The 115153-nt window shown below is 50.8% G+C and overlaps 2 protein-coding genes and 1 non-coding gene across 5 annotated transcripts; 2 read left to right on the top strand and 1 right to left on the bottom strand.

Annotated features, from left to right (window-relative positions):
* Positions 1-2408: 2408 nt before the first annotated feature.
* STARD5 (StAR related lipid transfer domain containing 5) lies at positions 2409-13947 on the top strand. Of its 3 annotated transcripts, none has more exons than XR_003607027.2 (7): positions 2409-2590; positions 3148-3197; positions 3555-3687; positions 8170-8287; positions 8869-8962; positions 9148-9659; positions 9793-13947. XR_003607027.2 is itself a non-coding variant. In XM_028089414.2 (6 exons), the coding sequence occupies exons 1-6, from the start codon at positions 2492-2494 to the stop codon at positions 9293-9295; spliced, it is 642 nt and encodes a 213-aa protein (XP_027945215.1). In that variant the 5' UTR covers positions 2409-2491; the 3' UTR covers positions 9296-13947. The 3 variants fall into 3 exon arrangements, 1 of the variants encoding a protein (XP_027945215.1); XR_015768592.1 differs by having other exon boundaries at positions 9148-10876; positions 11033-13947; XM_028089414.2 differs by having other exon boundaries at positions 9148-13947.
* TRNAK-CUU (transfer RNA lysine (anticodon CUU)) lies at positions 6029-6101 on the top strand. Its single transcript has one exon. It is a non-coding gene; the product is annotated as a tRNA-Lys (tRNA).
* Positions 12917-82109, bottom strand: IL16 (interleukin 16). Its single transcript, XM_028089412.2, has 18 exons — positions 81783-82109; positions 51316-51424; positions 48116-48258; positions 46206-46316; positions 43102-43216; positions 37486-37559; positions 36708-36924; positions 36176-36293; positions 34062-34194; positions 30420-30507; positions 27714-28189; positions 24034-24187; positions 21249-22341; positions 19569-19737; positions 17882-17983; positions 15371-15629; positions 15016-15138; positions 12917-13376 (listed from the first exon to the last, which is right to left on the bottom strand). Exons 1-18 carry the CDS (start codon positions 82092-82094, stop codon positions 13183-13185), a joined length of 3990 nt encoding a protein of 1329 aa, XP_027945213.2. The 5' UTR covers positions 82095-82109; the 3' UTR covers positions 12917-13182.
* Positions 82110-115153: the final 33044 nt, after the last annotated feature.

Raw genomic sequence — 115153 nt, 5'->3', positions numbered from 1 at the left:
ATCAACTGCACTTGGTTAGAATAGTCTATTCATATCAAAACTCCTGTTTCTAGACAGCTGCGTGAGCTCTAGAGATCATTTCCTGTTCCAGTCCCTCCTTCCTTCATCTGTGTCACATTGCTTTAATGGCTACATAATATTCCACCAAATGAATAGCCTGTCACTTTCTTTACTCTTTGGACAAATAGATCGTTTCCTGTTGTAAAATGCATCTTATGCATGCCTGTGCAGGAGGCGCTGGGTCAAAACACAAGTAAACTAAAATTTTAAAATAGGTTGTTTTCCTCCCAGAAGATTACATAAACTTACACTCTTGCCCACAGTGTATAAAAAAATTTTCTCTATACACTTACCAACACAGGGAATTAACAAACCTCTGCCTAGCTACCCATCAGATAGCTGTGAACCTGTTCCCTTGTTTTAATTACAAATTCCCTAGATAGGAAGGAGGTTCTGCATCTTTTCATATCTTTATTAGCCCTGTTAATTTGGGTTTCTGCAGAGTATCTGTTCACATCTGATGCATTAGTTTTGTCTGTTAGGTTGTTTGAAAATTTCCTAGTAATTTATAAGAGCACTTTGTACATGAAAAAATTTACTTTCAGTCAAAATATGCTCCATTTTTTCCTTCAGACTATTGCCTAACTTTTTGTGGTATTTTTGATGTGCTTAATTGTTTTAAAATATTTTATTTATTTATTTGTCAGAGAGCACAAGCCGGGCGGAGCGGCAGGCAGAGGGAGAAGCAGGCTCCCCGCTGAGCAGGGAGCCCCATGCAGGACTCGATCCCAGGACCCTGGGATTATGACCTGACCTGAAGGCAGACACTTAACTGACTGAGCCACCCAGGCCTAATTTTTTTTTAATGTGGTTACCTTATCGGTCTTTTGTTTATGGCTCCCAGGAATACGCACTTGTGTCACTTCACTTGCCCATCACAACGACACACAGAGACACGTATTAGTGTCCCATTTCCCCTTGGAGCAAACTGAGGCACTAAGACGTTAAGTGACTAGCCCAAAACCACACAGCCACTACTGGCTGAAGCTGGGTCCAGAGTCTGGAACTCCCTCGTTCCCCATGCACGGCTTCTTTACAACCCCACAGCCTATCACATCCTCCGAAAAGGGTTTTCAAGTAGTCATTGTGTTTACAACCATTTTTTCAAACCTGTAAATGACATGATAAACAGACAAATAGAAGCACAAATAGGCCTCTGTGCTGACCTTTTCAAATATTTAGTTGGTTATATAAGAGGAGGAAAACGAGACTGCCCTTGCCATTCACACGCGGGGGATGTGACCCCACTCGCTCGCCAGGACCTGGGCCACCTGCTCGCGGAGAAGCCTGTACCTCTTAGCCAGAGCCCAGCTCTCCCCCAGATATCTGCCCGGGCATCTCAGCCTCCTGGACACCTCCACTTAGCTCTTTCAGGCCCTATGGCCAAAAACTAAAGAGAACAAACTGAGGGTTGATGGAGGGAGGTGGGGGAGGGATGGGCTAGATGGGGGATGGGTATGAAAGAGGGCACTCGTGAGGAGCACTGGGTGTTGTATGTAAGTGATGAACCACTGAGTTCTACTCCTGAAACCAAAAGTGCGCTGTATGCTAACTAACTAGAATGTCAATAAAAATTAAAACAAAAACCCGTGCCCAGAACTGAACGCGCCAGGTCTCCACTCAGCTGGGCCAGCAGGGGCTCCGGCCGCAGGGCGGGGCCCCCGAGCTCCCCGCTTCAGTGGCACAGACCTCCAGATTCCACCCGGGGGCCCTGCCCCAGGAGCCCGCTCCTGCGCGGCCCGCCCCCGCCCCGCCCCGCGCACTCCCCCCGCAGCAGCCGCCCCACGTCATCTCTGAAGCGAACTGCACCGCCGCCCCGCCCCGCCCCGCCCCGCCCCGCGCACTCCCCCCGCAGCAGCCGCCCCACGTCACCTCCGAAGCGAACTGCACCGCCGCCCCGCCCCGCCCCGCCCCGCCCCGCGCACTCCCCCCGCAGCAGCCGCCCCACGTCACCTCTGAAGCGAACTGCACCGCCGCCCCGCCCCCGCCCCGCCCCCGCCCCGCCCCGCGCACTCCCCCCGCAGCAGCCGCCCCACGTCATCTCTGAAGCGAACTGCACCGCCGCCCCGCCCCGCCGCAGGCCTCTGGGCGCTCGGAGCGGAAGTCCACGCTCCCGGCCGCCAGTGGCCCCGCGGGGCCGCCCCCCCAGCTCGAGGCGCAAGGCCCCTCCCAGGCCGGAGGCGGAGCCGCGGGTCTACACCGCCCGCCCAGGACCGCCCAGCCTGGCCCGGCAGTCTCCGGCCCTGCCAATCTCGGGGCGGGGCGGGGCGGGGCCTGTCTGCCCGCCTGGGCCAATCCGGGGGCGTGGGGCGGGGCCTGGGCTGAGGCTCCGTCCCCCGGCCCGGGCGCGGCGGCCTCGCAGACCCAGAGCCGGCCTCCGCCACCGCGCACCCGGGCCTTGACCCCGCAGCCACGCGCAACCCTTGGCGCTATGGACCCTGCGCTGGCCGCGCAGATGAGCGAGGAGGTGGCGGAGAAGGTGCTGCAGTACCGGCGGGACGAGTCAGGATGGAAGATTTGCCGGGAAGGCGTGAGTGAGGAGCTGGGCAGGAAGGGGTCGCGTGCGCCCTGGGGCTGGGGTCTCCGAAGACCCTAGGCTCCTCTTCCTGCTCCTTTCTGCTCTCTAATACCCTGGAGCTGGATTGGGTAGGGGTAGATTCCGTTGAGGGTTGTTTCTTTAAAAAATCCTGGGCCTGTTGTGTGCACTAGGACCCCGGGAGATGTATCTGTCCCTTTCATTGAGTGACTTGCCCAAGGTCAGCTGGCTAGCAAATGGTGGTGAGGCTCCAGAGCCTATCCTCATCTTAGCATGAGCCTTTCCCCGTTCCCAGGAGGGTGGCACGGGAATAGTTTTTGCCTATGCGAGGCTTCTAATTTTTAAGGAATAGGTGGAAATTGCTTGAGGAGACAAATGGCATGGTGGCTTTTAGGAAGTTTGAAAAACCCCCAGGGCTCTTCGAATCAGCCAGGTCAGATCACATCTCTTGAGGCTCCAGACTTCTCTTCTGTATAGCACAGGGGATTGGGTCAGGTGATCTCCCAGAGCCTTTCTAGCTCTAAATTCTACGATTCTGTGCCTTTTGACAGAATGGAGTTTCAGTTTCCTGGAGGCCATCTATGGAGTTTCCAGGGAACCTGTAAGTGCATGCCTTGTCAAAGTTTGTCAGAGGTGCTACTCCTTCTTGATGTCTCTGTGGGTTTGCTTCCTAAAATAATTCCAGTCTACCCTAGCACCCTGGAATCCACTTGCCAATTATATTCCGGAAAAGCTTCTGTTATTATTATCTAAATCATTTCCAGCAAACTGTATCTCGTGAAAACGCACGGTCTGTTTCTGCAGGTCTGAGGGGAGGTGGGCTGGTTAACTCTCAGCCCCTGATCTGCAAGGGTGCCGGAAAGAGCAATGACAGATGTGGCGGTTAGTCCTCCTGTATGATCCCAGGATCAAAAGCTTTGGTGGGGTTCCTGGGCTCACATTCCTTCTTGCGCTCCAGGTACCGGGGAGAAGGAATCGTGAACACGACACCAGAGAAGGTGTGGGGCTGCATCAAGCCGCTTGCTGGGACCCTTCGGGACAAGTGGGATGAGAATGTGAGCAGCTTTGAAATTATCGAAAGCCTCACTGATGTAAGTCTCTCTGAGCGCTGTTACCCTAGCAAGTAACCTGACCCTGTCCCTCTGGAGGGGGTCAGGGACACCTTTTGGCAAGGGCAGGACCCCGCACAGCCCCAGTCTGCTGCAGGTGGGAAACCCTGTGACCAGATGGGTGGAGAAGTCCTAAGCGGAGCTCAGAGAAATCGCAGGTGCTATGAAGGCGGGCAGCGCGAATGTGGGCTCTGAGGTTGCTAAAAGCTGCGGCTGGATTTGATTCATCAGCCTGGGTGTGAAATAGTGCCCCTTGATGGGGCCGTGATGATGAATCCAGAGTCGTGGCCAGAGCCAGCGTTCTCTGCCCAGCTGTAGGGATTACAGTTTCTCCGTTGGTACAATGTATGTCGTCCAAGCTAGCGCTGCCCAGTAGAACTTTCCAGAATGATGGAAATGTTCTGTAACAACCTTGTCCACTACAGTAGCCCCTAGCCCCCGTGGGGCCACAGAGCACTTGAAAGGTGTCTAGTTGGAGGAAACGAATTGTTCACTTTATTTATTTTTCATTACTCTCAGGGTAAATTTAAATAACCACATGACGCTAGTGGCGTAATTCTAGGTGCTTCTGTCCTGAGAATATTGAGCGTTAGGAATTTGTAGCATTAAGAACACACCTCGTTTTGATTACAGAAGTTAAGAAGGAAAAAAAAACTCGTAGCCAAAACTAATAATGAAGTTGCCTTGGGGAGATGTTGCCAACCTGTTTGATTCTGACATCCATAGACGTGACACCCTCTTGCGTGTTTACACGGATGGTGTTGTGAAACCTCAGGCCATAGCTCTGTGCTGGCCCATCTGGAGGACCCAGGTGTTCTTGGCCCGGACCAAAATTCACATTTCAGTTCATTGTCAAGAGTTTATGTGGGTATTTCCTGAAGGGTGGGGCACACACCCCCGAGATACAAAGGATATTAGGCAAACACTGAAATTGAATCAGACATGATGATGTCACCGGGACTCGGTTCTTTTTTAATTCCTCTCCTAGCTTGAAGGGGAGAGTTTCAGTTAGGTGCTAATGTGCCTGTGACTCCCATTTAACTCTTGGCTAATCTCCTTTATAACAAAACTGGACAGCTGGCCTCAACCTCAGAATCAGAATTAGAGCCCAGCAATTCTTTGTGTGTATATTTTGCAGATAGTTAAGTAGCATCCTTTTAAAATAAATTTGTCCAAGTTTATAAAAGTGAGCACATTTAGATAAAAATATTAAGTGAACAGCAACATAAGGGCTACCAGAGAGAGTAAAAAAATTGGGAAGACAATATACAAATAATTATACACACATGCTTCGAGTTGAGAAACCATGGGCTAAGGCCCTTTACAACCTAACACAAATGTGACAGAATGACATATATGGAGTTTCCTTACTGAAGGTAACCATGGCTGCATTTCTGTAGGGTGTTTAGACTTGGGAGTCGGGGAAGGTAAGGAGAAAGGACTTTCATATATGCTAAAGAAGACCCTGGGATACTGTAGGCTTGGCGATTAGCAAGCTAAGGTTGCTTTAGCCTCTAGGAAAGCCTGAACAGTAAGATAATTGAAAGTTTCCCGGAGGAATGTCACACATACCCACTCAGGAATCGGGGGTGGGGGTAGGTTGCAGGTTGTCTGCCGGTGCTTTGTCCTCAGCTAGCCTTCTGCTCCCTCCTCAATGCTACACGGTCTCTCTCTGAGCGCTCTGGTTCTTTCCAGGAAGGCATGCCTGCTTCCCTGCCTGGGGCCACAGGGGACCCTCAGTCCTTGGCCTAGGGCTGAGCCAGTGTGGGCCCAAAGCAGCCCCCCACTCCCTCCCCCCTCCCCTGTACCCTGCCTGACCCTGTCAGTTCTGTCCTGCAAGTTTTCAAATGTTTTGCATGCCTATCTCCAACAGACTTCTGGGAAGTCTTACTTCATCCCCACACATGTGCTTGACACCTAACATTTAGTTAACGTCTAAAATTTTCATCATAAATTGCAAAGAATGACTTTTTTTAAAAAACATTTTATTTATTTATTTGAGAGAGAGTGAAAACGATCACAGAGGGAGAGGGAGAAGCAGACTCGCGGCGGAGCGGGGCGCCCGACGCGGGGCTCGATCCCAGGACCCTGGGACCATGACCTGAGCCGAAGGCAGACGCTTAACCCACTGGGCCACCCAGGCTGCCCCTAAAAGCATGCCATTTTTAACATGTGATAAATCAGGCAATTTTGAGCAAAACGATGACTTCATTCTTTTAGATGTATCTGCATGACACGAAGTTTTATTTACTATCATTTATTTTAAAAATACATTGATGTGATGTGGGCCAGGAGCGAATGGCGAAGAAAGAATTCTTGAGTCGCCCGGCTAGCTCAGTCGGTAGAGCATGAGACTCTTAATCTCAGGGTCGTGGGTTCGAGCCCCACGTGGGGCGGGCTCTACATTTGGGGCGCCCGGGTGGCTCCGATGGTTAAGCGTCTGCCTTCGGCTCGGGTCATGATCCCGGGGTCCTGGGATCGAGTCCCGCGTCGGGCTCCCTGCTCCTTGGGAGCCTGTTTCTCCCTCTGCTTCTCTCTCTCTGTCTCTCATGAATAAATAAATAAAATCTTAAAAAAAAAAAAGAATTCTTGAGACGTGTTAGGTGCAGAAAGGTGCTTTTATTAAGGCACAGGGACAGGACCCGGGGCAGAGAGCTCTGCACTGGGGCTGTGAGGGGCTATTGATTATATACAGTGTTAAGTTGGGGGGTAGAGATAGAGGACGTTTCCAAAAGGATTTCCGTATGCTGAAGAAGACTTCCAGGATCCCGGAGGCCTGGCTGTGATCGAAAGCTAAGGTTGCCTTTTGCCTCTAGCAAAGCTTTGACAAGAAGGCAGTCCTGGGTTCCTGGAGGAATATCGTACTCCGCCTGACTCAAGGATTTGTCCTTTGGCTGCAAGTTTGTAAGGAAATTTAATTTTATCCACTTTCTTTTACCTTAGTTCTCATCATTTCTTGAACTTATTTTTCCATTGCAAGTAGGCTACTGAATTTTCATCCTAGTACATTTATTCTTCAAAGACATCATCCTTCATCATAAATATGTACATGAATCCTATGTATATATATTTATGTATATAATATATCTCCTGTGACCTTAAGATACATTACAAATGTGGATGCAGGACTGTTATACGTAAAAAGTAATCTATTTTACATCTCTCGGTGAGGGGAATGGGAGGTCCTTTCTCAAGTTAATTCATGTGCCCATGAAAAGATAGGACTTACTGCTAGAAGGAGAGGGGCGCCTGGCTGGCTCGGTCAGTGGAGTAGGTGACTGTGGACCTCGGGGCTGTGGGTTCGAGCCCCACATCGTCGGATGCAGAGATGACTTAGAAATGAAATCTTTAAGGAAAAAAAAAAAAGACAGAAAGGTGGAGCCTTCGGTGGACAGTAACTGGGAATAGAGGAAGACACGGGCTGCTGGTGAGCTGAGGTCCTGGAGAAGGGGAGAAGAAGCTGACCTGCGGTTCCTCCTTGCCATTCAGGGGAATGGCGAGAACGCAGAGAAGGAGCCCTCCCATGCAGACTGGTATTTATCAGCTTGATTTTGAGAAATCCCAAGTACTCGAATTCTGAGTTGGACAGATAGGTGACAGATGGGCAGCAGGATGGACACAGAGCCGGGTGCGAGTTTATGGATTTATCACGTGTTGCTGCCTTTGGCATTTCTTATCAATACTGTAAGTGCTCCTTCGGGAATGATGCATCCCACAGCAGGAATCGGGTCGAGAAGAATTCCGAAGTGCCAAACTGCCTTGTTTCTTACAGCAAGCTCTGGTCTTAAGAAGAGGGGAGAACGTGGGATTCTAACTCCAGCATGCCATGCCTTGCTCAACTATTGGAATCAGCATCCTGACGTGTCCCCCTGGTGCCCTGGGAGACTTGGCACCCAGGGACCGGGCCTGCTAGGGAGATTCCAGATGGGTAGGGTGTGCCGTGCGTTTGTCTCAAGTGGAAAGGGAGAGGCTGTGTGAAGGTGAGCCTGCGCTCAGGCTGGTGTTTTTAGGAAGAACGCAGGGAGGCTGAGTCATCTGGACATGGATTCCCAGTGCCCCCCGGGATTGCATGCCCACCTGAAGACTCAGACCCTGTGGGCAGAGGTGTCTCTGCCAAGACGCTCCGCGCCCCAGTCTTAAAACCCAGTCCCTTCAAGTGCGGTCCCTTCTTGCCCATGCCACACCCCAGAGAGCTCCGTCCCATCCTACACCTGACCCGTTCTTCTCCCCTGTGACCCTGGGGGGGTTGCTGCTGGAGGCGGAGAGGGGTAGGATAAAGCCTGGGTGGGTTGGGGCGACCTTGCCTTCGAGGTGGGAGAGTGGACCGGTGGGGTGTTCTGAGACTGGGTGAGGCTCAAGGGGTGCTCCCTCCAGGACCTTGCTCTGAGGGCCAGACTCCTCATTTCCCAGACGCTGGGTGTGGGGTGGGGCCCAGGGCAGCTGGACTCCTCCGTGCTTTGACAGATGCTCTGCGTGAGCAGAACCGCCAGCCCCTCAGCCGCCATGAAGCTCATTTCCCCCAGAGACTTCGTGGACTTGGTGCTCGTCAAGAAGTATGAGGATGGGACCCTCAGTTCCAATGGTGAGTGACAGCCGGGGTGTCACCAGGTGCAGGGGGAGCGCATGCCATGGGGGGCCAAGGTGAGAGGGTGCACAGGCCAGTCATCCGACAGTGACCTCACAGATGTGGCCAGCACCCTTTGTCGCTGCTGAGGCTCAAGGTCTCCACTGTCGGTGTGCGGGGTTGTCGCTCTGTCCCCTCCCTCCTGCCACGGCGCACGTCCCACTGCCTCCCAAAAGCTGCAGCCCCTGCCATATCTGCGGATCTTCCACGTGGGCACAGAGAGCGGATCAGAGGGGGTGCCTCCCCCCTGCCGCCAAGCCTTCCACTGTGGAATGTTCTTTTCTGTAAGATGCTGGCAGGCGTGGGAAGCCGTGAACATGGGTGGGTGCGTGTGTGGGTTTGTATGTGTACGTATGTGAGTGTGTGTGTGTGTGTGTGTGTGTGTGTGTGTGTGTGTGTGTGAGGGTAAGGGATGGTGGGGGTGCTCAGGGGCAGGTCCCGGGGCACCATGCTGACTCCTCAGGCTCCAGATGGGGGGGGGGGTTGCATGCACTAGGGGTGAGGGCGTAGCTCACCTCCCGTTTTGCTCTGTCTTCCAGCTGTCAACGTGGAGCACCCATTGTGTCCCCTGAAGCCAGGTTACGTGAGAGGCTTTAACCACCCTTGTGGCTGCTTCTGCGAGCCTCTGCCAGGGTAAGGACAATCTCCCGGCCTGAGTGACATGCCCAGACCTACCCATAGCTTACTGCGGACCTTCTGTTCAATGGGCGCGTGAATTACAATTTGCAGTAGTAAACCTGCCTTACGGCCCCGCGGGCTTTGACATTACGGAGCACTGTTCTGAACACGTCAGTGACGCAGCGTGCCCGTTTCCCTAGGGAGCCCGAGAAGACCAACCTGGTCACATTCTTCCAGACCGACCTCAGCGGCTACCTCCCACGGAGTGTGGTAGACTCCTTCTTCCCCCGCAGCATGGCGGGGTTCTACGCCAACCTGGAGAAAGCCGTGAAGACCTTGTACAACTGACGTTCTCACCTACTGGCCGAGGGCTCCCGTGACTCACGCAGAGCTCCCAATGGCGGGGTACCGGAGAGCCCCGAGGGCCGGTTTTCAGCCTTTGGGACCCGCTTTGGGGACAGCTCGTCTCCGAGAAGCTGGCTGGAGGGGCCCCCGCCGCCCCGCTCCCCCTGCCCCCTCGGGGCCGGCTTGGGGGAGTCGCTCCTGTGCCCTCTCTGCTGGTTGTCCACACACCTGCAGGCAGTGGACCCCAGGGCATGCGCTCTGGTCTGAAGCCTGTGTGTGCCAGTCTCCGCCAGAGACCGCCTGCGCCCCCCACCCCGTCTGTCAGAAAGAACCCCCATCGACACCAAAAGCCAGGCTCTGCTGCCTTGTGAGTATCCGGTGCCCTCCAGCCTGATAACACCGCACCAGATTTCCCCCCTTAAAAAGATAACGGCTTGGAAAATACTGTTTTAACAAATGAGATAAGCGCTGAGGAAAAATACATTCACTATTTCTTTTAGAATCGGTCGTTCCCACTCTTTCCTGCTGTGCTAACTCCCGTGTCCCCAGCAAACCCAGGCAGCCTGCATCTGCCGCAAGCCAACTGCAGCCTTGGGTCGGGTAGTGTCTGGAATGATGGTGAGTGGAGCAGGCCTCTCCTGCCTCTGAGGAGCGCCTTCTCTCTCTCGGCGTTCGCCTTCTCCTCCCCTCTGTCTGGAGGCCGGGCTGGAGTCCTTGCTGGTCGGGCCACACTGCTGTCAGCATGAAGGACGGGAGGGCGGGTCCCCTCCGGCAGCCCTGGCTGGAGTCCCCGCTCCGGGCTCTGCTCTGAGGCCGCACGGGCCCTCACCAGCCTGGCCCAGAGTGTGCGTCGTCGGAACCGGGGAGCACGGCCTTGCCACCTGGAAGGGGCCTCAGCAGCCACACGAGGTCCCTTCCCTGTCTCCGGTCGGGACCACACAGCCTGCGGGTGAGGAACATCCCTGTGTCTGGCCACAGTGACCTTGTGATGGCAGTGACAAGCGGAAGACAGTCCCCTTGTGCGTAGTAGCTTATTCCCCACCCTCGAGTCCTGGGGTGTCTGTCTCCGGATGTGCCGAAGTGCGAGCAAGCTTTGATACAGGAAAGCTCTGTGTCAAGGGGTTAGAGAGAGCCCCCTTCTTATGGATTGTGATGTGGCTACAGATCCCACAGTCATGCCATTGGGATGATCCAGCTAACTTATCAAGAAAGCTTCATCAGACTCTTGGATTTGTTTAGATTTCATTCCCGCAGTAAGTACGTAGCAGGTCCTTACTCTGCTGGGCACCAGCTCAGGAGACCCCGGAAGCTGCCCGTGCCGCCCTGTCTAGTAGGGTGGAAAGCCAGCCCCCCGAGGACCTGGGCCACGGGGTCCATCGGGTGAAACTGTGCACTGGACTAGGAGTCCGAAAACGTGCACCTGGCCCGGTGCCTACCACTCACTCGGAATTTCTGTTCCTGAACAGTGCTTTCACCTGCTCCTGCTTCGACGTCCTGTCTTTATAGGACAATGTAGGGACGTGAATAGCAATCCGGACGTAGCCTGCTGCTTGAGTCCGTGCAGCTGAAATGACGTATGGCCTGGTAAGACACGGCTCAAAGCAAAGCACCGGGGCAGCCTGAGAGAGGCCCTGGGGAGGGTGCACGTCCATGGGGTGGAAGTGGGTCCCTGGCGGTGTTTGGGGATGACCGGAAGCCGCTTGCCGAGGCGCTGTTCTCTGCCTCTCCTCCGCTCTGAAGACGTTGGCCAGGGACAGCCGATTCTCCCGTGTAAATCCCAGCACCACGAAGTGCTAATGGATGAGCTCTTGTGTTAAGACCCTGCTGGCTCCTGGACGGAGGACCCTCCACCCCACTCCACCCCGAGCCTGGAGACTGGAAACTTGACCCCTGGTGGCGTCCTGAGTCGGGGAGAGGGCGATGTTCTGAAGCAGGAGGAGGGACTGGAGGACTGTGGGCTCACCCCCAGCCGTGTCCTAGTTCTGAGACAAACCTGCCCAGACGCGCGGACGCCTTCTCTGTGTCCCTGGCCGTGTGCTTGTGCGTGTCGCTGGCTCCCACTGCTGACGGAAGGCCACTCCTCCTTCTCTGGGCTGGACCACATGCCCGACCTGGCTGCTTGCCCAGCAGTTGCCCAGTTGGCTCTGCGAGATGGGCTGGGTGTACCTCCGAGTCTGCGTGTCCTCATCGGCCAGCCCAGGGCAGGACAGGTAGGGTCCTGTGGCGTGCCTGTGGAACTCCGTCAGCCTTCCAGGGCTGGATCGCGGTGATCGTCAGTGTTCGTTAAACCCGAAGAACCGGTCCACACGGTGTCTCCGAGTCCTTGTCTCTGTGTAGGGCTTGACAAAGTTCAGAAGGGTTATGCACAAGGCAGGAAGCAGGACGCGACTACTGTAAGCCCGCTGCTTCCCGCGATGAATGAGTCAGCGAGCTGATGCCCACTGCAGTGATGTCACACACAGCATTTGCGTGAAGAGGGGCCCCCGGCAGGTTTTCTATGAGTTCACTGCCAGGAAACAGTCTTTGCTTCCTGTGGACCCTGGAGAAGCCACCAGACTCCACTGACATGGCCCCAGCACTCCTGGCCTGGGAATAACTCGTTGGCATGTTGCCTCCAGTCTCCACCGTGATCACAGGGCTGGGGCAGGGCTGGGACGCTGCCCGGGGTCTGGTCAGGGAGCGCTGGTTGCTGCTAATACGCCCCTTTGTCCTGAGTGTGGCCGTCAGGCATTAAGAGATGAACAAACCAAATACCCCTTTGGTCAGGCACTGTTCCGTCCGTACCAGATCACAGAAAAGAAGGACGTAATCTCTGCCCCAACATCCACCAGCTTGGGTGGGTCACCTGCGTTCTCCGGGTCTTGGTGCCCTCATCAGTACAATGGCACAAAAAAACCACACTGTGTAGATAGCACTGTGATTATTAAAGACCGTGTCCACTGACCACCAGCCCGGTGCTCAGCGCGGGGTAGGTGAATGGTAGCAATATTTCATTTACGCTCTTGTACGCGTGCTGGTCCATGCTGTTGGCACACCTGCCCACGTTTTGAGTCTCACCTCTCCTGGAGTCCTTTCCCCACCACCCGGTACCACCCTAGGCCTAGGATCATGTCTCCAACCCGACCAAAACCAGCTTTGCACCTGTTTTGTGTGGTAGATTGTGTTTTCCCAAAATAGCCCCGCAGCGTCTCCCCTCGCCTTGCACCTGGGCCAGCACCCCCGATAAGGTCCAGCAGAAGATGCCTTGGGGCTCCGAGGCTGGCTCATAAGAAGGACACACCTTCTACCTGGCTCTCACCCTTGCACCCAGCCGCCATGTTGTGAGGAGGCCCAGGCCCAGGGCGAGGCCCCCTGGGAGTGTCTGGGCTGACGGCCCCAGCTCAGTTCCCAGCCGACAGCCAACATCAGCTGCCAGAGGTGTGAGAGAATGACCCTCTGGGTGCTTGCAGCGCCCAGCCTCTGAGTTGCTCGGGCGGATGCCCAGGAAAGCAGCATGGCCTGTCCCCTCCGAGCCTGCCCACATGGCAGAATCGTGAGAAAAGCGAATGCTGTCTGGGGTGGAATCATTACACCGTTAGAGGACTTGGAAAATCCGCAAAGCAGGACATGGATCTCATACCAAACTATAACATATCTGTTTTATTTACAGCACCACAGTATTATCATTACGCTCTCTAGACATAGTCTGTATTGGCCACCCTGGTGTGACTCTCTCTTCCTTTGGGGACAACCCTCTTGGCTGGGTGGCATCCCAGAAGGTCTGGACCAGGGCAGCGGCCACCAGGAAGCACATCTCTGCTTTTCCCCATCCGGGCGGGGATTAGCAGCGACCCTGAGAATTCGAGGCTGTGAGGAGCTAGGTGTTACTGGCTTTGGCACCGGTGCTTCGCCTAGGGGTCTCCGGCTGCCATGGTCCCCTTGGCCTGCAGGCTTTTCCTCCTGATGACAATCGTGACAGGTCCGTCAGGCAACGTCTTGATGATGTTCCAGGCTTCAAACCGCGTGAGGCCCTGCATGGCCGTGCCCGCCAAGTGTAAGATTTCATCTCCTGGCTCGATTGTCTCGCTCTGCTCCGAGGCTGCCCCTGAGTGGGGGAGGAAAATAACGGGTTGCATGGGTGACCAGGGAACAAGGAGGGTTACCTCCGACCCTCAGTGTCCGAGGAGCCAGGACAGCTCGGGAGGGAACAGGGTGCCCATCCCTCGGGAGCTTGGCAGTGGGTCTGAAACGAGGCATCCTCCTCAGACGGTGACCTCGAGGTGGGCACGTCACGTCACGCTCCAGCTCTGTGGCCCTTGGGAAAGATGTAGACTGTGTGTCCCCAGGGAAGGGAGGTTCTGGGCAGCCCCGAGCCCAGAGTCGGGTTGAGGAGACTTCATAGATCATAGAGGCCTCTGGGGAGCTGCTCCCCCTCTGAGCCTCCATGGACACCAGCCCCACACCCTGGTCCACGTGTGGTCTCTCCCCTTCTAATGAGCTCCCCAGGCACTGGGCAATGTGGGAAGGGGACTGTTGAACCTTCATGGCGCACTGTCTCTGAACGGTCTGGAGGGGACCCCTGCGTCCATGTAAGAGGACATCGTGTATGGCTTTCATCTTTCATCTTTCAAAAAGAGTGTTACTTTATTGTTTATATTAAAAGAGGATTTCCCATCCGTTTGATACAATGATATTCAGAAACAGTGACTAAAAGCCAATAGTAATGAGAATAAAAACCTGCTGAAATATTTCAGGCCCTTGTACCTATCAGGTGTCCTGCTAACACTGCGTGCGGGACAATCGTCCCTTTGCACCTGCCAAGAGCCCAAGGACTTGGGTAGCCAGCCGAGCTTCAGAGCTGCTAGTCCACCTTCAAAAGTCAAAAACGTCTTTCCCAGAGTTAGCGTAAACATGGATTCCTGCGGAACGCCCCCAGCGAGCCTCCGTGCCCCCAGGTCCAAACACATCCCACAGCTCTGTGTGGACGAGGAGCCCCCAGCCCCAGGGGCCGTGGTCTCTCAGCAAGTGAGAGGCTGAGCTGGGGCCGGAACCCGGGTCCCTTGACTCCTGCCCAGTGCTCTCTGCCCACAGCTCCCCACTCTGCGGTGCTGGGGTCCAGCTTGAGGAGCAGCGAAGAGTCGGTGGGAGCTGCAGGCCATTCACGATGTTCACGGGAAAACCCGAGTGATCCCCACTTTCAGCCGGCTTGCGCCTCAAGCCATGATGAACAAAATGTCAATGTTTTGAATAAAAACAGGAGCTGTTTTTATTCAAATGGGTCCAGGATTAAGGGGAGGCGAGTGAGGCTGAGTGTGTACAAGTGGAAAGACTCTGTCCTTATTTTAAACTTTGATATTTTGTTCATTATGGATTTCATTTAATGAATTTTTAGAAATAGCGTGTTGAGATTGGCTACTGCGGGTTTGAAGACCCCCTTCTGTGCTGCGCCTCGGGCCGTGCCTCCCCGGCGTCGCCCTGGTCCCAGCCCTGCCCAGCTGAACCAAGCCCAGGGCTCAGTCACTTACGAGGACCCAGCGAGCAAGAAGGAGTCAGGGGGTGTCCCGAGCCCAGGAGAAAAGCTAGAAAAAGCAGAATCGAGTCCCTACGTGGCCTGCCTGCCTGCCTCCAGGAGGGCACGGGGTTGTGGGAACCTGATGTGGCCCCGAGGGTGCCCAGAAGCCTTGAGGGGGCCTGGCCCCGACACACAGCTGGAGAGGGCGCAAAGACGCAGACGCACACCACACCTTTGAAAATCCTGTTCACGGTGAGAGGCTTGTCCCCGAGCAGGGAGCCCTTCCCGCCTTCCAGGCTGAAGCCCAGCCCCGCAGAGGTCTTCTGCAGCGTCACCGTGTGCACCATGGCCTCTGCTGTGGGGGGAACACAGGGATTGTCAGGGACACTCTCCTCCAGGGCAGCACGCGAGCCAGGGAAGCCCCCCTGCTGGACTGGGACCGGTGCCCACGCACGTATAAACGGACACGCGTCCCCAGCAGCCTGCCGGGCAGGCTCCGCGTGACCGAGCGGCCCCAGCAGCACCCACCCCACGTGGCCAAAGGCGATGTGGTCCACAGGGCCTCCCCCAAGCTCGGGGGCACTTACTGGAATCTACAGAAACCTCGCTGGCCACAGAGGCTGAGGCTGAGGAATCCGTGGAGGAGTTCAGTTCAGGTGTGGCCTCCAGAGCCGGCTTCCGGGTGACAATCACGGCTTGCCTGGGGTCCCGAGCTTGGCGGAGAATGGCCAGGGCGTCATTGTGTGTGGCCCCTTTGAGGGACTTGCCGTTGATGGATAGAACCTCATTGCCCTTCTGAATAGTTCCCTCCTGGGAGGCCAACCCGTTGGGGAACACTCTGTGGACCTGAGCAAACCAAAGGAAGTCAAGACCCAGGAATCACCTGGCGTCAGATCCAGATTCTTGCTGGAGGAGGATCCGGACCAGTTAGTGAAACCTAGCCACCCAGAGCAGAGATCGCCAGCAATAATGGCCAGACTGGTCCTCAGAACCCTTCCTAACACAATGCCCTAGCCACCCCTTGTGGTCTCCTTTCAGCAGAATATGTGGGATTTTTAAACATCTCATGTCTTTGCCTCTGCCTCTCTAATGAGGTCAATTCTAACGCACATAATTAAGAGGATGGCATGACAGCGTGCACAGGCGGTCACTGAGATGAGCTACATCGTCATGGAAACCAGGCTGGCTGTTTCTCTAAGTTATTTTGGTGTCCGAAAAATTCTGTGATGCCGTCAGGTGTGGCGAGGATCCCCAGGCTCCGTACGAGTCCCAAGTATGAGGCAGAAGCTCTGCTGGGCATCTGAGTCCCTCCGCCATAGTCCCTCCATGTCCAGCAAACCCTCCCCGAGTCATGGGGAAGATGGGTTTAGACAAGCCAGTGAGTGCCCAGCACGGCCCTCGGTCATGGATGGGGCTCAACATTAGTTCTCTTGCAATGACTCGGGAAAGGAACAGAAGTGTTCACGCACGGAGGAAGAAAGAGGAAGTCTGGCGCATATGCCTGGCCGATGTGCGTTGCTTCCTCCTGGTGTTTGAGTGGCTGCCGTGTCTCGGGGTGGCTGGCCAAATGGGGTGGAGAGAAATCACCACTTGGGGCAGACCCAAAGATCCCAAGTACTACTCTCACAGGCCAGTTCTCACTTCTCCAATAGAAAGTCAACTACACAGTCAGGAGCCCCTTTATAGGCCGCTGCTGCTTAGTGACAGAAATAGGGCCCGGGTGGTTTTATGTGCTTTTTTTGTGGTAGAGAGTCTGCTTGCAAAGACGGAAGTCGCTGCTCACACACGGGAGGCTCTGAACTGACCAATAGGAATGGGCCAGGTCACCTGCCGGGAGGTGTGGTGTGTTTCATGCTGGCTGATGATGAGCTGGAGGGTTTGTTTTCAGCTGGGCAAGGGGATGCGTGTGAGCCCGCATATAGAATACACTGAGACAACACAGCCATCGACGAGGACAGTGCACCCCGCTTTGGAGACAGGGAGCGGCCATGTCACAGCTCGGTCCATGAGGATGGGACGGCCAGAAACCATCTGGGTCAGAAAGACACGGTGGGCAGACAGGTGGACTACTCCCACTGCAGCTCAGACGGTGTGGGCCAGAGTCATGGGGTCCACAGGAAGAGGTGCAGGTGATGGGGGACAGCTGCCTCCCCACTCTCCCCCCAGGCTCCAGCAGATCCCCAGAGAACAGGGGCTGGACCACGCGATCCAAAGCCTCAGGGTGCAGCCTGCCTTGTGCTTTGTGAACCCTCACAGGAGCTGCTGCTTTTTCTTTCCAGCATGGCCCTAGTGCCCCAACCAACCATCAGTAGCCTCTCCAGTATCCAAGCCAACTCCCCGCCCCCATCCCAGTGGGCAAATCCAGGAAAGCAGCCTCCTTTACAGGACCCGCCTTCCCCAGGTGTCCTCCTATCCAGGTGAGGCCCCTCTGCACCCAGGTGTGCTGTGCTATGTTATGAGGGCCACGTCTTCAATCCCGGCTGTACAGCCTTTCATGAAGGCCCCTGTGACCATAAACCATTCCTGTCTAAATGTTCAGTCGCGAACAGGTTACTGGTCTCTGTCCAAAACAAGAGACATTGAATAAAATTTGCTTCTAATTTTTGTTGTTGATTTGAAATTCACGTAACATACAATGAGCCACTTTAAAGTGTACTCTTCAGTGACATTCGGTGGGTTTGAGTTTTTTAAAATGTCCCTCCAGACAGAGTTTTTTTTTTAAAATGTCCCCCTTTAACCCCGAGAAATTCTGATCTAGCAGTCCTGGTGTGAGGCTGAGACACCTGTAACTTTTTTTTTTTTTTAAGGTTCCACAAGTGATTCAGATTTCGTTTGGCATATTCAAGTTGTTTGGGGCCCACAGAGACCTTCCTTGTTTGGTGAAGGATCATGATGAGGGTAGAATATGGAGTCACGTAGGTGACGTGACTAGGCTTCTTATAAAGGATGGGGTGCCAACAGCTCCCCTTCAAAATCCTGCCCGGTGGCCTGGTGCCAGCCACTTGTCTGACCCCCAGAGAGGCCCTTCCTAGCAGGTGTTCTCTCTGCTGGGGCCATTGTCTCTGGCTCTCACGTACCCCCAGCGCTGGGCCACTCACCGTGATCACTTTGTTCTCTAGATCCGCTCCTCCTGCCAGGCTGAACCCAAGGCCAGCCCCTTCCTCCTTATGCAAGATGGTGACGTGGATGCTGTCTAATTGCTGTGGAAGGAAACACATATATTAAAAACATGTGCCACGCCAGCCTGAACAATCTAAGAGGCAACGTCAGGCTGATTGGATCGCCAGGCCCAGCGTGGCCACATGCCAAGTTCTGTCCCTTCCTCAACCCTGTTCCATCATCCGGACCCAGAGTGCTGTGCTTTCTGGAGTCACGGGAAGTTCAGGAGAGAAAAGGTGTGTGTAAAGTAACAGGTGTCACTCTTTTCCCCTCCTGGCCGCCCCGCCGGCACCCACACTGGTTCGGACAGGGCTGGGTGCCACTAAGTCAGCTGGAAACCCAGCCCATTGGGGAACATGGCTCTGCCATGTTCTGCAGAGAACCAGGGAGCCCATCTCCTGTGCAGAAGGACCTGGTGCTCCATAGCAATGCAGACCCAGTGCTACCCGACGGTTCCCTTTCAACAAAGAGAGAAGCCAGATGCCCAGGTATCAATTCAGGTTTTACCATCTCTAGAATATAATAATTGTACCAGTCACCACGCAGACCAAATAAAATACACCTACAGGTCCACGTGGCTCTCGGGCCACCAATTTGTACCTTGGTGCTAGGGCATAACCTTACCTCAAAGGATTCCCTTGCTCTGACACCGCGAGAGCTCCTGGAGTGCAGCTGTGACTCTGTGATCCCTTGACTGGGAGTCCCCAAGACCCAGGGGTATGAGGGGACCGCTCCACCCACCTCTACCCCAGCATCGGCCCAGATCTCCCCACTTTGACCCAAGTATCAGGTTACCTGCTCTTGCCCAGCAGAAAAACAAATGGCCTCCCAGTGACACCCTAGACAAGACAGCTCTTTGTTTTTGACACAACACTTTTGACCCTGTTATTCTGTGTGAATGAAGAGCTGGGGGATGATGGTCCCAGGGTCCGGGTGATGAGTGAATCGCAGCCCAGAGCATCAGCCTGAGCCAACACCTGGACCTTGGGAATTTCAGCTATGATGCCTCCTTTATGCTTTCACCCCAGTCTGGATGCTTCTGGTGCAAAAAGCCATTGCAGATCTGGGACGACCCAGGAGGGGCAAGCCCTTGAGCTGGTGCTCATCTGAGCTGAGCTGACCTCAGCTCTGCCTGGCCACTTCCTCTCCTCACATCTTTGGGGTGTGCTCAGGAGCATATGGGAAGTGGGACTTTCACAATGACTTGAGTGAAACGGTGCGGCCCGGCGGGGGGGGGGGTTGCGAGCCCTGGGATCGATCACTTCTCCCTGTGCAGGGGAAGTTTCCACGGTGAGAGCTCGTAACACGTGGCTGCTTATAACAGGACGCTCCCGTGAAGCAAGCATCTCCCTGGACACGCACGTCTGGCCAGCAACCCGTGGGATGGAGACGTGGCACAGAACTTAGAGAAAGAAAACTCTTGAGCCCTACCTTTCTCACCTACAAAATGGTTGAAAAGATGCAATAAGCCAATGATTAAAAGCACTTTATAAGCTACAAAGCTTCCTTTGAGTGGCGGGTCTTCCTGTGGTCCAGTGACACAATGTCCCTCTCCCAGGGGCAGGACCGTGGGGGCCGCTTCTGCATCCCCTCTGGCCACTGTAAGTGCTTACAAAGGAAGCCTACCTTTAACGTCGCTTCATCTAGAACCTTCACTTCCTCGATGAGCTTCTTTAATTCCTCGGAGCTCAGCAGGGAGATGACCGATTGGCCAGACTGAGGGGAGCTGTGGTCCCAGCTGTCAGCTTCTGTGGGCTCCCCGAGCCCCTCTGTGTACTCTCTCAGCTCTGAAAGGCTTTCATAGAGAAACAGCACATGGTACGAATCAGAATATTAATAGGAGCTCACGATCATTGTGTAATCACTCTGTTCCAGGCATGGGGCTAGGCACCGACGTGCATTCTGTAATCTGATGTAACAAATCTGAGTAGATGCCAGCATCCCTCCACCGAAGCCATCAGGACATTGAGGCTTATGGAGGGCGAACCTTGTCTGCGCTCACACAGCTGTGAAATGCCCAGATCCGGGATTCACGATCACAGATCATGGTGTCTCGGACTCCCGGTCAGGGTTTCCCAATGTCAGCACCTCACCCCAGAGTACAGCGGATGCTTTGGACAGTTGGGCCCCAACACTGCAGTCAGATCATGGCCATGGTACCTCGCACACTCACCCCTGCGCTCCTTCCCGCCTGCCCTCAGCACCTCCATACCCCCCCCCATTATTAGCACCTAATAACCACAAGTGGTGCCCACGCACCCAGCAACTGGCCTTCCTTTTCCTTTGGAACGTACTTTGATATCTCTGTAGCCAGCTTTTTTTCAGCTACGCCTCCTACTTTGCAGGAAACTGTGGTTTCAATGAGAAGACATTTTTCTTCCCTCTGATGGGCAGACCTTTACTACCAGCAGGTGAAGAGATCCCGCGGCAGAGTACATTCTGATGGTGAGCCTCGCAGTTCCGACTGGAGAATCGCTTCTCAGCCAGAGAGAGCCAGCTCCTGGAAAACCTCAACTTTACGGGGCGCCTCTACATCTGACCGGCTCCCAGGAGCTACCCATGGGTCGGTCTGGCTCTTGAGACCCTGCTCTAGATGTGTGTTCCAGGCTCACTCCTGTTCCCTCCCAGGCTGTCTGCTGGGGCTGGAACATGAAACATCAGGGTCAATGGGTCTCAAACCTTTCTCAGCAGTCTAAGAATAAGAAGTAAAGCTGGTAAACAATTCTCAGAGTTGTTCTAATTCAAGGCAGGACCTCATCCCACAGTGGGAGCCCCGGGGAACTGGAGCCCCACTCACCCAGTTTTTTGGAGCAGGTCCTGCGCACCTCCTAATCTCAGCTGAAGGGCAAACTGAGCATGAGGAACCTGCTCGTGGTCAGGGAGTCAGCGCCGGAGCTGGGACTGGGTCCTAGACATCCTAACGCCCAGTCCAGGGGCCAGAAGCCACGTAGAGAGTATGTGTGGATCCCTTCGGGGAGTGAGGCGGGGAGAGGGTCATCCTCTCCCGGCTCCAGTCTGAACTTCCTGAGCAGGAGCGGGACACGTGTGATGTGCATTCGCTTTCCAAACCTCCATGGGCCACCCACCGGGGACCACCAGCGCCTCCCCACCCCCGGACCAGGGGTTGTGAAACTCCTCCTTCATACGGAGGGTGTAATGCACATGCACATGCCCAGGAAAGAACAGGTAGAACAATCCCTTAGAGTACCCGAGACATTGTTTTAAATAAAGTTATGCGTGGTTATGAAAGAAAGACGAGAAAGAACAGGAAGACAGGAAGCTGCAGAAGATCCTGGGCACACTCACTTGAGCGAGAAGCCTGTGTCCGAGGCAGGAGCTTCTGCAGAACTGTTCACAGCTGGGGCGTCCCCAGCCAACAACGTGGGAGAACCCCCTTCCTTGGGGCTGCAGGGAGCCTGGCCCCAGGAGATGGAAGATGGAAGGCACAGCAGGGACTTCATGACCGCCGATGACACTTGGCTGCTGATGGAGTAGAGCCTGCTGGTCTTCTCATCCAGCGGCTTCATCTCCCAGGACTGGGTCCTGGACAGGGGGAAGCTCCGCGCCCGCTGACCCGGCATCTTGACAACGGGGCCTTGGGGCTCCTCAGTCTGTGTGGACAACAGCCTCGAGAGAGGGTCGGGGTCAGGGAGGGGGCTTTTCTGACTGGACTGCCGTCCTGGCACAGGGTACCCCGACACACCGGGCTCACGGGTCTTGGAGGAGGTGGGCGAGCCCCGCGGCAGGTGCTCTTGCTCTGGTGGTGGCGACTGGACGGTGGGGGCGGCCCCTCGGCCCGAGAGGCCAGCGACCTGTCCTCCTGCTTGTTCCCCAGGAGCCTGTGCCGCTTCCCCCCAGGAGGCCTGGAGGCTCAGTCTCTGCGTTCCTCTGTTGGGCAGCTGCGAGGAGCCAAAGGTTTCAAAGGAGCTGATCCTCTGTTGGATGGAGGAGGAGAAGGTCCGAGTGGGTGGCCCCGGGCGCTCCCGGGACGCGGGGGTCGGCTGGGCCGGGGAGGCCGCATCAGGCAGCCGCCTCGGCTCCGGGGCACGCGTCCTCAAACTTTTCAAGCTTTGGCGAAACCAGGCTGGCTTGGGGGCCACGGGGGGACCCTTCTTCACGGTGCCGCTGTCCACCGACTTGTAAGCTTTGGGAGCACCGCCCGTGGCATCCGGCTTGGGCGGCGTCCCGTCTGGGTGGCCCCGCACCCCGTCTTCTTCACCCAGACCGACGCTGGGTGGCAGAGGCATGTGGCCGTGGTTCTCGCTCATGATGGGACTAAATAGGTTTTTGATGCAGTCAGAAATTCTAACCCAGGGGTCTTCAGTGGTGATATCAAGGCTATAGTCCATTCGAGCCTGCCTCTTAAGGAGTGGATGTTTGACTGGGGATGTTTGAATCCCTGGGGAGCAGAAACAAGGCCAAAGCTGAGCATGACACCCCTGTCCTCGTTTCAGAGCTAGATAGCAAGGAGCGTTCTGGGGGAGGAGACCAGCCCATGTGCTGCGCCCTGGTTGGGGGAGCAGCTACCCCCCCCAACCCCTGGTACCATTCTCTGCACCACAGAACCAAGACTTAGCTTCTCTGCATTTTAGAGCTGGAAGGGTCTGCAGAGAATATCTGGGCCAATCTCTGGTATTTCACACCTGAGAAATCCAACATTCACCCGGGTAAGGGATCACCTGTTGGCACAGCCAGGGCGAGACCCCGCGTCTCCTGATTCTTAGTGTCCTTTCCACTGCACTAAAGCAACCTGCTCATAAGCCATTGCAAATTTAAAAGCCAAAGTAATTTTTGTACCTTTTAAAACTTGTAAGCCAAAGGTCCCAGATTGGTGGCCATTTTTGCTTTCAACCACCCATCTCATTAAAAAGCACTGTCCAAGTGCATGCCTTCAGACGGGGCGCACCCCAGCTCACCTCGGTTCTTAACCCCCCTCTCGTTGCTCAGCCTCTTACATATCTGTGCGTCCCCTCTAGAAAGGTGGGGAGACTCTCTTACCCGGAGACAGAGCGAGGCCGGCCCCCGAGCCCCACGCAGCCAAGACGCCAAGTGGACGTGGACCCTCCCGTGGCCCCCTGGTCTGATCTTGCCCTGGTGAAGAGTATGCTGCTCTGGATTTGTGCTCTGGGGGATGCTTAATACCCGGAAGCAGCCCAGCGTGAGGAGGACTGACCTCTGCTGTCCCCCGTCTCGGGGCGGGGCCTCCAGGGAAGCAAACCGTGACAGCATTAAGCCTCCAAGGTATTGGAGATGCTCTGCACAATCCGGAAGAACTGTGTGGTTACTATGCATTCCGGGGCTTTGCCGGGGGCCCCAGGCCTCTCAGCCCAGTTCTGCATTTATCTGTTGCTCTGTTGCAAGGGGCTGTCCTAAAGCTCCGTAGTCAGAGGTCCTGCCAGCAAGCCCTTGGCACACGGGGGTGAGGCACTCTTGCGAGCAGAGCACCGGGCTATTCTCTGCTGTGTTCCTCAATTGGGGTGACTAAGGGAAGGGAGAGTGGAGGAAGGGAGCCCACCACTATGGGGTACCTGCTCAGGGCTAGATGGGCCAGATGTTTCCACTCACAACGCCCCCCCCCGACCCTCCGGGAGCCACACATGCACGTTTCATGGAGCGTTTCTCCAACAGGCATATGGTGGGTAGCCACGGCTGCTGGGGAGCTCCTTCATGGCCCGACCTGGTTTGCCCCTCTCTCTGTTCCTCTGTGCCTCCTTCCCTCCAGTACCTAGCACGGCGCCTCAGGAAGCTAGCATTCGCCAGCCTCACGGACACAGCGCCCACCCAAGAACGCGATGCTGCATCCTCAGCCTGGGACACGCTGGATGCCGCCTGCTGGAATGCCGTCCCCCTCCGTCCTCACGCCAACTGCCCGGACCGAGCCTCTCCACGGCATCACCGGTCCGACCACGGGGTCCCCAGTCTGGCAGCGCCCCCCCCATCCTGCCACCCGGGCACTTCGGGGCTCCTGCCTGCTTACCAACCTGCACGGCCCTCTGTCCTCAGCGCAAACCCACATCCTTACCTGATTCCTGGACCTTAACCCAGAAGGTCCTTCCTTCCTGCCTTCGGGAAGCCCGAGCTGAAAGCCTACCTGGGCTGCCTCCTCTCCTCCCGGGCTCGGGCTCCGAGCAGGGTGGCGTCGGCAGGCCCGCCGCAGGCCCTGGGGAACAGGCAAGGGCGCGGGGGGCTCTCCCCGCCGAGTCTTCCTGTGGCAATGGTGGCGGTGGCAGCTGCTCTCCGGCTTCCTGTGGTGTAAACAGGAAGCGAGGCCACGTGAAAACGGTGGCCTCCAGCCGTGAGAGGCCAGGCGCACGCGGGCTGGCACCGGAGAGCCCGTGCCCAGCTGCTCCCATGACGGGCTCCCCGGTGGCTCTGCACACGGGGGCCCCTTCCTCCCCGGCGCTGCCTGCTCGCCGGACACCCGAGGGCCCCCGCGGCTTCCAGGGAGCCCGCGTCCTGCACACACCTCCTCCTTGCCGAGCATCAAGGCCCTGGGTCCCGTGTGACAGGGACACGAAGCTTGGGGTGTGGAGGGTGGCTGCCTCCAGGTGAAGCCCTGCCCCGGGGAGGGGGAGAGCCGGCACCTGGCCTTCGCAAACATAAGGTGAGAACACTCGGAGGCGAGTGCGAATCAGTCCCTTCCCGCACGGCTCTCCATCACAAGCACAGCGCAAGGATGCCAGGCCCTCGGGACCTGCGCCCCGGCTGCCCTCTGCCGCACCTGCCATGGCCTGGTCAGTCCCTGGCAGGCGTGTTCTCCCACGGAACCCGGATGCGGTCTCAAGCTCCTTCATGACACAGCCTTGGAAGGAGCCGGACCGACCCCCAAGCACCCGTCTCCTACTGGCCTGGAGTTTGCATCCGGCAGCACCAAGAGGCCGCCAGGGCCCCAAGGAAGCAGAGGGGTGAATGAGGCTTCCTAGAGAGATGCTTTTTGTCTGGGTCTTGAGCAAAGAGTATGAATTTCCCAGGCAGAGAAGCAGAAGGGAGTGCTCCAGAGAGCAGGACATGGTGAGAGGGACAAGCATGACGCCGGGCCAGGCAAGAAGGAGAAGTGTCATCACAGGGACGCTTCCATGTTGGCCCATCTGCAGGAGCAATGCCTGGTGACTCTGTGGTGGCCTCCGTGTTTGTTCTTTCATTCCAGAAGCAGGTGGAATGACAGGCTGCCTGTTTCACAAGGCTGCAGGCTTCCTCCCCAGAGGAAGGAAAGAAGGGGGAATAAATGCATCGCTTGGGACTAAAACAGAAATGGCAGACGTCTGTGGCCCGAGACGAACATCTACGTTGGCAATAAACGTTCCCTGACAGACAGCTACAGGAGCTAGAAATGGGCTCACAGAGCCTTGTCCCCCACCCCAAGGTCCCCGTTGGAGACCTGAGCTCGGGGAGAGCCTTGGGAAATATAGGGAGACCAAGCAACTCAGGAACCACTGGGCTCCTTGAACTAGTCCTTTGAAGAAGCAAGGCTTGGCCATGGCATTTGGAGCTTGAAATACTAGGCCGGTGGCACCTGAGACCCTAATCACACAGGAAAGATGATACGTGGCTGGAATTCAGCTTTGCTCACTTGGGAGCTCCGTAGGGTGACATTTGTCTACACCCGTGAATTGCTGACACTCTTACAGGCTGACACTCTGGTACCAACCACGGTAATCAAAGCCACTTTGCCTCTTGGAACAGACACGAATGCGTTTTGTTGTTTCGTTAACAAACTGGTATTATACCCTCTTTGTGGGAGGGTTGTTTTTTTTTTTTTCTTAATTAGCCCCCGAAATAAATCCAAGTTTACTCAAATTTCTCTGAAAGCTACTTTGAGCTGCTTCCCCAGCACAGTGCTCCGTGAGTGAGGGAGAGGGAGGGGAAAGGAGAAAAGACAGACGTGTGGGCTTACAGGGCAGTCAGGGGTTCCAGCCCAGGGATGGTCTGAGCTGATTTCCTCGAAGGGAGAGAACTGGTCTTTTGTTGAAGGAAATATCCCGAGGGTCATTTTGGTTGTGCAGGTGACATCCCCAGGAGTCACAGGATGGGAAAGATTTGGGGGTTGTCCCGGAGAGAAAAGGCTGCCGCAGGGGAGGGCAAGAGGGAGGGACGGGCCAAGGAGAGACACATCCAGTGAGAAATCCCCAGAAATGGTCGAGGAGCCTTGAGCAGTGAGGTCCAGCCTTGCTTCCTGGTTTTGTCCTTTCTCTGGGACTCCGAGTCCCAGGAGAAGTAGGTCTTGCAGCTCGTGCTGCTGAGACGGGCCTGCTGGCCCCCTGGGATCGGGCGGAGGGACAGAGAAGGGGCCGCGGGGGAGGCCGCACAGCAGACCTCAGCCCGGGGAAAGCTGCTCAGAGGAAGTGCCCATGCCCAAGCCCCCTGCCAGCCCTTCCTGCAGAAACCCCGCTTCTCCCTCCAGCCAGGCGCCCGTCTATGGCCCGGCCTAGCCAGGGACCCCCAGGGTATCACCAGGAAGCCCTGCAGCCAGTAGACCTCCCCTGGCAAAGCCCCTGCTCCTTTCCTGAGTGTCCGGGAGCAAAGCGAAAAGCCTGGCTTCTCCGCCTGCCTGTTCCTTGCTTGTCCTTCCGGACCCACAGGGGAAGGCAGCATTGGCTTAAAGCAGGAGGCGGGGGAAGGGACCCACAGCGAGGAGCTCATCAGGCCAGCAGCGAAGCAGCCACATCCGCGCTCTGGGCAGGACCCGCTTCCTTGTCACCAGCTGCCTCCCCTCCCACCACTTGCCCCTCCCACTCACCGCCTTCCTCCCCCCACCTCCCCCTCCCACCACTCCGGCCTTCTTCCCCTCCTGCTTGGTCAAGCCCCATGCCAGGCCGTTGGGGGAAGGTCCCGGGGACCCTGCTGCCCCCTGCGTGGCCACGGCAGCTGCTGGGGTCTGGGCTGACAAAGGCGGTGGAGCCTGGCGGTCAAGCCACTGGTGGAGGGAGCTGGAGCTCGGGGACCCTTCGTGACCGCGCGCCTCGCCCCCGGGGGTAGGGAGGAGGGTAGGACTGAACTGGGGCAGCGGCCGCGTGGTGCTCCGCACAGGGCCTGGGCATAAAGATGCCCAAGCTGCAGCTGCTGCCTGGCCGTTGGTGGACCTTCTTCTAAGGGGGTGGCACAGGCGGCAGGGGAAGGAAGCCGAGGTCTTTCATGGATGTGCTGGAAGACTAATCACAGCTACGATTATTGGCGTAGGTGGTTCCACGCAATGAGCAGGGAGCCTCCAAACAGCCCCAGCGAGCAGGACGGGAAACTGAGGCTCAGAGAACCTGGGATTCCCCCCAAGCTCCACCTAGAAAGAAGTGGGAGTTGGGCAAGAGGAGTTGGGAAAGACACAGAAGCCAATGTCTCACCACCCCATGGACTAACTCACTTCCGAAAGCGGGTAACCAGCCCCTCGCAGAAGCCCCCCTGCCTGCCCCTCGCGGAATGGCCTTCTGGGAGCTCTGCTGGGGCTCCATCAGGGCCAGCCTGGAGAATGACCCCCGTGAAAGCAGCTGAAAAGCCCAGTGTATTTTAGGAGGGAGCCCAGAAGCCACTCAGCGGGAATGGGGCTTCGGTTTGGGACCCGCCAAGCCTCCAGTCTTGGCACGGTCGGCCCTAAGCTCGAGCTGAGCCTTTTCCCTCTGAAGGAGCAGGAGACCCCTTCCTTCCCCGTGGCTAAGGCTCCCGCTCGTGCTCAAGAACAACAGTGCACACGGTAAAGACAAATTAACAAATAACTACAGAAGCACGATTCCTGGCTCTGGAGCTCAGGAGAACATTGAACCTGTCAGACTCCTCTCTTACCTGGCCACATGTGGGTGAGGCGTGCCCAGAAGGGCATAGGCGGTCCTCTCTCTCTTCCAGACTCTTCTGAGGGTCACTGTCACTTTTAAAGTATTTTCTGGGCGGAGGCTTGGGCTTGGAGGCTGTGGGCTTTCTCACCAAAATCTCGAAGGATTTCTTCAGCTTCAGGGGCGGGTGGCTGTCCTGCGTCCCAGGGAGGGGTGGGCTCTCCTGGGGCGGCCCGGAAGGAGCCGTGGGAAGTGTCTGCTCCTGCCCTAGGGACAGGCTGGGGCTGTGGGTGGGGACTTCCAGGTCAGAAGACTGCTGCCTGCAGCCGCTACCAGGACTCCCCCCGGGGGACGCGGACATGTAGCTGCTGTCACTGCTGGAGCGGATCATGACCTTCTGAGCCCTGCGATGCGGGGGTGCTGAGTTCTTCTCTCTGTCCTTCTCCAAGGTTGGCCGCCCATGCCAGCTACTCTCCAACCTTTTGACACCTGTCATGGAAGCACAGGGCCCCCCCCCCCCACGGCTGAGCTTGGAGGGCACACACACCCTTGGCCACCGTGCTCCTGACCGCTCGTGGCTGCACGCTGCACCCCCAGGCTGTCTGCTTCTTATCTGAGGTCCCTTTGGATTTGTAGCCCGGCAGTCTTGGGTTTGTCCCGGGCTAGCTGTACGACTTTCACTTGGGAAAATCACTCAGCCTTTCTGAGTCTCCATGTGATGGAGACGCGGATGCTTCCCCAACTTGCTCATCAAGGAAGGGCTTGCTGTCCCACCCGTGGGGAGCACTGGTGGCGGGTGCCTGCCACTGTCAGCCTCCCCGGGGGCTGCCTACAGGGAGCTGCCTCACACACGGGGCAGCTCATTTTTAATTCCTGATGGAGATGAGGGGCCTGTAAAGGAGGGGCCATTCCTGCCAACCAGACAATTCTAATGTGCTGCTTAGCTGCCCAACTCCAGGGGCGAGGGCTGAAGCTGTGCATCAGCTCACCTCTCCCTCTACCCAGCCTCTGGTCCCCTCCCCTCCACAGGCTCCAATCTCTGGGACTCTTCCGTGGTAACATCCTGCCAAACACTGTCTCAGAGTTGACTTCCAGGGGAATCCAGCCAGCAACACCCCATTTTCTCATGTTAAATGGGGATAATAATTCCAGGGCTACTGGGCTTGTTTCAGGGCTCAGTATGAAAGACAGAAAACACCTGTGAATGTGTGTAGAGCCCTGTACCAAGAGGCTACCATTTCTTCCAGCTGAGGATGAATCGAGACCCCCCCAAACCACAGTTTCTTAGCCAGAGCCCCCTTTCTCTTCCCTCCCATCCAGCCTTTCTTCCTGGGTCACCCCCCAACACACCCACTCTCAGCACCAGGGGCCGGCCACACAACCCTGAGAGGCCCTTTCCTCTAGTGGAAACAGTTCCAGGTGTCGCTTTCCTAGAATCAGTGGTTATAGGAATGGGAACAGGCTGAGTCCCAGCCTCTTGCTCAAATTCCAGCTCATTCTGGAAGGCCAGGAGAGCAAGGAGAGCCCCATGGAAGAGAATCGTTAACCTTAGGAGAAAACCAAGATCAGCCAAGCTCACAGTTCAAATCCTCTTTAAAGAAAAAAAAAATGCTTTTGCTTCATCCTGGCCATAAAATAATGCATCCTAATTAGAAAAAAACTCAGCCACAAAAAGGAAGAAATGAAAGTGAAAATTCACCTGCAGGCCTATCAGCTGGAGATAACCACTGTCGAAATTTTTGTGAGTTTCTCCGTTATATTTTCCTGAGCATAAATGCATGTTGAGTGGGTAGAGATGATAGAACACGGTTGAAATAAAATTTTGTGGCCATTCCTTTCTTTGAACATTTGCAGGCAGTTTAGCCTCCTTGTCAATATTTGCACGTTGTTCTATCATATGCTCCATGATGATGTGGCCAATGCCCAGCAGGAGCAAATAATGCCCAGGCACTGGAGTCAGCTAACCCGGTTCCCGTGCAAATGCTCTGTGCACTACATAGAGTGATTATGGGTAAGAGAGCCTCTCAGGGCCCCACCTTTTGGGGGCCTAAGTGTGCATAAAGGGCCTCCTGCGTGGCTCACTCAGTTGAGCATCCAACTCTTGATTTTTGGCTCAGGTCATGATCTCAGAGTGGTGAGAGCAGCCCTACTCGGGGGTCTGAGCCCAGGGAGGAGTCTGCCTGTTCCCTTCTCTCCCCCTCTGCCCCTCCTCCTCTCTAAAATAAATAATTTAATTTTTAAAAAAGAAATGTGCGTCAGAATTATATGTGAAGATCTGGTAAAATAATGCATGAATTAGCCCATGTGTCTGACATTAGAAGACCTTAATAAAAGTTAGATATGATATTATTAAATATTAGTTCTAAAGGGTCTATTATAATTATCTTGGGGTTGAAACCTCAAACACGTACGGAGGCACCTGTGCAAATGGCAACCTGGTCTAACAGGACGGCGAGGACTCCTGGCACATGGCTAGCCGGGAGAGTGCCTGCCCACTGAAAAAAATTCAAAATCAGATGCTTCTGTCATCCTGTGCCTCCCAAACAAAGCGAAAATGTGAGCCAAGCTTAGCTGGTGGGCTGCTAGCTTTCAACTTGTGTCCACGTTTATCATGCTTGTCCATGATCACTCGTGTCCCTGAGGTCGAAGGCGAGTTAATGGCTAAACCTTAAGCTAAGAAGGCAAAGATATCCAAGTCGGAGCTCACTGTCTCCCCTACCTTCCAGACTCCACTGATGCTTCTCCTTTCCAAACTTGACGTTCTCCACAGCCTGAGCCACAGCTTCTTTGAGTTGCAGTTCAGACACCTAGGAAATATGAGTCACCTGCTCATGTAAAACAGCAGAAATGTCTTGCATTGGGCTTTGTCATCATTATGATCATCATCGACATCATTGTCCTCACCATCATCACCAGCATCACCATCCCCAAAATCATCACCACCCCCATCATCGTCATCACCATCATCACCATCATCACCGACATCACCATCCCCATCATCATTTCACTGTCACAGGTCACTAATCACCTTAGATTAATAGTTAAGAGTATAACTCTTGGAACCAAACAGACTTATGTTCAAGTCCTAGTTCCTCTGCTTTCTAGTTGTGTACCCTTAGAAGTTACTTGACCTCCTAAGCCTCAATTTCTTCTTCTGTACAATAACAATAATATAACCGATTTCCCAGTGAGGTCAGAGGGTTTTTAAAAAATAAGCCATTTGACACCAAAAGTACAGGCAACAACAATAAAAATAGATGAATTTGACTATGTCAAAATTAAGATCTGTTCATCAAAAGACACAATCAACCAAGTGAAAGGCAACTCATGGAATGGGAGAAAATACTCGTATATCTTATAAAAGATTATGATCCAGAATATATAAAGAACACCTATAATTCAACAACAACAAATCCAAACAGCCCATTTAAAAAATGGGCAAAGGACTTGAATAGACTTTTCTCCAAAGAAGGCGTACAAATGGCTGGTGAGTTCGATATCACTCCTCACTGGGGAAATGCAAATCAAAACCACAGTGAGGTATCGCCTCACACCCATAACATGACTGCTATCAAAAAAAAACAGGAAACAATAGGTGTTGATAAGGATGTGAGTGCCGCTGCTATGGAAACCATATGGCAGTTCCTCAAAAAATTGAAAATAGAATCATCATATGGTCCAGCAATTTCACTTCTGGACACATACCCAAAGACGATGAAAGCAGGGACTCAAGTAGATATGTGCACACCCACGTTCACAGCAGCATTATCCACAATAGCCAGAAGGGTCCACTGGCAGGATAAGCAGATAAACAGACTATGGTACATCCACACAATGAGATATCATGCAGCCTTAACGAGGAAGGAAAGGCTGACACCTGCAACCACGTGGATGAAACCTGAAGACATTTTGCTAAGTGAAACAATTCAGTCACAAAAGGACAAGTACCGTATGATTCCACTTATGTGAAGTACATAGGGTCGTCAGAACCACAGAGGCAGAAAGTAGAATGCTGGTGTCCAGGGGCTGGAAGGACGGGGAAACGGCAAGCTGTTTAGTGGACACAGAGTTTCAGCTTAACAAGACGAAAAGCCATCTGGAGATGGACGCCTAGCTGGGGCACAAGGAGAATTTCCTTCACGCCACCGAACTGTACACTTAAGACGGTGAAGATGGTGAATGATGTTGGATGTATCTTACCACAATAAAAATAATAATAATAACAATAAATCATTTAAAGCGCTGGGCACAATATCTAGCAAACGGTCAACTCTCAGTGCAGGGAGTTAGTATCAGCAGCAGTCCTGCCAGGTCAAGACCACTCCCCCATCCCAGGGCTGAGGAACGAGAGGCTCTCAGAGGTTAGATGGATGTCCCAGGTGTCACTGAGAGGGAGGAGCAGAGCTGGACAGAACCAGGCATTCCACTGCGTCTGCGCACTGGACTCCCCTGTCTGTAGTGCCCCTGCTTCCTGCCCTGGCTGTCCTTTCAAGACCTGGCTCTGTCTTCTGGGCCATGGGGACCCTGACTCCCTCACCCCCACGGCTCTCAACCCTCATGGCCTCTCTGTGTTGCGTGCCCCACCCCTGCAGCCAGAACCAAGGGCCACAAGGCCAGGGGCCCCAGCCTTGACCCCACACCCAACTCTTACTCCCCTGCCCTCTCCCCACGGTGCCCAGGGCAGCAAGAGACACTGAGGCCGCTTTCTTTTCTTCTATCTCCAGAGGTTTAGACAAATTACTTGTCTGCCTTCGTAGAAAGTTTGCTTTTCTCTAGAGTGCTCATCCTCAGTGCTCCACAGCGGAAGAGAGCTGGGTCTGAATCCCACTACACAAGGTGCATGTGGATCTGGCCTGTGAGTCCATCTCTGTCCTGTTTCCGTGGGGGAGTTTGGAGTCTGTTAGTGAAGAGCATAGGCTTTAAAGCCTAGCTTCTTCACATACCAGCTCCACCATGAGCCAGGTTCCTCTTTCCCTTCTAAGCCTTGGTTTCCTACTCTGTGACTTGGAAGGGAGAATCACACTGACCTCAGATGGCTTTTCAACAACTAAACGCAATTGTGTATGTCACGTCTTTCAGCAAAGATGCCTGGCACGTGCAAGGATTCCACAAATAGTGATGGTGAGTATCACCAGGTTCCCCAAAGGAACCTCACCGACGCCCACGGCCCCAGCTCCCGAGACTCACTCCAAACTGGACCCCATGCACCAGCCATTATCAGCCCTGAATCTAACTGCCTACGGACACCCCACAGGCACCTCAATCTCCTTATGCCCCACATGAGACCCTTTCTTCCCTCGCAAGCACCCCCCTTCTCTTCTCTATGTTGCTGGTGCTGCTTCCAACCCGAAAACACCCCAGTCATCTGAGACCACACGTGCCCCGGGCTCATCGGCCGACAGCACGACCAGTTCTCCCCGAGTTGCCCCCGTGCCCCCTTCTCCACCCTCTCTTCACATCCACTGTGCAGTTTAGGTCCTCGTCATCGGTTTCCTTCCTCTCCCAGACTCCAGGCTGCACCCACCCCGCCCCGTCCTCCACCCTGTCCTCCACTGCACCATCAGTGGTTAAAAAATAAAAGCTGAACATACTCCATCTACAGCCACAGTAGATGGCTCCCCTAGCTCCTCACCTCCCAGAATACGATGTGAGCTCTGAGCACCCCGTGGGAAGCCCACTGTAGTGTCGCTCCAATGTCATGCCCACCTGGATCCTTGGCCTCTCCCAGTACCCACATCCCAGCCCCCCGAGAACCCGCCCCTCTCCTTCTATGACAGGTCCCTTTGTGACTCTACAAATGAAGTTTGTGTCCCCACCTCATGGAATGTCCTTCCTCAAATTCTTTGCCTGGAACAAGCTAACTTCTGGTATTTCTTGCTTGAGCCAACCTTCCTTTCTGTATCTCTCTATTCGCAGAATACTTATCACTCCGTATTGCAATTATTTCTATGTCAGTGTCTCTAGCAAGACCGTGAGCTTCCGAGGGCAGGACTGTGTGCAAGGGCTTGCTCAGCTCTATCTGCTCAGGGCTGGACAATGACATAATGGGTCCCCATTAGATGCACGAATGAGTTGACTGATTCCTGGCATCACTAGCAGGGGCGCTGGGTCTATATTTTCCTGCCCTCGAGCTTGTAACCCAGCTGCAAGAGCTCCCCTAAGCTCATGCCAATTGCCTCTGGTGTCTAGGAGTTTGCCAGTGGACCCCTGCTGCAGACACGTGTTATTACACTCGGAACAGGGTCTTGGAAATTCAAGTCCAAACCCAGCCAGCATCACCTGCCTTCATCTATGTCTTGTTCAAAGCTGAGTCCTGAAAGAGTGAGCCTGGGCGCAAGAAGATGCCCCGGTGGCGTGTTACCTGTGGGTCTGGATGACGGCTGACGATGATGGGGACCGGCCCGGGACTGCAGTGACTCAGGATCGCGTAGACTTCATTGAGAGTCATGCAGCGCACGGGGGAGTCATTGATTTCCACGATCTCGTCACCGAACCTGTGAAAGCATACACAGGAAGCCGTCAGCAAGCTAACCAATGTGGCTTTCGGACGCTCCCCTCCCGGAAGTCCCACTCCTGGCAGGGCTGTTCGATGAGACCTAAAAATTACACCAATAAGTAGAGTTCTTTTGCCACCTGACTGACCCTCAGAGGAGGACAGACCAAAGCAGTGCCCTGCTCACCCCCTCACTGCGCGGCCACAGTGTGGGGGATGTTTCATACCCAGGGTGGGGCAACGTGAACAAAGTTTTGTCTGTAATCTTCCTCCTCCTTTTCTCCCATTAAAACTACGCCTAATCGAGATTGACAGTGTAGGTGAACCAATTTAAGCGATTAATCAATTAACCATGATTTAACCTATCACAACTGTCAGGCTTCAGCGTTCCCATCTGTAGAATGGTTAGGAGGAAAGATGGACGCTTTGTGTGCTAAGAGGTAAAGAAGAAATAACCATACTGGGGAGCAGCTGAAGTCCTTGCAAAAAGAAGTAAGGAGAGAAGGTATGGAGCACATTCTTATTGTAGGACGGGAAGTGAGTTATGGAAAATTCAGATTTGTTCTGTTACATAACCAGAAAAAAAAAAGTGAGGTAGAAAAGAGGGATGCTTCCATACACAGAGGATGGTGCTATCCAACCCCCTTGTCTCACAGATGGGGAAACTGAGGCACAGAGGGTGAAATCATCTCCTCCATAAGACCTAGCTTAGAGTTAAAAAAGCTTTTTCAGAAAGAGGCCAAACAGTAAGTATTTTAGGCTTGGCAGGCCACACTCTCTCTGTCACAACCACCCAACTCTGATGCTGTAGCATGAAAACAGCGGCCACAATGTGTCAACAAATGAGTGTGGCTGTGTTTCAATAAAACTTTATTAAAAAAAAAAAAAACCAAGCAGATGGTGGGCCGCGGTTTGCTGAGCACCAGCCTGGCTGATCATCGGCATGGCAGGGATTGGAACACAGGGGTCCTGGGACTGATGTCACTGTCCCCCACGCTGCGGTCTAGACCACAGCCATATAGCCCCACATGCCAAGGAAAGCAGAGGCTTGCAGAACAATCCCAACCCAGCTGCAGGTCTGGGAGGGAGGACTCTCTGTCTGAAGGGATTGGGGCTAAGGCAGTTGCTGGAACTCTTATTGTGTCCCAAGCGAGAACACAGCAGCTCAGCAAATCAGCCATCACTGCCCTGCTCGTGACAACGGCAAATCCATCCCTAACTCGAAGCACCATCAAGACGCTGCCCTGAGCATGGCTTGTCCTTGCATACACTGCAATTGTAGGAAGGAAAACCTTGAAAAATATGGCAAAACTCTCCTGATGTAGCAAAACCCAAACCCAGGGAGAGAAGATACATGAGCTGGAAGTATTACAACAAGTTAGACCGGATAAATGTTCCCGGACCCCAGTCACTTACTGGAAAGAAAATTTAGATTCGGGGCTCCTCTTGGAAGTTCTTTGTACCAAAATAAGTCTGCAGTGCCTGCCAATATTTTGTTTCTGCCATCAAGAAGCTGAGTGAATACTACTGATTGGCTTGGTAAGCTTCTTTTCCCATACAGGGTACACAGGCAAACCTCACCGGAGCTCCTACGGATGTCACTATAAATTCCGTATTAGTTAAATCAGAATTAAAGTGTGGTCACTTCGTGTTTTCTGTTTCGGACTGGAATTCCCTGAGATGCTGCCTCTTGCACTGCAACGTGCACACAGATCCCTGAGGATCTTATTAAGTTGCGGATTCCACTCCAGGAGGTTTGCTGAGAAGCCCTAGATTATGCATTTCTAACAAACTCCCAAGTGATTTCAATGCCAGTGGTCCAGGGACCACAGTCTGAAGAACAAGGCTCTGAGGCACCCTTGGGTCATTCTAAATATCTCGTCTCCAGATGAATCTCCTGGCCTTCCAAGGAATTCCTTCCCTCTGCTGTAAATCAGGGTGTTTTTGTTTTTTTTTCCCTGACAACAGAAATAAGGACATACCGGAGCCGTCCATCCAAATGTGCCACAGATCCGGGAGAGAGCGTGTGGACGAAAATGCCGGAGATGCACTGGAAGTAGGGCACACTGCACAGACCGATCCCCAGACCCACGCCAGCCTCTGCCAGGGAGAGCGGGAGAGAGCACAGGGGGCTTGTGACCGGGCTTCAGAGGACCTCAGTTCTCCTGCCACAGGTAAGAGCTCAGGTGCCCGAGGGGGAGCGCCCGCCCCAGATCTCACAGTGTACGAGCTGCTGCAGTGAACCCAGCCCTGCTCCTCAGTGCGCAGTGTTATGTGTGAGACTGGTGCTTGCCTTGCTTGGTCCTATTGTACCCACTGCACCACAACACCTAGACTGAAGGTGCGTGGAGTGTCCTGGGCTTCTGCCGACAAAGAGAGGAGCGGCCACAACTTCTCGCAGACAGCACCCTGCCCTGTCCTTGGACTGACTCCAGATGAGAAAAGTCTCGGGGACCCCTCAGTGGTGGGAGGCCCCGGCAGGAGGGCGGCGGAGGAGGGGCGCTGCCACCCTACCTTTCTGCAGAGAGACCTCCACCATGACCCTGTAGTTGGGCTTGGCCGTGCTGGAGGGGGGCGCGGGGCTGTCCAAGCCGAAGGAGCCGCTGTCCTTGGTGGTACAGGTGCTGGAGCTCAGGGAGCGGCACAGCGGGGCAGACAGGTGGCTGCTCAGGGAGTGGGGGGCCGTCAGGCGGGTTCTCACCGTGAGCGTCAGGAGCCCTTTTTTGGCTTGCTGCAAGGAAGAGATCATGTGCTGGAGTGCTCAGCAGCTGTGTGTGCCAACGTGTGTGCCCACACGTGTGCATGTGCCTGTATGTGAATACATGCATGCATGCCCACACATGTGCATGCATGTGCAGTATAATCAACATGCATCTGCATGTCTCTGTACAGATATGACACATCACGTATATTAACACATATGCATGTGTGCACACATGTGCTGGATGGATAGAGTCTCGAACTGATTACATGGAGACTTAAAAACATCTTTTCGTGGTTGCCTTACAAACCTCAAACAGATCTGGAAATACGTCAACATAAAGACATCGAGCGTTTTAAAACAGTTCTACAAATCTAAAATAGTGGAAACACCCCTACCACAATCCTGATTACACTTGTATTTTCTGAGCCAGGTCTTTTTTTTAACACTGTGCCCAGACCCGCTCCAGCGGGGCGCCCCACGTCAAGGATCCCACAGTTTGAATTTGCAGATTTGAGTGAAGGAGGGTCATGCTTGGTTCCTTTGCCCGAAGCCCTGGAGTCTGGCAATGTACTGATAACAAGCGGTCACCTTGAACTTCTGCAAAGCATCCTGATGTGTGAGTCCGGCCATCGATTCACCGTTGAGTTCCAGAATTTCATCCCCTGTCGGGAGAGCAGAGACGAGTGTGGCCCGGTGAGGGGCGTCCACGCACACAGCCCGGGAGAAAACCTTCCCAGCCCGGGGCTCTCCCCCTGCGGGGCAGGTGGGCAGCAGTGACCGGCCTTCTGTGGCCCTTCCTCTCTTTGGGGGGCAGATCCAGCATCCTCAGCTGGCACACAAGGCCCGGCCTGACCTGTCCTGCCCACCTTGGGTTCAGCCTCTGCCCTCCTGCCTCCCTGACCCTCAGGCCACGTGTTCCCAGGACTCATTCCCAGATGCCTTTCCCACAGCGTGTCTGCGTGCAGAGCTTGCTGCCCCGTGTTTCGTCACCACAGTGCTCTGCTCCCACCTCCTTGGCCCGCCTCTCTCGCAGCCCCTGATGCCTTTATTTCCCGTGTCCTCCACTAACTGTCACAGCAAGGCCCGTGGGTGCTGACCCGTGACTCCGGCCTTTTTACTGCAAGCCATTCCCTCCCAGAGATGCCTAATAGACTCATTTTTTCTGTATCCGGAAATCCACTTTTACGGGGATGGAAAACCCATGTCTCCCCTGCACTAAATGTATTCAACACACAAAGAAGGAGCACTCGCTCTGCATCCAGCGCTGCGCTGGGCATTTCAGATGCGAGGACGGTTCCCCACGCAGACTCTGGCCTGGTTGTTCGCAGGTGAGTCTGCTGCCACCTCACTCTGGGCCCCGTGCAGATCAACCCGCCCCTTCTCTCTGGTTGTTTGCTTTTGCCTTTGTCTTTGGCGGTCTGAAGTCCCACCGTGATGTCCCAGGGTGCTTCCTCACACGGAAGTTTCATGCCTTAAAATGATTCTGGAAAACGCTTAGCCACTATCCTGTCTCCCTTCTTCCACGCTGCCCTTCCTTTCTAGAACTCGTCTTCCTTCTGGTCCTGCTCAGCCTCCATGTTTCTCTGACGCTCACCCTGTTCTCCATCGCTCCGTGCGGCCTGCTGGACAATGTCCAGCTCCCCGACTCTCCTTCCAGCGGTGTTTCATCTGCGGTTTGAGCTGGACACTGAGCTTCTTATTTCGATGACTTGCCTTTTGCTCCCTACAAGATTTTGTTCACCGTGTTCTGTTCTTTTTTTGTTGTTCCTGTTCCCTCTTTTACCTTTTCAAAGATCTCTTTAAACATAGCAATTCTAAGGAATACAAAGATACTAATGCAAAAGGGATACATGCACCTCTATGTTTATTCACATCACTATCTACAACAGCCAAATTATGGAAGGAGCCCAGATGTCCACGGACTGATGGATGGATAAAGAAGAGGTGGTGTATATACACACAATGGAATATTACTCAGCTATAAGAAGAATGAAATCCTGCCATTTGCAACAACACGAATGGAGCTAGAGAGTATGATGCTAAATGAGATAAGTCAGTCCGAGAACGAAAATACAATATGATTTCACTCATATGTGAAATTTAGGAAACAAAATAAATAAGGAGAAAAAGAGACGAACCAAGAAACGGACTCTTAACTGTAGAGAGTACACTGCTGGTCACGAGCAGGGAGGCGGGTGGGGGGGATGAAGGCACGATGAAGGAGTGAGGAGCACCCGGTGAAGCATGGAAGTGTTGAATCACTCTATCATATGCCTGAAACTAATGCAACACTTTGTGTTAACTGGAATTAAAATTTAAAAAGAAATTAGAAATGCATAACAAAAAACAGTAATTCTACAGTGTCTTTTAGATTGTTCTGTGATCTTGGGTTTTCGCGGGCTAATCCTCCCGTCTGTCATTCCCACTGATGCTCACTAATAAGGGATGTTTCCCCACTTCCTGTGGGGTCTTTGTGTCGAACTCCTTTTTCTGGGGCCGGTTTTTCTCGGGGATTCCCGAAAACCCCAAGCTGCTGGGCAGGAGCATTTCCTTTATCGCCAGGGGCCAGCCCAAGGCTTTCACTGCTTCAGGACTAGCGTTGAGGTTAGGGTCTCAGCTTGGGGCATCCTGTAGTCAGTAGGGCTATGAATGTGCCCAGGACACACCTACATGATACAGGCTTGGGTCTTCCTTTGCCTGTGGGGAGACGTCTTTTACCTCACACCCAAGAACCATGGGCAAAGTGAGGTTTCCTCACTGTTTCCCTGGGGCCCGATGGCTTCTCACAGGGCAGCTCTGTAGTATCAAGGCTTCATGCGGGTTCTCAGAGGTTCCCAGGGACCCAAAGCCACGTCTCCTGACCTGTGTGGGCAGCTAAATCCTGGTCCTATGGGCACCAGCTCCACGGACCCCTACATCATCAACTCCTAAGTCTGCCATACTTCAATTCAAAGTTTAGGGGAGCTGCTTTATCCAACACATCTATGTGTTGAAAATAAAGGGTGCAAGTGGGCTGGACAGAGGATTCAAATCAGCGTCATCTGTGAAGCTGCCAGAATTAGACCCAAACTGAAAGAACCCATCCTTATACTTAGGAGAGTCCAAGCAGAGTAGAAACAGACAAATTTAAAAAATAATCAATATATAACTAATATGTCTGAAGGAAGAACAGACAAAGAACATATTTCAGAAATGAGCATTCTTTTTTTTTTTTCTGTCATGGACAAGAGATTGATTGATTGATTGATTGATTAAAAGAGGTGAGCCTCAATGAAGCTCTGGGTGCACCATCAGTTAAATGCCTTCCTCTACTTATGTTTTTAAATTGAAGCACAGTTGAGAGATCCGTTTTAGGTGTGCATCATAAGGACTGGACAATTATATACATTACAAACTGCTCACCAAGATAAGTGGGGTCGCCATCTGTCACGGCCCAAAGTCACGACAATATCATTGACTGTGTTCCCTATGCTGTATTTTCGTCCCCATGACTTCTTTATTTTACAACTGGAAGTTTGTATCTCTTGATCCCCATCACCTACTTCACTCCCCCTTCTCCTCTGGCAACCCCAGTTTGCTCTCTGAGGTCGAGTCAGTTTCTGTTTTTGTTGTTGACGTTTGTGTGCTTGCTCATTTGTTTTGTTGTTTAGATTCCACATATGCGTGAAATCCTATGGTATTTGCCTTTCTCTGTCTGACTTATTTCACTTAGAACAATACCCTCTAGGTCCATCTGTATTGTCACAAATGGCAAGATTTCATTATTTTTTATGGCTGAGTAATCGTCCATTATATATATGTGTGCCATATTTTTATCCATCTATCCATCGATTGACACTTGGGTTGCTTCCCTATCTTGGCTATTGTAAATAATGCTGCAGTGAACATAGGGGTTTATTTCTGGAGAAATGACCATGCTTAATGACATGATGGGCTGGACTCTCTTGTCAACCCTAACAGAACTACATAGCCCAACTCTGGGCTCTTTGGAGAGTCCTGGCCCTTCTTTGGCCATATCTGGTGGAAAGTGATTAGCCTCAGTTTTGCCAAATAAATCTTACACAATCATTTTTTGGGGGAAGGGTTATGCAAATAAAACATCGTCAGCCTTGATCTGTGAGCCAAAATTTTGTTGCAACCGGATGTACCTCATGAACTCAAGGGCAGATTCTAAAACTTGACTTTGAAAGCGATACAACAGGTGATACGGTCAATCATTTGAGGCTAGAATCAGGGACTTTAGGTAGACTAGCTGAATGTCTTTCCCGCTGAATTTTTATGATCGCTATTAACGAAGGAAGACAAATACTCAGGAGGGATAAAGAAGCTTGGCTCAAGGAGGCTTGCATTCTGTAAAGAATACAGAACACAGTACCCTTTTCCTTGCCATCTCAACTCCTCCCCCACCTTTTATTTAAACACAGAAAAGCACAAAAAGATCATCAAACACTGGCACATTCACCAGATTCTGATTTCACTTTTCTCCCTTTGTCTCATTGATCCCTCTTCTTTACCTGCCTCTTGATTTAGCGATTCCCCTAGAACCGTGCCTCCGCCCTCCCCTCCCTCCCTTATTCCCTCCCTCTTTCACCTGCTCTATAACTCAAGTATTTTCCGGGGGTCCAGACCCCCAGATCTACACTCAGCCCAGCTCCCTCCGGGGCGGGGCGCCGCGTTCCCCCGCCTGCAGTACAGCTCCACCTAGTGGCCGCCTGCATGCCTTGCCCTGCACGCTGCAGCTGAAACCAAAGCGTCTTCCTTCGCCTTCCTTGTCCTCCTCTGTCACCTGGTCCTACTGCGAGTAAGTTTCCTAGGCCAGGAGCATTTTCTCTGGCCTCCCTTCACGCCCGCCTCCAGGGAGGCTGTCTCCTCTGCACCTTCCTCCTCCTAGAGAGAGCGCAGACCCTAGAGAGCTAGAGCCTTGCCTGCCTCTGGTCTCCTGCTAGCCCACTTCATCCGACACCCTGCTTCCCGAATCACCTAAGAACCTGGCCATAGCTGGTCCCTCCCAAATTATAAAAACCTTCAAAGGCTCCCCACTGCCCCCTCCGTAAAATCCGTACGCCTTATCTTGCATAACGCTGGTGTCAGCAAACTTGTCCTATGAAGGGCCAGAGAGAGTAAATACGGTAAGCTCCGCAGGTCACGGGCCCTCTGTCACACTACACAAGACAGCCGTCACAAGCACAAAAGCAGCTTCAGGCCACGGGTAAGTGAGGGAGCCATGCACGTGGCTACATCCTCCCAAAGCTTTTCTGCGGGTCCTGAAATTTGAATTTTATGCAGTTTTCACTTGCAACAAAAGATTCATAAATTCCTTTGACTTTTTTCCAGCCATTTAGAAGCATGAAAACTACTCTTTATTTGTGAGCAGCACGAAGATAGTTGGCGGGCCGAATTTGGCTGGAGCTTACCAACCCTGCCCTAAACAAGTTAGGTTCTTAAAGGGGGTCAGGCTCCCAGCACAGCATACAGAAACTGGCGGAGAAGGGTGGGGACACTGTGAAATCACCTCTCTCAAGCATCCCGTGTGGAACCCAGTGTCTAGCCTGCAGGGGCTGCCCTCGGCTCGAGGGCTGCCTGCCCCTGAATTTCTCCCCCTGGTTGAAATTTGGGAATGCCCTCGGGCCAAGCCTGTTGTCCAACACTCCAAAAGTGACTTTGGGGGGCCGTCGGGGTGGGGAGAAAACCCCAGCCCTCCAGGATAGGAAGACAGGAAGGGCTCTCAGGAGGCAGCTCTGCTCCCCAGGCCCCTTAACCCTCAGGATGCAGGGGCTTCTCCTGGCCCCAGGAGCTGGTGGACTGTGAGCTCTTCAAAAGAGAGATCATACCTGATCATCCTCTCTATTCCTAGAGCCGAGAGCACAGCGGCCTCACCGAGAATGTTGCTCAGACGCATTAGAAGTACAGGGCCTGGTTTCCCTGTGGTTGCGGGTCAGGGAGGGCAGGAGGGAAGGGATGGGGTGGCAGGGGCATCAGCAACAGGGAGGGGCCCTTGGAAAAGAAGGGAAGGGACGCAGACAGCTCAGGCCTCCATCCCGGGCCGGCTACAGGACCTGGACTGAGTGGAAACACCCCCAGCAAAGTGCCTGTCACCACGGTGCTGGCGGGGCTGGGGGATGCATTTTGCTGTCCACTCTCTTCTACGGCCTAGCGATTCTGTCCGAATCCTCAAACCTCAGCCAGTGAGACACGGAGATCTACCTTCCTGCAGCCTTCCGTCGGCTGCCGCTGCTCCCCCCGCAAAGATAGTTTTGACGTAAATTCCGATGGGGCCATAAATGCTGTCCTTTCCCCCAACGATGCTGAAGCCCAGGCCCTGGGGGGAGAAGAGGAGAGAGGCAGCGTTAGGCGTGGTCCATGCTCTTCCCTGGGCTGAAGTTTGCCAAGGGCCTGCCCCAGCCCTGAGCCAAGGCCCCGGGGAGGAGACAGGGGCCCTTGGTCTCACACGCCTCTGGACTTCACAAAAGAATGGGGAAAACCAGGTCTTCAGGGCCAGACTGGGCTGCATGGGGTCGGGAGCTCTCCCGTGGGTCTGATGTCCTGACACAGAACCAGGGATGTGGCCCGAGAACCCCGGATGACGCTGAGCCCTGGCTCAGCCCCTCTTGCTGGCAATTCTGTCTCCGAGCCCCGGGTTAGCCCCTTGTAAAATGACGCTCAGAAGCTAACTCATAGGGTTGTGTTTGAAAATTCAGGGAGATCCCAAACAACAAAAGCCTGCGGGAATAATTACGGCAGCTTGCACTGGAGGAAGCACCGCTTCTCCTGCCAAGGGCCGTTCATTTCCCTTCTGTTTTGCATCCCACCCTCCCCTTCTTAAAGACTGTGACCCTGAGCCCCCTCTACTGGGTCATGAGCTGACAAATGCCCTAGGAGCTTGCAGCACCGGCCCGTGGTCTGGTCGGAGCTCAGGGACAGGAGACAGTCCCAATGGCAGCAGAGACAAAGGCAGAGGCAGATGAGCAAGCGAAAGGTGTGAGTGACGTCTGCACCGGAAGAAGAAATTCACACATGCTGGTTTGGTTTCTTGGTGACCGAGGAGCTCCCCACTTCCCAGGAAGGCTTAGCTGGGGTCTCGATGGGCTTCCTTCTAGACTCTCACCTCCCTGAAGGCAGTGAACAAATCCGGTGTGCCAGTGCTCAGGTGACGTGCGTCATGGAGCCAAGACACGTGCCAGGTGGCAGCTGGGTCTTTGGGTCCAGCTTGCAGGCGTGCCGGGCAGGGGTTCACAGCTTGGCTTCCGGACGGACCCCGCGGGCATGGCTACCATTGTAAGAGCCTCGCTGCTCGGGGGCATCACCCCCGTGCCAGAGCCATGGCCGGCCCGGCACCCATCCGCAGATGCCGTAGGGAACCAGGCAGGGAAGCCCCGCGGACGGGGTACTGTTCTAGGCTTCTGGTGAGGGTGCGTGTCCCAGGGTAGGAGAGACAAATGGTATCTGAGGGTGGCACAGGGCTAGGAAGAATGAGAGGGAGGCGTGGCTTCTGGGCTCCTCCGTGGACCCCGGCTTCACCGGGCTGAGGTAACTCCTGCAGACTCCAAGTCCGCCCACCCTGGTGAAGCGGCACAGCGCCCCGGTTAGAACGAGGCCTGGGAGTCGGGAAGTCTTGGGTCATTGTCTTAGTTTGGCTGCTAACTAACCAAGTGACCCTGAGCAAGTCCTGCGTCCTGCCAGACCCTCAGTGTCCTGGGCGGGAAAAGGGGGGTGACCCCAGGGCCGTCACCACGGTCGGAAGAGGCAGCCTTGCCAAGCCCTTAGCACAGGGCCTGGGTTTCCATAGCTGCCTTGTTGCCCAGAGATTTGCCTGTGACTCTAGCTCGAGCACTTACGGAGCCTTCTAGCTCTGCTTCCTCCTCCCGAACTCAGCCCTGGCCCCGCTCCTACTTGCCACCCTTGACCATGGGGACTCCCTTCAGGGCACAGGTTGTGTGAGGCGCACAATGGGAGGCCTGCTTGCGTCTGAGCGCACCACCCTGCCTGGCATCCAGGCTCCCTGCACCCAACACCCTGCACCTGGCTCGGTCCCCCGGCCCCTGCAGGCCGGCTCGGTCCGCCCTGTGACTACATGTGTGGTAACATGTGATTTAGTGAATGTACAGACACAGAGTTCAATTAAACCGTTTCCAGTCCTCTTTGCACGAGCTTTGGCGCCCTTTGCTTTCTTCTGAGCCTTGCAAGCGATTTTAAAAGCCAACTGTTTTTTAAATACCTCTACCTAAATCCCAGCATTGTGATGAACTAGTCAGAAAGCCAGGCTGTTAGGAGCAAAGTCAGCGTGGAGAGGGTTTGTCTTGTGATGAGAGGAGCAACAGGGTCTCCTCATTCATGTCTCTCCTGAGCTCCGGGAGGGGCGGGGAGGGGAGGGGAGGAGGGGAGGGGAGAGAGGACCCAGGCGTGCGCGTCAGGTCCCTCCCCTGGCCAGAAAGGAAGCAACCAGCAGGGAGCATCTTCCCCTCACACTACACGCCCAAGTTATAGTAGGGGGATTTAAAACCCAAAACCAAAAACCCACTATTCCATCATTTAAGCACTGGGGTTACTTGGGCTCATCTGTGAACTTTGCAACAACTGCCCGTGTCTGTTCCAGAATGTTCTGGAGGGAGCACAAAGAGACATTTGGGATGTGCCTCCACCACCTCAGCCTTGTCCCTCCTTTCGGGATTTCTCAGTCGTGCGGCAGAAATCAGTGTGAATATACAAAGTGGGTGGAGACACGTGGACTGAACACCTGTGTCCTCCCCAAACTTCGTGTGCGAGCTGGAGCCTTTGGGAGCGAGCAGGTCACAGGGTGGAGCCCTCGCGAACAAATGGGTGTCCTTATGGAGGAGATCCAAGAGCGCTCCCTCGCCCCTCGCCACGTGCCCAGTGCCCACACGGACAGAAGGCCCCGTCCACCCATCAGGAAAGTTGTCCTCAACAGACACCAAATCTGCCACCACCTTAACCATGGACTTCCAGGCTCCACAACAGTGAGAAGGTGCTAGTTAAGCCATCTCGTCCGTGTTTTTGTGATAGCAGCTTGAATGGACAAAGACACTACTTAAAGGATTTGAATTTAATCACCCGGTGAGACTCACTTCTAGGAAATATCATGCTGAAAACAAGTTGGCTGACAGTTGCCCCGCGGTGACCTGCACGGGTGAGGCAGGCCTGGAGGCCCTCCCCGAGCCTCCCCGGGGACTTGGCGACGCTCACACTAGCAGCCAGCATCATCAGGCCTCGCTCCTTCCTTCCCTGGACAGGACAGCTCCTCGGGGGCTGAGGTCCATCCAGAGTTTCTGCTGGCAATGGCCCTTGCTTACCTTGGCCTGGCCTTTCATCAGCACAACGTTGGAAATGACGGAAGCCTGGAGGCCTCCCGAGGGCTGCGCGAGCTGAGCCGTGCTGAGCGACCGTGCGGGTCTCGAGGTGCCCTGCAGGAGGGAGGCAGGGTGGGAGGGGTGAGCTGACAGGACTGCAGCAGCACACACCTCAGGGGCAGGGGGAGGGCCCGGACCCCCTCTCCTGGGGGGGGGCCCACGGCATGACCCCCGCGCGTGGTTGATGAGGCATGGTGGGAGTTTGGTGGAGATGGACTGGGTGGTTTCAGCCTTGCTGAGTCCTATCTCCCCGCAGACCAGCATCTGACAGTCCCCTGAGGCCTGACCCGATGGCAGGTGCGGAGTGCATCCCAGACCACGCTGCCCCGGGGCAGCGAGTCCTACAGCCAAAGTCTCAAACAGAGGTGGGGACCCCAGCCACCCAGAATGCCCTCGGCAGACTGTGTCTGATTCAAGACACACATGCTGAGAGCCCTCCTTGCGCCAGGCATGGAGTGAGGGGCAAGGAACATGGAGATTTTAAAACGCAGAACATAAATTGCAGGGGAGGCAGACAGGTGACTTGCACCGGAGAAGCAGAATGTGCCAGAGAGACAGACACCCCGTGTGCCGCAGGAAGCCACTCGGGAGGGGACAGTAGAGCTTTGGACTATGGGTCAGAGCTGAGACTCGAGCCCCGCTGCCTTGGGTTCTTTCCCTGGCTCTGCCAAGGACCAGCTGGTGACCTTGAGGAAGTGACTTAACTATTCTCTGCCTGTTTCTTCTTATGTTAAAATCATCTGCCACTTTGAGTGTCATCTTTTTCCTAACCCTGGGACCCCAATGCTCCCCGTTTGCAAATGAGAGACATACTAAGTCCACGAAAGGAAGGGAAGAGGGAAATGAAACTTGCAGGCATCTACCGGACTGAGTACCCTGCGGGGAGAATCAAACATCACTTGCCTACGGAGCACTCCCTCGGAGCGCTCATGCTCTGCTGGGGTGAGGGCTGTACGAGGACAGACGCCCAGGATGGGCACTGGGAAAAGTGTAAGGCCCATGCAGCCGGTGGGTCAGGAGCGCTCCCAGCAGAGGTAGTGCTAGGCAGGGGTCTGAAGGACGGGGGAGGCTTTCCAGAGCTAGAGAGGAGACAAAGAGGGATAAGGTGCTGCAGACAGGGGTGCAGGGTGTGGTGGTGGCAGCCTGAGGCACTTGGCTTACACCCCCCGGGGCTTAGGGAAGTGTCAGGAGGAGGCTGGGGACACCGAGCTCCGTGTCTGCTGAGCCCCCGACCTGCCAACTGATGCCCATAGAGGGAAGGACACACAGTGCGCAGCGCACGGGGCTGGGCTCAAATTCTGCCTGGTCCTTTAAGTTTTAAGGTGTGTGAACTCAGACAGCTACTCACCTGGCCAAGCTCCTGTTTCTTCACTCTAAAACGGGGCAAATAGTACATTCATTTCTGAGCTTATGAATTAGGGGCGCTATGTGTAAAGCACATCACCATAGCACAGGATTGAGAGCTCAGGTTGCGGAGTCCTGAAGGTCCGACTTCAAGCCCCAGGGCTGTCTGCCACTGGCCGTGTGCACGTGCGTGCATCCCTCACCTGTCCCAGCCCCGGTTCACTGTCTACCCCCTAGAGTCAGGATGCGGGTAGAATAAAGCCGGAGCTTGGGGTCTGCTCAACGGAATGCTCACGGCACCTCAGCTCCTAATAGCATAGACGTGCCGCACGTGGCGGCGCTCAACGGTGACCGTCGGCTGTGGGGTTCTTTCTTGGCCCAGAGCCGACCACTCCCACTGGCCAGCCCCCCCTCAGTAGTTGCACGGACACAAACCCACTAGCCAGGCCCCCCGCCGCCGCTGGTGAGTCCGGGCCCCTCCCCGCCCTCCTTCTCGCCTCCATTCTTACGGCAGCCCTTCCTGCTGGACAGTCGAGCTGTTGAGAGAGAGACTTCCGGCTGCTGCAGAGGGAGTAGGGCTGCCGGTCTGTGCAAGCTGCAGATTTCTTGATCATCGGGAAATCGGTATCTCCGGTGCAGCAGGGATTAACACCTAAAGCGCAAGAGGAGAAACGGAAGAAGTCACGTGCGCTCTCAACACACAAATGTCCGCTGAGAACACCCTCAGAGCCACCCCAAAGCCACGGGCAGGCGCAGGGGGACAGCCCAGGCCACTCCAGCCCCGCCTCTGCCCCCCATCCCCCTGCCACCAGGCAGCCCGAGGGCAGCTCCCACTCCCACCATGGAGCTGGGTCAGCATGGACCCAGGCCCCAGGGTCCGGACAGAGCGGGTTGCCTAAGCACAGACTGGTCTGCAAATGGCTCGTGGACGCGCTCCCGCCACAAGGAAACAGATCAAGATTACCATCGCAAGTTAAACATACAGCATTGATTGAGTTCATTGAAAATGTGGTCAAGTAACTCTTGAAAGGGAAACTGTATGTTGTGATGATTGTACAATAGTAATACGACTTTGCAAGTTACGGTGAAGTTGAATTAGGGAATGGAAAAATAAACTGGGAAAGAGATGAGGGGTGAAGGACACCATTTTCCAAAGGCGGGGGCAACTTAGAAAATAGAGCCTCAGGTATTCCTTAATTAATGAAACCCAACTGATTAATTAATTAACGACACGTAAAGGAAACCAGAAGTGGGGATAAAAATTGGATACACTTTCCAAATCGCTGCAAAAGTTAGGCACGCACCCAGAGCAAGAAGCAAGGAACAAACAAGTGATAATAACAAAGTATAAAAAGCAGGAAACTGAAACCAAATATTATTTGTAAAACTAACACCAATGGCCCGGACGTCTCTCCTTAAAAAGATGGCCACGTTTGCTTTCAAGATCTAACCGCACACCATTTGCAAGAGATAAATCAAACAAACAGAAAGAGTACAACGAAAGGCGGGCAGAAACTGACCACCAGTAAGCCATGCTGGACCCAACTTAAAAACACGTTTAGATTCTTATTTCACACCAAACAGCGAACATTAATGATGGATATAGTAGGCTTTAAAAAAAAAAAAAAAAGGCAAATTGTTTAGAAATTAGAAAGAAACATAGCCAAATATTGAATTGTTCTCTGGATATGGAAGAAACTTTAACATTATTAGGAAGGGAAAAAAATCTATAGGTTTAATTATATAAAGATATTCTTATCCTTATGTTAAAAAAAGACTTAAAAGAAAGACAATAAACTGAAGAAAGTATGTCCCACAAATATGACAGCCAAATATTAATGTAACTAAGAGGCTTTTTATAAATTAATGCTAAAACTGATCACCCCAAGAGAAAAATAGGTGGACTCCCCCAAAAAGAGAAAGGGATAAACGAAGGAACATTTAAGACAGCTGTGTGAAGAGGCTGGTTTTCGGGGCCAGCGAACCAGTCAAGTGCGAGCCCACGAGGCCCCTGAGAGGAACGAATGAAGGGCCGTGTACAAAGAGTGGACAGGGTTTAGGAAAATAGCGAAGCCATCCAGGTACCCAGGAACTGGCAGGTGCCTTCCCAGGGCCCGGTGGGTGCTGGATCCATGGAACGCGGGCCACCCTGACCTGGTGTCTAGTTCCAGCCAGACACACCCGGCCAAGACCACAGCACGGAGGCAGAGGAAACGGGGAAGAAATGCTCCGGCAGCTTCTCCTCCATCCTCCAGTCTCCTGGTGGTGCTCCATGGAAAACCAGAGGGCCAGGGGCCAGGAGGCCAGGGGGCCAGGGTCTGCTCGGTGTCCAGGGCACAAGCAAGGCTGGCTTCGTGGGCATGCACCTGTGAAGTCGCACAGAACCCCACACTTAGAGGGGCCTAGGCTTGGGTTTTAATGCCCCACCGCCTCCATTTTGAAATTCTTAATAATATTGGAGCAAGGTTCCCACACTTTCATCTTACACAGATCCCCGCAACTCGTGTAGCCGGTCCTGGGTGCGAAGAGGACCAGAAAAAAGTTGGGGGGGGGGGGTGTTGGAGAAGAGGGGAATAGAGAAAAATCTGCAGCAAATATATATTGTTAAATTTTAATACGGTGTGGGCTATGACCAAAGAAAGGTACTCATACACATTATTGGAGTCTTAGCTACTTAAATTTGGCAGCAGAGATCAAAATCTAAGGCATAGTTGCCTTTTGAAACTCCATTTCTAGGAAATTATTCTAAAGGGGGAAATAAGCAAAAACTTATGATTAAACAAAAAAGCAACTAGCAGTCCCAAAATAGGAAATGAGCTTGGCAAATCATGGTTTAGAGAGTGCATCCTACGGCTGAGTAACATGTGACGGAGTTGAAGGCACTTGCCCAAGGTTGCATGGATCATTAGTTCTGGAAGCAAGTGTGCACTCCTAACCATGCTCCCATCAATGGCCCCTTATGTTTCCCTAAGAAAATCATCACAAACGTAAGCAAAATTTCATGGACAAACATAACAATGCTGATTATCTTAGTGAAAAACAGAGAATAAATTAGTTATCTAATACTAGGGAGTTGGTTAACTAGGTTAGGCACATTCACATAATGAAATACGAGGCACCCACTGAGCATGGTGTTTACATAAGAATTTCCAAGGACAAGAAGTCGTGCTGTGTGCGCCCGCGTGCATGGACCCGTGCTCCATAGGCATGTAGAGGCATGGGGTGGAAGAACGGAAAAGGTTAACACGGATTATTTCTAATATCAGCATGCGGTGTGGTTTTAATCTCTTCATGCTTTTCTGCATTCTTCAAATGCCCTGACTTTGGAGTAGGGCTATTCTCTTTGCAGCAACCAAGAATCCTGACATCCTTCAGCCTCCACTCCCATCTGGTGACAGATGAGGTGATGGAGACCTTGGGAGAGCCAGTAGGCTTCCTAAAATCAAGAAGTACATCAGAAGACAGAGCAGGAGGAAAGCCCTTGCCTTTTATCCCCTATGTCGGCTCTTCCCAACATGGTACTTAAGTGCCATGGACACAGAAGCACCATGACAAATTCTCCCAGAGAGGCGAGCAGACCGCAGCCATGTTTAATCCAACTGAACCAGCCGAGACCCACCCTCCCCCAGATCTCTCCACGTCACTGATATTCCTGGTCCTCAGCGACAGCGAGGCTTCATTCCTGAGGACAGTTCCATGACGCACTTACTGGTTGAATTGCTGCGTGTCCTTTGATGACAGGCTTTGGGAAGCAGGAAGGTACTACTTTGCACTTCTACTTTTCCAGACCTTTCTCGGGAAGAAGTTGTGGAAGCTTCCTGCAAAACAGTTCCCACCTTTTATTCAGCAAGTCAGTTAGAACAGAAAAACATGCGTAGACAGCGGAGTTTGGGCACGGACCATGGAGGTTCTGGTTGGATTGTCTGTCTCCACCAGTAAATTATAGGCTCTATAAAGGCAGAGATTTAGAATCACCGTCATCCATTCATTTATAGATAGAGTCGCCCATTTAATAAAAATTGAGTGAATATACTGTGTAGATACTGATCTAAGGCAACAGATGCCGAATAAGCATGTCAGTCAATAGGTCTCTGATTCTTTGTCAGGTGCTGGGGAAACAGGTGCAAACAAGCCGGATAAGACACTGATGTTGGAACAATGCTGTTCTAGTGGAGGAAGGCCCTCAGCAAACAAGAAAACAAGTGCGAGTGATCAGTGATGACAGAGACAGACCAATGGAGGAAAGACCTCCCCTGAACGGGAAGCCATGGAGACGTGTTTCGTGTCAGTCAGTTCCCCCGTTCTGTGCGTAGGAAGCACTTAGAAACTTCTGCGGAATGAATGCTACATGAATAGGTGTCTTAATATTGAACCATCCTTGCATTCTTGAGAGTATTATGATTTTATCATATTGCTGATTTCCATCTCCGAAGATTTAATTTAGGGCCTTAAAAACCAGCATTCCCAAGTTATATTTGGTTATGGTTCTCTTCGTTTTCTTCTACCTTTTGCCATATTGTTCACATTTTCCTGGCTCTTTTTTTATACTAATAATTTGGAGCACTCTCCCACGGTGCTGAGTTTATAAAGCAATACGTTAAACAGTATACTTGACCTCATTTCTCTGTCAGGGTGAACAATGGAACAGAAAACATATGACTTGGGGGTTTTAGGGACAGAGGACGGAAGGACAGAGGGAAAGAGGTCAATAATGAGGATAATGGTATTAATTATTTTATTTCTCTGCCTAGAACTGTTTTTATATAACTTTATTACCCGCAATGATCTTGAACTAATTCTTGAATTATGTTGGTGCATTACTCACTACCATCATCCTTGAGTGTGTATGCGTGTGTGTGTGTGTTTTCTCTCAAGAAAGTTATGCAGATGGAAAGTTCTCTGAATATTTGCATGTCTGAGAATGTTATTTTGTGGTTGTCACACTTAAATTATTTGCTGAGTGCGGAGTCTTTGGGTGTTTGTCATCAGACCTAGAAACTATTGTCAGTTTGGATGCTACCTGGGATTTAAGTGTCCCGGGGTAGAGGTCTGTTAGGGGCACCTGCCACACTCTTCTAACTGAGAGGCCCGCCTTTGTTCAAAGCCAGCCTTGTCAGCGCCTGGTTAATGTCATGGGTCCAGGGTGTGTGTGTGTGTGTGTGTGTGTGTGCGTGTGTGTGTGTGTGTGGACTAGAGCACCTGGCCCACTTCCCAGGATGGAAGGATGATCTACTGTTGCCTCCCGCTTTGCACCCAACAACGCACCCTCTGCCCCAGCCCCTGGCACTGTGAGCGGGCAGGTTCTGGGGGGGGGGGGAGGGTCCTTCTGATATCTGCCCCACTCACTTCCTGCGTGGTCAGCGGCAGGCGAATTAGCCCTGCCCTCAATCCAGAGTCACCTGCACTGTGTCATGCATGAAGTTCTCAGAGGTTCCAGAATGTGGTTGGCCTCTTCCCACAGCTTCCTGTTCTCCCCATGCACTTCTCTTTATTAGTCTATATATTCTTTGAATTTTGGTAGAAATAGACTTTTTTGGTAGAAATTCTAAGAGGTGGGGGAATGAATAGAAGGTACTCCGGAGCCATCTGGAGCCAGAAGTCCACTCCCAGCCCTTTTTGTGTTTACAATTTTATCTAGTTCTGACTCAAGAGGATCCTGCAAGAAACCACATACCGCTTTCCTTTTCTTTCTTGACCAGATCAGGGTTTAAAACCAGGGCTCATCTTCCTACAGCACTCATTTTCCTTCTCAGCAGTAGGTGGTGCTATATTAACCTGAACAAAACTATCTTCAACCAGCCTCCCTGTGAGTCTCCAAACGGAAACAGAGCAGGAATTCTATGGAAGGGGGCTTAGTTCATTTGAATTTTTAAGACTATATTTCTAGGATTTAGCATCATGACTAGTTCTTTGAATCAACTGCTTCATTCAATATAATAGCCAAAGATACTTCTTAATTATAATAGTCCCTGAGGCCATGTCCTCTGATATTATTCCCACTTCTCCATGCTCTCCAAGGACACCATGCAAGTAAATAATTAAATGTGACGTCAGTAGCTCTTTTGGGTTCACTGAACATAAAGAAACCTAGTAAAACAGCCAATACGTCTTCTCGTCTAAAGTGCAGCCTTATTTGCAAAGTACCTTTGAAATGTGGATTTTCCCCAAAATCTCTAAAAAGATGAAGATAAATAAGTAAGCGAGGTATATACAAACATGAATCATCTTTGAAAATCATGTTTATAAGGAATTTTTGTAATATACATATGCTTGTATTATCATGGTAGGTAATTTAAAGAAAAAAAAAAGATGCTATGAATAGAAAATCGCCTCTCGGATCCCACCTTCGGTTGGTGGTAGTACGTGTCCCTTCTTCCCTGCACTAGCCCTCCAGGGAGCCAGCTCCCACCACAGCCACGCCAGAGCGAAGCACGTCGAGTCTGCACGACTATCCGAGTTTGGCACCTGCTGGGTCGACACAGGTTGCCGGAGCCTCCAGCTAGTTCAGAGACTGGCTCCGTGGCAGAGGGAAGGGACCAGCCGCCTGCCAATAGTCTCACAATAATCATGTAACATAGGCAGAAGGAAAGGACTAAAAATAAATACACCAAAATAGTAACATTTTCCATTCATCAAATGTTTATGAAGCACTTGCTATGCACGAGGCCCTATTCCAGGTAGTGAGATTATGTCAGTGGACAGGGTCCTGCTCTTACGAGCTGGCAGAGCGTGTCTGTGTGATGGGGTTATGCATACTTATTTTCTGATTTCACAACCCCTTGTATGTTCCACGTTTCCTACAACAAACGTGGATGACTTTTACAACCAGATCAGAGACAAAATGCCATTTTATATGCATTTCAAGTGTCACATGAGTAAACTTAAGACAGTATGTTGACTGTTCTTTTCTTTTTTTCTTTCCATCATCTTTATTAAGCTCCCTGTCCAAAACAAAATTTAGAAATAGCTCGGCAAGCAAAGCCAACTGATGGCAGGAGATTCATAGGAAGCGAAGACTTTTTTTTTTTTTTTTTTTTTTTTGGTCCAGATTACCTGGAGATGAATGTCATATTCAGAAGAGGGAAGCTTCCTTTTGGGGTTTCAGGGTTGGTTGTAGGAGGCTTGATCCAGAACCAGCTAGATGAACCCCTGGACCCCTCTGCTCTTTGCACACCAGTGGTGCAGCCTCTTCTTATCGGGCAGTGAGAGAAGCGACCCCTCGGCGCACAGGCAGGTCATGTAGCTGCCTCTGCAAGCGCAAGGCAGCACAGAGGAGTCCCTTCCTTCATAGCTCTGCGTCCTCCGACCAGGACCTTCTCAGACTCAGGTGGCAGGCGGCTGGTCCCTTCCCTCTGCCACGGAGCCAGTCTCTGAACTAGCTGGAGGCTCCGGCAACCTGCGTCGACCCAGCAGTTGCCAAACTCGGATAGTCGTGTAGACTCGACGTGCTTCGCTCTGGCGTGGCTGTGGTGGGAGTTGGCTCCCTAGAGGGCTAGTGCAGGGAAGAACGGACATGTACTACCACCAACCGAAGGTGGGATCCAAGAGGCGATTTTCTATCAGAAATGTAAAAAAAAAAAAGCCCAACTACATGACCCTGAAAAGTTCCCAAAATAGAGGCAGAGTGCACAAGCTTTGTGGACCTGCAACTTCCTGGACACCAACAAGAACCCAGCACTCATCCACACTCTGGGATTATTTCAAGGTATAGTTCATTCTCTTCAATCTGTACAACGCTGAGCGGAACGGTTTCTTTAGCAGAAATGCACTGTGGGACGGAGTGGGTAGAGGGTATGAGACCAGCAACATTAAAACTCGCATTACCCTGGGCTGGTCACCTAATTGCTTGGACCCAGTTTCCCCCTTTGTAAGCCAAGGGGGTCGATTTAACAACCTCTATAATCGCTTTCCACACTTCCACACTTCAGAACGCAACGGATGGTTATGTTTAAAGATCTAAGGGGCTACCGTCCTCTGGGAGATGATCACATGGTAGGAGATCATTCTCAAGAACAACATCGCTTTCCCTGGCTCCCAGAGGCACCTGGTCAGTCTTGGGCAAGATGTCCTGGGTGGCATGGTTTCTTCTCAAAGGAGCCTCTGTGGGATCCCCGCGAACTTGTGCACAGTGCAGCGCCCTTGGCGGCCCACAGAACACAGCTCTTCTGTTCCTGCTGCCAAGGGGGAGCAGCCCTGGAAGCCGAGGACGCATACTGAGGTCAGGGGCCAACAGACACATTTCCAGACGTGTTTCCTCTCATTGCCATCAGAGACGTGTCCATCACTACTCAGGTTGCAGTGCCCGCTCTAGTCGGCCCGACTGGTGCCTGAGCGGGGAATGCGGTGGGAGAGCCGGGAGGCTCTTGAAGGCATGTTTCCCAACATGACGATCAGCCGTGTGCCTGCAAGGGCTAAGCAGCCAACCCTCAAACACGGAAAGAGCCCAAGACCTGGGGGGAACACACCCAGAATGAAGATGCAGAGTTCTGGGGCGCTGTAGCCTATAAGTAACATTGTTCTGGAGTCTAAAGTCCTCCCCAGGGGCTGGAAGGAGCCATTGCTTTCCTAGGAGTGCTCATTTTATGTGTAGATTCCTGATGGCCGGCAAAAGCTTCCGGAGTTAGCAGGCTGCGTTCCACTTACATAGGAGTCTCCTCACTTTCTCTTTGAACCAAGACACCATAGCGGTGCCAGGCTAAGGGAATCGCAAAATATCATCCAACTGTCCTCCAGGTTGAGGCTCACTTATGGTGGTTGGGTTGATGATGCAGCAATAGGCTTTGATCTGTAAGTCATGAGGATGAACAACTAGGCCTGGCAGATGGGCTCCAGGATGAACAACTGGGCCTGGCAGACGGGCTCCAGGATGGTCACGCGAGACACCAAGGCCACACGCCTCCTGATGTACAGAGGAAGGGTGGGGACAGAAACTAGAAATCCTTCTCAAGTCCTCCTTCCCGCGGGGCTCCCTGCATGACCTCAGTCACGTTGTACTTCTACCTTTCCAAATGCCCCAACATGTCCATTCTTGCTGGCTCTGCCCTCATTCAGAGTATTCCTCTGACACTGGAATATTACAATGGCCTAGGGGTCTAGAAAGGGTCTTTTAAAAGAATTTTTAAAAAGATTTTATTTATTTATTTGAGAGAGCGAGAACAAGAGGGAGAGAGCGGCAGAGGGAGAAACAGATTCCCCGCTGAGCAGGGAGCCCGACTCGGGGATCAATCCCAGGACCCCGGGATCACGACCTGAGCCAAAGGCAGACCCTTCACCGACTGAGCCACCCAGGTGCCCCTTAAAGGATATTTTGAACAAATGGTTCTGGGACAACTGGACATCCACACATCAAAGAATGAACTGGTCTGTTTTCCCACAATAGACCAAAAAAAATTAATTTGAAATGGATCATAGACCTACATACTAGACACAACTGAAAAAAATTCTTAGAAGAAAACACAGATCCTCATGACCTTGGGTTAGGAAAACACTTCTTAGATGTGACACCAAAAGCACGAGTGATAAAAGAAAATGTGGAAAAGGGCTTCCTCAAAATTACAAAATTTGTGCTTCAAAGGAGACCATCAAGGAAATGAAAAGACAGCCCACGGAATTGCAGAAAATATTTGCAAGTTATGTATTTGATGAAGGATTTGCATGGAGATTATATAAAGAGTTCTTACAAGTCAATAATAGAAAGACAAATAATCCAATTGTTTAGATGGACAAAGGATCTGAATAGATACCTTCCCAAAGAGGTTACACAAGAAGCCAAGAAGCACATGAAGATATTCAGCATCATTAGCCATCAAGGGAATGCAAATCCGAGCCACAGTGAGGAGCCTCTGGTTCAAGATGGTGACTAGGGGGACTGAACTCACCCCCCCCCCACAGACAGGTGAAATCTACAGCCACATGTGGAACTATTTGCTCCAGGGAAAAAAACAAACAAACCACAAACTGGCAGAGAGACCCCTTTGCATCAGGCAAATGAGAAAGGGTAGGGGGATGGCAGGAATTCTGAAATACAGCCTCATAATCCCACCCTTGATGGGGCGGCCCACAGTCAGGAGGGAACTCGAAGCTTGGAGCTCCCCCATGCGGAGTCAAGAGTTTGTAGCCCACATTGGGCACCCCAACTTTTAGGGCTCCTGAGAAATGAACCCTCAAAACACTGGGATTTGAAGAGCCCTGGGACTCATGCCCCCTGGAGCCCCTGGGGTTGCTGCAAGCTGAGGACCGGCTCCTAAGGGGCTGGCGCACACTCCCCACCCCAGGGTCAAACGGAAGCAGCCCTCTGAAAAGTCCCCAGATTTTATGTGAAAGAGACTCATTTGCTCATTTTAAAGCATTGGTCTGAGGGTCAGGGGCCTGCGGGGGGTCCTCGCCGGGGACAGAACTGGTGGGCGCCATCTTCACACCACCCCTCCACTATTGGGACAAAGCCATTGGGTCGCATCCTTCCCTCTTCAATCTCTTGTTTCTATTTTCTTTTCCTTCTTTTATTTTCTTTTCCTTTTTCTTTTTTGGTGAGTGCCAGCTTCGTGCCCCCCCCCTCTGCTGGACTCCAGAGCACCAGGATCCCCCAGAGGGAAGCTTCTATGCACGTCTGATGTGCCGGTTTTTACGTCTGGTGCTGGTGACCCCGTTTCTGCAGGTGTCACCCAGGGGAAACCGTTTGAGCACCTGGCTTTGGGGGCCGGGGGGTGGGGGTGGGGGGACTTGTGCTCCTCAGTCCCCTGGGACTGCGACTGTTGGAGAGACAGTTGTTGGCATGCCACCATCCCCAGGGAAATGCACAATGGCCAGACTGAGCCCCCCTCCCAGCCCCAGCCTTTCTGAGAAAGAGACTTACTTGTTACTCCTAGAGCTTCAGGCTTAGGGACGGGCTTCAGATCTGGCACACGTCTGGAGGTTCTGGAGGTGCTGTTGGGGAATGTGGGCCGGGGATGTCCTTTGCCTCGCTATAGCTCACTGGTGTCTCCCAGGAAGGAGCCTATACACGTGCCTGAGCAACAATGTTTGTGGCTGCTTCTAGGGGACCCCTCTGCATCACCTGGCTCTGCTGGGCAGCAGGCCTTACACTTGTGGTCCCACAGGACTGCACATATGTGCATTCCTTAAAAGCTGCTGCCTGGGGGTCTGGCTTCCAAGCCACCTAAATCTAGGTGCTGACCGAGATCTTCCCTTTTGGGACACGGGCTGGTTGACAGACCCTCACCTACTGGGAGCTTTAAAAACAAGACAAACTCCTTGGACAATCACAAAGATTTGAGAGACAACCAAGAGCTGGGACAGGGTTGTGTGACACGTGCTATAATGTGGATGACCCTCAAAAACATAATACTAAGTGGATAAAAGCAGTCACAAAAGACCACATATGCTATGATTCCAATTTTTTGTGAGAAGTTCAAAATTGGCAAATCTTAGAGACAGGGAGTAGATTCGTGGATGGTTAAGGATGGACAGGAGCTGGGGGGCAGTGTGGGTAGAAAGCGGCTGCTAAGAGCATGGGGCTTCTTTTCCTAGAGATGAAAATGTTCTAAAATCAGATAGTCACATAGGTCTTGGATGTGTCTTCTTAACTCCTGGGTATTTGGACTTTTGTTTATTTGCTTCTGTTGTCAGTGTAATCTTTCTTTCCATTACTTTAATTGCAGTTTGTACATAAGGAAAATACTGATTTCTTTATGTTAATTTTGACACCACACCCCTTACAGAATTCTTTTATTGTTTACTCTAGAGGGGTTTTTTTTGATGAGTCTCATGTGCTTTCCATAATTAAAATCCTTTTATCTACAAAAAACATAATGAAATAAAATCGCATAGTGGTGACAGTTACACGACTCTGTAAATATGCTAAAAACCATTTAGTTGGACACTTTAAATGGGCACATTATACAGCGTATGAGTTATATCTTAATAAAATCACTTTGAAAGGAAAATTCATTTATTCATTCATAATGCCCCTGCCCTGGACTGCTTCTTCTGCTAGCATGATTTCATAAAGATGCAAATGCTCCTCTTGAGCCTGATCGAGTCTCTGGTGCATCTGTCTCTGATAGATTCAAGATCCAGTCTGAGCTCCCCAGCTCATGCCTTCTCTGACGCTGCTCAGACCCACCCACACCTCCCAGCCCAGTGAGCAAGATCCCCTGCCCCATGGACCTTCTGCATCCAGTCCTGTCTTACGGTGGCCCATCCTTGCTCTTCTTCCCTCTTCGAGAATACCCCACCAAATGTATTCTGTAAGAATAAATTCAGGCGTCATACCTCTGTAGTGATGTCTCCATGCAAAATAGCTGCCTCCTGAGAAAACCAGGGACTGTCTCTGCTAATCAGACCCAAGGAAAGCTTAAAAGTGGGAAGGCACTGAGATGCTTGTGGGCGATTGTTTTAATAGCCGATAGGACCACCCTTCATTCATCTTCTTCCAACCTAGTCTTACTTATTTGTTTCACATTATAAAACTATGTTGCCTAGTCAAAAATTTATTCCTCTTATTAGTTTTGTAAGCACTCTCCTAAATTTACAACTCTGGGGAATATCACTTTTCCAAAAAAACTGAATATTTTTTCTGCCAAAACAGGGTTTGTATTTCTACTAATTTAATAGAAATGACCCTCAGTCGAGTTTTTATCATATCAGATCCTGTGGGATTTTCAGAAGATTTAAATGAAATCATCTATGCGAAGTACCTGGATAGATGACCAGCAAGAACCCTAATAATCCAACCAGTCACCAAGTAATGCCAATCTAGTTCCCAGCTATCTCTCAATTCTGTCACATCTTTTTCATAGTCTAGAGATTTGTTGCAGGAAATAACTGGACAAAATGCACAAAGATGTGTGTAGAAATATGTTTATCCCATTGTCTGTAACAGAAAACAATGAGGATGTTGAGGATGTTATGATAGTAACTCGTTACTTTGATCCCTCTGCTAAAACCAAGTAAAAGCGTGGGTTGGAGTGGGAATGTATCAATGAAATAGCAAAGGAGGAAGGAATTCTCAGAAGCCAAGAAATAAAAAAGGCTGCACCACAATTTTCCTGGCAGGTAAGCAGCCCAGAAGCTGGCTGATGCCCCGAAATCACTTTATGAACCAGCTGGACTTGAACTTCGCCTTCTATAGCTTTCTGGGATGTCGGGAGCAGACAGAAAGTCCCGATTTCTTCCCAAGATGCAGAGTTCAAGAGGACACTCCGCATAGAGGAAGCCCTCATTAATTACATCTTCATTTGAAATGTACACCCTCCCCCCCACCCTCAGGAACTGCATGAAAATTGTCAGTCTGGAAATGGCCCTAATGGAAGGAAGGAAAGCTTTTCTGATTTGCTGGTGATTAACAGTTACCAGATGGCCCTCACAGGACTTGGTAACCCTAATTCATACCACATGCATGTCTTGAAAAACCTCTAGACAAGAATGTAGTTCAAAATGGTTCCAGGCTGGTGGTGCCCCGGCCACCTGGCAGAAACAAATTCGAATCTTCTCTGGAGGAACAAGCTTTAACCTGGGTCACAAAGATTCCCACCAAGAAACTAACAAGACTTATAAGCTCTCCGAGAAAAAAAAGTTAAATAATAATAATAATAAAAACAAAACACATATTGGAATAAGGCACCATGAGAGAGAACCAGAAGGAGCAATACACACCAAAATCAGCCCTGCGAAGACTTCACATAGTGGGAAAAACAGACACAGAAAGCAAAATAAATATATTTAAATTTTTAAAGAAATAAAAGAGATGATTGGGCAATTTGAGGAGAGAGGAACCATGAAAGTTTCTAAGCAGACTTGGGAAAAGTACAGAGAAATTTTAAAAATCATAAAATTATTGATATTTGAAAGTAAATAGGTGGATTGAACCGTGGATTGAGAGAGCACCGCAGGAGGGACAAGAGAATTGATCTGAAGAAGACCAGCCTTCCGGAACAAGACTCACTGCACATGCGCGAGTATGCGGGTCTTCCAGTCCCAGTGAAATCATCCATCCACAGGGTCACGAAACGCAACAAATCCCAAATAAGATGAATAAAAAGAAAAGAGTACTTGGACAGCTCCTGGTTGAGCTATGGGACATCGAAACATTGACATAGATCTGTAAAGCGGCCAGAGAGAGGGCAGACCGTCTTTAAACGAGCAAGGATTAAACCCAAAGCTCTCGTCTCAGCGGCAATTGTGAATAATCAATCCAATGTGGCAAGAGAAAGCAACCATCAGCGTAGACTTGGAGGCCAGCTAACGTATCCTTAAGTGTGAGTAGAATGAAGACCTTTCGGATAGAGAACCTGAGAGAGTTCACCACCAGTATATCCTCACCAGTGACATTCCAGAGAAGGCAGAGTAGGAGGTGGGGGGGGGGGGGGAGGGAGAAGACATATATATATTTGTATTTATACATATATAAATATATATGTAAAAATAGAGCTGAATTAGCTGAAAGTAGTAGGATATAAGCCGAGAGAGAGCACTACTGGAATGAAAATATTCAGTGGTTTTTGCACCATTCCGAAGGAGGGTAAAAGTAAAAACTGATAAGTTTAACATTGAAAACCTGGATGTGCATGCCAAATTTTCTGGGGTAATCATAAAATTACAGACACAGAGTTATAAACAGAACCAATAAGGAAGAAAAAGAATGAGAAAAATATGACCACCAAAAAGACAAAAAAAGAAACACAGGAAAAAAAAACAGGAAAAGTAGAAAAAATATTTAAAATGAAATAATTTTACATGCAAGTGTGTGCATAATTTAAGAGGCTCTATGAACCAGCTAAAAGACAAGGATTGTCAGGATAAATTTACTTAAAAAAATTTTTTTAGACACTTCACTTGACTTTTAAAGAAAAACTTCATTTTTAAGAGCAGTTTTAGGGGGCACCTGGGTGGCTCAGTCGGTTAAGTGTCTGCCTTCGGCTCAGGTCATGATCCCAGGGTCCTGGATCGGGCCCCACGTTGAGCTCCCTGCTCAGCGGGGAGCCTGCTTCTCCCTCTCCCGCTGGCCCTTCCCCTGCTTGAGCTCTCTCTCTGTCAAATAAAAAAAAAAAAAAGAGCAGTTTTAGGCTTAAAAGAAATTGAGAGGGAGGTTCAGAGATTTCCCACATACCCTCTGCACCCACACCATCAGCATCCCATGCCAAGAGGGCACATCCATTACCAAGGATGAACCTACATTGACACGTCATCATCACCCAAAGTCCACAGTTTGCCTGAGGCTCCCTCTTGGTGGTGTGCCTCCTGTGGGTCTGGACAAATGTGTACTGACAGGTACCCATCACTGTAATCTCATACGGAGCATATACTTCACCGCCCCTGTGATCTGCCTATTTACCCCTCCACCTGCCCCACCCCGGGCATCCACTGACCTTTTAACTGTCTCCATAGATTTGCGTTTTCCAGAATGTCATGTAGATGGACTCACACAGTGTGCAGGCTCTTCGGATTGGCTTCTTTCTCTTAGTGATATGCATGTGAAGTTCCTCCATGCCCATTCAGGGCTTGACAACTCATTTGTTTTCAGGGCTGAACAATATTCCATTGTCCGGATGCATCCAGTATATGAATGCACCTCCCTATTGAGGGGCATCTTGGTTACTTTCAAATTTGAGCGATTATGAACAAAGCTGCTGTACACATCCATGTGCGGGATTTTGTGTGGACACAAGTTTTCGGCTCCTTTGTGTAAATGCCAAGGAGCCCAAGTGCTGGGTCATATGGCAACACTATGTTTAGTTTTATAAGAAACCACCAAATTCTCTTTCAAAGTGGCTGCACCACGTTGCACTCCCGCCAGCAGAGAATGAGAATTTCTGTTGCTCTACATCCTCACCAGCATGTGGCGTCCTCAGTGTTCCCTGTTTTGGCCCTCTAATATGTGTGTAGTGGTGGCTCATGGTTGTTTTTGTTTGCATTTCCCTGGTGACCTATGATGCGCAGCATCTTTCCAAGTGCTTACCTGCCATCTGTAGATCTTCTCTGGTAGGGTATTTATTTACACTTTGGCCCACTTTTCAATTAGGTTGTTTGTATATTTTGGATAATAGTCCTTCATATATTTTGTTATATATTTCAGATAACAGTCCTTTATCAGATGTGTTTTTGGCAAAGATTATATCCTACTCTGTGGCTTGTGTTCTAATTCTCTTGATAATTGTCTTTCACAGAGCAGTCTTCTTAAAAATTTTTAAAAGATTTTATTTACTTATTTGAGAGAGAGAGAGAGAGCTGGGGGAGGAGCAGAGGGCGAGGGACAAGCAGACTCCATGCTGAGCACAGATCCTGACATGGGGCTTGATCTCAGGACACTGAGATCACGACCTAAGCTGAAATCCAGAGTCAGATGCTTAACCAACCGAGCCATCCAGGTGCCCCAACAGTCTTTAATTTTAATGAATTCCAGCTGGTCAATTACTTCTTTTATAGGTAAATCAGACAAATGCTAATCAAAATCAATCTGGTACCATTTTATAGAAAAAGGAGATTTACACAACAAAAATTAATAGAGGTAAGGTCACTCACTATAGAATACCTGCTTTAAATCATGAGTAAGATAGAATTCTAAGCTTGTTTACACCTTGTTTAGCCCCTCTATGTTGACATAACAAGGAAAATCTAGCATAGATTTTTAACCTACTCCCCAAACACTGCTAGATCAAGCAGATAAACATCAGAAAGTGTGTAGAGCATTTAAACAATACAATTAACCATAGTGGAATACAATCTCTCCTCAAACATACATAAAATATTTGCAAAAAATAATCGTGTACAGCGTCATCCAACAATTCTCAATAATTCCAATGGCCTAGAATAGTACCACACTTTCTGACACCACCACCATCAGCCATAAAACATGATAAAAAGACAGTTGGAGAGACAAAAGACAGATTCATGTTGCCAGAGGTTAGGGGTGGTATGAGGCTGGGTGTGACGGTAAAGGGGCAGTGGTAGGGGGCTGGGGGAGATGGAGCAGTTCTGTATCTTGACTGGGATGGTGGTTACACAGATGTACATGCGGGGTAACATAGCACAGAACTACACATACATCACAATAGTGTTAGATCTCCGGTTTGGATGTCCTACATAGATTTTATGGAAGATGCAACCATTGGGGAAAACTGGGTGAAGGATATACTACTTGTACTTTGCCACTTTGTGGGAATCTACAATTATTTCAAAATAATTCAAAAAGGTTTTGCAAAAGATTAACTGGAAAATGCTCATACATTTGAAAATTAAGAATCACACTTTCTAAATAACTCATGGGTCAAAGAAGAAATTATATTGGAAATGTTAAAGCATTTAGAACTGAATGATCATGGACATTTGGATATCAAATCTTATGAAATACAGCAGAAGATAAAGCTATACTCATAGAAGAAGTCATCATCTTAAATGCTTATATTAAGAGAGATAAAGGCTGAAAATAATTAATGAGCTAATCGTCAAAGGAAGTAGGGGAGAATCAATACTAGAGATAAGAACAAGACTTATTAGACATGCAAGAGGGGGACTGACTAAATTAAAAATTGGTTCTGGGAAAATATTTTAAAATATTGGTGAAACTCCAGCAAAAATAATCAAGAAAAAAAGAGAGAGAGAGAAAACACAAATAACATGATGTGTTAAGAGGGGACATGATTACAGATGCAATACATATTACAAAGATAAGAGAATATTATAGACAACTTTATAGAATAAATTTGAACAATTAAGTGAAATGAAAATTTTCTGAGAAAAAAAACTATCAAAATCAACTCAAAAAAGTTAGGAAATCTTCAAAAGTCTGTAAAATTTAAGAAACACCCAAGCAAGAGAATTCTAGAGCCAGACAGTTTACTGGAGAATTCTACAAAACGCTTAAAGAATTAACATCAATTGTATACAGAGTTTTCCAGAAAATAGGAAAGAATACTTCCCAATTCATTTTATGATACTAGTATTACTTTGGTACCAAAACCAAAGACAGTATAAAAAAAGAAACTTACAGATCAATATTCCTTGTGATCGCAGAGGTAGAAATCCTTCACAAAATACTTCAAATAAAATTCACCAGTAGATAAAAACAACTACACATGATGACCATGTGGGGTTGTTCCAGGATGCAGGGATAGTTCATTTAAAAATTAATTAGGTAATCTACCATATTAACAGGCTAACAAAGAAAAATCACATGATCATATCAATCAATGCAGAAAAGCATCTGATGAAATTAAACACCTGTTCATAACATAAGCTCTCAGAACACCAGGGCTAAAGAAGAACATTCTTAATGTCATAAAGAATATCTACACAAAACCCATAGCTAACAACACTCTTAATGAGGAAAACTGAATGCTTTGCCTCTGAGATTGGGCGCAGAGCAAGAACACCTAATCTCAACCCTCATTCAACTCGGTACTGAAAGTTCTAACCACTGCAATAAGGCAACAAAAATAAACAAAAAGCATACAGATCTGAAAGGAAGAAACAAATCTGTCCTTATTTGTAGATGACATGATTGTCTACATAGAACATCCCAAGGCATCTATGAAAATAATTCATAGAACAAAAAAGTGAGTTCAACAATTTGCAGGGTACAAACTAAACATAACAAAAATCAAATATATTCCTTTCTATGAGCAATGAACACATTGACACTAAACTTTAAATGCATACCATTTACAATCACTCAAAACATACTTGGGCATAAATGTAACAAAACATTTACAGGACTTGTATGCTGCAAACCACAAAACACTAATGAAAGAAATCAAAGATCTCAGTGGATAGAGAGACATAACCATATTCATAGATTGGAAAACTCACATAGTAAAGATTAATTCTCCCCAAATTCATATATAAAGTTCATGTGATTCCTGCTAAAACCCCAGCTAGATTTTTTATAGATATAGACAAAATTACTCTAAAATTCATATGGAAAGACAAAGAGACTATCATAGTTAAAAACAATGTTGAAAAAAGAACAATAAAATGGAGAAATCTACCTACTTGATTTCGAGATGAATTATGTAGCTACAGTACCAAAAATGTGTGGTATTGGAAGAGGGATATACATATAGAATAGAGAACCCAGGAATAGATCTACACAAATATGCTCACCCGATTCATAACAAAGGTGCCCACACCACTCCTTGGGGGCAAGATAGCTCTTTTAACAAATGATGCTGTAGCAAGTGAACGTTGATGGGTGTGGGGAGGCAGGTGGGGAAGGAGGAAGCTTGGCCCATGTCTCTCATCTCATACAAAAATTAACTCAAAATGGACCTATGTGTAAAATGCGAAAGTACAAAACTTTTAGAGAAGATAGAAGAAAATTTTCAGGATCTAGAGCCAGGGAAAGAATTCTTAAACTTGACACCAAAAACATAATTCATATAAGGAAAAATTGATAAATTAGACTTCATCCAAATTAAAAACTTTTGTTCTGATAAATTAGACTTCATCCAAATTAAAAACTTAAGATCCCATTAAGAGGATGTAAAGACAAGCTATAGTTCTAGACAAAATATTTGCAAACCACATATACAATAAAAGATGAGCACCTGGAATATATAAATAATTCTTAAAACTCCACAGGAAAAATAACAATCTTATTTGAAAATGGGCAAAAGACATGAACAGACATTTCGCTGAAGAGGCAAATAAGCACATGAAAAGATGTTCAAAGCCATCAGCCATTGATGAAGTGCAGATTAAAACCACAATGAGCTATCACTACGTACCTATCAGAATGGCTAAAATAAAAAATAGCAGCATCCAATACTGTCGAGATTGCAGAGAAACAGGATCGCTCATACTTTGCTTACATGTATGTGAAATGGGAAGACCACTGGAAAGTTGTTGGGCAGTTTCTTTAAAAATAAAACATAAAACAATTGTACAACCCCAAAACTGTGCTCCTGGGCATTTTTCCCAGAGAAATCAAAATGTATCTTTCATCTGCACAGGAATGTTGAGATCATCTCTATTCCTGACAGCCAAAAAGTGAGAACAACACAGAGTCCTTCTGTTGTGAGTGGTTAAACAAATTGTGGCACATCCAGACCATGTAGCATGACTCCACAATCAAAAGGAGTTACTGATGTACTCAACAACCTGGTGAACCTCCAGGGAATTATGCTTAGTGAAGAAAGCCAGTCCCCAAAGATTACACACTGTCTGATACCATTTGTACAATGCTGTTGAAATGACCAAAGCATAGAAATAGTTGCCATGGGTGAAGGCGGAAATGGGGGGGTCACTATAAAGGGACAACATGGGGAATCTTTGCAGGAATGGAGATATTCCATACACGGACTGCATCAATACCAATAACCCGATTGTGATATTATACTATCATTATCCAAGATGTTACCCTTGGGAGAAGCTAAGGTATATGGATTTCTCTGTGTTATTTTCTTACAACTTTAGTGAATCTACAATAATCTTGAAATAAAGAATTTAATTTTAAAAACTATTTTTAAATTGCATTACCAATTCCAGAAAATAGTTAGAAAATAGAATTCTTTAAAAAGGTAACATTACAATTGTATCAGAAAATAAAGAATATCTAGGAACTAATCTAAGGAAAGATATATAAGAACTTTCTGAAGAAAATTACAAAACTTACTGAAGGGCATAAAATAAGTCCTGAAAAATGGAGAGATAGGTCATATTCACAAAAAATGGGAGAGTTAATATAAAGTCATTTATAAATGTAATGCAGTACTAATCAAAATTTCAAGTGTTTTTTAAAACATCACAAACTGATCCTTAAATCTTTAACAAGAATCAAAGGGCATCAAACAGACACATACTTGAAAAAGTAAAGACAGAGAAACTTACATTCAAGAGAACATACTTACTTTTAAATGTAATGATTAAGATAGAGTTTTGACAGTAGGATAATTGTTCTGACCAACAGAACAGAATAGGGAGCCTAGAATAGCTTCATGTTCATACGAGGAAATCTGATTTGTAACAGAACTAACACTGTACTTTTGCAGGGAAAGACAAATACTCCAGCAGAGGGTACTGGGACAACTGGTCAACCATGTAGAAATAATGTAATGCACCCCCATGTTCACAAACATCAATTCCAGGTGGATTAAACACATAAATACAAAGGGCAAAACTGTAAGATGTTATATCTTATATAGATATATATAAGAAGACAATAGAAGAAGGTAGACATTATAATAGAATGTGTTTACTTTAGAAAAGGATAAAAGTTTCAAACAAGATGCAAAACAGCACAAACTGTAAGGCACATGATTGGTAAATTCCCCATTAAAATGAAGAACTTCATGGGGTGCCTCAGTGGCTCAGTCGGTTAAGTGTCTGACTCTTGATTTTGGTTCAGGTTATGATCTCAGGGTCATGGGATTGAGCCTAGCATCGGGCTCTGCGCTCAGCGAGCCTGCTTGAGATTCTCTCTCTCCCTCTCCCCCTGCCCCTCCCCCTGGTCACATGCTCCCTCTCGCTCTCTCTCTCTAAAATAAATAAAGAAAATATTTTTTAAATAAAATAAAATGAAAAACTTCTACTCATCAATTAAAAGAGTAAAATGACAAGTTAAAAGCTGGAAAAAGAAAAGACCAACAACCCAAAGAAAAATTTAAAAAGTTCAGATAGTCATATCACATAAGAGGAAATTCAAGGGCGCCTGGGTGGCTCAGTTGGTTAAGCAACTGCCTTCGGCTCAGGTCATGATCCTGGAGTCCCGGGATCGAGTCCCACATCAGGCTCCCCTGCTCAGCAGGGAGTCTGCTTCTCCCTCTGACCCTCCCCCCTCTCATGTGCTCTCTCTCTCTCTCTCTCAAATAAATAAATAAAATCTTTAAAAAAAATAATAAAAAAGAGGAAATTCAAACATCCTATAAACATGGAAATATGTGCAACCTTACTAGTAATTAGGAAAATGCAAATATAAATTAATGTGAAAAACAATTTAATAGGCCCCCAGATTGGAAAAAAGCTTAAAGCTTGAGGATACCAAGAATTGATGAGGATGCAGAGCAACCAAGAAAGTTATAGCTGCTGAAGGAAGGGTAGACTGGCACAACCACTTTAGAAACTAATTTGGCAGTATCTAGTACAAATGAAGATGCCATACCCTAAGACTCATTAATTTCACATCTAGCTTTATACCTATTGAAACTTACAGAGATGCACAAAGAGGCAGGTACAAAAATGCCATAGCAGTGCAGGCTCTAAATCAAAGAGGAGTAAAGGGAAATACCCCAAATGCCTATCAATAGTAGAATGGATGAACCGTAGGTTCACACAATAGAATTCCATAGAGCAGTGAAAAAAAAATAAATAAACTACAACAAAATGAAATGACATGAATGAATTTCTGGAACATAATTTGAATAACAGAAGCAAGTCTACCAAAGAGCAATCACTGTGCAATTGCATCTATATTATCTCAAAAATAAGTAGGACGGATACTTCCAAATTTCCATGACAAGATGGTGTCCACTCACTTTCTTCCTCCCTGCTAAATACAACTAAATACCCTGGAAATTATTCAATAGATAGCAGTAAAAGAATTCTGAAAGCCAGAAAGGAGACAGCTAACTGGGTAAGGACCTCAGCACTTGAGGATGACAATATGGGGAGCTCCCTGCGCTTGCCTCTTACCTACTATGTACCCAGACTAGGTGCTGGAGAGGCCCATAACCCAGAACAGCAGATTGGCAAACACAAGGGACAAACAAACAGAAAACAATGTTCTCTCTTGCCTGCCCAAAAGACCAGGAAAGGGGTGAGATCAATAAGACCAGAGGAAGCCCCAGCACCCGCCCCACAACCAGGGCACTAGCAGGTGGCCCAATCTCCATACGGCAATGACAGCAATGGCGGCAACAAAGCCCCAGGCTGACCCAGCCCCCACTCCAGAACTAGGGCACAAGCAGGAAGTCCAGCCACCTGCAGGGCAGCAGCAGCTGAACGCTTCATTTTCCTGCCGTCCACCTACTGGTAAAAGAAGAGCCAGGCCCAGCATCTCCTGCCCATCCCCACCCTGCACGGCAGATGGTCACCAGTGACGCCAGGCAGGCCAGAGAAGCTCTTTCCACCCCAGCGGGCAGAACTGCAAGGAGAATGTGAGAATTCCCGTAGTGCCAGAAAAATAAAGCCGACCAGAATAGCATTGCAAGGGCTCTGAAAACCAAAATGTCATTACAACAGAGGTCCACAAATATAGTCCAGAACTACATGCTAAATTTAAGTAGGTATTGCCTGCTGAAACGCAAGATTTAAATAGGATCAAGAGACTCTGAACATGATAATGGAAATAGCCAAGATACAATTAACAGTCACATTTAGCATCTAGAACCAGGAATTCATAATTGGAACGAGAGAAGACAAAGGGCTGATGCCAACACTGAGGGGAACCTGATGTCGGAATCCTCTGGAGAGGATTATAAAGCAGCCTGCATAAAAATGCTTTAACGGTCACTTACCAATTCTCTCCAGACAAAGGAAAAATGAGGAGATAGCAACAAAGAAATAGAAAGAGATCAACCCCAACATGCCTCACAATCAAATTTCTGAGAACTAAAGACAAAGAAAAAAGCCATAAAAACAACCAGAGAGAAACGACACATCTATAAAAACCAAACCAAACAAAAAAACCACTAACACAAATGACAGATTTCACTGAAAATGTGGGGGGCAGAAGGAAGGGGCGCAAGACTTTTCAAGTGCGGGAAAATTCATGTCAACTATATACCCTAACTCCATTGACAATACCCTTCCGGAACGAAGGGGAAATAAAGATATTCTCAGACGAAGGGAAAGCTAACAGAAGGCTCTGCTAGCAGATTCCCCCCCCCCCCCCCTTAGAGAATGGCTGGAGGAAGCTCTCCAAATACAAAGAAAATGACAAAAGAGTTGGGGAGTTCAGAGAGGAAAGAAACACAGCAGAATGGGTAAAAACAGAAGTAAACCTAGTAGAGCGTCTTTCCCTTCGTGAGTTTCTTTAACTATGCTTCCTGGTTGGAGCAAGAGTTATAACCCTACCTGCTGGGGGGTCCAGTGGATGCAGAAGAAACGCTGGAGAGAATTCTACTTAGGCACTTCCAGACGGAAGCGCTCAGGGGACCTCCAAGTTCATGGCAAGTCTTGTTTCTTAAACTTGAGGATCGGTATGCAAGTATTCAAGGCATCTTCATTTTTTTTTTTTTTAGAGTGTGCGTACATTGTATAAATGTCTTTTTATAGTCTCGACATTTCCTAAAATATTTTTTAAAGATCCTGAGATAATAAATTCCGATACATCTATGTGGTGGATTCTCACGCAGCCTTTAACATTCTTCCAGACCTTGTCCTAAGCTGGACGGAAGCACAAACAGACACAGTCAGACTCTTCCTGCTGGTAGCCAGTGCCTAGAATTCATTCTTCAGGGAGATCGGACACCTGTGTGTTTCTGTGATTCGTTAGTGTGGTGGGATCGGGAGGCATGGCATGCCCTAGAAATGCAGAGGGAGAGGTTGTTTCTGGTAGGGATGGCTGAGCTCGGGGTGCAGGAGGAGGGGAGGGTCAGGAAGAGCATCCTGCAGAGAGTCCACTGAAGCTGAGCCCTAGAGGAAGGATGACCAAGATGGGGCTCATGGAAGTAAATCAGGAAGGTATCCCAGGCAGAGGCAACAGCAAGGGCAGAGGCTCAGGGACTGGAACCAGTGGGCTGTATGCAAAGAATAGGGGAAAGCCGTCTTCGGTGGATTGTAATGTACATACGAAGGGCCATGTTGAGAAATAGAATTGAGAAGGTAGGTGGTTTACTACTTCCTCCTGATTTCCCCTGTTTTCCTCTTCTCTCCACCAAAACCCCTTCTCACTAACCAAATGGTGTCCTGACAGAACCAGTGAGGTTCAAAAGACCGGCTTCCAGGCAAATAGTTCCAAATGCACTTTGAGAATGGAAACAGGGAAGAGAAGTCACGTGGAGTCTGGGAGGCAGGCAGCAAGTGCATGTGAATCATACCTGTGGGCCTCCCCTCCCACTGCTGGCACGTGGACCGCCCTTGCCTTCCTCCCAGCCTCCCCCTTGCACCCAGGGGATGCGGCTGCTCCGTGGGAGTCCTGGAGCCCCGAGCCTCCCTCCCAGGGGCTGCTCTCAGCCTCCACAAGCTGCTCTTCTGTGGCAGGAAGAGGCAGGCGGCCAAAGGATTGGGTTTCCCACTTGCCAAGGCAGCCTGGGCCTCAAAGCCACAAGCTGAGCGGCTCACAGGCAGGGAAAGGCAGGAACTCAGCCGCTCAGGGAGGCCCTGACCGCCCTCCCTCCACCCACAGCCCAAGCCCACAATTCAGACGCTTGATCTGACCTCATCCATCCTGAGTCACACTGCACGAGTGCTGACTTGGCCTAACCGATATTTTGAATTTGCAAAGGAAAGCAGGACCGGCCACACTACGGAGGCCATTCCCATGCACATCAGAGCATGTTGCATTCTTCTAGGAGGGCGGCCCCGAGGGAGGACCTCCCACACGTCTGCTCTCATCTGCAGCTGTCTTACTCCCAGATTGAGTGCCCGGTGACCCCAGGCCCCAGCTAGTGGGAATGCCCGAGGCAGTGTCCAGTGTGAACCCACACGGCGGCTCAAAAAGCCAAGGCAAGCTCGGGCTCCATCAGTAGGCTCTCTGCCTTAAGGGTGGCCTCAGTGTACTCATTTATGCAACCATTCTTTCCACAAATATTTCTAGAGCTATTGCTAGGTGCCAGTTCCCAATGCTAACCAGTACCATAAAAGGGCTGCCAGCTCCAAAGTGAGTAAATATAGTGCTTGAGGTCTATGTGGTGAGCTGTTAATATCTAGCTGGAGAGAAAGTAAGAAACCAATGAGGTAGGAGGCATCAGATTGCACCCAGGGGAGCTTGGGCCCCAACCCCATGTCTCCCCTTTGTCTATCCTGCTGAGGGCAAATCACACCCCTGGGGTGCACAGCCCTAGGCTGCAGGGGTGCCAGGGGGCTGTTTGATGGGGCAGGTGTCCACACTGGACAGTGCCAGGAGCTGCAGGACAGAGGGGATTGCAGCCAGTGGCCGAGAGCCAGGAAATGGCCCTCCCCTGTGTCACCCCCACTCTCAGGCAGAACCCTGAGAACTTCTCTGAACTTGACTCTCCAAGTTCTTAAGAAAGGATATTTGTCAAAGTAGGAGGAAAGAACAGATATTTTTAGGCATGTGTGACCTTGATCTATAACTTTTTAAATACTTAGACATTCAGCATGTCGAGCTCCATCTAAACTCTGGCCCCATCCTGCCCGTGTTAGAGACAGGTCCGCTTCCGGCAGAAGGACAGTGATGCTGGGACAGACACAGAAGTGCGGGAAGCAATGAAGAAGAAAGGAAAGGGTAAACATGGAAATTAACGTAAATTAATACTGACTGGACAGAACAATAATGAGGATCTATTCTTGGGATTTACCTATAAATAGAATTAAAATGCATGAGAATAATATCAAAAAAGTGGGCAGATACAAATGGAGTTGTGTGTTCTAAGGTCCTAGTATTGTCTGAGAACTGATCAAAGTGCTAATTTATATGAGACTCGAATACATTCAGGATTGTGTTTTATATTTTAATGATTAAAAAATAGTAAAAAAATGTATAACTAACAAGCCAATTGAAGGGGAAATGGAGTAGTAAAAAATATATTAAACTAAAAGAGGGCAAGAAGAGAGAGAAAACCAAGTGTAAATCAATACCCATTATTATAAAATAAAGATGGTAAGGTGGAAGAAAATGAACCTTACATGCTGCTTACATGAGATACTCCTTAAATACATGAACCCAGGTTAGTGATAAAAAAAAAAAGAGGGGAAAAGTAACCAAAAGACAGTAGGTTCAACTTTACTAATAGCAAATAATTTTTTAGCAAAAATTATCACTAGACAAAAGATGGAGACTTGTAGATTATAAAGGTGATAATGCACCAGGAAAATATTTTTTTTAATTCTAAACGTCTATGCACATAAAATATACCTTCACAATGTATAAAGAAAAAATTGACAGAACTAAAAGGAAAAACAGATCCCCAATCATAACTAGAGACTTTAACACTCTGCTCTCGGTAACTAATAGGGGAATGGGGTCGGTAAAGAGAAACAGATCTGGAGACTACGGTTATTGAACTGGATCTAAGAGACACACATAGAACATGGCATCCAACGACAATATATATATTCTATCTCAACAAATTTCCATTGTTAAACTTATTCACAATACCTTCTCTTCTCTGACTATAGAATAATCAATCCAGGAACCAAGATAGAGACAGACACTAGAAATTCCCCAACTGCCTGAAAATTAAACAACACATTTCTAAATAAACCAAGGGTCACCCAAGAAATCACAATAGAACACCTATACTATCTGAAATCATGAAAATGTGGGATATCAAAATTTATGGATGAAGCCACTAAACTTAGAAGGAAATTCATAGCCTTAAGTTAGAGAAAAATAAAAAGCTGAAGATCAGTTATCCAAGCTGCCATCTCAGAAAGCTAGAAAAAAAAGAACAAAACATTGGACGTGAAGACGGGAGAAAAAAGGACCAATAAGGATAGGAGCAGAGGTTAATTAGACAGAACCCACAGAACAGAGAAATCCAACAAAATGAAAAATCCCGGGCGCCTGGGTGGCTCAGATGGTTAAGCATCTGCCTTCGGGTCAGGTCATGATCCCGAGGTCCTGGGATCGAGTCCCGCATCGGGCTCCCTGCTCCTTGGGAGCCTGCTTCTCCCTCTGCTTCTCTCTCTCTTTCTCTCTCTCTCTCCCCCCCTCTGTCTCTCATGAATAAATAAATAAAATCTTTAAAAAAAGAAAAATCCCAACAGCATAACCAAGTCTAGTTTGTAGAACAAAGCTGGAGGACTTACCGGATATCAAAAAATATTATAAAACTATCATAATAAAAACTGTGTGATATTAGCGCAAAGGGAAAAAAAAGACTAATGGATCATAATGAGAGAACAGAAAGACACAGATAGACACCTGATAGATACATAAATAGATACATAGATGACAGATATGGTTCTCGACTTTTTTATGATAATACTGTCCTGTCGTGGAGACTGGGCAGGCTCATCAAAAAATCATGCTGAATCACTTAGATACCCATACGGGGGAAAATGTTTAAATATATATTTCACAATGTATACCAAATCGACTTGGTAGGAATTAAAGATCCTATGTGAAAGATAAGACAACACAGCTTCTGGGAGAAACGTGGGAAAATGTCTTTGTGAGTTTGCGGCAGACAATGACTTCTTTAAAAGGATCCGGTCATCCCGCCCCCTGGGAGACCCAGACCAGCCAGGAGCAGTCTGGCTTGGTTTTTCAACACTTGATTTGCTTTATGAACTATTAAACTTATAAAAGTATAAAATAAAAAAAAATAAAAATAAGAAGATCCCTGTTGTGAAATACAAGTCAAACTACAATGAGGTATCATCTCGCCCCTGTCAGGATGGCTAAAATCAACAACAGAGGAAACGAGTATTGGCAAGGATGTGGAGAGAAAGGGACCCTCGTGCACTGCTGGTGGGAATGCAAGCTGGTGCAGCCGCTGCGGAAAACGGTGTGGAGGTGCCTCGAACAATTAAAAACAGAACCACCCAACGATCCAGCAATTGCACTACTGGGTATTTACCCCCAAAATATAAAAATACTGATTAAAGGGATACATGTACCCCAATGTGTATAGCAGCATTATCTACAATAACGGAGATATGGAAAGAGCCCACATGACCATCGATAGATGAATGGATAAAGAAGCTGTGGTATATACGTACAATGGAATATTACTCAGCCATAAAAATGAATAAAATCTTGCCATTTGCAAGAACATGAATGGAGCGAGAGAGTATCATGCAAAGCGAAATAAGTCAGTCAGAGAAAGACAAATACCATATGATTTCACTCATATGTGGAATTTCAGAAACAAATGAGCATAGGGTAAAAAGGGAGAGAGACAAACCAAGAAACAGACCCTTAACTCTAGAGAACACACTGCTGGTCACCCGTGGGGAGGAGGGGGGAGGGGGAAACAGGTGCTGGGGAATGAGGAGGGCACCCGTCGTGATGAGCACCGGGTGATGCGTGGAAAGGCTGAATCACTGTAGTGTACACCTGAAGCTGATATTACATTGTATGTGAACTATCCTGGAATTAAAATATTTAAAAAAATAATTAAAAAAATAAAACTGGGCACCTGGGTGGCTCAGTCGGTGAAGCATCTGCCTTCAGCTCTGGTCATGATCCCAGGGTGCTGGGATCGAGTTCCACGGCCGGCTCCCTGCTCAGCGGGGAGTCTGCTTCTCCCTCTGCCCCTCCCCCCTGCTCGCGATCTCTCTCTCTCACATGCTCTCTCTCTCTCTCTCTCTCTCTCAAATAAATAAATAAAATCTTTAAAAAAATGTGTTAAAAAAAATAAAAGTAAAAGGATCTCTTTGTACATCTGGAACCAGGCTTGCGCTGTGGGACGCCGACACGTCTCCCTCCCTGCCCCCCAACCTCCACCCCCTGCCTTTGCCCCCCCTCACCCTACCTGCACACCCAGGTGTTCAGGCTCGTCCTAATGCTCCTGCAGAGCACTGCGGCGGCCTTCATCCACCTGTGCGGAGCCTCCGGGAGGGGCCGACAGGAGGGACTTCTGTTGGACCTGAGCTCATCCTTGCATTCTGAGATCACTGAGATTTCACGGTCACATGGACCCGTTCACCTCCAGGGTGAACAGGGGCATAAATCTTGCTACCGCAGGGTGCTCTGGGGAGGTGAAAGACAACCTAGGAGGCTCCTTCGAGGACGCAATTCTGCTACTCATCCCCTGCACGAGACTCTCCCGTAAGAAAGCTAAACAAGCTGAACGTAGCTTGGAGGAGGGGACAAGTGTCGGGACCCATTATGCTCACACCTGTCCCCTTCTCCAGACCACGAGCTCCCTGAGGGAAGGAACGGCATCCAATATGTTTCTTAATCCCCAGGGGATAGATAGCAGACAGAGCAGGTGTTTGCCAGCATTTGGAGAAACAGAAGGAAGGAGAGAGGGGAAATAAGAGGAAGGAGAACAAGGAAGGAGATGAGCACAGTCTGGTAAAGCTTCGGGTCCACCTGCCTGAGCTTCCTTCCCTCTGGCCCAACATCCTACCTAAAGGGCACTTGAAAATACTCTTTCCATTCGGAAAAAAGACACTGGGTCTGAAGTAGCCAAGGAGTCCTTGCATTTCCTCCTTTTCAAGGTCTAGGCCTCTGATAAATTGAGGATTTTTGTTTGTTGGGTTAGAGTCTAGTTTTCAACATTCTTCCACTTCAGTTCATCCCCGGGGGCCTGGAAGAAGAAGCCTCACCAGTGCCTTCAAGCAGGATGAGGGCTCAGATGCTCACTCCGGACTCTGCGCAAACCCGCTCAGCTCTGGCACACCCCCAGGAACTCATTTCCTCAGCCCCGGTCATGCCAAGCACAACACATCCAAGATGGCATTTTTTTATTTGGCTGTTTATCTAACTTCCTCTTCTTTAATTTTCATTTAGGCGTTTCTAGATGAGAGACTGATGTCACGGGGCCTCTTTCCAGATTTTGTTTTGAAATCAGTGTAACCATGGCATTGCTGGAGACTGAGGAGTCCACCTGGGCCAACTGAGTCACGCCTGGGTGCAGGGCAGGGCAAGAGCCGGGGCAGGGACTAGAGTGTCCCTGCGGGAAGGGGAGGGTGGGGGTGTTATTCAATACTGAGGCACCCCCAGGAAGGACATTGGGACCAGCTGTCACCTTTGACCCTTATGCCCTGGCACTCTTGATAGAAGACCTGCTCAGGCATTGAAACCCTCACTTGCTGAGAATCCGATCCTGGGTGGTTCAAGATCACCTGTGCTCCTGAGAAGGAAAAACAAGACCTCGCGTTGGGTTCCAAGCTGGTCAGCAGCCCTCCCGTCCTTCCCGAGCCATCCTTGCCCCAGCGTGACTCAGCTGTGCCCATCACCCCTTGCCCGCCTCCAAGCCTCCGTTCATGCCCCTCCGCCTGCTCACACCACTCCCTGTGATCTGGACTTCTTGACCGGGATATCCTGCGGTCAGCAGGCACCTCCTCCAGGGTGCCCTTCGGCAGACAGAGCTGCATATCCCCCAGTGTTCCCGGGCCTCCCGTGACCCTGCAACGGGAGAGATGTGCGCTGTCCCCATCTCCACAGGCATGGCAGAAGCTACAACTCTTCACGCTCCGGGCACGTTGGAGGTGCTCAGAAGATGCTACTGGATTCATTACTTTTATCACTCAACCACAGTGTCCCCCTCCTAAACCGGAAATAGTAATGATAATGCTAAGTAAGCAATTACTATGTGTACTGTACCGGTTCAGGTTGATTTTCTTATGTAAATACTTATCACTTAATCCTGATAAAAAACCCTTATGAGCTAAACAATATTGTTCACATTCTCCATTTAATCGGTGAGAAAATGGAGGCATGGGGAAGTAACGTGAATTTCTGGGATGGTACAGCTACCAAATGGAAAAGTTGGACTCAAACCCAAGCAGTCAGACTAATGAGCCCACACCCCCTAAACCTTGTGCCATATGGCACCCCGCCCCCCCCCAAAATACAGATGCAGCCGTGACTACCTTCCTCCCGAGGTTTTGGGGAGACAATAAGAGCTGTGGATACATTATGAAAGTATGGTGCACCTGTGCATCGCAGAGACCAAAGAGGTGAAGCCTGACTCCTGGCCAGTTTCCTCCCCTGAGCCGTTCATCTGGCTCTCCCCGTCATCCAGCCTCCTGCCACCGGACAGGCGCCGTCTACAGAGCTCCAGACACACACAGAAGTCCTCCGTGCCTCCTCACCTCCGTGTCTTCACGTATGCAGCTCCTTCTACCTGGGATTCCCCGCCACCCACCCCTGCTGAGCCAAACCCCGGGTCCTTCGGGGAACATCTCATCGGTTCCTGATCATGTGTCCAGCCCGGAGTGTTTCCCACCTCAACACAGAGCATCTGCTTTCCTGGCGTTGCTCAAGTCAAAACCGGAAGCGAAGCTTGCTGCCTCCCATCTCCTCACAAGACAAATCCGGTCAACAAATGCCCTGGGTTTGCCTTGAAAATAAATCTACTCTGATCATTCTCAGTGCGACTACCGCCGTCTTAGAGCCACATCACCTCCGGCCAGGGTTATTGCCAAAGCCCTAGCTGGTCCCCCACGTTCCACTCCCCCCTCAGTAGCCAGAGCTCTCCCCTGCTGGGCTGGGCCACTCCCCTGCTCGCGCAGTCTCCCACCCTCCTTAGAACAAAATTCCAAGCGTGCCCTGGCTACCACCCAGCTCTACCTTCTGCCGCCCTCCCCCGTCCAAAATCCCCCAGGCACACTCTTCCCCTTGCCACCGCAAATCACTCATTTCTTCATGTCTTTGCACATGCTGCTCCTGCTGCCTGGAATGCTCTTCCCCATCTGAAACGTTCAGAGGACTCACTGGTCCACCTCCTTCAGGTCGCTGCTCAAATGTCCCTTCTTCAGAGAAGCATTCACGATCACCTTCCCGAGAAGGACAGTGAACTCTCCCCTCATCCCTCTCCGTCCTCTTTTGCTGCCTAAGATTTCTCCAGAGCCCTTCACTGTTTCATGTCATATCACATAAGAGGTGTTGGTAGCTGTCGCCCCACCAGAATAAGAGTTGTGAGAGGACAGGGACTGGGTCTGTGTGGCCCACAGGTCGGTACTCCGCAAACACTCACTGAACGTACTGATATCCAACGCCAGAGACACGCTCCCTCTTTGTGAGCCTCCGACAGCCCTTTGGAGTATATTCTCTACTCCACTTTAGACAAGATCCTTGAGGGCAGGGATCCCTCCTGAGCATAACAGGTGCTCAGGAAACACTTGCACAATTAAATGGAAGCAAGTGAATAATTCATTCTAGGTGTCTGCTGGAATCTCCAAATGATTTCTGAATCTCATTTATCTGAGCTCTAACCTGGACAACGTGATCTCGTCATCAATAAATTTGACTCTCAGCTGGTGGGTTGTATACTTGTCACATCGTTCTTGGCAAACCAGGAGCCTGGCCAGGCTCCCCCAAACCCACTGGGATGCTGGTCCCTCCTTCTGTCCTACTGGGTGAGCTCAGGTCATACCAACAGAAGTCACATCGTGGGTGATGGAGTAACCCGGGCTGGGTTACTCCCCTTGCAGAAGCTGCTTGTGTCTGGAGATCACCGGGGCTATCCCCTCTCTGGGCCCTGACCTGCTAACCTGCTATATAATGGTCCACGATAGTGTTTATTATATACATGTTAAACAATGGTTTTCCTCTGCAAGGAAGCAAGTTGTGCAAAGGTCCTGGATCCCCTCCACTGGGACTGGAATGCATTCATTCCTCACTTGCTGTTGACAATTGTGTGACTGTGCCAATAAGGTGTGGGACAAACCCTTCCCAGCTGGCCTGCACGACCTCCAAGGTTCTGGGCTGCTTGGACCCTTGAGAAACCCCACCTTGGATGGAGGGCTGAAAGCACAGTACTCAACTGAGAATAATTCAAGAGTAAAATACTTGAATCAGCCTCTATCCCCTGGTGCCTTGCAATCTCCATCTCATTGTAATAACACAACTTGAAATATGGTCTAATGGAAGAGAAGGCATTCTGAATTTTGGCAGGTCTCCAACCACTACCTAGCTTCTCTCACTCCCTCACCATGGCTCCTCCTGTCAGCTCTAGCATTCATATCCATGTGGGAACTAGCAGGGGCACTTGGAAAATGCTCACGATTGGTGCTCAGGGAGCAAACACACTGATCCTCCATCCCTTCCCTGAGTGACATAAGGTCGGCTACTTGCCCGGGCCCCGTAAGTCAGTGACCTGAGCTGCGAGGGTATGCCAGAGAGTGCCTGCCTGAGAGGAGAACCTGCCAGTATACTGACCATCGCCCTTTGCATTTTCCAGCAGGGATCCAGGCTCAGTTTACCTCCCACCACCACAGCATCTCACTGAGTCTCTCAAGTGAGAAGGTTAACTGAGCCGGATTCACTACCATGCTCATTACTGTCATTCCCGTGATCCCTGCCTCAACTTCTTCCTTGCTTTTGCTCAGAATTAGAACTCTGTGCCTTCCTGACCTCAGAGTAAAAGGGTTCAAAGACTTTCATTCGGAGCACCCGAAACCAACCACAGAGTCTTCCAACGCCGCAAGTCCTGGGCATACCTTCATGAAGAATAGCCTCCTACAGCTCTTGCCTCGATCACCGGCAGCTGCTTGGAAGTGAGCCGCCTCAGAGGCCAGCGCTAGATCAGGAATGCTGCTGGGCCCAGCCTCCGACGTGTCCGCCAACTGCACAGACGAGTGGAAAATCCCCTCCTTGCCCTGTCCCAGGGAAACCTCAAAGGGATCAGGGTATTTCTCATCGGGGCTTGAGCCGTCATCACTGGTCTTTGCATTACAGAGCATCAGGGACCGGGAGATGGACCGGAGCTTTGTAGATTTTCTGCTCTTTCCAGAACGGCCGTGCGGGTCCATCCTCAGAGAGGAAGTAAGGCTGCCCTTCTTCTTCTCCTGATCTGTGGCCCTTGGGTGGCGGGTGGTGACCGGACCGGGCTTGGTCACCACTTCGTGGGGCCCTGGAGGAAAAAGGAAGCAGAAAGAAGCAGTGTGACTTGCTGCTGACAAGTGGACCTGGAGCAGAGCAACGGGGAGCTGGTGCCCGTGAGGCAGGGCAGCGGGGAGATCCTCCTTTGGTGGCGCTGGCCCGCCCACATGGCCCGCCACATGGGGCTCGGGGAACCCCAGCGTTTACCACCCCCTCCACTCCCAGAAGCCAGAGCTTCTCTTATCCAAACCCTCACTCTGCAGATGGGGAAACTGAGGCACGGAGAAGGGAAACGCAGACCCAAAGCCACGAAGCGCCATGGAGTCACGGGATGTCTTTAGAGATGACGGAGGTCCGAGCTTTGTGACATCTGTGCTTCCAACAAGTTTGCAGGGGCTCCAGTCTAGGGAGCGGGTTCGGGGGATGAGGCTGTGCCTGCCCGGCCCCTTTCACCAGCCCCGGTGAGTGCTGTAGCATCTCCAGGGAAACCCCAGAATCCAGGAGCCCAGTCGGAGAGCCACTGCTCCCTCATCCTCCTTTCCAGGTGCAGAGCCTACGAGCCGGGTTGGGAGGCTCGCCCGGTGCTGACCCATCGGGGCTGATTGAGTGTACGAGACGGAAGGTCACAGCCTCGCACTCCATCGGCCACCCCCGCCCATCCCCATCTCACAGCCCGACCGAGGGAGGACCGGCTTCACACACCGGTCAACCCCGTCTCTCTGAACCCAGCCTGCCCAGCTCGGCATCACCACGAGGCCCCTCCTTCGGCTTCAGTTCCCGGGAGGCAGGTGGCGAAAGGGTCCATCCAGAGCTCCTGACTCTGGCCCAAGCCACAACACAGAGCCGTTGCCAGAACAGCAAACCGTGGGGCTGCCGTGTGCACAGCCAGGGTCGAATAAGGAAAAGCAGAGCCCTTCCAACATTTCATTAACTAGAAGCCCTTTCAGAGCCCCCGCAAGGAGCATTTCTTCTTAAAAGAAGACTGTTTTTCAACGCCTACATCACACACATTGATTGTTTTCTGCATTAGCCCTTTAATTTTATCAGTTTATTCACCATCTATAGCAACCAATAGCAATGAATGGAAAAGAATGAATGAAAAAATACTGGAAAGCTCACTCTATGTCAGGCACTGCTCTTGATGCGTCAGCACAAATCAACTGGATGTCGGTCCATCTCATCAAGCCACCCTCCTCCCAGTATCTCAAATCCTGTGCTCTGTGTCCTTCCATCTTAAGTAAGCGAGAACCCTCCACCTTTGCTGAGCCCCATGCCCGGCTGCAGGGTGCTGAGGCCTGCAGAGGACACCCCCACCCCCGAGTGCAGGGGGCACCCCCCGCCCCCAAGCAGACTGCCACCATGGGACACCCGTGGCCGCCCACTGGGTCACCCCGGGCTCTGGCCAACAGTTACACGGCGTTTCCGTAGTTAGCCTGATCAAACATTCTCAACAATGACAATCTCAAAACTTCCCCTTCTTAGAAACTAGATTCCCCTCCCTTGCCATCAGAGACAATGTCTCCTCCTGCTTCACGCAAAGGCAGAAGCTCTCAGACAGCAATCCTCCTGGCTGTCTACCATCAAATTTGCACGTGCACTTGCCATCCACACATACTCTCCACACCCTTGGTAGTGGAGCACCCGCCCTCCCCCTGAGGCTGGGCCCTCCCCCGACCCCCATCGGCGCTCTGGCTCCCATCCCTCCAGAGTGTTGATGCCCAGCAACAACAAAATAATAATTGCTAATATTTATTCAGAGCTTGTGGTATACCAGGCACTGCTCTGACTGCTTTTACTATTTCACCCTCACAAAAATCTGCCGTAGGCTCCATCAGTATCCTCAGTTTACAAAAAGGGTCACCGAAGCACTGAGAGGTTACGTCACTTTCTCGAGATCACACAGCTCGGGCTCGGCAACAGCAGGAATTAAACCAGGCAGCGGGACTCTGGAGCCTGCTCTCTTCCACGGCTTCATGCTGACGCTGATTATCATCCCTCTCACGGGCATCTCTCCTCCGCACCAGGCCTCCAGCAACAGGGCGGAAACATACTCAGATCGCTTCTGTTTTTTAAAAACTATGTGTCGAGGGGCGCCAGGGTGGCTCAGTCAGTTCTTGATTTTGGCTCAGGTCGCGATCTCAAGGTCCTGAGATCGATCCCCGCATTGGGTTCTGCACTGGGCGTGGAGGCTGCTTAAGATTCTCTCTCCCTCCGCCCCTCCCCCCCACGACCTGCTCACGGGCAAACACTCTCTCTCTAAAAAAAAAAAAAAAAAAAGTACATACACAGCACGCTATCCTCGGCACCATGTCGACAACGCAACCGTATTCCTGCTTATCTTCTTGAACAAGCACTTTACAACCTGCACTTTCTCTCCTCACGCTCACCTCCCCTTTGAGCCACAGCCCACAGTCTGTTTCCTTCCCCTGAAACCACTGAAACTCTCATTTTATCACTTCTGCATTTTATGTGCCCCTAAGTCATGAACCGGGCGCAGAGGGCACAGTCTGCTTGCCAAGAACCTGCTTCGTTTTGAGAGGATTTGTTAAAACCAGACATGCAATGCTCAGATCTACTGGCGGAGGAATACATAGAATTCAAGCTTTTTAGTGTTTTCTTTTTCCCTTCTTATTACTCACCTTTACTCCAGATGCCCCCTTTCAAATCCAAATGGTGATGCTCTCCTCCCTGCCATCATCCCCAAAACAGGAGCTCTTTTGATTCTGTCCATTCAACTTCCCAGAACTAGTAACTCTCAACGCAAAGGTCACTATGAGTATTTATATATTTATATTCAAATTTCTTTGCATCTTGTTAACTTCATCAGGACTCTCCACAGCTCACCTGGGCCACATGGAGAAGGAAGGGTGCAGGCGAGCGCGCGTGTGTGTGTGTGTTGCTCATAGCCAGCCCTGGTCCATCGGGCATTGAAAAATTGAAAGATAATCAAAGCTTTGTGTTAAGATCATTCTGGCCTTGCACTGGTGCTAAATGGGGAGGGTATAAATATAGAGTTGCTGAGGGCCACTGTGTGGGGACAGCTGCTGAGAGTAAATCAGACACAAGATAGTACAGGACTCACAGAGGTTGGGGGACAGGTAGGGAGCAAGTAGAGAGAAATCGAGGAGGACAGAGAGAAAGCGTGAGAAGGATGGATTTAAATGATGTAATATGAGCACCTAGATCCAGCCATACCTGATGCCACACTATCTATTCACATATGCCAGCTGATAGACTTCTCTTTTTGCCTAAAAAAAAAAAGTCCTCATAGAAGAGATGTTCTTCTCTCAGATACTACTGGCACACATAACAGCAACATCAGGGACCAAGAGGCTTTTTGAAACTGTCTTTTATCCCACCCCAAGCCTAGGAGAGGAGCCAGTCTCCTGCAGTCAAAGCCTAAACTCTCCCCTCCAGTGCCGGGCTCTCTGTTCTTTTCCACCAACCTCTGTTGCCGTCTGCCTGGGTTCTTAGAAAGCAAGCCCAATCCCCCTTCCCGTTCACATACTCTCCCAGCCCACCATAGCCTTCCCAGCAAAGATGAGCTCCATCACTGGGCATTTTCCAGGGCACAAACATTTGGGGACTTTGGGACCAGGTGCAAGGCTGTGTGCTTCACTCAGCGGTGGAAACGTTGGCTGCATATGGGATCTAGGAGAGCAGACGGGTCAAATTCCTCAGTGGACACTGTGCTAATCCCAGTGGACCATTTGCAGGAGTGCCTGATGAGTACCATCAGTTTTTAAAAATAAGCCTTTCCGGAGGGAACCGTGACTTTCTGCAGCCTTGGCTCTCATGCGGGGGTGGCAGGGGCCATGGGATGGGAGGCTGGTGATGTGCTGGGGGCAGGGGGGCTAACCCTTTGGTGCAGAGCAAAGACAGTTTTCAAAATGAGCCTTGTTTTTATGGAAAATGTAACAAAGGAAGGGAATAATTGCAAAAGGGCTGTAGAGGAGCAGCCAGAATTGGACTTCGGTGGGAGACTACTTTTCCTCGAGGCCTGGCGTAGAGGGAGAGACAGAGAGAGAAGGGAGAGAGAATAATTGGAAACACGGCACCTTGGTCACATGCTTCTGCGTAGCTTTGGTAATTGTGCTCAGGACATTGGAAGCAGCTATGGCTTCTAATGGGGCCAAACGTCAGCAGAGCTTGGGGGCAAGCCTGTGCCTTTCCCAGGGGTGCGGCAGCTTTCCAAAGGTCTTCTGGGCCTGGCCAGGGTGCTTTCTGGGATTTTGCCCCAGGCCCCACGAGTGTTTGCCAGGCTCTTGTCGGTTTTTCTCTGCCCCTAGCGAGTCCTCCGCAAGACGACCTTAAGGGTCCCTTCCAGAGGCTTCCCGGGGACGTTGCGGAGAAGCTTCCAGCATGGCTCGGCCAACAGCACCAGCTGCTTTCACTTCCCGGCAGAAAAACCCAAAGGATTTGCTTTAGCCCAGGAAATGGCTCTCCCACTCCCTGGAGGCCCTTCTGTCCCAAGCACTAGCTCGCCCACCACCCCTTCCACGGAGTGCTGGGGCTGGAGGCGTGTCCCCTCACACACATGAGGCCACGGCACCCCAGAGAGGGATGAGAACCGACGCCCCATCACGGTCCTCCGCGGACCTCTAGATGCACCTTGGCTGCACTGTCATCCGTATAGAAAATGCAAAGGCCAAATGGATAAAGCCAAAGGGCAAAGAAATGGCTAGTTCCTCCTTCAAAGGAGTTTAAACAACTTTTGGACTGTGCTGGGGAGCAGGGTCAGTAAGCTCGCCCGCCCGCCCGCCCGCCCTCCCTTCCTTTCTTCCTTCCTTCCCATTTGTTTCATTCAGCTCTTGTTGAAAAAGCATGACGCGTCCATCGCAATGCCAGGCAGAGCTAACTCACTGGAGGGAAAGGACACGGTTATTTCCATCTGGATAAAATCCACTTAATTCACTGGAGAACGTTGAGAGGGTAAATAACCATATGGAGAACTAGCTGATAAAATGTGTTTCAAATTTCTGAATTCCCCGACAGTGTCTTATATCAAAGGAAATTTTTCAAGTTGGGTCACTTCGGCCCAGGGGGTGTTTTCTGTCTTGAACTGAGGAGGGACTCGGAGATAGGATGAAGGGAAGATGTTTACGGTCCTTCTCTTTTGGGGCCGGTGGCTGGGGCTGGTTGGGACACAGGACCGGACAAGGCGCAGCAGATCTGAGCTGTTTCCCAGCTGGTATGTGAGCGGTTGAGTTGAAACTGGTTCTATACCCTCATTCTCCCACTCCTCTGGTACCTCCCGGAGGGGAGAGGCGATGCCTCCCTAATTTGTGTCCCCAGAGCTGGGCTGGGGCTTGACCGAGTAGGGGCATCATGTTCAAGGAATGAATGAATGGGCGGGTGAGCATCTCAAAGGCCCCTTTCAACCAAACTTTCCCATTCCAGGCTAAGGCAAAATGTATGATGGTTAATTTTATGTGTCAGCCCAAGTGCTCTGAGGGATGCCTGGATCGCTGGTCAAACATTGTTTCGGGGTGTGTCTGTGAGAGGGTTTCCAGAAGAGATGAGCATTTGAATGTAGGCTGAGGAAAGGGTGGGCATCACCCAATCCATCATCCTTGAGGGCCTGCATTGAACAAAGGGGAGAGGGAGGGCGAATGTGCTTGGCCCGAGCTCGGACAGACACCATATTCTCCCGCCCTGAGATGTGGGACGTCAGCACTTCCAGTTCTTGAGTCTTTGGACTCGGACTGGGGCTTACACCATTGGCTGCCCTGGTTCTCAGGGGCTGTGGGCTTGGCATAGAGTACGCACAACCCGGTTCCCCTGGGCCTCCAGCTTGTAGGTGGCAGATCGTGGGACTTCTCCATAATTGTGTGAGCCAACCCCTCAGAATACATCTCTTTCTTTATATGTCTCTCTCTCAACCATCCATCCATGCATCCATGCATCCACCCACCCATTGGTTCTGTGGCTCTAGAGAAACATCCCCCCAGGACCACGGAATGAAGGACTCCAGGTAGCTGGCTGACACCACAGTGTCTATGCAACCCAGTGGGCTGCACCTCAGAGGAGATGACAAATCCGAGCCACCAGAAAGACATTTTGGGAACTGCTTCTCTGGAAGAGCCTAGAAGGTGTATAAGAGGCTGAGAGGCACCCCTCACCTGGGCGGCCGCCCTTCCACACCCTGGAAGGTCATCTCGGCCGTCAACATGCAGGCAAGAGTGGGGTCATCAGGATGGCCTCCCTCTGAGACAAACGACAAAGCAGGACAGGCCTCCCCCTTCAATATATAGATTCCCTCCGATGTGGTAAAGGCTGAAGATCTAATTCATCTCGAGAAGTATCTGGATACATTCAAGAAAGGCACATCTACCCGTCCCTGCTCGGAAGGGATTGGCCAAGGTCACTCGTCATTAAATCCCGGTGCCCGGAACCAGGGCTTCGCCCATGGGAGACGCTCAGAAAATGCTGCCACACAAGGCCACACACAACGAGGTTTGTCACCGGGAGGAGGGACAGGCAGGAGCACAAATGTCCTGGCCGAGGGCTGAGACGCTGAGGTGACCTGTGCAGCCTCAAGTGCAGTGTGCAGCCCCTTTGCGGCTTAGCTGATGGCCCACTGAGTGGAGACCACGCTAACCACCAAGAAAACCAAGGGAAACACTTCCAGGAGCTACTTAGCTGAAAGCCTGACACAGAGCACGGACTCCCCCCTACCCCCGAAAAAAGTAAAGAAAATTCACTCACAAAAAGCAAAATAGTGGAAACAACCTAAATGTACATCAGTGAGAGATTGTGTTAAATTTACTGTGGTCCATCACACAGTGGAGCATTGTGCAGTCAACAACATGGATACAAGAAATCTCCATACATGGGCACGGAAGGAGGTCCGCCGTATATCGCAATGCTGAGAAACTGTAAAACTGTTTCTAGAGACTAGTTCTGTTTACAAAAATGGACTCATATGAATGAACACCAGTTAATAATTTTTTTGGAGGGTACGTAAAGTGCTGGGGGATGATCTTTATAAAAACTTTTCCTTCATACTTAATAATTCCTTCGCCTGATTTTTTTTTTTACATTGTGTATCACACTTATAACCAGAAAAATAAAGGTTCCTGTTTTGAGAAACAAAACTGAAATTTATGGCTAATTTTTGCCAACAAGTAGTTCTGGTTGCCTTTACAGTGATTTTCCTCGGTCTCTAAAATATCTGGTTTAAAGTTTTATTAAGATTGCCTGGGATTTACAGATGAACTTAGGGAAAAAGTCTTCCCATCTGAGAACATTTCTTAATTTTTTTAAATTTTCTTTTCAATCAAATTTTATATTCTTCATTTAGGCTCTAAATATCTCTAGCTACATTTATTCCCCAGTGCTTTTGTTTCTATTTTGAACGGAACCATTTGTAAAATATATTTTCTAGTTGGGGATTGCTTATACATAAGTAAGTCACAGGTTTTGCATATTTATCTCATAATTGGCAACCTTGTAGATCTCTCGTATTCCCTCATACCCTAGCTACTCAATAGCTTCTCTTGAGTCTCCAACTGATTCCAACTGAATGTTAAAAAATTTCCTCCATTTAGGAGCACCTGGGTGACTCAGTTGGTTAAGCGTCTGCCATTGGCTCAGGTCATGGTCTCAGGGTCCTGGGATCAAGTCCCGTGTTGGGCTCCTTGCTCAGTGGGGGGAAGGGGGGGGTCTGCTTCTCCCTCTCCTGCTCTCTCTCAAATAAATAAAATCTTTTTAAAAATTGATTTCATTTAAAAATGCATATACTACTTATTTCATTTTATTTTTTAATATCACTGAAGTTTCCAGAACATTAGTAAACAATGACACATAGAGGCATTCCACGTCTTTTTCTAGACAGTGACGAAAATCCCTGCAAGCATTTTATGGTAAGTAGGATACTGAGTCCTGTATCCAGATAAAATTATTTTTTATTATGTTAAGGAAATAGTCTACTAATTGTAACTTGGGAAGCATTTTCACCAAGAATGGGTGTTGTTTATTAAATGCTGTCTCAGCTCCTTGGCATGCTCATATATCTTTCCTCTTCTGATTTGTCTGTGGGAAGGACCCTATGGATGGCTTTCATAAGGCTGGGCCACCCGTATTTTGGTGTTCTTTCAAGTCCCATTGGCTCACAATGAGCAATTCTTTTATTGAACACCTGGACTTGCTTTGCCCCTATTTTGTTTGGGATTTTTGTATCTATATCCACAAATAGAAACAGCCCATCATCATCCCTTGTCGTGCTGGCGTTATAAAAGATGCGGGAAGCCGACATTCCTTCCTACCTTCCGAAATAGTTAGGATAGTTTAAAATACATCTAGTAAAAGCTTAAAATAATTTTTCTGTAAAATCATCTGGTCCCGGCTCCACTTTTGAGGTGGTTCTTTGAAGCTCTCCTTGGTTATTGGACCACTCAATTTTTAAAAAGTCTTTTCCGTCATCAATTTCTATCACTTGATTTTCGTATTTATCAGCATGGAGTTGCCCATTAATTTGCAAGGTTTTCTCCAGAACTCTGCACACGCGCTCTGTCGGGCACCCCTCCTCTGCTTTGACTTGCCTTCACTCGAGGAGTGGTGCCGTCTGCGCTTCGAAGGACTCATCCTTAGAATCAATGCAAACATCTACTCTTTTTGGTTTGCTTTCTGTTACATTTATTTCTGCTTGAGGTTTACTCTTCACTCACCCCCTCTGTTTCTTATATTTTCTTTTTTTCTACCTTCTAGAGCTTAGTATTTGGTTTTCTCAAATTCATTCTTTCTATTCCAGAGAGGACAGAATGGTGTGCAGCAGTTACCTGCTCTGACTTTAGAGCCCAGCTCAACCTGGGTTCAAATCGCAGTGCGATTATTTACTAAGTGTCTGACCTTGAACGTCTGCTTGACCTTTCTGTGACTCGGTCTCGTTATTTGTAAAATGCGGATGATTGCAGTAGCCACCCCGTGGCAACTCTGTGAGAATAAATTACAATACTGAATGTCGACCCCCTAACACAGTTTATTGGCTACTTGTGATTACCGGTACTGCCGTCATCATCATCATCATTACTTAAAGCCAAATTCTCCTCCGAATGCCCCTGTGGCCACAACCCCATGAATTTTGAAACCTGACGTTCAATGGTTGTTTTGTAAATGGTCTGTAACTGTAGTTTTGATTTCCAACTTAGACTCGGTTCTGCAGGGGACTGCTGTCGTTCATGTCTTATGGTCAAACCTCCAAGATGTAGCCTTGCTGTTCTTATAATTGTTTTTTATTAGAAAATTCCAGTTTAATTGCATCGTGGCCACAGGATGTGTCCTGGACATTTTTTACTTGGTGGAATTTATTGAGGTTTACTTTGCGAGCCGGTATGTGATGTGACTAAGTGTTTTAAATGTGGCATGCACATTTCCAAAGAATTAGAATTCTCTGTCTGAAATGTCAAAGATGTATATATCCAAACGTGATATTAAAATACATGTACATAAATGTATATCCAATCTTGTAAGTTATGTAATTCAATGCCTCAATTTTCTAATTAATCTGATAAGGTTTAGACTGGTGTGCATTCAAATCTGACATCGTGTTTCTAATATTCCAAACATCTTTGTTTTGTATATGTCAGTGACTTTACTGGGTACATAAAGTGCTCCGATGTTCGCGTCTCCACTGGGTGTTCTTCTTTTTATCATTTTGTGAGAGGTGCTTCTTGATTTACCCCAATATTTATTTTGTCTGACAGAATTAACACTGCCACTCAACTTTTTTTAATCTGCCTTTGCTCCGTGGATGTCCATCCATGTACTTTTCACTTGATGCAATGTTGTTTTGAATGTCTCTTAAAAGTGGGTTGTAACTAGACTGGGAGGGAGAATGTGGTTTTTTTAGTTTTTTATTTCTTTTTTAAGCTGAATCTGGGAGTCTTCCTTTTTTAAATATACAGATGACCCTTGAACAACATGGGGGTTAGGGTCACACAGGACTCTTGACTCCCCAAAAACTTAACTTCTAACAGCCTACCGTTGACCAGAAGACGTACGAGCAACATAAACAGCTGATAAGCACATATTTTGTATGTTATATGTACTATGGATAGTATTCTTACAATCACATAAGCTAGAGGAAAGAAAATGTAGTTAAGAAAATCATAAGGAAGAGAAAATCCATTTACACCACTATACTGTACTTTATTGAAAAAAATCCACATATACGTGAATCGGAGCAGTTCAACCCCGTGTTGTTCAAGGGTCAACGGTAGGACCTCAGATCTTATATCAGCCCTCATACAGCTCACACATATTTAATGTATAACCTTATGTCTTACATCTGAACGGAGACATCTTCCTTCTGCCATGTTTTCTCTTTGTGTGGCCCCTCGTTGCCTCCTGTCCTCCGCAGCCAGTTAATCTCTCTTTCTTGTCCTCCTTAATGACTGAGAGGTCATGCACTCTGTTTTTAGATTACTGGCAGCTCCAACAAGAATCTTGGAGCGCGCTATTGGAGCCTATCTTTTCTCTTCATTCATTCCAAGTGTGCGGCCATATCTGACGGGTCTTCCCTCGCTTCCCTCCCTTCCTCCCCGATCCCGACCTCCCAGTCTCTGTGCTTCAGAGCACGTGACCGTCCGGGGGAGATGCTTTATACCGTCGCTTTCTAGGTAGTTTTTCTCATGTGTATCATCTTGGAATGCTGTTAAGAACACGACTGAGCTTTGACCTGACGGGAGTCTTCTTGGTGGCTCAGCTTCAGCTCTTGCGTCATCAGCCCGGCGGGCCCTTCTTGCGATGCGCCTTTCGGGAACCCTCACTGGATCAGTAACCCGTGAGCCTCCTGAGCGCCCCCTGTCCCCCAGCCCGTGGGCCCTGCACAGGCATTCCCCATGCCTCGCATGCCCTTGGTCTTCCTTGATTGTGCTGGATTCCCACCACGCTTCATGCTCCATCCTTAGATAACACCTGTTCAGAATAAATCTACACCCCTCAGCAGACCTTCAGCGCTGTTAGCTAGGGCAGTCTGTGCTCTCTGAGACCCCGCTCTCCCCGCAGGGCAGCGCGAGTCTGACCCTCGGCAGGCGCTTGTCCACCGTGTTCAGAGCTGGACCACCAGGCTCAGCCAGTGGCTCCTACCAATTGCTCAATATTTACCGAATGACTGAGGATGCCTGCATTCAATGTGGAAAGGTGCTTGCTGGCCAGATAAAATGTATAAAGTCAAACTAAACATCTTACAGACTCTGAGTGGTAACTTCGCCTAGAAGACTTTAATAGGGGAGAGTTAGTCTGCTTAGTGACCCCATCTCTGGGACACAGCCGGTGAGTTGCCCATGCTACTTTGTATTTCTTTTGACCATGAAGATGGTGGGGAATACTCTTCATGCCTGGAGAAGAATGAGGTAGACTTTTTTGTGCCACACAGAAGCGAAAAAAAAATTGTTGCAGGGCAATGTGTATGTGTGTGTGTGTTTGGAAATAGAAAAATTCAGAATCCTCACCAATTGTCACCAGGGATTATCTCTGAAGGGCAGGCTGGGGGGTGGGGGGGTCACCCTATTTTACTAACCATAACATAGTTATCAAAAGTAAAACTTAAAACTTCACAAAAATTCAAATACAAAGTGGTGATATAGTAAATCCGTAATCAATGTGTACACCTCACTTCATTTTAATCTAAGAAGGAAGAAAAAAAAACACAAAAATTTAAAACACACAAACCCAGAGTATGACCTACTTGCCAGAAGAACTGGGAAAGGGCTCAAAACACGCCCGGGGTGAACAACTAAGACCCCTTCCTGGGGGGCGAGCTGTGGGGGTATTGAATTGACATCAGCAATCTCGAAGTCGGACTGAGAGGAGATGCAAAGAAATGCAAAATCACAGCTATAAATTATCACGGAGTCTTTGGCCTGCAAGAATTTTTCAGGCTTTGTGGTCACAACTGCTGTCTCTGCATGTGTGTGTGCATGTGTGTGTGCGCGTGCGTGTGTGTGTGTGTGTGTGATGTGGGTTTGCACTTTGGTAAGAGATGATATGTCATCTCTCTCAAGATTATTTCTATTTCTCTCAACACACGCACATGCACACGCACACATATACACAGTTGTATTATCTGCATTTGCCAACCAGCTCAATGCACGGGGAGTGGGGAGCCGAGACTTGGCCCTAGGACGTGCCAACGGGTCTCCTGCTCCAGGAGCTGGACCCCTGCCGCCCGCTAGGAACTGGCCACTGAATGTTCAGAGGATGAGGAGGAGGAAGAAGAAAGGGAAGACACGTGAGGCTGGGGGCCTGCCTGCCCTCCCCAACCTTTCCTTTCATCTGGCACTGCTGATCCATTTAAAAAAAGGCAAGAACAGAAAGAGATGAACTCACGGCCGACTTAGTCCGGGATCTCTGCCTTGGATGATGGGGAGAAGACCACCTTGTTGGAAGAGAAGATGGGGAATATTTTGGGCTAAAATGCTCTCCCTACACATCTCCATTCCAAGTCCTATCCATTGTTTTTTGAAACTTTGTAAATCCTCTCTTACCGTAAGAATTTACATTTTACATCATAATCCATACCACATAAACACATATAAGATGTGTATGTATATAAATGTTTATAAGCATAAATATGTACATAAATATATATAACTAAAACAAGAGTTTCATGAAGCGATACGCTTACTGTGGTGTAGTAAAGTAAAAACATGACAGCGATGATATAAAATATGATTTCCCTTGGAACCTGATGCATTCTGATATACTCTATTCTTTTTTTTTTTCTTTTAAAAACAATGCTGGTCTCAAAGCACTAAATTGATTGCCACTGCACTAGTGGTTCTTGTTTGAAAACTACTCTTCTGAAGTGTTCTCTGATTTCCCACAGCAATTTCATACGGGAGTATTTGCTTTGATTTCTCACTCAGCTCCATTCTTCTGAGCCACTGAAGATTTCACTGCATTTCTATACGGTGTATACGGTGATTTCACTGCATTTGCTGTTCTTGCCTCAGATTTAGGAGCTGGGGTGGATGCAGGGGGCTGGCATTTGCTGCGGTTCTGCTTTGCCAGAGGAGGGCTGCTGTGGGCCGCAGGGAGCCCGTGCTGGTGCAGGCTGGCCCCGCACTGAGGACGTGTCCGTGGCAGCCACCTCTAGCTGACTGGTGGACCTGGTCCCAGTCGCTGGAAGAGCATTTCTGGCCAGCTGGGCATGCAAGCCTCAGAGTAAGAGCAGGGCCCAGAGCAAGACCGAGGGAGAACCCCGTCTGTGGGGGGGGGGTCCCAGCTCCCGGGTCCCCCTGCAGAGGCACCGCCAGCCAGGAGCCCCTCTCCAGGGCACACCCTGCCCTCCGGCATCTCCAAGCGTGGCAAGCACAGCGGCTCCCCTGGGCGCGGGCTGCCCCCGGCGGCCTGCCCCTCTACAGTTGTGCTCAGCCCCTTGTCCACTCTGCAATCTCTCCTGCAGAGATCCTCGGCGTTTCTGCCAGACGCCAGGCAACCTTGCCTAGCTGACAGGGCCAACAGGGATTGGTCCTTATTTCAGCTTGAAATGCAACCCTATTTCAAGCTGCCTTCTTAACTGCCCTCCAAGCTCTTAGAACTATTTGTTTAGTTTGCCTCCCTGGATATGTTTTGTACCCACGGATATGAGTGTGTTGCTATCTGCACTAATTTGTGCCTTAAGATGAGAAAACTCTTACATGTGAAAATTTGTTGCCAGCCCGAATGGACAGTGTAAATACAAGGTACGGTTGTTACAGTTAAGGTTGTTATTCCCTTGTTTAGGCAACAAATAGCTTCCTGAGATTCACTGAGGGCCAGGCACTGATGATGAGTCAAGGAGGAAGGCACGGGCTTCTACAGGCTGCTGGAGAGGACGGATGTGGGGATGGAGACTATCCCAAGTGTGGGAAGTGTCCTAATACAGGTTTGAATCGAGTGCTACCATCAGTAGTGACTTGTTAAATGGCCTCACCAAGGAATCAGCCTATGAGCGGGGGCTGGAAAGCCGAATGAGGGTTTTCTACCTGGAGAAAGGAAGGCAGAAGTTTCGAGAGAATGCATTTCGAGTTGAGAGAACATCATGCACAAAGGCAGGAAGCCTTAAAAGACCTTTCTGTCTTCATATCAGAGCACATCTCTTGGTGGCCCTGGACCCCTCCCCAGGGGGTGAGAACAGAGGGCAAAAGACTGAAATGCCAACTTGGGCTGTTGAGACCGAGGAGCTGTTAAGGAACAAGGACCCCATCATGCTGGTGAGTGGATTTTGATTCCAGGTGCACCCTCACCGCTTCACCCCCAAACCCTGGGGTCACTGCTGGGCCCCAGAGAGGGGGGCGGGCGGGAAGCTGGTGAAGGGCAGGTCCCGCTCTCCCGGCCCACCTTCTGCCCCAACAGTTCTGCTTTTGACTGTTTACAAATGAATTTTCATGAAAGATTTCAGTTCTAAAGAGGTTCCCATGGGTAGAGCTAGAAAACACCTGCTCTAAGTAATTATAAGCCAACATTTCACCCAGTAAAGATAAAACCATAAATGCAGACCTTTGCTAGGAACGTATCAGAGCAGTTGAGAGTGTAGATTTTGGAGTCAGGCGGGGGTTAAGGTCCAGGGAGTGCCCTTTCTAGCTGAGCGATCCTGGGCAAGTCAGCTCACCTCTCCATTCTGGGGACACACTACCTAAGCTGGGAGCATTGAGAGGCTCAAGCAAGACGCCACATGCAAAGATTTTAGAGCAACGCCTGGGGCAGAAAGACTGGGGGCTTGAGTATGAGTGATGAGCACCACTGGGGGCTGAATAAATCAACAGCAGGGGCTTCGAGGAGGCGCCTGGCCCACCCTGATAGGTCCTGTCTTCGTCGCTCTGGAGTATGAGGAGGAGCCCTCCCCTGGGATCGTAAACACTGAGTGCCACTTGACAGCAGGACACCAAGGGAGACCCGAGGAGAGAACAAGCGTGGAACACTCCTCTCCTTCCCGGGGGCCCTGGGGCAAGGGAAAGAGAGCCACAGACTGCGGCTCCCAGGGCTGCCTCGGGGCTGGACTCTTGGGACAACGGTGCCGCCCTTGAGGGGCTCAGCCCAAAAGGAGGGCATTTCATTTGTCAAGAAAAGGAGGGATGGATGCTTCCCTGTGTCCACAGAGAGCAGGGAGATCTGCTGGGTTGCTGCATCCTCCCACAAAGAAGCAAGCACCTCCCATCAGTAAGGATCACCTGTCCCGGGGATTAGCGGCGACCCCAAACATGACAGTGGAGTGACTGACAGGCAGAGAGACCGCCCTTCCCGTGGTCAAGGTCAAAGGTGCCCATGCTCCTCGTGCACCTCGGGGAGGAGGAGCCTGGCAGCAGCTGGAAAACCTCCTCCACATGCCTCCGCCTTTCTCCCACCCTCTCCCTTCTGCTTCCTGCCACGGCCCCTGCACCGAGGAGGAGGTCCATCAGCCGGATATCCCAGAACCAGAAGCTCCCAGGGATGCAGAGCAAGGGCAGGGGACACAGCAGCCCCTGTCCCTCCCACCCCAACCTCCAAAACTGCTTCCTCCTCAAGTCACTGTGCACCATGGTGGCACACGACTCCCAACCAAGCATTCTGGCTTCCGTTCCTGCCCGCGCCCCGACACAGCTTCCAAATATGACATGAAGTCCCTCCCCCAACCAAGACCCTCCGCCATGCAGGTCAGAGCAGCCGTCCAAGGGACATTCACTCACCTGGACCCACCTACCTCCCTGCACACCGTCCCCAGAGCGGCCACCTCCCTCGCTTTTCTCTCCAACTGCCCAGCAGAGATCAAGACACCATCTATCCGGGACAGCCTAGGGCTCTGGCCTGGGTCGGAGCCGGCCAGAGAATGAGAAGTGGACTTCCTCCCTCACACAGAGGCCAGTCTCTGGGTCCGATCCCAGGCCCCGATGGCTGGGATGCTCTGAGTCAGACGCTGCCTTCACCACCTGCTCTGGACAGGTGACTCAGGGCAAATGTGTCCAACCTGGCACGGGTTTGCTCAGAGACTCCCGACCTGAGCCATCTGATTTCTCCACGTGAAAAGCCTTGGTCCGATAGGGAGGCTGCCATCGCTGGGCAGCTCAGCCCTGGAACAGAGTCCACCATCTGCTGGGCTGGCGAGAACACCCAGGAGGCCTGCCCAACCCAGGACCCCAGAACCCCGGCAAGGCTCCTTGTGTCTGGCCTTGCCTTCCTTGGACAACCTAGGAGAGGCTGGGAGGGTGGGAAGCTATCAAATATGACTCTGGGCATACACCGCACTTGCCCCACGGCTAGGAGCTTTACAGAAACATCAGCTCACACAGTCTTGCCACTGATCTAGCAAATATTATCATACCCACCTTACAGGTGAAAAATATCACTACACAAAAATCCATGGAGCACCAAGACCTGGTGACCTTGAGTCGTAGGCCACCACTGGCTCAACAAAGTCCAGCAACTTTCCTGAGGTCACCCAGCCACGAGTCTAAATCCAGATCCACCCAACGCCAAAGCCCACGCTCTTTCCGTGGTGCCACGTTGCCTCTCTGTCCTAAGAGAAAAACTGGCTCTCGGGAGCAGAAGCTGATGCAACTCGGTGCTTCTCAAAGTCTGGTCCCCAAGCCAGAAGCATCAGCACCGGCTGCTAGCAATGCAGATTCTCAGGAGGGGCCCTAGTCCTCCTGAATCAGAGACTGTGCGGGTGGGGCCTGGCACTCTGCTTTGGCAAAGCCCTGCAGGGGATTCAAGCGTGAGAACCCAGGACGGAACGTACACCGAGTGTGCCGAGCGCCACAGCACAAAGGGACAAGGCGCTTCTGTTTCTGCTATCGGGATGATTGCCTTGTGACCGGGGTGCTTTCCCCCCACATGTCCCCTTGCAGAGCTCAGTCTAAGGGTGGCATTCAGCCCATCTGCCCCCTAAAGAGCCTCCCCCACGCATGTCCTCGGCACAGCCTCTGTGAGCTGTTGGCCTGTGCCAGGCCGGGACGTCTGGGGGGCCCACTCTTCTGAAGAGTGGAATGTGCTCCGGGGCTTCCTGGGGGCTTTAATGAGGGTGTAGGTGCATCCCGTGGGAAGTCTTGGAATTCCACGCGGGGCCGCAGAGGTCCAGCGGCTGCCAGGGCCGCCAGGCCCACAGTCGCAGAGAGGCATGTTGCAGACAGAACTGTCTTTGTCGGTGGGGGCAGGGGACAGTTGCCCCTCGCAGGGCCGAGTCTGGAGGGCAGCAGAGGAGGACTTTCTCAAGGGCAGGGGATGGAGGCCCTGGTCAGTGCTATCTTTTCTGTTCACACGCACAGACTCTCTCCATTCGCCGGACACAGTGCAGTTGGGCCTGGGGCCCAGTCACCGGCTCCTAGGGCTGTCTCGTTCTGGCAGAAAGACTGGGGCTGATGCAGTACCCCAGGCCTCTGGAGGCCAGCCTCGCCCTTCCCAGACCCCGCAGCCTCCCTCCACCACCAAGCCAAAGCCCCCCACCCCCGGTCCCCATCACCTGTGCCTGAATCTAGTTCCCGCCTTGTCCTACTATCAAGTGACTTGTCTTGCTTAACTAGCAGAAGGTGAATTCATTCCAAAGTATGGGTAAGATCCTACCCAGACCTTCACTCACACAGAGTGGTTCGCACCTTGAGGTGGAAACTACGGTATCTGTGCCCTCCAGGACCTCCGCCAGAAAAAGCACAGACTTCCCACTGCCGCCTAACACCCCATCGGCCAGCTCGCCACGCACCCGCAGAAAGAGAGGGAGAAGCGGGCAGGAGACCCCGGACAGCTTGTCACAGGATCGCGGTCTGTCTCAGCTTTAGCTCGCTCATCGGCCAAGGGAAATTAAAGTCTCCGAGCACAGTGCTCCTGAGGGATGGGCCCACAGAAGAGGAAGCTCCCCCCAACAACACCACACACGTGCACCTTCCATCTGCCTTTTGATCTTCCCTTTGCATGAAAACCGAGGTTCACCTCCACGTGATCGCCTCGTGTCCTGGCACACGCACACGCTGGCACCCGTGTTTCAGTGATGTGAAGACTGGCAGGCTTCTGCAGACAGCTGTCCATGCATTAGCCACTGAGGACCACTCTGTTCCATTCTACCCTGTCCTCAACCCCATGGAGCAGGTTCTATTTCTATACCCATTTCACTGCTGGGGCGACAAGAAGGCGGGGAATGAAAGCGCACCCGAAACCCCCATCTGTGTACTTCACACCCTCTGGATGCATCCACAACACCCAAGGGATCTGGGAAGACTCGGACATTCCGGGGGGGAAAGTTGAGCACCTTGTTTTCTTTCCAGCCCATGGAGCCCAGAAATCTTTTCCAAGCGATTCCAATGCTTGCCAAAGTTTCACAACCAATGCCCTAAATTGTAATGCACAGAGCATGTTGCCATCATGGCTTAAAGTGCCCAGACACCTCTGCATGTCCACTCAGGATTAGCGCCACGGGACCAGGAGGCCTTTCCCACATTTCCCTGGAAAGCCAGCATCTTCTGGGATTACACCAAGAGTTCTCTTTATGCTGTGATGTTTTGATTTCTTTTTTAAACTTTATGTCCGCAGTTTCTTCTGATGCTTCCCCCTTTTTTTAAATTGTAAAAGTAATACACATTTGTTATCGCAAGTCAAAATATTCAAAAGGCAAAACGAAAAGTGCCTTTTTTTTAAAACACCACAACAGGGTGGTCCGTTCTGGTCCCATAGCAGCCAGATCAAGAGGGCCGTGCTTGGAGTCACAGCGGAGGTGGGACCCCAGCTTCTGCACTGGCGCCTCCGAGAGCTTAGGCCAGTCCCGTGCCCTTTCCGAGCCTCACTGTTCGCTTCCGCAGAATGGGAACAGCAATTCAACAGGCTGACAGGGCTCCTGCGAGGTCCAAGCGAGGAGCTAGCTGGTATTCTTTAAAAACCCTGAGGAATTCTTCACACCGCGAACTTGAGGTCGTGAGGACTGGACCAGAGGTCTTACTTGTTGTGACAATTGTAGCTGACTTCTGCAGAGACTATGTTGTGCTCCCTCCGGCCTTCTCTTCTCTCACTTGTCGGTTCTGGGCTTGCACCCTTTCCAAGTCCCCGCGCATTGCTGATATGCTGTGTGATTAGATCCAGCGCCTGCAGCCCGTCCCTGGGCCATCCCTAGGCCAACAACTCCCAAACCCACGTCTCCAGCTTTGGACTTGCTTCTGAGTTGGGAACTCTTTTTTCCTGCCACCTGTTCAGCCTCTCCCCCTGGGGACGGACTGGGGATCCCCAAAATTCACATCCCAAGCAACACTCTTGATTGACCCCACTTCCGATCTCTTCCTCCCAGGCTCCACGTTTGGGGAGTTGTCACCATCACGCATTCATTTGCAAAAGCCCAAGAATCCGGGGCCCAGGAGTGGAGAACCAGGGGTTGGGGGACACTGAAGCCATGATTTCTGCCCCCAGCCAGATGCAGAGTAACAGGCAGAGGAGACGACACCTCCCTGGGGACTGGCCGACTCCTCTGTAGGATGGTCCCTGTCCCAGCACCCCTCTGACAGCGTTGCAGGAGGACTAAGGGTTTTAGGAATAAGCCCTCTGAGAGCCAGTGCTAGCTCAGATTAATCTTCATTCCTTCCTCTCTGACCGCCCACGTTCCACCAGATTCATTGGCTGCTCCCGTCGGCTCTCCCCGACACCCCTAATGCATCCCCTTCCCCTCATCTCGGCCACTGGGGCCCCCGACTCCACCGCCCTGCTGCCCACCTGCCAGTCGGACTCCGGGCTCCAGCTTGGGCCTCCACCTTCACGTCTACACCACGACCAGTGGTGGTTTCTGAAAACATGACAGATCGTAACACTCGCCTACAGAAAACCTGCGAAGGACTTTGCATTCCTTTTCAAATTAAAAAAAAAAAAAATTAAAGCTTTCCTCTTCCGAGCAGTTTTCAGTTAGCAGAAGAAGGGCACACACGTGCAGAGAGGTCCCACCCGCTCCACGCACAGCTTCCCCACTATCGACACCTTGCGCTAGTGTGGCACGTTGTCACCACCGAGGAGTCGGCACTGAGACCCTGGTTTGGGTGAAATCCCATAGCTTACACTGGCGCTCACTCTCTGTACGGTTCTGGGGATTTGGCAGGTGGGAAATGTCACCTGCGCACCGTTACAGTGCCTTCAGGAGAAATGTGCTTCTGCCCTAAAGATGCCCCAGGCCCCATATATTCACCCAAGACTTTGAGTTGCTTTTTCCAAATCACATCCCAATGGCGTACCATATCCCAAAAGAGTTACAGGACCTCGCCCCTGTTCATCTTCCCTTTCCTGAACACGTGGTGCCCAGGTCACCCTAACATGTTGGTCTCTTCTGGGAAGGCTCTGCTTCCAGATCTTCATACAGCAGGCTCCTTCCTACCTTGATATCCTAAATGTGGCCTTTCCTGTCCACTCCAACTACAGTAGCCCTCAGGCACTCCCTGGTACACCTCTTTTTTTTTTTCCTTCTTCATGGAACCCGTCACCATCTGAAGGTGCCGTTAGCCTGTTTGGGCATTTGTCCATCGCCTGTCTGTACCCCCCAGCAGAAATCGTCATCATTGTTCACTGCAAGGTCCCCAGCTCCAGGACATGCTCGGCGTATAAGGGCTCAATAAACATTGACTGAATGAATCAACCCACGGCTGAATGAATAAATAAGTGACTAATGCCATGTAATGAGCTTCTACATTTGTTTGTATTTTAGAGCCGACAAAGAGCTCTTACAGATATTTTCTTAATCAAATGAATCTGATTAGGCACAGATTTCAACAGAACTTAAGAAACGTGGCCACACTCTCTGTCTTAGTTCCTGGGAAGGCACAGATTAAGAAATAGTGGGAATGTCTCTCCAAGGGAAGAGAGTTTATTTCTATGAGCTCTGATGACCCTGCGGATTGGACACGCAGAGGCACGTGGTTTCATCCACGGCCACGGCATGAAAGGAAAGCACGTGGGGATACAGCCTTGGCTGATGGATATCCTCCGTGTGCACCCCCCACTGTGGGCCAGATGCTGGGCCGCACACTGTCAACACGGTGTCTAGCTCCACGGTGAGCCTGTGGGGGGGGGGGGGTGCCCTTGGTTATCCCTATTTGCCTGCCGGGCCAGGGAGAGAGAGGAAACGCGGTGGTAAAGTGACTTTCCCAAAGCTCAGAGCCAGGATTTGAACCCAGGGTTATCTGACAACAGAGTCCAGGCAGCTCTTGTCCATGAACACAAGCTGAATAAATGCACCCAGATGAGCAATCTGGAAATCTCTAGCCACACCAGTCAGCCCAGCACAGGGTGGCCTTAGGAAGGGTTAAACGCCACCGAGGGAGGGAGTGGTCCAGGCTGGCAGGTGCTTTTTCAAGGCCAAGATTAGGACTGTGGGCACAGCACGCATGCCTTCCCTCCACCTGGCCTCCAGAAAAGGCCAGGTATTAATGAACAGCACACGGGGGCGGTGGGCGGGGGGGCAAATGTTTCTGCTCAGCGGGGCTTTGGCAGGACCCGTGTGTTCAAGTGTTCGCGTTGGGATGTCAAGTCCCCGTGTTCTGAGTCTCTGGAGGACGCCAGAGGCCCCCCCCAGCCAGGGCGCTGGCCTCCGCCCCCCAGCAGAGCGAGGGCTGGACCCCGCTCCCCTCTTTCAGCCCACACAAGTATCTGAAGAGCGCCGCTTCCTGCCTTGCGTCAGAAAGCAACGTTTGTAAAGATGAAGAAATCCCTACTTTCTTTTCTTAATTTGTTATTGTCATGACATGACTGACTCAATAAGCAAAAATTTTAAATCCCTGCCCAAGGACACGGGCTGGTCTCCCCCGCGCCTGATGTTCTTCCAGATGCTCCTGCTTCCCTCCCACCTCCGTACCTCGGCACACGCACCCCACGATGCCCTAACGCCCGGACCCCTGCCTCCTGACCAACGCTTAGAGAGTTTTCAAGGTTTGGCTCAGAGTCACCTCCTCTGGGAAGTCCTCCTTGACACCCTCCCCACTCACCAAAGCAGGAGTTGCCCTCCCGCAGTTCCGAAGCTGTCCACACGGACTGGCTCATGCGTGTCCTATCCAGTAAGCGTGAGATCCTTCGTGCTGAGGACCGCATCCCACGCCTCTCTGTAGCCCTTACTGTCCCCCAGACAAGTGTGGGCTGAACAGCTGTGAGAGGAGAGGAGCGGGAAAGAGCAGAGGAACGGGCAGGGAGGACTGAGAGAGAGAGGGATCTCTGTGGTCAGACGCAGAGACTCAGATAGAATACAGACCGAGGCAGAGGAGCGTGAGCAGCTGCAGGACCGGCTGCCCACAAGCACGCTGCCGCCGGAGGGGGGCGCGTATGCCCTGAAAGAGCACTGGTCCAGGAGTCCAGGGCGCCAGTTCTTATGCCCAGGCTGCTGTGGCTAACCCGCTGTGTTACCTGGGATGAGCCACGCCCTCTTCTAAGCTACGGGTTTCCCCTTTGTGAACGGCCCCGTTCTTATAAGACTTCCATAAGAATGCTCTCACTGTGCGACCCAGGGTTCTGGGCGGGCAAATACGAGCGCTGCCTTCCCCCACCCGCTTCCACCCGCAGCAGCGCCAGCGCCCTCGCCACGGGAAGGCCCGAAGGGCACGGGCAGGAGCCAGGCGCTGGTCTTCAGACCCTCTCCGGTTCGGCCTCAGACCGTCTCAGCAAGTCAGAGCACATCCACCCTGCGATGCCCGCCACCCTTCTCGGCTGCAGCTCTGTTCATCTTTCCAGTGAGAGAGGCACGCCCTCTTTCAATTCCTGGGCCCGTCTTCCTTGCAGGAAGAGCTTAGCACCCATCAGCCTCACTCGGGACCGTGGAGGTCCCACGTGAGCCCCTAGGACCCACCTAAGTATACAGAGCCTTGACATAGTTCTCCCCACCAGCCAGGGGTCCAGCTCCCATGACACGGCACCTGCTGCATCTCTTCTGTCTTGGCCTGGTACCAACACCACCATCAGAACCCAGAGCCCCAACCTTCACTGCACGCCCGAGGACACCTCGCACCAGCACCTGTGTGTTGCTCCCCTTCAGCCCAAAGTAACCTGCTGCTGGGTGGGGCTCCCTTCTAGCATCAGCCCAACCAAAGTTGGCACTTGGGCTCATCAGGAGGCCGGCCCAGCAGAGCTGGGGCCCTTACAGCCTAGGGTTCTGCCCTCACGGCCAAGGCAGGACAAAGCAGGTACTGTGCGTTATTAAACTTCACGTTTAAATTTAGTGACACATAATATATTACTAGTAAAAACCGAATGCAACCAAGAAGGGGCTTGGGAAAACTTTCTGGGGGCAGCATTCCGCATGGTGCCGAGAGTTGGACTTACAGAGCTGTATCCATTTTTCAAAACTAATTGAATGGCACATTTTAGATACACACATTTCAGGGTATGTACATTTTATCTAAAAGAAGAACAATGAGCAAATGCTGAACTCAGATTAATTACATACATGCTGAAGTGTTTAGAAGGGAAGGGTAGAGATGCCTAAAACTTATTTGGAAAATGTATCCAAAAAATAAGGTGGATGCAGGGATGGACAGAATAATGGCGGGACGGACGGTTACGCCCTAAGACAAGTAGAGTAAAATGTTGCTTATAGAATTTAAAAATGGGGTATGCTCACTGATGGCAATTCTTTCCACTTTTCTGTATGTTTCAACACTTTTTTATCAAATATTTAGGAAGAAATACAATTGAGAGCAAGCTAGAGAATCCATAATTTGGGGAATGGTTAAATCAGTTGTGGAACAGACCTCTGATGTGGGTTTCTGAGGCCACACAGGTGGGGGTTCCGCTGACTTTGCAGGAACTGACACCGTCACGTGGAATGAGTATGTGCGCACGCGAACGTCACCGCTGATGGCGCTCAGCCACGGTACCTACAGCACGCGAACAACACGGGCTTTAGAAGGAAACAGACCTGCCTGGGTGCAACTCTATCCTGCCACTGACCACTGGGATATTCCCCGTGCCTCATTTCTGCTGACCTGTAAAGACAACTGCATTTGCCTCCCAGGGTTGCAGGGAAGGTCAGAGGAGTCGGTGCCTACTGCTAAAGGGTGCTCGGGCGGGAGAGAGGCTGGTGTCACAGAGACACCTCCAAGCTGCGCCCCTGGGGGCTGGCCACCAGGTGTGAGGGACACAGGTGACTGGCTCACATTCACAGAGGAGGGTCTTGAGCACTGCCCCCCCAGCAAAAGCTTGTATTTCCTGAGCTAACAAGTCACCATGATTATTTTAAATTTTTTTTAAGATTTTATTTATTTATTTGTCAGAGAGAGAGAAAGAGAGCACGAGCAGGGGGAGTGGCAGAGGGAGAAGCAAGCTCCCTGCTGAGCAAGGAGCCCAACTCGGGGCTCGATCCCAGGACCCCGGGATCATGACCTGAGCCGAACTGAGCCACCCAAGCACCCCCGTGATTACTTTTCTTAAATGCTGCAAAGAAAACAGACGGTAGAAGTACACTAAAAATGCTCACAGGGGCTCACAAGCTGGTGAGATTTGAGACAGTTCTCTTGTCTCATCCCTGTGCTACGAGGTTCAATAGAATCTTTACCTAGAGCTTGCTTCTCCACCCCTGCCCCCACCAGACTCCCACACACCATACGGAACACAGCTCACACAGCGACACCTCAGGGGAGCCCCCCCGACCCACCAGACCAGGTCAGTTCCCCAACACAGCACCCTAACACACCCCACCCTCCTTGTCCATACATTTATGCATGTGTGCGATCATCTGTCTCACGGGTCCCATTCGATCCCCAGAACCCAGCCTGGTGCCTGCAGCCTAGAATGCTCTAAGTCAATGGTTGAAAATGAGTTCCAAGTGTTTGAGAAAGTGACTTCGTTCTTCGCAGATTGAAAAATAAATAGAAAGTGGGTGGTAGGGCGGGGGGTGGGGGTGGGCAATAGACCCGGTACCTCCACGTTTGTCCTGGGCAACACAATGCAGCTCTTTACTATCAAAGAAGTATGGCAGCCTGTCCTACGGTTCGACCTCTTCCCTGGGCACAGACCCCACTCCGTATGCTCCAGTCCTGTGCAGAGCCTCCCTCTGCAGGTCCCTGCCCGCCGACACCTGGCCGTGGGCAATCATGAGGGCCCCCAGGGATCGTGGTTCCATTTCCAGCAGGAGGAATGGGGGCACCTTCGGAGGACGTCACGTGACCTCTGGTTGGGGCTCCAAGCAACCACTGTGTGGCATGCTCAGCATGTGCACCTATGAAACTGCAGCACTAGAAGACTTCTTAGAGGCCAAGTCGGCTCAGCAGCCTTCTGTCCACCTTCTAGATAGGGACACTGAGCCCCCCGGATGGAACCGGATGGAAAGGGGCTTTCCCAGGTCACGTTGCCATGTAAGGATTTAGCTGGACAGGTGTTGGTGCTTTTAATCCCCGGTTATCCTACAGCTGAACTCAGAGAAAAAGGGACTTCCTCATCACTATTAAGTGATGTTGTAGGGTGTCTCCCAGATTGGCTCCCAGACCCAGGACTGAGGCACTCCTTCCCACTGCTGACAAAGGGCCGCCCGTAGCAGTCAGAGCCAAGTCTCTTTCCAAGAATTACTCTCCGCTGAAGACAGCTGCCTTGCCCAAGGCTGTGTCCCGGTCCTGGGGCAGCCCACAGGCAGCGACCGGTCATTACAAGGGTGCAAAACCCATGGGATCGGCTGGATCACAGCTGCATCCGGCGCAGCTTCTCCTTCTGGGACAAGGAGACACAGGGGGTGTCCCCAGGGCACACTGTCCAGTGACCTTCCTGCACAGGGGGCATCCCCGGGCACACTCTCTGTCCCAGAGTCTCACCAGGAAACCCAACCAAACATGGAGATACAGCGAGGGATGGGAAGGGGCAAGGCCTCCCCAGAAATAAAATGGTTTCACCAAATATTGAGCACCTACGGAATACCAGATCAAGCCCAGCCCTTGAAGACTCCCCAGTAAATGCCTCCATGTGGTCTACGGCCAGAGGGAGACAGTCTGAAGGCTAGGCCCCCCTGCTGCAAGAGAGGGGGGTGCACGGCTACCCGGCCGTGGAGTGCTCCCTTTATCCCCAGGCCCTGGGTGCTCTGTGAGGGCTGTCCGCCTCACAACAGGGGAGGAGCCTGCTTATGGGCGCTGCCGCCTCCTGGGTGGCGCACATGCGATGCTCGGGCCACCTACACGTGTTACCTCCTTGATTACTTCTGTAGTCCTGTGAGGTAGGAGCCCGTGAAGCCCGTTCTGCAGAGTTGGAAACCGAGGCATGGGGAGGCTGAATACCATCCCCCAAATCAACTAACCTGTTCGCCTCAGCGCCAAGACTGCATCCCTGGTGCCTGGACCCCACAGCCCAGTTCTTGGTCCCTACATCCCACCTGCCTTCCTTCAGACGTCAGATGGGGATGGAACGTAACCAATGGTCCCCGGGCTCTAGCCCTATCTTCCATATCTCCCTGGAGCTGGAACAGTCAGTGTGCCTTTGACTTGTCTCATTCCCCTTTCTAAAGAAAACCATGTGTTTACTCTCTTACGCCAAAGTTACAACAGAGCTGAAGTTTTGCCAGTGTTGACTTTAAACACTGGGCAGAGGGGTTAAAATCCTTCTCCCTGGTGCCTATTTGTTTATGTTTCCAGAGCAAAAGGAGGTCACTAAAGAAACGAACTCGGATCTACTAGGTGATACCTGCAGAAAGGCAGGGAGTCCGGCCAGTGGACTCAGGCCCCTCCCAGCCTCACCTCTCCCCTCCCCGTGTCCAGCTCTGCAAGGCTCAGAGGGTCCCCTGCTCCATTCTCCCATTCGCCCAGAGACGCTGAGCAGCTCCCTCTTCTGTTCCGTTTCCTGCTGGGACCAGAGCTCAGCTCAGCGGGTGGGGACCCTGACAGCTACGCATTTAGGCATTTAGATACAGAGCGCTGGCCCCTGAGCGCGGCCAGCAACATTCAAAGAGGAAGCAAGGGCTAGTAAAAACCAAGGGCTCCGGCCAGGGGCTCACTTTCCTCCCCTCGGGGGACCTGGGATACCCTCACCCTTCACCTCTCTGCCAAGCAGCCTCGTGAGCACACAGCCATCTCTGCAAGGACAATGCAGACAGACAGGGATGTGTCCTGCCGCACCACACATGTACGCACCCACACACACACACTCTGCGTACGGCAGAACCAAAATCATGCTTTTCCATACCCCTCCCGGAGGATGTCGAGAAGAGGCAAACCCTCCATCCCCAGCTCCCCAGGAACCCCTGAGAAGAAGCTGCACTTACCATTCTCCCTCCGAGGGAAGATTCTCTTCTGCAAACTCATGCCGTGAGGCTTTGAGGATGGGGCTGAGCTGCGAAAAGCCCCTCGGAGCCCCAGCCTGATAAAGAACTCCCGGGGATCACCAGCAGCTTCTGGGCAAGGAATATTTGAGTATAAGTTAAAACTACGAAGTAGCTAGCTCCTCGTTAGAACTGTTTTCCCCCAGCAGGGAGGAAGGAAAAAAAAAATCCCTTTCCCGCTGCCAGCAAATCTTTAAAGTCTCACAACGGTTACTTCCAACCCCTGCCCTTCTTGCGAAGCAAATGCGCATGAAGGCGATGTTATTTCACTGAATCAAGCCCTCAGATCATAAGCCTTTTCCTGTACCACAAACAGAAATGTAAAACCTCAAACTTTCCTTTGGACTCAGACTCTGTTGGGAGCCGACTGAACACAACCCTCTCTGAGGTCGAATGTATGGAAAATGTGCTAAACTGTTTAGATCATCCCCAGCATTAGACTCTGCTCCCCACCTCCCAACTTTTTTTTTAATGAGTTCTGGTGTGTTTATATAATTGCAAGGGACAAACACAACACCTAAAATCGCTGCCCAAAGTTGAAGTGATTCATTTTCTCCTTCACATACACCACACACAAACACAGAGCCTGTTTAATCCAAGTGAAAACGCCTTTCATAAAATCTGCTAAGGGCTTGGGCAGAGCGGCTGGTGGTGAATGCAGTCTGTGTCCCCAGAAAGGCAGTTGGGCTCCGGGGAAGGTGGAGGCTGACTTTAATCAGGACAAACAGAAGGCGCTCTGACTCCCACCCCTGTCGGGACAAGCGAGAATAAAAAAAAAAAAAGTGAGCATGAGCCCTGGCTAGCTGGGCTATAAAATGTATTTTCCCTGTTTGCCTTCTCATACCAGGAGGTTTTATTTTTAGACTTGGATGAGATGTACTATTATTTTAAGTGACCAACTTGATTGCTGGGTTATATAAATCCTTGGATTCCCCACCGAAAAGACCAAAAGAATATACAATAAGTGGGCAGAGTCAGGCTTGAAAGCTGGGGAAGAATGTGATTGTTTGGGGGGACGCAGCCATGAAGGGTCGGACTGGAAGGAAAGGCTGCTCCATCTGAGAGAGAGAAAAACCCACCGGAGAAGCAAGTGACACAGACCCTGGTCCAGTTCCAAGGTTACCAAGAGCCCCCGGGCTTCCCGGGTTGGGTCCCAGCCAGGGCCAGTGTCAGTGCCGCCACCGCTCAGGACCTTGGAGAGTCAAAGGCTCCCGAATTGTCATCACTTAGCTCACACCACCTCCGGGTCACTATGGTCCCTCGACCAACACACACACCCAACGTACACCTTAAATGATAGTTTCTCAGGCCCGTGCTGGCGGGTTGCCAGGAAAACCTCTGTTATCAGCACCTGGAGTGGGGACAGCTCCCTGACGGTCATCCCCATCCTGATGCCTGCTGGCTCCCCATCCCAGTGCCCGCCGGCCCTACCTTGCTCTGAAGAACCAAGTAACCGCCCAGGCCCCAAAGCTGCAGGCCCTGCATCCTAGTGAGACCCAGCTGTAGCAACAAAGAAAGCTGGGCTACCTAAGCAGGGAATGCTTTGCAGAAATTAAAATGATGTGATAAAGTAAGATTTATTGTCATAGAAAGAGGTCAGCCCCATATTGCTAAGTGAAAAAAAAAAAAGGATGCAAATTGCAAAGTGTGCAGTATGATCCATATACATGAAAGAAGATTAAATTTGGAGAAGTAAAATTATGGGTGGTTTCCTCTATGGACATCCCCATATCCATGATGATATCCCCACGATTTAGGGAGTGGTAACAGCTTTCCATTCATACCACCTAGAGGATGACGGAAAAAAAATTTAATTAAAAAGAATTTTTTTTTTTTTAAGTTAAGTCACTAGCTTTAGAACTCCGAAGTAGATTTTGTCAAGTCAATAGCGAGGACTATAACTTTTGAAAAGTCGTGGCTTTTGATCATATGCATTAAGCCTTTGACAAAGGAATTTTTGTTTGCTGGGGTAGGCAGAATGTTGGTCCCTACAAAAAGGTCCACTTCCTGCACTAGGAATCTCTGAATGTTATAGTCCCTGAGGGGGGTATTAAGGCTGAAGATGGAGCTGAGCTCCCTAATCAGCTGACTTTAAGATAAAGGGATTATCCTGGATTATCTAGGTGGGTCCCAGGTAATCACAAGGGTATTTAAAAGTGGGAGAGCGAGGCAGAAGAGGGGGTCAGAGTCGGAGAAGCTACACCAATAGCTTTGATGATAGAGGACGGGGCCACGAGCCACGGACGCAGGTGGCCCCTAGAAGCTGGAGGAGGAAGGAAATGGATTCTCCCCTCCAGGCTCCAGAAAGAAACGCAGCCCTGCCAACACCTGGGCTTCAGCCTGGTGAGACCCTTCTGTACTTCTGACCTCAAGAACGGCAAGATAATGACTTTGTATTGCTTTAAGCCACCAATTTTGTGGTGATTTCTTACAGCAGCAATAGGAAACTAATGTTTGAGTTTGTTTTTATTTTGTTTGTTTCCTCGATGCCAAAAGCTTGCCTTTGACTATAAACAGCAAAGCCTGGAGGATTCAGGGCACATTTATCCCATAAACTCACAGATTGGGAAGAGTGTGTGTATGAAGAACAGTTGTCTTCTGGGGGCGCCTGGGGGGCTCAGTCGGTTAAGCATCAGGCTTTGGCTCAGGTCATGATCTCAGGGTCCTGGGATCGAGTCCCGCATCGGGCTCCCTGCTCAACGGGGAACCTACTTCTCCCTCTCTCTCTGCAGCTCCCCCTGCTCGTGATCTCTCTCTTTCTCTCTCAAATAAATAACTAAAATCTTAAAAATCTGAAAGGAGATGAAAGTCTGCCCAAGTAGGGGGAGCATGGGGTTCAAAGGCCACATGTTGGGGCATGAGAAGGAAGCCCCACTCTGCTCCCTCCTGGTTGACAGCAAGACGCAGGGGCGGTGTTCACCGAGGACAAGAAAGAACACACTTGCCACCTGAAATGCCTTCCCGAGTGGAAACGTCCTCCTATGGAGGGAGTGTGGCAGAAGTTTCCCTGTGCCTTGAACAGGTACCCAGAATTGCCTGACCGTGCCAGCTTACCCAGGGGGCTCCAGACAGGTGCATGCAGAGGGAGGAGAGGACCCTGGGTGGCTGTGAGGATCAGATGTCTGGGCACCCAGCTGGGTGGGGGTACTGCCTCCAGAACAAAGAGAGGCTGGCGGGCTCCACGCACACTGAGCGCTCAGAGAAGCGCCCACGGACGGCTTGCACCCTCCCCAGTGCCACGGTGGGGGAAACCCTGAATGGACTGAGTAGGTAGGTGCCCAGAGGGGACTGAGCAAAATCAGGAGTAAATCAGGAGTGACTAAATTCACTTTGCATTAGCAGAATTAGTGTTCCATCATCTGCAAAAGTGAGTTCAATTACAGAAAAGTAAGGAAGGTTTCATGTTCATATGTTGTTGTTTTTTTGTTTTTGTTTTTTTCTGTAGGTAACCTAACGGCTACATGCCAAGATGGGGACAGAAGTTCTCTCTGGCCATTGGGAGGATGAGCACTTTTTATTTCTTTTACTCTGTATTTTCTAATTTGTTTTTTCTTCCCCCAAAAGAGCAAGTTTATTTCTTAGCAAAAGAGGGGGGGATATGCATATAGGAAGCCGGAGTGGGTGGGAGCCGGACACAGAATGCGTTCATCACAAGTAAGAGGGCTTTGTTTCGTTCCCTGATTTATCCTGAGTGCCCAGAACAGTGCCGGGCATGGAGCAGATGCTCCAGAAGTATCTGCGGAAGGATTTCCTCAACCAATCTGCCAATGCGCGCGCCTCTAATACCGCCTGCCTGCCGGGTTCTCCGCACTGATGAGCCTTCCTCATCTTGCTCTGTGTCCCCGGGGCTCCGGTGGAAATCCGGAGAGGCCAGCGCCCAGTGGGTAACACTTCCGAAGTGTGCAGCAGAGAAGTTAAGGGCACTGCTTTCTGCCCAGGCCCACCCCCACCCCCTGGTGTCTGCCCCCGACCAGCTCCCCTGGGAAGCCCCCAGCCATCTCAGGCAGCAACTTCCGCTCAGAAGGCGCCTGAGCCAGATGAATGAGGAGGGCCACATGGCACAATCTCAGATGTAATCACAGATTGTGAGGGAAAAGCTAGGATGTTGGGGGAAGGGGGCCTCACATCTAGGGGAGCTGGGGGGCTTCTCTCTGTGTCTTCTGTTCTTTCCACGTGGTCTCCTCCCATAAACAAAGTCTCCTCCTTGGCCCCCAAGCCCCCCAGGCAGTGACTGAGGGAGTATCTTTCCATCACACAAGGTTGGGTCTAGGGCCATAGCGCCCGGAATGCGCCCGATGGCGTCTGTCCCACGAGGTTTGCCGCAAAGAACGGGGAGGCCCCGTCTCTTACCAGTTAAACTACCTGCGGGGAGACACGACCTCAGCCACTCACCTTCCAACCCACTGTCCTCGTGTGGCCTCAGCCAGCAGGGCTAGGGTCCTAGCACAGGGACGTGTTGACCTCCCCCAACTCAGCAGGCCCCCCAGGGTGTGCTCACTTCAGAAGACTGGGTCCCCTTCCTCAGCTGCGAAGGGGGCCCTACGCAGTCTTGAGCCAATTCTGCCCAGGCAGCCAGGCAGGGGACGGCTCAGCACACGTGGCTGGGGGGCCCACAGCAGCCTGGGACCCCTCCCTCCAGCTTCCCTCTGCCTGTGCCCCTAAGTCCCTGGCTGACACAGTCAGATCTCATCTCACGTGTCAGAGAGAGCTGAGCCCCAGTGTCACAGACCTCCCAGGCTCTGCCTCCTGGTCCCCCATCCGGGCCATGAACAGCACATGGCCTGCCCTGTCGTCCGAGGAGGTTGGCATGGCCTCAGACGGGGCTGGCCGGAGGGACATGTGACTGCCTGCATGACAGTGACCCCCAGGGAGCCGGGGCTGGCTCAGGGGAAGCCAGCAGACTATTTCTCAGTCTAATGTGTAATTATTAACCTGAATGCCTTCATCCCCCGTGGATGGTTAAATGTGCCGAAGAATTGATTTCCTTGGTCAACCAACCCATTCATTTTTAAATGTTCACTGGCTTTAAAATTTACTTTCCTACTCCGAAAATTATAGAGACAGCCTAATATACCAATGCATGGCATTTATAATGTTTGGGCATCTATTTTAGGGACAAATTGGATCTCCTAAGCCCATTAAGAAAAGGGCAAAACACAGACCGGTAATCCCAAATCTCAAGGAAAAGTCCTAAAACTCTATCAGCCATCCATGGCAACTCCAGAAACCACAACACCTGCTTCACCGTTAACCTCCTGACGAGACAGTCACTGCCACCCCCCACCTGCCCTGCAAGACCTCCCATCTTACCGATGGGGAAACAAAGCCTCAGGGAGGTGGGTGGGGGGCTTGTTGGGGTCCCAGAAGTAAGAAATAATGGGAGCGACACAGCCCAGGTGCTCTTCTGTAAAGACCGAGAAAGGGCTGATTTGGTGCTCGATCAAGAACGAAATGGGTGGGCGACTGCATCAGCGCAGAGGACCTGCTCCCGGGGCCTCAGTAGGGGAGGCGAGGATTCTTGGAGCCCAGTCCGAGCCTAAGGGAGCACAGTCATGGAACCACGGAGGTCAAAGCTGGAAGAGCTCGGGGATGAGCTAATCTTTGTGGTCTGCAAACTTTTAGGAGGACCGCGTCCTTTCCTCTGAAACATCTCACACGGAACATTAGATAAAACAATGATGGAGGAAGGTGAAGTTGCTCTGGCTGAAGACAGGGTGCCGATCTACGGCTCTGGCCCCAACTCTCCCCATATCGCTCCTCAGCAGCCCCCCAATTCAGCTGAGCACATCTGGAAAC

The sequence above is a fragment of the Eumetopias jubatus genome, unplaced genomic scaffold (assembly GCF_037043125.1).
Source record: "Eumetopias jubatus isolate StellerSeaLion01/CBP00866 unplaced genomic scaffold, mEumJub1_p1.0 scaffold_7, whole genome shotgun sequence".
NCBI classification, from domain to species: Eukaryota; Metazoa; Chordata; class Mammalia; order Carnivora; family Otariidae; genus Eumetopias; species Eumetopias jubatus.
The sequence above is the reverse complement of the archived record's forward strand: the minus strand, read 5'-3'. Positions and strand labels throughout refer to the sequence as shown.

Excerpts from the sequence above, each read along its gene's own strand:
- IL16 (XM_028089412.2), bottom strand. The coding sequence starts at position 82,094 with ATGGACCCGCACGGCCGTTCTGGAAAGAGCAGAAAATCTACAAAGCTC. Across the intron at positions 46,317-48,115 it reads GTCCAGCAGGAAGGGCTGCC|GGCACCTCGAGACCCGCACG; the intron begins GTAAGAATGGAG and ends TCCCTCCTGCAG. Across the intron at positions 43,217-46,205 it reads TGATGAAAGGCCAGGCCAAG|GGCCTGGGCTTCAGCATCGT; the intron begins GTAAGCAAGGGC and ends TTCTCCCCCCAG.
- STARD5 (XM_028089414.2), top strand. The coding sequence starts at position 2,492 with ATGGACCCTGCGCTGGCCGCGCAGATGAGCGAGGAGGTGGCGGAGAAG. Across the intron at positions 3,688-8,169 it reads TTATCGAAAGCCTCACTGAT|ATGCTCTGCGTGAGCAGAAC; the intron begins GTAAGTCTCTCT and ends GTGCTTTGACAG. Across the intron at positions 8,288-8,868 it reads TGGGACCCTCAGTTCCAATG|CTGTCAACGTGGAGCACCCA; the intron begins GTGAGTGACAGC and ends TCTGTCTTCCAG.